Raw genomic sequence first — 134642 nt, 5'->3', positions numbered from 1 at the left:
AATAACAAATTACTACCATAAAGTACTTTTAATGCACATATTTCGCAAATTACTTCCAGAAAGCACTTTTAAGGTACAATTTTCACAAAATACTTCCAAAAAGTACTTTTAAGGCGTATGTTAGCACCCTATTTTTGCTCAGTTTACGGATTGAACCTCCAATTCACCCCAAACCCCTTATCAAAATCTTCTGACATCTTCAAAGCACCCAAAAACCTAGAAGACCCAAGTCTCACCCCGAGAGCCCTCAGATCCACCGTTAAACCTACCCGATACCTATCCGATGGCCCCGATCAACTCACTCACACCTCAACCATTAGATTAGACACAACCATCAGACTCAGGATCTATCCAAACACCTATCTATAAAATTTTAACTCAAGATTCCCCTATTTACCCCCTCTTCAAATGAAGATTCCATTTCGACCTTCCTCGTTAGCCTAAACACTCAGAACCCAAATTCCCTTGATATTGACACATCCAAACCAATCAAACCGCACCATTAGACTTAAAACACACAAAAACACCTTCCCACAAAGTTTTAACCCTAGATTCCCAAATTTGCCCTTTCATCACACCAAAATTCCTCTCTAAAACATCCCATTGACCTATATTCCTACAATCTTGGCCCTCTAAGGCAGATCAAACCTCATCATCAGATCCTGGACACCCCCAAATACCTACATATAAAATTCCAGTCCAAAATACCTTCATTTACCCTCAATCACACAAAGATTCCATTTTGAAGCTCCAGATTGACCAGACTATAAATCTGCTTGATCTTGACCCAATTGGCTCAATCTGATTTTACAAATCATCTCAAACTACCTAAAAACCCTACGCTATGAAATTTCACCCAAAACTGCCTTCATTTGCCCCTTTATCACACAAAGATTCAATTTTGAACCTTTAAATTAACTGAATCGAACCCTTTCCAGATCTACCCAATCCAGGCCCAGTCAAGCCAATTTGACCTTGCCGATCAACTCAGAATATTGAAAAAACCCCACCTTACAAAATTTCAACCAAAAATGCCCTCATTAACCCTTCTATCCAAAAAGATTCCATTTCGGCCAATCTTATTAGCTTATAGACAAAACCCCTATTCTGCAGTTAGATCCATCTCAACCCTCCATTTTTCACCCCAAATCTTAGTTATTCATCCAAAACCCTGGTTTGACCACCCTTTGACCCGGTTTGACTAAACTTTTCTAGAATTACAAAAATGCCACTTAGATTTCCTAAAATTATGAAAATGCCATTAGCCCTACCTATAAATTAAACATTAAGTTTTAAATTCAGGCTAATTGACAATATTCACCTTCTTCCCTATTTCGAACGAAACCCAACCCAAGCGGCAACGAATCAAAGGCAGTAGGGACTAACCTCCCTCTGACCTCCCTTCATCTCTCTTCCTCTTCTTCTCATTCTTCTTCCTTTTCTTTCCGTTTTCTTCCTCGGCTTCACCCCTTGCTACTCCCCATTATTGCATCATCGAGTAGTGGCGGTTGTAACGTTTGTTCCCTCCTGCTCGCTCAGATCTCTCCCTCTCGTCCTTTTCTTTTTCTTCTTCTTTTTCTTCTTCTTCTTCTTCTTCTTCTTCTTCTTCTTCTTCTTCTTCTTCGTTTTAGAGATTGTCGCCCCTTTCTCCCCTACCACTACCGCTCAATAGAATTGCCACTGTAACTTCTAGCATCGGCAGCGTTATTCACTCATTTCTCTCTCCCATGGAATTCTTTTTAGTCGCTAATCACTAAAATCACCAACCGATTTGATTAGACTAGACAATCTTTAACCATTCATTATCTTTCCAACAACAATGGCATATCTGAAAGCTTCCATAGTTTCTTCTCCGAGTTGTAGTAACTGAATACCATTTGGACAAAGAAGATCATATTAGCCACCTTGGAGTTTTTGCATTCCACTAGTTAAACGGTGTCCATGAGAACGTTTTGCTTCCACAATCCCATATTGTAAATCACAAAAAATTTTCACCATTCAAAGACAGGAAATCTGAAACTGAAACTATCTAAAATTTCACTGCTCCTTCGATCATTTTCAGGCCAACATCCATGTTAGGTAAATTGATTTTTCTTTTTGTCTGTATTTATTCTTCATTTTTTTTAGTTCATTTCTTCGGTGTTTACGGTGTTTTACTGTAATAGGGATTTGGGGGAGAAAGAACCGATGGAGCTGGTGATAGATTCTGCTAAATCGGCTCTTGTAGATTCCTAGTACCTGCCCAATCCCACGAAAGATTATTAGTTCTACTTGATACTTAGTTTTTTCTCCCAACCTTGATACCCATGGAAACGGACGGCCATCAGAATTGGTAATGAAACTGCTTAAAACCAATTTCTGTGAACCTACGAAAATCAGTTCATTGGGGATAATCCTTCAAGGCTAAGAGAAAATAGAATTTTATTTCAATTCCTTAATTGTTTTATCATTTAGTCTTTTTTGTTATAAATAACATGCTTCATTTCTTACGACTGAGTTATTAGGTAGACTCTTTGCCATTGGTTTGTTCTTGCTATTTTAGCCATCATAGTATGTGTTTGAGTAAATAATTGTGGTCTTACTTGCTTGGTATCACCATGTGGGCCCCACCTATTAGACCTGGGAGATGGGTGCCTAACCCCTTCCCTCTCTCATTCGAGACCTACCAAGACTGGTTGGACTAGTGCCTTGGGTTGTGGGAGTCGTTATCGATCCAAAACCGTTTTAAAAAAATCATTCTCGAAGTACCCATTACCTCCATTTCCTAATCTAATGGGTGACGACTCCATTTCTAGCCCAAGTGGCAAGTGAGCCGTTTTCCGACGCTTACAGTGTAGTTTACACAAAATACTTATAGAAAGTACTTTTAAGGCACAGTTTTCACAAAATACTTCCAAAAAGTGCTTTTAAGGCGTAGTTTACACAAAATACTTCTAGAAAGTACTTTTCACAATTTACACAAAATATTTCTAGAAAATACTTTTAAGGCATAGTTTACACAAAATACTTCCAAAAAGTACTTTTAAGGCACAATTTTCACAAAATACTTTTGAAAAGCACTTTCAAGATGCAGTTTTCACAAAATACTTCTAGAAAGTGCTTTTAAGGCATAGTTTTCACAAAATACTTATAAAAGATGTACAACATAAAAGTGCGGACATTTGTAAAATTGCATATCATTTAGACATGTACAACATGCCTACTGTAATAATTCCAACTAGTAGAATACACATAGATGCCTAGTACACATAGGTTAATCTGGATACATCATTTCTACTAGACAGCCTACTAGTTGAAGAATCATGTAAAACTATAAAATGATGAAATTGACAATCTGCTTCTTCGTATGTTTTATATAAGCAAAACACTACACCACTGTACCGATGGACCTACAAGTTGCATCCGGCCTAGGTATCGTATATACTTGGGAGATGAACAATGAACACTACATAGTATTTCCTACCATCCATTAACGATCTATAATGAGAAAATATATACTATCAGTTAATAAATTAACATAAAATATCTAAAACACAAAGTTCCAACATACAATAAAGTCAAATATATCCGCATTTGATGCATAATGTTTATCAAAGCCAAATAAAAACAAAACCAAGACCATCAACATTGGTTATGTTGACCTACGCCTCCTCAATGGTGGCCGAGTTTGGTCAATATATATTGCATATGCAAGTTATTGCCTAAGCAACAACATTTCTTGTTGCTGATCCACACTGCCAATAACAACCTCATAAAAATCTTCACCTTGCAAATGAATGTTGATTTTTGATCTCTCCATCATTCTCAAACTCATTAAATAGGGTGCCCATGTCCTGGTTGTCTCGGATGAAGTTGTGTATTTCCATGCAAGCAACAACTATCAATTGTTGTATCTTTAATGGATAGCATAGCATACATTTTAGGATAGGGAATCGAGCCTTCAACACACCATAACTTCGCTCGATGACACTTTTCAAGGAAGTATGGGCATTATTGAAGTACTCTTCCTTTGTTGTAGGCTGTCCTTTCCTTCAAAAATCAAGCAAGTGGTGCCGTGTATTATGGTACAATGCCATGTAGCCAGTAATGTTGGAGTATGCAGAATCAACAACATAATACTTACCTGATAATAATAAAGAGAATATAAATATATTTTTACACTTCATATAATACATAACAAGTTGCAATGTATATAGCCATACCTCGTGGTGGATGCGATAAATTATATTTTGGATTATGCACAACTTCAACAAATATGTGGTAGTCATGTATGGTTCTCTCCCATCCAACAAGGACAAATGTAAATCACATGTTGAAATCACATGCGGCCATTACATTTTGTGTGCAATGCCCTTTTCTATGCTAGTATGTTGTCTGTTTATCAATAGGGACCCATGCTGATATATGTGTCACATTAATAGTCCTTATGCAATTTTACAAAAAAAACCAATAGCTTTCAATATCCATTATTTATGATGTAGTTTTAAAATGGACTCATAGTATACAAATGCTACCTTGAAATATGGCCAGTATTTTGGATTTTGGAAGTTGGGAGGGCATATTATTGACAATGAGAGCTTGACTATTGGCATCAACATGTCATTGAAAAAGCGACTAATTGTCTCGTGCTATTGCATCATCTGGTTCCTCTCATTATGTCCAATAACATGAAGGAAAATGACTAGTTGTTCCTTCATCGAAATATCTTAATTGTTTACAATGAGGCCACACTCTTTCAGAGTATTGCACAATCATATAAATAGGTGTTTGTCCATACAACAAAGTTCATACAACCAGTCATCATGCCCTTCAAGGAGAGACTTTGTGTACATTGTTCCCGTATAGTCCATGGTGTGTTTGAATTCTTTGTGAATCCAAGTATTATAATAAAATTCACTCACCATTGAGACAATATTCACAATGCACTCATGCTCCTCATAAGCATCCATCACCTCATTGTAAGATAAGCTACTATCGGAATCCGAATTTGTATCTGATACTACCTCAATATCCGTTTCAATTTCCTTATCACTAGCCATCTCTTACACTATCATGCAATTTAGTAAAGAGAAATAAAATTAATAATCATTGAATGAAGACATAAATGCAAAAAATATAAAAAATACACATTTAATTAACATTAAAATATAAATCAAGTCTAACAATAATAATCTTACGAAATACTTGTCAAAATAAAGAGTACTCAAGTTCTCAAGTCTACGTGACAAAAAAAAGTAAAACACAAATTGATGCAAACAAGTTTCACACACTATCAGAATGCTTACACAACTCTTGATTCATCTTCAATTGTAAGATAGGAGACCCAATCGCAATAAACAAGTCATAGAAATCATCATTCATGAACTGGAGACTAGCAAACATGAATAAAGGACTACCCTCCTCAATCTTAAGGTTCTCTTTTAGGAGGTTAAAGCATCGTTCCATAGAACTTAGCCTCGTGTTTTGCCAACTTTATGGGTAGTTGATAGCTCAAATGTAGAGGCAGTTCTATCCAGATTCTTGCCAATTTGCATAGCAACCGACACCTTCTTTTTCCTGGCAGAGCTGTTACTTTCCCTTATGTTTCTCTGTTGACAACTCTATATGGCTGAGTGCTTGTTGGGACCCTTTTAGCATCCTGCATTTTTTCAGATGCATACATGGATGTCTCTATTTCATGTTGTAATTCTTCATCCATCTGGTCATCATCTAGAGTCGGTTGGGTTAACGGCACCACCTCCGGTAATGTACCCTCATTCAATGCCCAACTATCATAGCCATGGGCATCTGTACCACCAAATATGATGTCTAAATCTGCTGCACGACGAAGACTCTTGTATCTAAATTGAGCCGCATCAGGGTATGTCTATAACACAAGTACATAACTATGTAAGGTCCTGCCTAACAAAATGATTTACCTATATGTTTATTGTATTAAAAAGCCAAATTACAGCATACCTTCAAATAGTCATTCCAAAAGTCATCTCCATCAGTGAATGTTTTGTTCACTAGATCCCAACCCGATTTGGTAAAAATTGACAATTTATAGAGTATCTTCCACTCATTCTTTACTACATCCCAATGATTCTTCATTTGTTTCTGGGTGTAGTTTTTCCCCGTTATCCTATTGAAATCCTGAATCACATTTGTCCATCCTTCTCTATTCAGTGTAATATTGGTTCGATAGTCGGATATGACTTGTTGCAAGCATACATCCACCCAAATTTTATGTAGTTCAAGAGTCCACGTAGGATAACGAGATTACTAGCCATAACCTACTAATTATGTAATACTAATTATGTTAGTATTGACAATAAAATAGAAGAGAAAATGGCCAAAAGAATAATATACTTGAATCCAAGTACATGAATTATGTTAGTATTGACAAGTAAAGTTAATTAACTTTCTATTGGTTTACACGGATAATCCTTCTTTCTAGTTTTAATTTCTATTATATTCTTTTTTTATTTTCTGATTTAGTTAATTTTATACATACTCTTCTAGGGCTCAGAATGGAAAGAGAAAGCTGAAAACCTAGAACTGGAACTTCAGCAATGTTATAAAACTCAAGCACAACTATTTGAGCAACTCGTTGTTGGAGTGGTAGAATGCAGAACCTTAAATGCATTGGTTCAACAGAAAGAAGCATTGATCATCGATCTGCAAAGTGGGATTACTCAAACAAGGTTGTACTAGTTCTTAAATTTGTAGAAAAATGCAAAAAAAAAAAACTTTTTGGATTTTAAGATGGTGTTCAATAATTGGAACTTAGCAATGGTGCAGGGATGAGTGCTCCCGATTAAAGGATGTACTAGAAGAAAAAACAAAAGCTCTAAACTTGGCTTCAAGTGAAAACTAGACTATTAGAACACAACAGGAGGAGATGATCCTAAAAGTTAAAAAAGTAGAGGTTGAAAACAAGATGTTAATTGATCGCTGGATGCTACAAAAAATGCAGGATGCTGAATGGCTCAATGAGGTATTATATGTTTTTATCAATAGTTGGAATCTTATAATAGCTTCCATATCACTTAGTATTTTTTTGATCTCATGTTCTATCTCACATTACTAGAATTGGGAAACATCTAATTGTGATTGCTCATAATAAACATCTAATTATGGTTATAAAAATGACAGAAACCTCAATCCAGCAGTTTGTGGTGCATTTAATTATTCTTTTTATATCTATTTTTATTGGTATTTTGTGCAAGGATTTCTTTCAACAATTCCAGGTGTTAATACATTAGAAAGGTCCCATGTGTACTTGATCATTCAGTCTATTAATCATGAAGCTGGCTTGGTCATTATTGTTTCATTTTTCTTTCTAATTTATGAATTACTACAAGTGAATTATTTTCTTTAAGATTATCAAATTGTTGGCATGGTTTCACATGATATGCATATATTTTTTTCATCAATGCACATACAGTCTTGGCTTTCTAGCTTTGTTGTTAGGAAATTTGTGTAGTTGCTACTAAGTTATATATGAAATTTGTGTTAAAGAAGAAGAACCAATCAGAACTAAAGGCAAACTACTCATATACAGAAAAGATGAAGAAAGGGGTAGAGAAAGGGAGAAAATAGGGAAAAATATCCACATGCCGTGACATAAAACAACATATATAAATACCAAGAACAAAAAAAAAGAAAAAAAGAAAAACATGAAAAGAATAGAGAGAGCAATTGAGAAAGAAAGAAAAAACTATACCTAATCAGACTCCCCCAGCTCAGAGAGTCCAAGATATGGGCGTCCCCTCTAAACCCTTCAAGACACTTGAACCCCTACATACACCTAGATAGGCAGACACCCACTTCACACAAGTACTAAGAAAGGAGAATCCACTAACAAGCCACGGGGATTTTGTTCTAAATCCCAATGTAGAAGTAGAACCATGACAACTGAACTGAATAGGCATCAATAATAGCTACACCTAGATTAATTTTTTAAGAGAAAATGAGCAATTGGTTCTTCAAATAGTCAAGATTATACAAATAAATAAATACCCATTTGTTGTTGGCCTAACGAATGGAAAAAAACAGGAGAAAAAAAAACAGAGATCGATCTTTATTGAGTTCTTCAAATAGTCAAGCTTATACAAATAAATAAATATCCATTTGCTGTTGGCCTCACAAATGAAAAAAAATAGAGATCTATCTCTATTGAGTTTCAAGTTAAAAAATGAAGAAAATACAGAGTTCACAAGTGTAGATCTACAAAGAACAGGGAGCTCAAAAGTGTAGATTTACAATCTCTTGTCGCTGGTGGCTAGATGGTGAATCTATCGCCGTTCGAACAAGAGAGTTCAGAAGTGTAGATCTACAAAGAATAGGGAGTTCAAGTTAGAAAAAAAAAAAGATAAAATGAAAAAAAAAACTTTAGAACATAGAAGAAAGAGGTCAAACGACAGGTCCGCCTGCCACTATTCCTCATCGCTAGTCATCGCCGGTGGACCTGCAACTAGTGCGTCGCTACCTGGGTTTGAGGTTCAAATGAATGGAGAAGGAGGATGTATAACCCTTGCGGAGGTATTTTAGGCATTGTAAAAACTTATTAGGGACTTGTTCATCCTATTTTTTTTGGAGAAGTATTTCTTCAAGAAGTACTTAAAAAAAGACAACTTGAAATCACTTTTTCAAAGAAGTACTTCTTCCCCACTTTTTTACCAAACACCCATAAGTACATAAAAACCACTTAATGTGTGGTCCCATGTCTTAAAAGAAGTACTTGTTAAAAGAAATACTTCTTTTAAGTGTTTTCGAACACTACCTTAATAGGCTTGAATGGCACATATTAGCCCAATTATTGCTGCAAGTATTTTAAAAACTCTACACACTTATGGAATTGACAATAAACTTTTTTATATTAGTTTTAATAATGGTAGTGATAATGATTTAGTAATAAATATTTTAAAATCTCAATTTAAACTATGTTTAAATGGAAAATTATTTCATATTAGATGTGCATGCTACATCTTAAATTTATATATTCAAGATGCTTTAAATATTATTTCTTAATTGTATTATATATATATATATATATATTAAAAGTTCTAGAGCAATAAAACAAGAATTTAAATATTTATGTCATAATTATGGTTTAAAATATAAACATTTTTTGTTGTATGTTCAGCATAGATGGAATTCTACCTATTTAGAAAATTGTATTCTTTGCAAGGAAATTCTTATTGATTTTTATAATGCAAAATTGCCACATGATATTATATTTGAGGAAGATTGGGAAATGACAATTTGTATAAGAGATTTTTACATAATTTTTATGTTGCAAGTAATGAATTTTTGAGTGTTTATTATGCAACTAGTTGTCTTGTAGTTAATCAATTATTCATGATTAGTGAATATTTTTCAAAATATAGAAAAAATCCACAATTTACAAGAATTATTGAAGTAATGGAAAATATTGGGAGAACATTTCTCCTCTTTATTGTTTAGCTACAATATTAGATCATAGGATTAAGAAAGATGGTTTAGATATTTTACTTGAATCATATTATGCAAATATAAATATTAAAATTGGAAATCAAAAAGAAAAAAGTTATAACTTACTATTTGAAAAATGGTAGGGCATAAAAAATCTACAGCTTGTACAGATGCAATGTCCACTTTTGAAACTAGTTCCCGTAGTGGAAAAGATAGAGTTTGGTCTCTAATAAGTAGGAAGTAGAAATTTGCTATGACATTATCAACAAGTTCATTTACTGAACTTAATTTTTATTTCAAGCAAACTTTTTCTAGTTTAAGTGATTTTTTTTGACTCGGAAGGAATGAATAATTTTGATATTTTAGCTTGGTGGAGTGGACATGAAAAAATGTATTAAGTCCTTGCCGCCATAGCATGCGATCTACTAACCCCTCTAGTGCTTATAGTTCCATTTGAGTCTTGTTTTAGTGCAAGTACTAGCTAGGGTGCTGGATGACAAGAGAAGCTGCATGAATGATGAAAGTCTAGAGATGTGCATTTGCTTCAAAGATTGGTTGGATGCTGAGGATAGATTACAAGACAAAGGAGGGCATGACACTACACCTCACGATTCACTTGAAGCAAATGATCAAAATCAAGATGGAGATGGAGGTGGAACTTAAAGAAAAGTGATTAATATAATATGTATTTCTTTTAATTTTCAATTTGTAAATTTTGTTATTTAATTTTATTTAAATTATTTGTTATTTTTTCAACAATGTAATTTTTTATTTTCAATTTGTAATTGTATTATATTTTTTATGTTTTATTCTATTTTGTTAAGTATTTCTTAAGTTTCAAATTTAAATGAAATAAAATTCCAAATTTTTTCCAATTTGTTGTCTATTTTGTATTTTGTTAAGTGTTTTTTATATCTTTGTTGGAATTTTTATTACTTCAATTTGTTCCCAAAGGAAAGTTAAGTATTTTAGTTTTACTTAGCCAAAAAAAATCAAAATGTCAAAAAAAAAAACAGGCCCAGTTCGGCCCAGGCCTAGGCCTGACCCATAACCCAATCCGACACGGCACAGGCCAACATAGGCTTGGGTTGTGGGTCGTGTCGGGCTGACCCCCTAACTTATCCTAGCGGAGGGAAGCATGACCTGGTTCAACCCAACACAACCTGATTTACACCTCGAATTCCAATAAAATCAAATATTTGAATATTTAATCGAATTTGATCATTGATTTTCAATATCTGTCCAATATCGAATTTGAATTCAAATCCGATCCATTTACACCTATAGTAGAATCTACACTACTTGTGTAGTGATGGTTGGAATATATTTACTCACTTTGACCCTTATCCCATTTCCTGTGCATAATGATATTCACACTCTTTCCTCTTCATAACCTGATTTCCGATTAGCTGAACTTATTGATCCTGATATAGTAGGTCATGGATCCATGACATATGCTCTCGCGTACTAAGTTGTTTTGATCCCAATTGACCGATAGGATCCTCTCAATACATTCCTAAATATAGATGCCAAGGACTCAATTATTTGGACCAATACAAAACTAGGTGTGTTTTGTTGCTCATTAGCTTACAAGTTGTTGGAATAGGACTTGAGTTCCTTGTCTAATCAAACCATGAGAGATGGTTTTTCATGGAAAGGACTATGAAGCCTAAAGAACACCCCACTGTGAACAAGTATGTTTAATGTTTTTGTAGTGTTGTTTGATAGGTTCTCTTCTGGTGATGGCATAGCCTTCAAAATCCTCCTTAGTAGATGCCTTGTGCCTTGTCTGCGGGGAGGAAGTAGAGACCATTGCACACTGTTTTATTATCTGCCCCATTATGAAACCGATGTGGTTTGCTATTCTTTCATCCATACATGTAGAATCTTTTATTGGTTGATCTTTGGCAAGACAGTTGGTGGAATGGTACTTGGCTGACTCTGCTAGCTTCATTTTTTGTTCCTTCAGTGTGTGATTGTGCTTTAACACGCTTGGAAATGGCAGTATAGGAAGGTTTTCGAGGGTAAAGAGTTCATTTTGTGGGATATGATTGTAACATGAAATGCTCAAATAAATGATCTACCCTCACACCTTTCTTCTAGTAGTTCTTTAAAGTTTAAACACAACCTTCCATGCTAGTGAGCTTGCAGTGCCTCATTGAATCCCTCCAAATCTAGATACTCTGAGGCCCTGTTCATTTTTTAGGAATCTACTTTCCCGATAAGTGCACTTATCCATGTTCCTTTTTGGTTTAATTCATCTAGACAAATGTATCTTGGGGGGGCATTTTTGACCATTTTTTCATTTACCCTCTACTTGGAAAACTCAATTAGAGTATAACTTATCCTTGTAAGTGATACACGGGAAAATCAATTTTATTGTAAGTCTCACTTGTTTATGAAATAGGAACATGGGTAAGTCGATCAACGGAACCACAATCCCATTGACCAACTCCCCCCTACTTCGAAATCCCTAAAACTAACAGGGCCTAAGAAGCAACATTGGGACATTCTCTCCAAACAGGGATAGGGCTGGTCTTGTTGGTGGAAATAACAAAGCCATGGGACTTCATCTAAGGTAGAGCAATCAGATTGCTAGCCGTTTCTACTAAAGAAGCTAAACCCTTTGAAATCTTGCATGCCCTGCTTTTGGCTCATGAGCTTGGACTTTCCATGATTGAAGTTGAGAGTGACTACCTCTCTCTTATCAAACTTTTATTGGAGAATTCCACACATCCATGGTGTACTGCCTTAATAGTTGCTGATTGGAGACGTTTAATTCACTTCTATTTTCACCTTCCCTCATACAAAAAGAAATGCCAACGAAGGTGGCACATAGCATGGAAGTGTTTGCTTGTTCAATATAGAGCATCATCACATGGTCATTTAAACCTGATTTTGTTCACAATCTTATTGTATATAAATGTCGAGTACTCAACTTAATGGATGCTTTGTTTGAAAAAATAATTATTGTTATTTGGCACCATTGGTATTTAAAATGCTCAAAAAATCATCATAAATTATTAAAATTCATCATGGTAATGGTAGCCTTCAGATTTCTGAGATTATCTTAATGACAAGCTATTTGTAGTTTCAAAACACTGCATTGCATAGACAAACCACTCATTACATTCCATTCTCAAACGAAAACCAGAAAAAGGCAAGGTTTAAAGTATCAATATGTATCCATGGTCATGGATATGGGATACACCATGATTGTGTATGTTTCCCACGAGTCATGCATATGAGCATGACACACCTCCATATCAGGCCATATTAGTGAATACAGTTTGGTACGCAATGGTATAGAAGTGTATCAGTGCCTAGTTTGATGAAATTGTATATATATTGACTACTTTTGGTTTGTTTTTCAACTTTAATAAAAATTAAAAACTATAATTATAAAAATTGGACTAAATAATCTAATATTTAATTGTCCCCAAAAATTATATAAAAAATGAAAATTATAAAAACTATCTACCTTAAATCATTTATATATATGCTTTATTTTACACATAATTATATGTTAAAAATGAAAACATATTTATAATCTGAAAAACTAGAGTTATTATATAAAAATACTAAATAAATACAATTAACAAAAAAACAGAAAATTATAATTTTAAAAGCTAAAAGGATAATTTAATATTTAGTTTTTTCCAAAATTTTAGTAAAAACTGAAATTCATAAAGTAATTTATTTTATATACCTTAAATGATTTATGTTTTATTTTACATGTAAATGTAACATAAAAAAATTATATGTTATAAATGAAAACATATTTATTATTTGAAAAAATTGAGTTATTATTTATACAAGAACACTAAATAAATGAAATTTCCCAAAAACTTAATAAAGATTGGAAATTATAATTATAAAGATTGAAATAGAGTGATGATTATTGTATGATGTACACATGTGTGTTGTTGATTGTAATGTTTCTTTTCATATAACCTATTAAAGTGTGCATTTCTTATGTGTTTATACTTTATTTATAGATAATTTAACTTTAGATTTAGTGTTATTACTGCATTTATGCAATTTGTATGCATTTTCCCTAGTGTATCCAAGTATTTCCATATTATTCGGTCGTATCCATGCGTTTTCATAATGTATCCGTATCTATCTGATACAATACCTAATACTGATACTTTAATTCTTAGAAAAAGGTTTAGCTCACCATAATACCAATGGTTCACTGGGAACCAATACAAACATACCCAGCTTGTAAGCTAAGTTCTTGTAGAAACAACTCACTCATAGCTCCCACTAGGAACCATTGGAATCATGCCTAGTGGACCACTATATTAAAAACCCTATATAGATGACATGCAATGGAAATTATGGAACCAATGGTTTACAAGTAGTGATGGGAAGTATTAGAATCAAATATCAGGTGGTAATTAGGGATGAGAAAATTGTAGGTTCTACTTGGAAATAAATAGAATCGACCTTAAGTCTAGGGGTTTGCCTACCCAAACCGACCTGACGAACCGGCCTTGAGTGGCCTTGGTGGAACCTACTTTGCAATTGAACTTGCCTTGAAATAAAATCCCAAAATACTTTTGGGGATGTGAAGTTTTGAACCCAAGCATTCATGGTTATAAAGACTATGGTCTCACTTAACCATTGAGTTACTTGAGTGATTTGGTCATTTCTTTTCATTTTAATATTTGAATGTGTACAATAAGTAATGTAAAATGTAATATTTACAATATTTAAATTTAAATTTAAGTTTTAAACCATATAATGATAATCTACATATTAAGTTACCCAATCTAATAAAAAAAAGATGATATAAGTTTTAAACTATATATTATATTTATTGAAAAATCAAATTTTTTAAAGAACATGCTTTTTTTAAGGAGGGAAAGAGCAAGTTCCATGGATAGATCCCTAGAACCACCAAGGCTAGAACTGACTTTCATAAGGTAGGTTTCTGTTCGGATTCTGAAAATAGGAGTTTCAAGTTCCTCAGTCGAAGAACAAAGGGTCCTTCACGGTACAACATGGATAAACGACACAAAAGCTCAAATTCCGAAGATGAAAACTCCTCGGCACATAGCCGAGGTAGTGCTCGTAGCCGCCGACCGAACACTCCTCCCCTCGACTACGGAACTAGGGGAGTGGTTCAGATTCTGAAGTCCAAATGATTGGAGTTTCGTAGTCGGTGATTGAAGAACTCCCTGGATGACGTTGCAGAATACCAGCCGAAGCAACGCTCAACCAAGACGTACTCAGAGTTCCTCAGCCGAGAATTGAAACACCCAGTCGCGCCAACACCTCGACCGAGCACTCCACCCCTCGACTTCAGAATTGGGGGAGTGGTGTTCAAGTCATGGTTGATCTGGCCTTGAGTGCCACGTGGATTCCCAATCAGCACTAAGTCACCTCAGCCACGTCAGCCACACCTGGCCAGCTCCGCAAAGCGAACCGACCCTACAACCCTGACCGTACTACACTACTTCCATAGCCCCCGGTCAACTCCTCAATTACGTCAACTCTACGTCATGCGAATAAGCACGACCAAGAACGGGGAGGACAACTTCGCTGGGGACTAGGACTATCCCAGAGACCTTGGCAGTTACCTCATCCCAGAAACCCCGGAAGCCTAATCCGAGCAGGACATGCACCCTCAGCTATAAAAAGGTATCTCTCGCTCAAGGTAGGGGGCATCTGATTCCTCGTACTCATGCTTTCCCTTTGCTCGGACCAGCACTCTCATTGCTCGGCCCAACCTTCTGCTACCTCCTACTAACTTGAGCATCGTAGTACCTACCCAAGGATAACTCCTCGGGCCTCTGTCATTTTTCTTGATCACAAGTTTTTGAAACGCGGTCCTGTCCTTCCACCTCGGCTCCACCCTATTGGTAAGGACTATTTGATTGCTCTCCTCAGTTCATGCACCACTTTGGATTGAACAGCATCAGTTTCAATTCCAAAATCTTAGAACCAACCCCTACGGGGTAGGTTCCAAAATCAACCCCTAGTATGCTATATAGAAATCCAAAAATCAATTGACAATATCAATGGTCAAAGCTTACCAACTGAATAGGAGAACTTTAAAGACAAAGCATAGTTGGAAAAGAAAGAAAAATGGGAGATGATGGTTTCTTAGATGGTGTGAAATGGTAGGATTATAGTGTTTCATCTCCAACAAGCGTACCCCACAGCAATGTATCTCTTCCAACAGCAAGATTGAATGATAAAGAGAAGTTGGTATATATTAGGGAAATAGAAACTATTGTGATGCGTCACTATAATGTAAGTTGGCATTGCTTGAATCATTTCAAATTGATGACACCTAGGATGCCACATCAATACCATCCAAGCACAACTCAACTAACCATTGCTGCCCCATTGAGGAAACAACAAATTGATGTTTCCTACTTAAGGCCACTTTCTTGATTTCCAAGGTAGACTGTTGTGTTTCCATTGTGCCTAAACACCCAACCAAACATTTCATTTAGTTGATAAAGTCAAAGCACCTTTGTGGCGCTAATGTGGCATTGAAACGGGAATGCAACACAATACCAAACATTCCTTACGATGATGGGGTTAGTGGTGTAACAACTTGTGCCAACAGAACTAGTCACAAAGAGTAATGTGACAATATAGAGGAAATGGTGGCCATGATTGAACATCTCAAAATGAAATTAATGCTGAAAGGGAAATAAACCCATTGCAGCACTACTCCTTGGAAATCTGCAATAAAGCCTACCTACAGTAATACAAAATGTCCACATTCACTAAGTTTACTAGGGAAGGGGGAATTCAAGGAACATGTGCAATAATTCATGGATGCCCAAGGACAACACTAAGTATGATTTTGATTTGTGCCTAAGAGAGTTCAATAAGTCCCTAGAGGGGTGCACCTATACTTGGTACTACAACCTTAAACCAAGGTAGGCAAAAGCATGAAAAGAAATGCTAATGTTGTTTTATTTTATGAGTAGAAGAAAAAATTTACCATTGCCAATCTAGGGTGCATGGATCAAGAACCTAATGAATACGTAAATGCAGGCATCGAAGATTCCACCTAAAAAGTCTTGACTATAAGCATGTTATGTTATGGAAGAGGTGAATGTGCCCTAATTTAACTTTGCCTAATGCCTAGGTTGCATTCTCTCCAAATACAAAGATTTATTTGGAGAACATCAAACTAGACAAGTCGATCATGAACCTCCATTAAGCAACATGATGAACTATGTTATCCATTCTAAACTTAAGGAGAAGGAGAAAAAACTAGTGTGCAAACATCATGTGATGGTAGTAGAGGAAAGGGGAGAGTTGAAGCAACCATTAAAGGAACATCCGCAAAAGGAGACTAAGAAATACAAGGGCGAAATTGCTCCAGGAGTCGCCACTAGAAAGGTCTTGATCCCAATAGTTGAGGATTGGCTCACAAAGGGATTGTTAAAGAGACCGAAAAACTATTCCAAACCAACCCTTAGGGCTATTCATAAGACGGACCAAACCGACCAATTCAACCCAACCCGATCTGAGTTGGTTTGTTTTCTAATATTATCGCTCGGCTTTGATTCATTCATTATGCTAACCTAAGAGGTTGTGTTGCTTTCGGTTTGGTTGTGTAAACTGACCAAAACTAACTCGGCCCAACTATAAATATTTATTAATATTTTAAATTAAAATTTTTAATATGGAAAGTTGGGAAAATTCTTATATTTCCTAGTTTAAAATATTTTACATTTTAAATTTATTTTATTAATAATATTTCTACAACTATTAATTAGTTTTGTTGTTTTACATTTTTTATCCAATGAAACCATGTTTCCTAGTTTAACAAATTAGTTATGGGTTGTCTTTTGAATTAATCAACCAAACCAATAAATTGACCCGAACTGATAAGATCCAAGTTGGCCAGTTTTCACTTATACCCAACCAGTTTTGGGTGGCTAATTTGCTAGCCCGACCAGGTTGGTTAATTTGGCCAAACAACTTGCAATCGAACCAAACCGATCTATGAACACCCTGCTACCAAGCCCCAAAACCAAGGCCAAGACAACCTACTATGGCTACCATGCCCATGTTGAGCACTAGACTCTAGTAGGGGTGGATTCAAGCCAAGCTGAGCTAAATATCTAGCTAATCAAGCTTGACATGACAAAAAATATGAGGCTCGAGTTTAGGCTCAAGCTCAGTTCGGGCTAGAAACATGAGCTTGAATTCAGTTCAACTCAAAAGCTCATGTGTTTAAATTCAACTTGGTTTGAGGTCAATAGTTTGCCAAGCTTCATATAAAAAATCACACGCACAAATAATTATACATTATAAATTAAATATATTATATATAATATAAGTTCAATTAGACTTACAAGCTTTACGATTAAGGCTTTATTGGGTTCAATCTTGACTCAATTAGCAAATGAGCCTATATATTTGTCTCAAACTCAACTTAAAGCTCATTTGAGACTTATCCAGATTGAGCTTTTTGCGAACCAAACTCGAATAACTTGTGAAAAATTTGGTATGTGTCCACCCTTACTCTAGAATGCTATATGTTACGGAGATTTTGTGCTACTAAAGTAAAGGTGGGCGATGTTAAAATGGTTTATGAGACCTAATAACTAGTACATGAGTGACCTTTACCGCAATTTGAACCACCAATGGATGCAATAAGGATCTTTCCTTACATCTCCTTGGAGAAAGGGGAATTTGTTGAGGCTTGGTAACTCAAAAGAAGTAGCCTAGACATCACAAAATTGATAAAAAATACTCGTTGAGAGTCACCAAAGGTATGAGAGTACACAAAACGAATTGAAAGTAATTTGAAATTCAATGAGTTCTACAAATATATGAAACTCTCTCATTGATCCCAAAAGAATGAGTGTTTATGCCTGTGAACGTCGGAGAAAACCCCAACTGTTCACTGCATGGCCAATTAGATGGAGTCACCATCCATCAAAATTGATAACTGGGAGTGATGGGTCTACCATATCTGCATTTTTCAAATTTAGACAAATGTTGGTGACTCCATTCTTTTCAACCTGGACAAGGCTAGTCTGGGTAAGGAGAGATAGAGAAAGAGAGAGGGAAGGGGTTATGCACCCCTTTCTCTGGTTAGTGTGAGAAAACCAAATTCCCCTCTTTACTTTAGATTTGAATCGAGAACTGAACCCTCCAACCATCCGAAAGGAACAGAAGTGCCTCTATCTTTACTTCCAAACCGACCCCCTTTTGGAGGTAGGAGTCTAAGCAAAAGGGCATGGGATGACTCCCTTGCCCCTTTTCTATCAGAACCCCCACTTTCGGACTCAGTTGGTTGATCGGAAGAGAGAAAAAGCACTGGCCTCTCAGATGCTAGAGGGTGTTAGGATGCCCATATTCAAATTTAAATGCACATCAAAATAGAACAAGATTGATTTACTAACCAAAAATCAGATACTAAGATAAATAGGCAAACATAACTGCAATCTAGTCATTAAACCGAAATATGGAAGGTGAGGCAATCAATTTCACCTCTTGTGACCTTTGCAAGAATCAACAATGCTACAAGATATCCTGAGACCTAAACTTCTTGGGAAACGATTTTCAACCAGAGGCTCTCTGGCTTAATTTTCGAATAAAACTGGTAGAAGATGATGTGCTAATAACATGAAATATCTCACTGAAGGTAGAACAACGTGAACTCCTCTTGCTAAGAGATTTGAATGCCCAGACACTTCCTCGGGTTTGACGGAAAGATGGAGGAACCACCCTTCAACGACGACCTCTTCTTGCACGAATCAGTTTCATCTCTACCTTTCTCTTTGCACAAGCATCTTGCTCCTAAACCCTATCTTACCTCTTTCTCTGCATCGAAAGACCCTCTATCTTAGTGTCACTCTCGACATCCCACTCTTACTACACCTTCTCTTGTCTCACCATTCTTCTTGCTTAGAGTTGTTTTCCTTTCCTTTCTCTAAATCTCCCTCAGTCTCTCTCTCTCTCTCAAACTCTCTCTTGTTCGACCAAGCTTTCTCTTCCATTTGAAGAGTTCCCCCTCTCTTCTTCTCCCTCTTGGGAACAATGCTCCCTCCCTTTATAATGGTGAGGGGGAGCACAAAAACCTGCCGAGATGCCTATCCGAGGGGTGGGGTTCAAATGACGAGGTTGAAGGAAAAGCAGAGGTCTAGATCAAATTGGGGTTTTTAGGAAGTTTAAGGAGGGTGTCCAATTGTAAGAGTTGGTTTTCCTAGGGGGCCTCTTAGGGATTTTTAGAATGTGAGGGGGAAATTTTAGTAACATAGGATAGGGGAACCGATGGGAGACTTGGGTTCAAGCTTTTAATGGTACAGGTAATGTGGGTTATTCCAATGATTTGTGCGAAGGTACTTTAGGAATTGTCTTAAAAGGGTATTTTGGTGATGTTTATCAGTTCGGGTGAGGGGTACTCTGTTGATTTGTGAGAAAAACACAATCTAGAGGGTATTTTAGTAATTTGGGCAAGGGGGGTATTTTGGGGATGCAAAAAAGAGGTGTTTTTGATAATTTTGGAAGAAGGGGTATTTTGGTAATTTGGGTGAGGGGTATTTTGGGAATTTAGATAAGGGGTATTTTGGGAATTTAGAAGAAGGGGGTATTTTGGTAATTTTGGCCTTGAAGGGTATCAAGTGATATCAATAGTGGATTTTGAAGATTTAGGGGTTGAGATTTGGATTCCTTGGATTCTCTGAGTTTCGGTAGGGTCGGAATGGTTTGAATAGTATTCAAGGGTGAATTAAGGGTTCAGATAAAGGACTGAACAAAAATGGGGTGCTGGCAATGCCACTACAAGAGACACAACATCTAACAAAGGAAACCACCAATTGGTCCCATTTAGAGAAGACAAACCTTGATGGCAGCCCATTACCTTTTTGCAGGGAAATATTGTGCGTCCTTGGCATCATAACCAACCATCATATGTTATTGTAACCCAGGGGTACAAATGAAGAATGACTAGAGAACTAGTCCATATTGTGGGGTTCAACAATGTAGGTCAAACCATATAAGACATATCACAATTACCCTAACAATGGACAAGTTTGAGATGCAGGTAGCATTCCAAATCACTAAAGCATTGTTGGATTGTCATACCTTATTAAGATGACCCTAGATCCATGATCTATGAGTTGTGACATCCATATATCATCAATGTGTAAAGTTTAATTACAAAGGGAGGAGGGTCAAGATGTTGACCACTAAGTCCCTTTAATTTTCAATTCAATGGAAGCTCACACAGAAGAGGAGTTGATCCAATTTAACTAGGTAAGGGGAATACCGGTGTAAAAGTGGGAAGACTATCAACAAGGCCAGTATGAGAAGTGTATTAGAGGGCTTTAGAGTAATAAAGGGTGGAGAGAAGAATACAAGATAGCAATAGAAGTGGGTGTTCACAACTAGGGCATAACTAGTATGAAGTGACTTAACAAGCTACCACCCAACAAAATGATAGTAAATATAAGAATGCCCAATGGGAGGATTATCTATTACATTTGACGATGTAGGGCAGTAGTGGGTCTGCCCCCAAGTCGAAAGATGGCTTCAAGGACTTATGGATAAATAGTAAGTACTTTTTTCTCGTTGTGTGAAGAGATGTTCTTTGCTCCATGGAATCTCCTAGATGAGATAAAGAATGTTCAAGAAAAGTTGGCTTAATGCAAAATTGCCCATTGAAGATAATAAGTGACTCACTGAGTTGTCAAAAGCATATAGAGACATGTTTGCGTGGACTTATAAGAAGATGCCATGAAAGCATGGTAATGCATGACTTCAAGGTAAGGCCAGAATGTTAACCCATCAAGCAGGCTCAAAGAACTTTTTTAATAGAAATTGATCTACAAATAAAAGAAGATATAGAAAACCTAGTTGTAGTAAGATTTATTAGTTTCATACAATTTCCCACTTAATTGGCAAACATCATCTAGTAAGAAAGAAGAATGGAAAAGTTCATTGTTGTATTGACTTTTGAAACTCAAGAATGCAAGAACTACCTATTAAAGGGTTTTGACAACCATCATTCATGATATAATACATTGATAGGTAGAAGATTATGTAAATGATTTAGTGGTCAAGTCATAATGGAAAGAGGGTATCTTAAGGACTTGAAAAAGTTGTTTGAAAGATATAGGACATTCACTCAAAAGATGAAACCCCTAATATGTGCCTTTGGGATAACTTGACAGAAGTTTTTGAGATTCATTGTACACAAAATTAGGATAAATTTGTTGGCACCAATGAATGTGATCAATGTAAAGGGCTTAGTGGGCCAAGTGTCATACATTTGGTGATACATACTTTAGCTCACTAAGGTGGTGTTTGATAAATCTGAAAAAATAGATATTAAAAGTGTCTAAAATCTGAAAAGAGACATAGTTATTTTTTGACTTTTTAGAAGCTCTAAATAAAGAAGGTTGTTTGTGTTGGATCAAACCTTTAGCATATGAAATTCACTAATTTTACTACTTTACCCCTAAATTATACTATTTGGTTGTAGTGGTGAGAGAAGAAGAAGAGGAAGAAAAAGAAGAAAGGAAAGAGAGAGAGAGAGAGAGAGAGAGAAGGCCAGAACTCGTCGCTACTAGTTTGCCGAAGGAGTAGTAGCGACAAAAGAAGAAGAAGAAGAAGAAAGGAGAGAGAGAGAGAGAGGGAAGAAGAACGGTGAGAGGGAGAAACACAAGCAACATTTTCAAGGGTATTTAGGACTTTTGGCCAGGTCTGAAACGCATCTGAGTGCATTTAGCGCTTGACCCATGTCTTATTATTTCAGATATGAAAATAATTTTTAGACCCAAATTCAGATACACTTCTAAACACCTTTGACGTCTAAAAAGCAACATTTCCGGACTTTAGAGGTCTTAAAAGTATTATCAGATGCTACCTAACCAAGTACCATTCTCACCACTTAAAAAGGGAGTTGTATTTGCCTATGGGAATGAACTAGAGCAAGCCTTCATCAATACAAAGGTGCTTATCCAACTACCAACATTGGTGTCCACTATCAAAGGGCTCCCAAAGCTTTATTTGGTAGACAACAACAAGGCTATAAGTCTATACTTCATCCAAGATTATGAGCAAGGTATCAAATGCCCTATTGTCAAGGGGTTAATTATCAAGGCCTCATGCGGTTTGAATGGGTTGAGTAAGCATACAAGATAAGACAACATAACAAAGGCAACAAGATGGCACGCGAATTAGTGGCAATGTTCAGAAAATCAGACCAGGCATAGAACCGGAGAAGGAAAAGGTTCATGGGTTAGAGGTTCAACTGAAGTCAAACTGTTTGGATGTGGCACATACATACATACATACATACATACATATATATATATATATATTATGGGTCATATAAATACTGTATATAATATATTTTACAACTTTTGATATAATTAAATGTGGTGAATGAATAGCAAATTCATTAATTTTTAAAGCAAATGACTAGGGTTCAAGTCTCTTAATTTACATTTTCTTTAAAATAAATGCGTAATAAAGTAATATGTACACTAAAGAACCGTTAATTAACATAGGTAAATAGGTGGACAAGTGGTAATTAAGTAATATATGAAAATAATAGATAATGGGTTCAAGTCTTGTTAAACACCTTTTAAAAATTCAATTAATTATGGACCCGAGTGGTTTCATGAAATCAAGACCAGTTCACTAGTTTTCTAGTTAAACCAGTCAGTCAGCCATTTTTCATTGGTTTTAGCAAATTTAGTTATTGTGGTGTGACCGAATCGACTAGGGCCTCAATCATAATTCAACCGATTCAGCCAATAATCTGGTTTCCTAAACACTGATTAGTGAAAAGACATTTTATATTGCATTAATAAGGTAAGTACAAGCACATAGTTTATGTGCCAAGATGTCACTATACTTAACCTTTACACCCCAGTTTCATTTTAACTACTCATCTCCCCCTAAAGAGGATGTTAAGCTTTTGGCGATCTAACATAAGGATATACTAAAATATTAAGGAATCATATTAATAATTACAATATTACCATTGGTATTCCCTCATATACAAAAAGTATGCAATGCCCCACCTAAGACAAACTTGTTGACACACGGATGACATGTTGATGGCAAAATTGATGAAACTGACCATGCCAATCTTCTCTATTCAATTAGACTTACATCTTTGGAGATATTCTTTAATTCGATCATTGGTTCTGTGGGTGTGTGTGTGTGAGAGAGAGAGAGAGAGAGAGGAGAATTCTTCAATTTCTCCACAAAGTTATGCTTTTCCAAGGCTTGGGTGGTAGGATGGCAAGTTCTTTATAAGTTAGTGTATTGTATAGCTATAGTTTGTGTTAAGCCACTAGCTAATAGCTTAAAGATAGTACATGCATGCTCTAGATTGATTCATGGTACCGACTAGGGTAGTCTTAGAAGAGAATGGAAAGTTTGGATTATCAGGGCTTTGATTGTTGTTTAATAGTCCCCAAAGGTGACTCCTCATAGGGCTACTACAAGTGTTGGTTTGGGGCCATGTAAGGGTGCAATCCTTAATTGGTGTCAATGAAATTCTCTTCCTAATTATCATTGTAGTAGGTTTAGTTGTTGATAGAGGGTGTGGCATATGCTATGGCATTGACAATTTTGGTGATGTCTTCTTCTTGATGGTGTCCTACACCTTTCTCATCATGACGATTACTGCTACAATTGGGGCCTTTTCGGGAACAACTCGATGTGGGGCTTGTTGCTGGAGTTAAAGTACTAAAATATGCTTCTTTGGTTTGTTAATTGTTTCAATCATTGTACTCTAGCAAGGTGATTATTCATCTAGGATAAGCAAAGTGTCTAGGTGTGGAGTCAATGCCGCCTTTGCCTATGTGAATAAGTCATTGCCTAAGACAAAGTTGAAATTGTCCATGTTAACAATAGAAAAATCAATCTCCCCATCCCAATTGTCAACTTAGAGTCTTAATTAGAAAGCCATGCCTTCAATGGGTTTGGCACCTATGTTGATAGCTTTGAGCTAACCTAACTCCTTTGAAATGGCTAAGTTGAGTTGTTTGGCCCTAGTAACAAATATGAAGTTGTATGAGTGGCCCATGTGTTGATTAGGGCTTGAGTTGGCTTTGTGCCAAAGCATATGTCTATGTACCTCAATCCTCTCTTGACTATGGTAGGCTATTTAGATGTTGCCCCTTTCTTGAGCATGGCATTAAAGAGTTAAAGGGCATTTACACTTTGTGCTTGTGTACTCCACTCCCCATCATTCTTTTCATTGTCACCAAGTTTGGCAATAAGAGCATATAACTTTTCCTTATTCAAACAATTCTTTGTTAAATGTTTTTCCCCATAAACCAAGAAAGAGGAAGTGCGAGCTAGTTTCCCTTTATATTTTATAGTTGTAGGACCTTTGATCTTCTTATGGTTGCTTTTCTCTTTAGCACTCGATTGGTCTATTGTTGTAGGGCTGCTTCTCTTTAGGGGAATTTGGTTCTCTGCCTCCCCCACTTAAAATCAAGGTATAGGGATAGAAAGACTTTTTGGATTCATCATCTGATAATTTCATCTTGTTGAAATGCTTGGCCACAACCATGGCTGTAATGAGAACTTGAACAATTGCTCTTTTCATGATTGGATACTCCCCTTTAATCTCATTTAGCTGAGCTTGGATGTTGGTGGAAGTACTCATAGCTGCCCATTCTCCTCTATTCTCATTCAATTGGGCCTGGACGACCATGGATGTGGACATGGTTCTCTTTCATGTTGCCCTCTCACTTCTCATTTTATTGAGTTGGGCATGAAATTTATCAAACATGCCTTGAACATTCAAGTGGGAAGAACTTTCTACTTGTTAAGGTGTAATTTTGTAGATTTCCTTGATGGTTTTTCAAAACATCACATACTTCGTCTATGACCCCATTTAGGCAGTCTTCCAATTCCCCATTGCACTATCAAAGACTTCAACATAAGATGAAGTTCTTCCACATGATCGTGCTTCTTGCACATAATGACTTCACAACATAGCATGCATACATTGTTTTGGATGTTCGGCCCTTTAGGGCTTTGTCCTTGATGGTGTCACCATCTGATACAGTGTCTACCTTATAGGCTTGAGAGAGCCCTAGCTACATTTCTTCTACAATATCTTTGTTTCTCTTAATTGCATTGCTATAGTTGATGATCAATCAATTGGGTTGTGATGTGGTGCTCGAATGAGTCAAGTAAGTTTGTGAAATAAGGCAACAATATAATAAAAGTAACAAGATAACAGACGAATTAGTGAAAAGACATTTTAATTGCATGAATAAAATAAATACAGATAGAGTTTGTGTTAGATGCCCCTGTGTTATCTCAATTCCCTTCAAAACTATTCACCTCCTCCTAAAAAGGATGTTAAGCTTTTGAAGATTTGACATAAAGATACATCAAAAGATTGAGGAATTATACTAATAATTACAATACAACCATTTACATTCTTACACAGGGCAGTACTAAGATACTTAATGGTAAAGTAACATTGGCTCGCTTTGATCTATGCAAGTCAATGGTTCAAGCAGTACATGCTCACATATTTCATTTGAACAATCATAAAGTCAAATTTAATATAACACCTATTTAATAGATCGGTAGACACTTGACGGATTGTAAGAATCTTCAATCAACTAGGAATTGCTTGACACCATTAAATATCAAGTCGTGGTTGATGTGATAATGCAATTCCCCTACATGAAGGAGGGCCAAGGAAGAAAAACAAAGTAAACAACAAGAGTAGTGCATGAAAGGCCCTAGCAAGTATTCTTTGATGGATTAGCCTTAGACCAAGCAGGAAGACTTGGAGTGGTCATGATCAACCCTGAAGGAACGCAAGTTGTTGTGTTGGCCAAACTAGGAGTTTACTTGCAATGATAATGTGGCAGAACACAAGGCCATGATTGATATGGGGAATTTTTGTAATAATAGTAAAGAGAGCAGATGGAACTTATCGGTAACCACTTTCAAAACCGAAGTTGCAATGGTGTGAAGCTGTTGTAGGAACTTGAAACTGGGAATTGCAGGAAGATGGAGGGCTAAATCGTGCCACTTGGTCACTCTCCTTAAAACCGTATTTGCCCCCTATGGTGCAGCCATGTGTTCACAAACTGGTTGCTAAGATAAAACAGCCCACAAGTCACTGGTAGGCATGCACTCGCTTACCAGACCTCCGCGAACCACAAAAGATTGATGCTCAGATTTCTCAAAGAAAACAGAGAAGAAAGTCAAAAATTGTATGTATAGACTGGGTTGGATAGCACTCTTCTTATAGAGTGCTCTCAGATCCGAATGGACACAGATGTGTCCTTTCAGACAGAAGACTCTTCAGAGCAGTGCACTTGTTCGAAGAGACACAAGGAGGAAGAAGAGACACAAAAAAGAAACGTTTTAATTTGAAATTGAAAAGACTCAATTTTAAAAAGAAAAGGAGTAGTTCGGTTAGACCAAAATGATTCGGTGCATTGCGCGCACATACACATACACGCACTCGGCCCAAATCGGCCCGGCTCGGAGCCCGCGTGTGAAAATCACCCCCAGCCCCCCCCATGCATGGAATACCTATAGTCGTCTCCTATGGGTCCCTACCCATAGAGGGAGCAAAACTACAAATATACTCCACTTCCACTCCTTTCCCAAGCAATGTGGGATAAGGAGTCATTCAAGGGTGGGAAGAGAAAAGGACAAAAAACAAGAGAGGGAGGAGAGAGATTCTTGTAAATTTGAATCTCACTCCAATAATCCCCCACAAGATTCAAAATTACAAGAAAATTAAACAATTTGAGCATCGCAGTGAGAAAAGTATTCATGGTGATGTCTTTTGGACTTCAATCAACACTTAGGTATGACAGGCTATATTATAGAGTACGGGTGGAGTCAGACTCCTTCAGCCTTTTCTCTTTATCGTAACTAGCTAATCGGCCAACGAACTCAACTCACCAGTTCTTTAGTGGTTTCTTTTGTTTTGGAACATTTTGGCCTTATTCCTCTCTTGGAATCATGAGTGTTTTAGAGACTTAGCCCTAGATCTCTCTTAGAAGCAGCCACACTTCACACCCACTTAGGTCTGCTCTTAGTGTGCACTACTCACACTATTCCTAACTGATTAAAAGCCTCATACTCAACCTCCTCAATCTATAGTAAGTACTATCTTACCTTGGCATCTAAATGGGACACAAATGATAGTTCTTTCCCAAGTCATGTAGTGATTCGTTTTTACCCATTCAACCTAATTCCATGGATCTCCTTTCACATTAGTTGGGTGTCCGTCACTAATGACTTTGTAACGGGCTTCAACCCCATTCCTACTGATGCCTCATAAACCACCTTAGAAGTCTATAGTTTGACTAACAAATCTACAAGGTTCTTTTCAGACCTTACAAAATCTAGAACGATTGTATCTTTGCTGAGGTATTCTCTTCCAAGGTTATGCCTTAAGCGGATGTGCCTTCTTTTACCGTTGTACGTCTGGTTCTTGGCTCTGTCTATTGTTGTTTGGCTATCACCATGGAGAGATATGGACGGAACCGGCTGCAGCCAAAGTGGTATATCTACCAGTAAGTTCGCCATTCTGCCTCAAACCCTGCCAATTCTAGTGTAACGAACTTGGCCTCCATTGTTGAACTTGTATTGCATGATTGATTTACCGATTTCTATGATACTGTTCCTCTGCTTAGAGTAAACACATATCCACTGGTGGAAAGTACTACCCTTTGAATTTGAAATTCAATTCGCATCAGTAAAGCCTTCTAAAATAGGAGGAAAACTTAAGTAATGTAAACTAAAATTTATGGTTCATTTTAAATATTTTAATAATCTTATTAGAGCTTCCCAATGTTCATTTTCGGGATTATGAGTATGCTGACTTAATTTTCCCACAACTATAGCTATGTCGGGTCTTGTATTATTCATTAAGTAAGATACAGATCCAATTATATTTGCGTACTCCTTTTGTGAAACAGGTTCTCCTACATGTTTCTTTAAGTGAATACTACAACCAAGAGGTGTTTTAACCGGTTTACAATCATAGTGTCCAAATTTCCTAAGAACACTCTACATAATGTGATTGGGAGAGAATAAAGCTTCCTTGTTCTTTATGGATTTTAATCCCCAAAATTACATCAGCCTTACCCAAGTCCTTGGAATCAAATTTGAACATTAGAAATTGTTTTGATTCTTTTACTACCTCTAGACTAGTTCCCATTGTTAACATATCATCAACATGTAGACGGATTATGGCTCTTGTATTATTTTCAAATTTGCTATAGACACATCTATCAGAACCATTTCTGCTATATCCATTAGTTACTAACACATTATCAAATTTTTCATGCCATTGTTTGGGAGCTTGTTTTAAGGCATATAGAGAATTAATTTTAATACATTATTTTCTTGTCCTGGCATTATGAAGCTTTCAGGTTGTCTAATGTAAATTTCTTCCTCTAATTCCTCATTTAAGAAAGTTGTTTTCACATCCATTTGATGAACTACCAGTATGTAAATGGATGCTATAACAAACAAAACCCTAATTGTTGTTGATCTTGCAACTAGGGAGTAGGTGTCAAAGAAGTCTGCATCTTTCTTTTGTCTGAACCCCTTAGCAACTAATCTGGCTTTGAATTTGTCTATTGTGCCATTTGGTTTTGGTTTTTTCTTAAAGATCCACTTACAATCTAAGGCATTAGTTCCAGGTAGGAGATTTACAAGTTTCCACATGTGACTCGTGACTAAAGAGTCTATTCCACTTTTTATGACTTCTTTCCAAAATATTGTATCAGATGAAGTTACAGCTTCCTGATAGGTTATTAGGTCCTTATCCACAAAAAATGTGAACATTTCGTCACCCAAGTTTGTTTATCTTCTTTGACTTTTACTTTTCCTTAAGTCTAAGTCTTGCTTAAGTGAAGTATTGATTCCTTGAGCACTCACTTGTTCTTGGTTTGTAACTTGGTTTTAGGAAGGTTCCCTATTTAATGTTTCTTTTCTCCAAGGGAAGATGTGCTCAAAGAACTTGCATCTCCGAACTTTATTATTGTGTTATTTTTGACAACTTTTTCAATTGTTTTAATTACAAGAAACCAATAAGGCGCACTGTTTTGTATATAGCCAATGAACATACAATCATAGGTTTTTGGTCTTAATTTCTTTTTTTTTTAGTTTCGAATATTTCAACATTTTCTAGGCAGCCCCAAACTTTTAGGTAGTTCAGACTAGGTTTTCTGTTGTGCCAAAGTTCAAAGGGAATCTGCCCTTTCTTCTTAGGTGGTATTCTATTATATAAGTGACAAGCCGTTAGAATTGCTTTCCTCCACAAATTCAGAGGTGCACCTAAACTAATTAGCATTGCATTCATCATTTCTTTTAAAGTTATATTCAGTTTTTCTACGACTCCATTAGATTCAGGTTGATAGGGAGTTATGATTTCATGTATGATTCCATTTTCTTCAAAGAATTTTCTAACGGTTTGTCCATTATACTCAGTTTCTCTATCTATTCTAAGTCTTTTTATTTTCTTTCCTAACTAATTTTCTACTTTAGTTTTGTAGTTTATGAAAGCTTGATCAACCTCATCTTTTGATCTAAGTAGAACTACTCTTGCATATCTAGAGAAGTCATCTGTAAAAGTTATATAGTATATTTTTCCTCATCTAGCTTTATGACATTTAAGGTCTCCTAGATCACTATGTATAAGTTGTAATAGTTATGTTTCTCTTTGTACACTTTTATGAGGTTTCTTAGTAAATTTTGCTTCTACACATATTTGGCATTTTTCATTTGTAAAATTAATAGGAACATTCAAAACTCTTTATTTACATAATCGTTTCAAATAAGGAGCACTATGATGTCCTAGTCTAGCATGCCAAATATCAAAAGATTCAACAATATAAGCAGAAGAAGAAATAGTTTTATTCATAATAATATTAGAGATGTTCGATGCAAATAATCCACCAACATTGTACCATTTTCCAATAAATACATTATTTTTAGTTAACACGGACTTGTCTGCTTCAAATGTGAGTTTCAGTCCTACTTTGTTGAGGAGTGCTCCCCATACCAAGTTCTGTCGGATCTCCGACACATGTAGTACATCATTCAGCATTAGGATTTTTCTTGAAATCAGTTTCAAGAGCACCTTTCCTTTGCTGATGACCTTCAAAGTTTGTGAGTTTCCCATGAAAACTTGCTCTCATTTAGACTGAATTGTGTACTTATAGAAGGAATTGCGGTCCCCACATATGTGCTTGGTAGCACCAATGTCCAGTACCCACTCATTCGGCTTATCAATTAAGTTTACCTCAGTTACCACTGCCGCGATAACATTCCCAATCAAATTGACTTTCGGTTTCCCAAAATCCTTCTTCTTTCGGTACCAGCAGTTCTTTTTGTAATGTCCGAGTTTGCCACGTACATATCAGTTTCCTTTCCTTTGTTGTTTCTTGAATTTCTGATCATTTTTCACATTCAAGTTCTTTTTGAATTTTGTAGTCTTTTTCTCCACCAGATTGGTTTTGGAAAACTGATCATCATCTTTCTTTCTGTTCTTTTCTTCAATCTTAATTCATACCACTACTTGGTCCAAAGTAATGTCCTTCCTCTTGTGCTTCATACTGGTTTTGAAATCATTCCATGTTTGTGGCAGTTTCTCTATGAGAGAACCGGCAATGAATTCATCTGGCAGTTCCCCCACAAGAACCTGGAACTCATCTATTTGAGCAGACATGTCCATGTCTTCTTTCATGATGAAGTGCAGGAAGTTGGCAATTATATATTTTTTATTTCTAGCATTTTCTAGAGCATACTTAGTGTCCAATGCATATTCATAGGCATAATTGTAGGAAGAATAAACATTGTACAGTACATTGGACAAGCAGTTAAGAATATGGTTGGTGCAGAGGTGGTTGGTTGTATTCCAGTGTTCTACAATAACAGAATGGGCTAGCTCCTCCATGTTTGATTGGTTGGGTTCGGTCAAAGCAAAGGCTACCCCTAACTGTTCTAAGGCAAACAACAGGCGTTGTCTCCAATGCTTGTAGTTGGTTCCATTGAATGGTCCAATCTTAGAGAAGTTTGGAACTGTTGACAGTATCCGATTTCTCATGAAGGAGTTAGCAGTGATAGGTTCCATGAATATGGTTTTAACAATGTTGTAATAATAGTAAAGAGAGCAGATGAAACTTATCGGTAATCGCTTTCCAAACCGAAATTGCAATGGTGTGAAGTTGTTGTAGGAACTCAAACCTGGGAATTGTAGGAAGATGGAGGGCTAAGTCGTGCCACTTGGTCACTCTCCTTAAAACTGCCCCCTATGGTGCAACCAGGTGATCGCAAATCGGTCATCAAGATAAAACAGCCCACAGGCCACTAGTAGGCGTGCACTTGCTTACTAGACCTCCACAAACCACAAAAGATTGGTGCTCAGATTTCTCAGAGAAAACAAAGAAGAATGTCAAAAATGGTGTGAGTAGACTGGGTCAGCTAGCACTCTTCTTATAGAGTACTCTCAGACTCGAATGGACACTAATGTGTCCTTTCAGATAAGAGACTCTTCAGAACAATGCACCTGTTCGAAGAGACACAAGGAGGAAGAAGAGACACAAAAAAGAAACGTTTTAATTTGAAATTGAAAAGGCTCAATTTAAAAAATAAAAGGTGTAATTCGGTTCAATCAAAAAGATTCGATGCATTGTGCGCACCTGCACCCGCACTCGTGCCCGCTTGCGCCCATGCCCCAGCTCGGCTTAGCGCGTAGTGTGAAAAGCACCCCAACCCCCCCTCACATGCATAGAATACCTATAGTCCTCTCCTCCTATGAGTCCCTATCCATAGAGGGAGCAAAACTACAAATATACTATACTTCCACTCCTTTCCAAAGCAATATGGGACAATGAGTCATTCAAGTGTGAGAAGAGGAAAGGATAAAAAACGAGAGAGGGAGGAGAGAGATTCTTGTAAATTTGAATCTCCCTCCAATAGGAATAACAAAAGTCCTCAAACTGGATAAGCAAGACAGGGCGACTCCAGTAGTGTGGTAATCAAACAATTGACTAGGGATTTTGTTGTCCGAGAACTCAACTTAGCCAAATACGTGGGCACAATGTTTAGCAAAGGGATTTGAAACCCTTGAATACAAGCACAAGAGTAAATTAAAATCAAACTATCAAATGCATTGGCCTCCTTGACATCCTGGCTGTAATTAAGACATTTGTTAGAATCAATAATGGATTAAGTATATTATCAGGGACCTTATTTGGGTGCATGGACCCTAGAGATATTCAACAAATGTTGGAAACAAGGTTCAAAATTTTGATATGATACACCCCACATCAGGTGTATCATATTGTATCGGTGGCTTCATGATACGCTTATTTACTTTAAGTATTGCTATCCCCATGCCAATACACAAGGGCATATCAATATTTTAAACCTTGGTTGGAAGAAGTCCATCAGGTTGGGTACGATGAGAAAATTGCATTGTATAGACAACTTCAACAAGTTGGAGTTTACTAGCCCACAATGGTGGAAGATGCTTAGGCAATACAACAACTATTGTTAGAGGGAGATTCAAAATTTCAAGAATCTCTCCTCCCTCCCTTGTGTTTCTCGGGTTTGTCTTTTTCTCTTCCCTACTTTGAATGCATGGGAAGACTCCTTGTCCCACATTGCTTGGGAAGAGAGTTGAGTTTGATTACATGTGGGGGTGGGTACAGGACAAGACGTGGGCATGGGCATGGGCGAGGGCACGGGTACATGTGGGGGTGCTTTTCACACGCACGCATTGAGCCAAGTTGAGTAGGGACAGGACAGGACGTGGGCGTGGGTGAGGGCACGGGTACGTGTACGTGTATACACACGCTACACCGAATCATTTTAGTTTTGATTGGTTTAAACAATTTGACTTTTGAATTTCAAAATTTATTTTTTAAATGTTTTCTTCTTCCTTTTCGTGCCTCTTCTTCTTTGTGTCTCTTCAAATAGGTGCACCGTTCTGAAAAGACATCTATTAAAAGGACACTTCCACTCAGGTGATTGAGAACACTCTATATAAGGAGTGTTGGTTGACCTAGAAACACACACCAGTGCACTCAACACAGTCTTTTCTTCTCTGTCAATTGTTCTTCTCTAAGCATCATTCTTTGTGATTCACGGAGGTCTGATAAGCGAGTACACGCCTAATAGTGGCCTGTGGATTATGTTTTATCTTGGCGACCGATTCGCAATTACCCAACTGCACCATAGGAGCAAATGCAATTTTAAGGAAACTGACCAAGTGGCACGACTCATCCCTCCTCTCTATAATCTCTCAGATCTACAATTCTACAAGTTCTCAGTTTGGAAAGCAATTACCAATAAGTTCCACTCTGCCTTATTTACGATTTTCCAACAACTATTCTCCAAATGCGCTAAAGCATGTGAGTAATGTGCATACAACAACTGAAGGTAGATTTCCTTACAGTTAGGGGTGATCATTTCAGCCCGGCCCGGAAAATTCCAAGCTTGGGCCTGGGTTTTGTGTTCAGGCCCGACTCGAACCCACATTAGGCCCATAAATTTTAGGACTGGGCTTGGGCTTAATACTTCAAGCCCGGCCTAGGCCCGACCCGACCCACATATTTAAACTTACACATTTTGTGTATAATGTATACAGGCCATTTTACATTATATTATGTATTTTATATATAAATATTATAACATGACATGTATAATTTATAGTATATGTAATATTTTATATTATATAATCTATAAAATATGTTTATATGCATGTTATGTAATTTAATATATAGATGTAATGTTTTATGTATGAGTGACATTGGCCCAAAATCAAGCCCGACCCGGCCCAAACCCATATAGACTTGGGCTAGGGCTTATGTTTCTGGCCCGAAACCTCGGGCTAGGCTGGGCCCAGGCCTAAGCTATAGACCTTATCATAAGTGCAAAGCCCGGCCCAGCCCAGGCCCATATAGACTTGGGCTAGGGCTTATGTTTTAGGCCCAGAACCCTGAGCCAGGCCGGGCTGGGCCCGGGCCTAAGCTATAGACCTTATGATAAGTGCAAAACCCGGCCTGGCCCATGATCAGCCCTACTTACAGTACCTCATCCATGAGGTTCTACCCCGCCAATAGCCAGGACCAAAAAAAAGTGAAAGGAAAGGAACAGTGGTTTAGGTCAAAGAAGGGAAGCTTTGACGGGGGTACCGTGGCAATTGGCAAACCACAACTCTGTTTAAGGTGATCTGAGGCCAAAGAAGTAATGGAAGAACTGCATAAAGGAAAGAAACACCAAATATGAGAGAATGGTCCATATAGAAATAGAATATTATTAGCCAACGCTGGAGAGAAACGCCACCAAATATATCAAGACGTGTCGAGAGTGTCAAATACATGAAGACCTAATACAGTGACACCCTCAATCCTTTAAAGAGTTTGAGTCAATATCATGTTTCCAACCAAGTGTAAAGAATTCTCACATGGAAAAGTATATGTTCAACTCGAGCCCATTAAAAGCTGTCTTTATTTCAGGGCTCAACTCAAAGATGTTATTGTTTAAATATTTGGGGTGCTTGGTTATAACCCACACTGTCCTCTTTCATTAAAATCCTCCATCCTATTTTGCCAGCTGCGTTGACCGCTACAACTTGTTTAATTAATACAAATCCTGAAACTTTAGGTCATATAAATATTCCCATCAGTTCATTCTAAAGTTTCTCAAGGGAAATCGAAAATACAGTTACAAGAAACTATAGAAATGAGTGACAGATTTTAGACTGATCCATCCAACCTTAGAATCTGGGATTTCCGTTCGGCCAGTTTGAGTATGATTCTGACAATACTTTGAATGTTCTTCTCATGACTGTTATGATGGGAGATCTCAAATACCCTACCATTCTGATAATCTGATTTGCTAATAAAAGTCTTAAAAACTCTAGCTAGGATCTTAGTTTAATTGTTAGGTTTCTTGAGATGCCAGATGGGCTGCTTTGTTATAATTCAGAGTCAATCATCCAAAAACTGTAAGATGATTGTTCAACACCCCTCTGCCTCCCATAATTTTACCCCTCTAATTAGCCTACAATTTAAATAAAACAATTTCTATCAAAATAAATAAAAATAACCATGTAACAATTCCTATCAGAACTGGCACGTGGCACCTATATCATTGACAACCTAAATAGAGATTATACGTCGTGTCTTTAATACTACTTCCCACCCTAGAATGAGACACAAAGAATCCAACAACAAACATGAAAAATTATATTATAAGGTTAAAAGTAAATAACAGTTTTGGATCTGTCTTAGGCTGGATTTGGCATTCCTTAAAACACTTCTCCTTTTTTGCTTTTAAAATGTCCCTATGGACACTTGATTTTTAACTACAAAAAGGAGATGATTCTTTAAAATAAGGAATGCCAAATGCAGCCTTAAGGGTGATAGCCCTCATCATAGGTGAAAAACCCAGCCCGGCCTGGCCCAGCCCATGATTACTTTTACAACATGATATATAGGCAAAAGAAAATAAAATAGCACATGGTAGAAGATAACACAACAATAAAAATAACATCACACTTAACCCTATTATTTACACATTTTGAAACCCATCATTGAGAGCTTAGTAGAAATTGCCTAGGCGCAAATCTATAGTAACAGAGAACAAGAATACAAGATATCCGATTCCATACATGGAATGCACAAACAAAGCCAAAACAATTGCTCTATAGCACCCGAAAGACACAACCAGAAGCTGGGAACTGTAAAGTGTAAACAAGGACCAGGAAAAGCAATATATGATAATAAATTGAAAACCAAAAACTAAATATCTGAGGTATCAATAAAAACACTTACATCACATATAGTGTTCCAGTTAAGAACCCTTATTAACCCAAGGCCTGATCACGGCCACAACTATGATGGCCACAATTATAAGAAGGATAAGAATTGCTATACACATCCATTTCCGGGAGCTCTTCTGTAGACTTTTTGCCCTCTGTAGTGCAGTATTTCCTGACTGTACGTGATCAACAGCACTAGAGACCTGAGAATGTGGCATGAAAAAAAAATCACTAACAATAATACTGTAGTTGGGGACTCGGGGCAATCTAGAGTGAATTCTTAATTCCGGTATGTATAAAAAGAAAATAGCAGGCTCACAGGGTATTGGAACCAAATATTTACCAAACCCTGAAGATCTAAAAGCACCAAAAAGTCAACACATAGCCATATGATCTCAACCATTCACCGATACTCTATTATTATTTGGGACAATAGGACAACTTTCCAGAATTAAAGATCAAACAGTCAAAAATCAACTTATCATGTTTAGTCTGTTTCAAATAAATCAAATATTTTCTGTTGATCATTGCTACAACTACTGCTGACTAATGCAATACAAGATCCTCCTGGTTCTTATATGGTGTGATAGGAATTTCTCTAAATCCTGTTTCATGAGAACACATCTCACAAATACACACTGAAAATTTATTCATGACAAGATATTATATGCATCAAATGTGAGCAACTCCATACCTGTGATTCTATGTTGTCCAACATATCACCTTGTGCATCTACCAACACCGCCATGTCTAGGAATATCTGGTAGGCATACAAATCAAAGATTATTTAGAAAATAAATGCACACACATTCAATCTTTACTGTCAGAGATTTACAAATAAAACACAATCTGTTAAATATAATTTTGGAAGAAGCAAAGGTCAAAAAGTGCCAGCTTAGGTGGTATTTCGAGAGAGAACAAATATGAGTTTTCAGTCTTTTCAGGACCATTGGGGGCATAGTAAGGTGCACTCTTGTAAGAGAAGCCTTCCGTTATAGTTTGTGCTTTTGGTGTTATATCCTGCCAATTATTTATGGAAGTTGTCCAAACATTTAGGGGTCACCTAAGACAGTGGCTATGCAATGCTTGCAGATATGGTGGTCAGGTGCTAGTCTTTTCTAATTCTACCTCTAACCAGAAACTATTAGATGCAAGTCTTTTCCAGTTCTATTTCTAACCAGAAACTGTTAGTTTGGTGATGGTGGAGAATGAAGTGTTCCAATGGTGAACTTTTCGGCCTTTGGGTGGTCTGGCAGATGCTAGATCTGGGATGGAAGTGGATGGAGAGGACAGTAATGTCTCTCTTCATCCAGCTCCTCTCAGTGGTTTAAAAGTGCACAGGCGAGGCACATTTTAAGGTCTGTGCTTTGCCTAGGCCGCAAGCGCAACACTTTCAATAGATGGTTCTCCAAGAACCCCTATTTGCTAATGTTGTTCATTCATTCATTCTAATAAAATATCTTCTTAAAGACAATTAAAATTACAAAATCATTTTTTATGTGCAGGGATTAAGAATTTAAGGCCCTAACACGGACTTGTTTGGGCTTGCCTCTAGGGGCTTGGTACAAAGGCAGCTTACGGAATCAGGAATGCAAAATGTTTCACATCACATTAGCTCCTTGTAGTAATGCAATTGAGAAAAAAAAGATAGGAGGTTTTACATGATTTAAATTTAAATATGTTTTTTTTTGATAAATTCATTTGAATATGTTTTACATGTTATGTTTTGCATTTTAATTTTAGATAATATATTTTTTTTAAACATTTATTTTAAAATTTAAGTTTATATATTTAATTAATATTATGTTTAATATATATATATATATATATATATATATTGCATTTTTGCACCTTGCTCCGAAAAGGTGTACTCGCCTTGCACCTTGGGCGCAAATTATCCCTCGTGCTTTTTTTTGCACATTGTGCTTTTAAAACACCAGCTCCTCTTACTAGTCCATTCTAGGGTATACTTCTTCCCTGACAAGAAGGAAATAGAGCATTTCCTAAATCAGAAAATGAGAAGGTGGTGTTGATACAAGATTGTCATACCAGAGAAGAAATGGCTGAGGCCAAGGAGGTTCACATTGATGAAGTGTGCCAGTTGGTTAAGAACTTAGGACCAGGCGGTGCAAGCAAGGTGGAGATGGATAACCAAGTAACAGTTGAAGATGTCATGTTTGGATGTCACATCTTTCAATGATTAAAAATTTTGGTCATTCACTCCATTATTTTCAGAGTATTTGAATTGAAATAAGAAAATAAGTATAATGAATGTACAGATTTTGAAATAATCTGAAAAACAATAGTGCTCATTCATTTGACTATGATCATCGAAGAACTTAAAGGGCAGAAGCCTGTATTTCTCTGTGCAAGATAGGATGTAACTGTTATTGTCAGTGGCTCATTTTCATTTTATACAGCTTTGACTACACTGAACTTCATCTGTGAAGATATTTTTATGAGCAGCTCACCCATTCTTTTGTAGGGAGAGAAGTTGTCCTTAATTGCAGCTATTTGAGTCAGCTAAACAAAGCCCATCCTATCATTATGCTCTGTCAAGAGCCCTGTTTACCATCAAATTGTAAGTCCTTGAATCATTTCTTACTACTTCAGACCACATTTTCTTTGGTCTTAAAATGATTAAATCAACAAAAAAAATTAAATCAATAAAGGAGTTCTTTCTTTCTGTGGGAGGAGAAACATGAGGCTTAGGTCCTAAAAGAAGTCATATAATATAACTAACTATCAAGCTTTAGGACACCCTCTGTTGAACCTTACATTTAAGAGCAAGTAACAATATGTTCACATGTACAAGTACCCGATAGCAATCAATCCCCTGACTAAAACCCAATTAATATACAATTTAGAACTTAGACTTCATTCTATATATTTGACAAGTCATTATTAGTTTTCATTGATAGCAGGCATTGAGGCACAACTATAAACTATAACCCAATGGCAATTCAGTTTCAGTGTTTGACCCATTAAATGGATTTCAAAAGCTACTGTGCAATCCCAAATTTTAAGCTCCAATTAATATTCCTCAGTTGACCAGAGGCTTGATCAAGCTTCTAAATAGAAACAAAAAGTACTTAAGTAAATACCTGCTGCAATTCAAGAAGCCTTCTTTCTAGTTCTCTTACAGCATCATGGCGCTCTTGAATTTCTGCTACTGTATCCATTATCTGTAAACACAAAAAGGTTATCTTTGTAATTAGAATTGATTTGCAAGAGCATAGGAATGATTACCTTTTTCAGCTCCAGGTCTACCCACACCTACTTGTGTGATTACTACACGAGTCAAAGGATGACTCAACTAAGTCCAAAATTGAGCTAAGTAATCCCTAGAACTTAGTTTTATCTTCACTGAATGAACCAGATATACAAGAGAAAATTCAAACTGGAATTTACAATTTCAGTGTAAATCATAAATAATAGGAGAGAAAAGAGGCTGAAAAGTAATGGGTGGCTATGATTTCTTACCAGCCCTAAACTGATATTTATGGTGAGATTAAAATAAAGTACATGAAGAAACAAGTTTGCCCCTCATTTGTAGGCGGCAAAACAGATTTAAAATTGCAATATAGGCCCAGGCCCATTTAACACAAAGAGAAAATAAAACAAAACATAAACAGTAAAGGCCCAAGCCCACAACATTATGTCTCACAACACCCCCCCTCAAGCTGAGAATAGATATCTATCATGCCTAGCTTGCACAATAGTTCATCAAATTTGGCTTTGGAGAGAGCTTCAGTAAAAACATCAGCTAGCTGTTTTGCAGAAGGCATATAAGGAACACAAAGCTCCCCAAAAGTGATTGTTTCTCTTATAAAGTGTCTATGAACTTCAATGTGTTTAGTCCTATCATGTTGAACTGGATTAATTGCAATGTAAATGGATGCTTGGTTGTCACAGTAGAATCTCAAAGGACTAGTAACTAGAATTCCCAATTCCTTTAGGAGAATCTGAAACCAAAGAAGCTCAGCTACACAGCCTACACCATGGGCCATTACTCTGTGCTCTGCCTCATACTCATCCAAGTCACAAGGTTACCACCTACATGTGAAGAGTCTCACTGATGTACCATATTAATGTAGTCCCTGTTGTATTGTATCTATTATTTTGTTATTTTCTCTTTAGCCCTGCAAGGGCTTTTCTGTAAATATTCTTATTTCATTAATCTATATATTGAGGCTCTTGGGGTAGGGTTGAATCATTCAGTTCTTCACCCCAGAATTCTGTCTTCTCCTCTCTAGTACAAACTGCTTGTTTGACACTACAAAGGTACAATACCCGATAGTGGACCTCCTATCTCTAGCTGATCCAGCCCAATTAACATCAATATATGCTTCTAAATCAAAGCTTATCATGTTTTTTAAACAACCACCCTTTTCCAGGGCATGTCTTTAGATACCTTAGTGATAGGAATCAATCAGCACCTTGAAGACTTATTCTAGAAAGAAGGCCTTCCAACAGGTCCTGATATGGCATAGTGATGGTATTTGGGATTTGGACTGAATTAAACACCAAGAGTATTTTTGCCATTTATAATTTTTCTGTAGGGTCCAATGATAGGGTTTAATTTGTCTAGTTATAGTTTGTTTATGTTTAAAATTTTAGAGTCATTGCATAAGTAGGATTAGAGTTATTGAGTCCTCTTTGAATTGAAATAGGATATGATAGCTTAGCTTGAGTCCTACTAAGATTATTGAGTTTAACAGTTTGACTCCTAAGACTATTATGAGTCTAACAGTTTGACTTCAAGGATTATTATGAATTTAGAGTCTATAAATATGTAGGGACGTTTTACACAAAGGCAATGAAGTTTATTGAGTTTTCTTCAGCTTATGCTATGGTGAGTGATTCCCATGCCCTACAGTGATTCCAGGTATTTTTCCTCTTCTTTCTCTCCCTATTTTCTCTCTTATCCCTTCAAAAAGCCATTACAGCCATAAAATTTTGATCCAAGAGCCCATTCAACATTCTCTAAGGACTAGAACTGAGCTGGTCCTACATCACTTAGTATTCTCTCAACTGCCTTCATGTGGGAAACACATGGAGCATGCATAAATTGACTAACCACATGGACTACATATGCAATGTCAGACCTGGTAAGATACAAATAAGGTAGCTTACCCACAAGTCTTTGATATCTTTCTTTGTCTGGGTATAGATCCTCATCGCCTTCTTGCAACCCATGGTTTTTCTCTGTAAGTGTAACTGCAGGTTTATTTCCTAATTTCCCGGTCTCCTTCAATAATTCTAATGCATATTTTCTCTAACAAATGTAAATTCCTTCACCGCATCTTGCTACTTTTATTCCTAAAATGTATCTCAAAGGTCCCACCCTTTCATATCATAACATGGAGGAGGGTCCATTAAAGCCTCTTCTTGAAGGTCTCCATTCAAGAAGGCATTTTTGACATCCAACTAATGTAGTTCCCAGTTAAACTTTGCTGCTAAAGAAAGTAATACCCCCGCATTATATTCAACTTAGCCATCTGAGCAAAGGTTTGTTTGTAATTTATGCCCTCTTTCTGAAGGAACCCCTTTGCAACCAGCCTAGGTTTATATCTCTCAACATTCACTTGCCTTGAGCTTAACAGAATACAATCATTTGCACCCAACTATGTTCTTCCCCTGTAGTTCCCAGTTAAACTTTGCTGCTAAAGAAAGTAATACCCCCGCATTATGTTCAACTTAGCCATCTGAGCAAAGGTTTGTTTGTAATTTATGCCCTCTTTCTGAAGGAACCCCTTTGCAACCAGCCTAGGTTTATATCTCTCAACATTCACTTGCCTTGAGCTTAACAGAATACAATCATTTGCACCCAACTATGTTCTTCCCCTCTGGTACATTCACCAACTCCCAAGTGTTTGCTTTAAATAAAGCAGTCATTTTCCATTCATTGCTTCCCTCCATTTAGGATTAGCAACAGCCTCAAAGTACTAGGAAGGAGCACTTGGACAACGAAAACCGATGAAACAATTCAGAAAATAGCTGGGCTGCAACCACTAGCGTCAAAACTTGATTGGATATCAACATCCTTCATGTCACTTGCTAGTCACTCGACAGCAGCCCTCTTTCTGCCCAGCACCAAAGTACCACCTGAACAGCAATGTTAATAGACTTGCTAGTCAATTGGACTTGCACACCTGCAAGAAAAATAGGTCTCTCTAGTAGTTGATTGACTACTCACTGCAGAAACTGCCCTAAAAGGTAGAACCCTAAAAAATGGAGAGAACAATCTGGAAAGTGTAAACCAGAACTAGGGTTTGAAGAAACAGTAATGAAATAAGAAAAAGAGATGAAAAGAAGGACAAAAAAGTGAAACAAGCAAACTCTAATAAAGCTTCAGGTACTCTGATACCAAGGTGTTAGTTCTACGTTAGGAGAGAAAAGAGGTTGAAAGGAAATGGGTGGCTATAATTTCTTACCAGCCCTAAATTGATATGTATAGAGATATTAAAATAAAGTACATGAAGAGACAAGTTTTCTCCTCATTAGTAGGCAGAAAAACAGATTTAAAATTACAATATAGACCTAGGCCCATTTAACCTAAAGAGAAAATAAAACAAAACATAAACAGTAAAGGCCGTACCCTACAACATTATGTCTCACAACGAAGTCAGTGTCAAATAAAAATGGAAATTTTGCAATCTGGTTTTCTTAGATTCTTGAAGAGAAAGAAGCAAACTTAAGTCAGTAGTAGATTCTTGAAGAGAAAGAAGCAAACTTAAGTCAGTAGCATTTGAAAATCCAAATCATTTAAAAGGTCCACTTATATCTAAAATCTTTGGTCTAATTATTGGTGGCACATGAACTGTTTCCTCACTCTCAACATTTTAATGCTTCCATAATGGCAAGGACATCCTTCATACCCACGTTTAAATATAAGAAATTACAATGGTCACTTCGATTAACAAATCCAACATGACAGTTTAATCTAAGCATGCAACTCAGGTACCCAACTCAGGCCCATGCCCTCAGACCAGGCCCATTCATAATTTAGCAGAAGCTCAACCTGTGCCCATCCAAGTTGCACCTCTAGTTTAATCAAACTGCAGCCATGAACTGTTCAGATATGACAACGAGATCTAATTAGACATAGATGCATCAGACTTTGGACTTCCAAAATCTACCTAACTTGAAAATAATTCAGTTCTCATAATGATATTGAAAGCCCTGCCTCAAAACTGTAGATAAGATCCTAAATAGTGGTGTATTGTATAACCATACTCCATTTTGTGTATTTTCCATTATGTTCCTTCTTGGGTATTGCATTAGCTCCAACTTGAAACTTTAGAGAAGAGGATTTTGAGTAGTGGTGTATACCAAAGGCAAATTTTCAGTTTACCCACCTCATAAATTTTTATCTGTTTGTATAGTTGGGAACAATGACAGATGGGGGAATATGACAACCCATAGACTATTCTGTTAGTGCTTCTCTCTTGGCAGTTGCACTTCCTCATTCAAACACTTAATCCTAGGGCAAATTGGACTACAACAAGATTGAATCCAATTAAACCTAAAAAAAGGGAGGAAAACAGGAAGGGTAGGGGGGAGGACAAACCTGGCCTCTGCCTTGTTCCCGAATTGCTTTCTGAAATATTTGCTCACTGTCTCCGGACTCCATTAACCGGTCAATTGTCTGTATAATACATAACAATTACAACAAAACTTTACAGTTCACAGAAATACAGGATTCCATGAGGAATTCTAAGAAGGAAATATAAACTCACCTCTTCATCAGCTCTTGTACCAGTTACTAATCATCACAAAAACCAAGGAAAAAACAAGTATCAGATCCATAATGATGGTAAACGTAATTGCATATACAGAAAATGCACTTTTCGAGTCAAGGTCATGGAGAAGCTAAAAACCTGTAAATACCCTTCTCTCAATAACATCCCGATACTCTTGATGGATGGATTCCCGTAGAGTCTGGAAATTTTTTAAGGAATTTAGAAAAGAGAATCATAACAAAAGGACATAGAATTAAAGAAACCCAGGTCAAAGGGAAGAGAGCTAGAAGAAAAGCAATACCTGAAACTCAGACATCTTATCTTTGAATTTCTTCTTCAAGGAACTGCAATTAAGTATCAAGGAAAACCAAGTAAATTTGGTGAACTTGAATAACAATATTTTTGCTAATAGAAACAGATACGAGGTTGCCAAATTGTTGACCTTGAAAAGCTAGAAAAGCATGCAAGCCCATGTATAGAGAACCCCTTTGTGGACAAGGTGGAACCTAAAAGGGCTGCAACTGGTGCTTCTCTGAATTTCAATCTGAAAACAATCCAGCTAAGGGTGGATCAAATATCAATCCATCCCTATCTGATCCAATATAATCTGTTTTGATTCAATTTAAATGCATATTCTTATATATAATATACTAAAAATTTATATTCTATGTATTTAGTAAAGTTGGCCTGGATGTTTTAATACTAAAGAGTCGTTGGTTCAAGTTTTACAAAATTTATTTTCAACATATTTTGTCCATGATATACAATATCAAATTCATCTTTAGATTATTTTATTAATAATATATAAAATTTTGATCAGTTTTAATTTATTTGTTAATGCTAATTCAATATCAGATTGCAATCCAAATTAGATCTGAATCTGATATAAATCCAATGCGATAAGATTCATTTCAATTCAACCCAATCTGTTTGCATCCCTAGAACTAGGGAACAGGAAATATTCGGGCATGGACCAAGGAGAGATTTGTACCAGGATCTAGTTGAGAAACCACCAGATCTCTCCAACAAACAGTCTAGAATCCCTAGAGTAAAAATCCAGGAGAACAGTACCCAATCTTGTAGAATTCGTTCGCACCATCTGAGAGCTGCACAAGTCAACATGCTCCTTGACAAAGCTCCCATTATTGGGGCTCTACAACATCAAAATCAACCTCGTTTTGAGTTACAAGTGCCTCCTCTCCACTGAATCAAGGATCTTCAACTAGCTGTGCCATGGGACATAAAATTGCGAGTGAATAGTGTAGTTAATACCCTATCTTTGCCATTGCCAGTGGTCCAGACAGAACAACCAGCTTCACAACTTTAGCATCTGGTGCTGCCATCAGATAACCATGCCCTGGCAGAAACTCTAGCCAGATGACTACAACATACATCGGCCTCCTGAAACAATGCTAAGTGTGGCAGTACAGACCCTTTCCACCATATCTCCTGAAACAGTCATCCTAAGAACTGATGCACTACAAAGGCAAACCCAAAACCCTAGTCCAATATGTATCCGTTCATCACTCCATTGAAAACCTAACAACAATGTACCATCAGCCTATCCATAGTTTAAAACCTTTGAACTACAATCCCTAGTATCACTCCCTAAGCACTCAACAGACTTCCTGCTCTGACGGCAAGCAAAAGGGCAGTGCCCCACACAAGTCTTCTCACCTCAACTAGGACGAGGACCCCCCACCCCCAGTTAGCTTTGACTGATCTCAACCAAGGATCAAAGTTTCATGTGTATCGGGCTGTATCGTCCGATACGTGCCGTATCGAGAGGCCACCAATACAACTCTACAAGGGGTGTTTCGAGGTGTGACATGGTTCAAGGGGTAGACAGGCCTTAAACCGACCCCTCTGAACCAGATTGAAAAAAAAAAAAAACTAAAAAAGATAAAGCAACCAAAGATACAAGCCGATATGCCCCAACTAGACCTGTTCACGAGCATGGTTGCCAGGCTTTGCCTCTACATTAACAGAATATGCTCAGGCCCAAGCCCGAGCCCGGCCAGAAATTTGTAAAAAAAGATTTTTTTTCCTTTTTTATTCAATTAAACTATTTTGTTTATATTAAAATAACTCAAAACCTAAAAAAATAACGAAAGATCTCACTATTACTTGAAAAAAGAGATGAAAAATAAAGAAAAAATATATTATATATATATTTTTTATTATATAAAATATATTTTTATCATATAATACATTATCAAGTTAGGCTCGGGCTCGAGCCAGGCTTTTTAGAGAAAGCCTGAGCCTGGCCCCAAAAATGGCCGGGCTTGATATTTTAGGCCCGAGCCCGCAGGCCTGAAATCCTGTCCAAGCCCGACTTAGATCGGGCCGGCCCGTCAGGCTACCTGGCCCATGAACAGGTCTAGCCCCAACTAGCATATCATCTTGTATCGATATTTTGAACCTTTATCTCAACTAATGAAAATATAGATCCCCTTCTATCTTTCCCACCAGACATCTCTGTTTGTAGAACTGCAATGGAGTTTTAGAGCATATAAGAGAGAAATAGAGAGAAAAGAGATAGTTGTTGGGCGGCAGAAGAGTGTATCCAGTTAGCCATAAGAGTCTATTGTGCTCAACTTGCCAAGTAGTCCATAAAATTTCACCGAAGGAAGTCCTTTAGTAAGAACATATGTTAGCTACATATTCATAAATAAATAAATAAATATATATATATAATATATATATATATGTTAGCTGCATCAATCTTGATTCCGAAATCAATAAGTAGAATCCAGAGCCACAACAATTTTGCAACACCATTGGCCACTGTCCTATACTCAACTTCTACACTATGCTTCTTACTTCTCCAAGTAACTAAGTTTCCCAAACAATGATGTAATAGCTCGATATATATTATCTCCTATGGAACCTACCCAATCAGCATTAGTGAATGCCTCAAACTCAAACTTGATATGGTTCTTGAACAAGATTCCCTTTCCTAGACAAGTCTTTAGATATCTGAGAATCCTCTGAACAGCCTTCATATGAGGAACATTGCGAGCATGCATAAAACTGAGCTACCACATGTGCTACATAAGCTATATCAGGCCTGGTAAGTGATAAACAGATTAGTTATTCCACCAACCTTTGGTATCATTCCTTGTCTATAAACCATGATTCTGTTCCATTGGAGTATTAGCTGGCCTACTCCCTTAGTAGATCTAGGACATACTTCATCCAGCATATGTATATACCTTCGTTAGATCTTGCAACTTCAATTCCAAAGAAGTACCTCAGATGACACAAATTCTTGTTCAAATTTATACACTAACAAATTCTTCAGCCCCATTATCTCTTTTTGGATCATTCCCAGTGATGACCATATCATCTGTATATACACTATGAGAGCTGCACGTTTATCACCCTGCTTCCTCATAAACAAGGTATGATCAATACCGCTTCCTCATAAACTAGGCATGATGAGATTGTTTCGGCCCATTCAAAGCCTTCTTTAATCTATGCACCTTCCCTTGAAAATCATAGCTAGGTGTAGGATTCATAAACACTTCTTCATGGAAGTCCTCATTCAGGAATGCATTCTTTGCATCTAATTGATGTGGTTTCCAAGAGTAGTTTGTCGCCAAGGACAACAGAACATGTATGTTGTTTAGCTTTGCAACTAGGGCAAACACCTCCTTGATATCAATCCTTTCCTTCTAGGTAAACCCTTTTTGCTACCAACAGCCTTTATATCTTTCCATTGAACCATCTGCCTTACAGTAAATATCCATTTAATCCCACAGTGCTCTTTCCCTCTGGTAGATCCACTAATTCCCAAGTTTTGACCTTCACTAAAGCCCTCATTTCTTTATTCATTGCCTCTCTCCATTTAGGATCACTTATAACTACAAAATACCTAAAACATGGACAGAAGAAATAGTAGAAACAACGGAATAACAACAAGGAGACAAACAAGAATAAGAAACATACTCATCAAAAAAAAAACAAGAATGGGATATGCAATAGCATAAGAATAAATAGGTTTATGAAGAGCAATAGGAAGGTCCAAGTCTAAAGTAGGAGGAACATCAAAAATAGGTTTACTTGGATCTACTAGATCAAATTGGTTGGAGTCTAGTTAGTTGCCATCACAAGCTAGACAGTTCATTTTCCCTTTTCTATGTAAAGATCTCAGCTCATTTTGTTGTTCAAGGGAAGAAGATGAAGGACTAGAAATAGGAAAAGTCACAAAAAGTGAAGAAGAATTCCTTTCTACCCAACTAGTCTCACACTGAGGAGAATTCTTGGAAGGTTGAAAAACGGATTGAGACCAAGGTTCTAAATATCGATACAGTCTAATATGTAGGATGGGTGTATCAAACTTTGTATCAGGGCGCTTTATATTTTTTTTAGTATTTTTTTGAAACTTATTCAGGGGGCATGATATAAGGCATATCTACCCCTGAAATAGGTCAAACCTCAAAACACCTATTATTTCATGTATGATGACCCACTGTTATGATATGCATTGGCCGATACGTTGCGGATTTTGATCCTTGATTGAGACTCAAAGAAGACAACGTCTTCGGTTACAAATTTTCATCTAGAAACATGATCACAACACTTGTAACCATTTTGTGTAGGAGGGTAACCAAGAAATATCCCACATATAGCTTTAGGATCCAACTTAGTCTGCTTTAGATCCTTGACGTGAATATAGAAGACACACTCAAAGACCTTGGGAGGCATAGGCAAGTCATCTTGAGTAGGACACAGGACAGAGAAAGGAGTTTTCATACCTAATACCCTAGATGGTATCCTCTTTATCAAATATGAAGTTGTAAGATTCAAGGAGGGGCTGCAGCTCACGCCTCTCCCTGGGATGTTGTATGAATTCACTCTAAATCAGCTTCTGAATTAATAAATCTATTATCATTCATAAAAAAAAGGACCACCTAAGACCAATATTTCCTAAGCACCTTGTGCTGAAATAACAAGGCCCTAATAATTTCCAAAAGATGTCTATTCATCCTCTAAATAACCCCATTTTGTTGAGTATGAGCACAGGAAGATTGATGTAGCACACCTCCTATGAACATATTCAAGGAACTTTGAAAATATTCAGTTGAGTTGTCAAAGCAAAACTACTTTATTCTTTTTCTAAACTGTCTCAATAAATTTATGGAATAGCATTGTTGTCCATGGTACTTCAGTACAGTTTTCAACAAGTATATCGAAGTGCATCTTGAATAGTGATCAATAAAATTGATAAAATTATGATAGCCATCTAATAGAAACAAAGGGTGAAGGGCCCCGAACATCAGTGAACCAAATCAAAAGCAGTCCAAATTTCACTATCTGAAACTAGATAAGTAGATATACATTGTTTTCACATTTGATAGACTTCCCAAACTAAACTATGACTCGAAACACAGAAACAATTCTGGCAATAACACTTTCATTAAAGAAAAGACACATGACCTAGCTTAGCATGTCACAAGCACACCCTAGTTTAGATTTCTGGTTATCACGAGCATTGAAGGTAGATGAATAAGGCTAAATCGATATCTTCTTTGAAATAGTAAAGGCTTCATGACCACTCCCAACATTCTCCTCATCAATCTGTCCTGAAAATTACAATGGGTAGGAATAAATGTTATACTATAACTTAGGTTCTTGGTAAGCTTAGAAAAAGATAACAAATTAGAAGAAAAATTAGGAACAAGAAGGACTGACTTAAGGGAGAGATCATTGCTGAGGTTCACCTCCCCCTTACTAGAAATGGTGGAGAGGGAACCATCAAAAACTCTCACCTTATCCTAACTAGATATGAGGTGATAAGAAGTAAACAAGGAATACATATTTGTCATATGGTCAGTGCCACCAGAATCAATAATGCAGGAGTTGGAGGTAATAGAACTAGTAACACTACGGGCAGAGCTTGTACCTACTTTTGCAAAAGAAGATAAAGGAGTGGGATAACTCGAGCCATTGCTCGACTAAGGATTTCTACCTCATCGGCTATAAAGTCCCAGAAAAAGTCCCAAAAGTAGAGGAATTAGTGGTCTCTGTCATAGGTGAAGAAGTGACTATAGGTGTATTCTTCTGACCTTCAACAATGTTAAATATAGCTATACTCCCCCCCGGATGTCTATCCCTTTTGAGGCCTCTTATCCTTCCTTATTGCGGCTGGTTTAAAATAAGGATGAAGTACCGTACATGTCTCTTTAGTGTCTTTTTCCCCTCTATAGTTAGAGCACTTAGATGCTTCTTATTAACACTCTTTCCTTCCTTGGGAGCTGAAGAGAAAAGTTTTTAATGCTCTATGGTTGTGACTGGTTATCCACTTGCATCTCTTTTCTACTCATCTCTTCATTTCTCACAAGATAATAAACATGATGTAGGTTTTGAAGTTCATCTCTCCCCTTTAAGATCTTATGTCTTCATACATACGATCCAATACAGCTAGGATCTTAAATGTTTTACCTTCGTCTGTTTTCTTGTCATAGTTCTTGTCACTGGCGCTATCCCAATCAATCACAAGATGGTAGTCAAGTTCTTCCCTGCTTCAAACCTGTTATGTCTTGGGTCAATCTATATATTTGGGCATTATTTTTCCTCTGCCCATAGGTCTTAAAGACCTCCCAAATCTTCAAAGCACTTGGAAAGTTCTAAACGGTCCTAGCAACCCTTGGAGTCACAGAGGATAGTAGCCAAGACATAACAATTGCATTCTCTCTACACCAGGTTGGGTATTCATCAACTTCCTCATTCAGTGATGAATAACTTCGCTGAAATAGACCATCTCAGAAATTGTACATATCCAATAACAAACTAGTAATATGTAGGATATGCAGGTTGGGGTTTTCAATGTTAGAGCCCTCCCCAACAGGTTAGTTGTCTTTGGAAGACACTTCTATTTAAGACATCCCTTGTCTCCAACAACAAGAACTACTGCAACTGCTGGAAGAAAACTGACTGATTTTTTATAGGTAAATAAAAAAGTAATTCATTAAAAAAGAAAAAGAATACAATCTAAATAGGCGTTAAGTCAACACCTACAATCACAACAAATCATTAATATCACCATAACAAAACAAAATAAAAGGAAAACCACATTAAATCATATCATCCATGTTACAAATTTCTAACTCCAAGAATGTCCCTTAGGTCTTCTCTATTGACTTGATCAAATTCTGGCAAAACTAGGACCCAATCTGATACAGATTTTCCAATAGCCCCCATAACCCATCCAACTTCAAAACTTTATCCTCAAACACTCCTATTTCTTTCTTTCCATACATTTCAGCAGATGGCAAAAGGTAAATAGATACAAATCAATCTGGCTTTCTTACTTGCTCTGAGTTTTGGCCATGAAAAAAAAAATCTCTGAAGGACACCTTAGCAGAAAGTTTCTCATCCCAAACATAGCTGTGAACAAGCTCCAAATGAAACCAGAAATTTTTCAGGAAATAAATAAGTGGTTGACCATTTCTTCATGATATTTGCACAGGTAACATATGCTGGTCATATTGAATCCTATGTCCTTCAAATGATCTGCTGTCAATATACTGTCCCTTGCAACCAGCCATGCAAATGCCTCTACCCTAGGAGGGACTGGATTGCCCCAAACACCTTCAATCTGATTTGAGGCCAATTGGTCCCTACACAATGCAAAGTAAAATGATTTCACAGTAAATTTTCCATTCATCATTCCTTCCACCATTGCTCATCCCTTCAATGGACTTCAATTTTCACACTTTCCAGCTTCTCCAACAGTGCAATGCATTCTTCTATCTCCCTTTCAAGCAATGTCCACCTGAACCTTGGACACCAAACCAGCTGTTTCCCTCTACTTTCATAGCAATTCATGATGGTCGCTTTAGCATCAACTAGTCTATATAATCTTGGGCATAACTCACAAAGTTCTCCAAGCTGAATCCTGAAACCAAAGCTAGAAACTTAACCTGCAGCACCAAAACTTAAAGAATTAACTCCCCAAAAACACACTGCAATACTCCCACACAAGGAGAACTCTTCCACTACAGTCAGCTGCACTTTGAATTCTTAATCCGGGATTAGACTAGGACTTTCTAATCAGCACTCCTTGTAGATCTATCCTAGACCAGACCTCTCTAGTAGACGAATGAAACTGGCTTCAAGCAAATTATAGTAGGGCATAAAATTGGGCTGAAAGCTTCCTGTAGTCCCTACACCCAAAGGGAAACCCTAGGGACAGATCCTTTGTGAGGTACAACCAGACGTGTCTCTTTAACCAGCAAACAGAAGAAAAGAAGAAGAATAAGAAAGAAGAGAGAAATGATGAGATCATGAGAAGTAGATAGTCGGATAAAGCACAGACAGATCTTCAATGTACTGATAGTCTGATACTATGTTTGCAGACCTGCAATGAAGTTATAGAGCATAGAAGAGGGAAACAGAGAGAAATGATAGTTTTGGGCAGCAAAAGAGTGCATCCATCCAGCTCTAAGAATAGTATTTATATTAACATGCTAATAATACAAAACAGTAAACTTTTGCCCCTGATTAGCAACATCACTTAACTAATGACAAAAAGCCAGCTCACAGGGTCTAGCCCTAGAGGTGCTTTTGTTCTTTTTCTTAGACTGCTGTAGTTTGTGCTGGTCATGTATTAGGCTGTGCCTCAATTTTTTTCTCCTTTCTCTCTGGTGATATCTTATCCCCTTCCTCTTGCATTCTCTATTTGTTTTTTAATGAAATTTATTTTTACTTTTCAAAAAATTAAAAGAAATAAAGGCCCACATGAGTAATAACCCATTACAACAATCTCTACAAGTACCATAGTCGATTCTGATTGTCACCATCACCAACAACAATATAGTTTGCTCTCAACCCTTTGATTGACCTGTTTGTAAGCCAATCATGGACCTCTGCCACCTCTACAAAAGTGATCCTCCCCAATTGGTTCCCAATATTTTGGTCCACCTAATGCAGATAGGGAGATGCACGAAGGAGAGGAGAGTGACCTGACAGAGGAGGAAAACAATTTGAGTGGGTCTGCTATTGCCTTAGAAAGAGGTGATGTCTCTGGAGGTGGAGGAAGTGACTTTTGGTGAACTTTGTCTGCCTTCCCAAATCAAAGACACTGTTGCTGGAAATTGTTTGTTCGAGGAGGTGGTGATTGGGAAGTTAGGTGTGGATTTGGGCAGGAGGGGAGAGGCTAAGGGAGATTTAAATGGGGCTGAATCTGTGACATCCAAAAAGACTCGAGGAGCCTCTGGAGTTAGATATTCTCATACTGTTCATGTAACCAAAATCTTTTCTCATCTGAAACTTGGTTTAGCCGGGTCTGGGCCTAAAAAGAACTATAAAAAGGGTGTATAAAAGAAGGAAACTAATATCCCAGAATTGTCAAGGCTAGAGATGCCACCCCTAGGCGCATACCCAAACCCAAACCCAAACCCATGTAACATTATATACAACTACAGTCACATATACGATCCCATCTACCCAGTATAGGATTATATAATGCACATATAAACTAGAGAATGATCCCCTACTAGGCTACTAAGTACAGGGCAACTGCACCTATGTATCCTTTTGTTTTTTATTTTTTAATAATAACACTTTATTTGAGATTCACTATTGGTAATTAAATCTAATTTGAATTTCTTATTTAATTTAAGAAATTAAATCAGGTTTAATTTATAATTTAAAAGTCTTTATACTAACTCTTTTATTTAGAAGTGTTCACGGTTCAATTAACCGAACCATGGGCTTATTTTCCAAACCAAGCTGGTAGTACCAGTTTTTGGAAAACCAGTAACTGAAACAAAACTGAAGTCGATCAGTTAACCAGTTGATCAGTTCAGTTAACCACCGGTTCCATTTGTCAGTTTTTCAGTTTTTTATTTTTATAATATATTACAAATAAATATATAATATATAATAAAAACTAGAAATACAAATAAAATATTATATTATAAATACTAAATAATATATTGTATATTATAAATATATACATATATATTTATATATATATAACACATATATATTCATTCATATTATATAGATAATATAAAATATATATCAAAAATATATATAATATACAAAATATAATACATACATACATATATATATACATGTATACCAGTCAGTTCGGTTAACTGGAATGTTTGGTTCAATTCGATTTTTTGGTTTTTCCATTTTTCATGATCACCCTACTTTTATTTGAATTAAGAAATTGAATTACAAAGATTAATTGGGTGGTCCCACGTCCTTTGGAGTGGATACTTTTTTAGGTAGGCATGTGTCTAAATTTAGCATTTTTTTAGAATGGAGTTAACTACTCTCACTTTTTCTAAGAGTGGGTAGACACGTTAGAGGAAGAGACATTCTCTTTGAGAGTGGAGTTATATCCACTTCTAAGATGCTCCTTGAAAAAGTAGTATGCCACTTGTCTAGAAGAAAAGCTCTCTAATCCGATGGCTTTGTTTTAATATATATAATAGAGAATGACCCCCATACAAGTACGGGGTAACTACACCTATGTGTCTTTTTTTTTGGGTTTTTTTTTGTAATAATATCATTTTCTTTGAAATTCACTATTTACCTAGTAATTATATCTAATTTCAATTTCTTATTTAATTTAAATAATTAACTCAGATTTAACGTGTAATTTAAATTTCTTTATAATAACTTTTTATTTGAATTAAGAAATTGAATTACAAAGGCTAATATGGGCTCCAGCCAGTAATTATATCTAATTTGAATACTTAAATCAGATTTAATTTGTAATTTAAAAGTCTCTTTAATGATTCTTTTATTTGAATTAGGAAATTAAATTACAAAGATTAATATGGCCCCATATAGTAAGTATATCTAATTTGAATTTCTTATATAATTTAAATATTAAATCAGATTTAATTTGTAATCTAAAAGTCTTTAATGATTTCTTTGAATTAAATGAGAAAATTAAATACAAAGATTAACATGGGCCCCACATCACTTGGAGTGGAGTAGTGGACACTTTTCTATGGGTAGCCATGTGTCTAAAATTAGTAATTTTTTGTAATTTAAATCTTTATAATGATTCTATTGAGTTTTGGGCTGATATCACTTGTTTTTTATTTACATAATATAGTTAGGGAGTTATTGGGTCCGATCCTTGTTAGGGGAACTTGGAGTCCCGGCCGAAGAACCTATGGTGCTATACTGTGGCAATCAAGCAGCAACTAACATTGCCCACAAAGCATATAGAAGTGGATAGACACTTTATAAGGGAAAGGGTGACATCTAGAGAAGTGTGCTTACCATATGTTGCATCTGACTTGCAACATGCTGATGTTCTTTCAAAAGGTATTGCAAGAAGCAAGCTAGAGCATGATCTACGCAAGTTGGGAATGTGTGACATCTATTCCCAACTTGAGGGGGAGTATTGAGTTTTGGGCTGATATTACTTGTTTTTGATTTACATAGTATAGTTGGGGAGTTATTGTGTCTAAGGCCCATTAGTTTATGTTTAAGTTAAAGAGTATTTAGATTTTACAAGTAGCCAACTTACCAAGGGCACACTTGTCTTTGTATTCGGTTTTTATTTGTGAGTATATAAGCTAATGAAAGGGGAGGCCAAACCTAATTTTGGCTTCTCCCATTCTCTTCAATTTCTCTCCTCTTTTCTTCTCTGCATAAGCCTTCTCTTCTCTTTCTTTTTCTCTTTCTTACACAAATCTTATATCAAAACAGAATTTCTACACTTTTCTACTGATTCCTTTGGAGTGAACACTTTTTTCCATGGAAAATTGAATTACAAAGACTAGTATGGGCCACACATCCTTTGGAGTGGATACTTTTTTTCTATGGGAAGCCATGCGTCTCAATTTAGCACTTTTTTTTGAGAGTAGAGTTATCTACTCTCACTTGTTTTAAGAATGGGCGGACACATGTCTGAGGAAGAAAGCTTCTATTTTGGGGGGGAGCAACCACTTCTAAGTTCTAAGATGCTCTTTCTTGAAAAGATAGGATGTCACTTGTCTGAAGGAAAAGATCTCTGCTCTAAGGGCTTTCCTTTAATAAAAAAATATATCGGATTTGGTGTTTTTAAAGAGTGACATTAGCACATCTTGTTTTTGATAAACCAGACAATATTATTTCATGATCCCATCTACCCCATATAGGATTGTGCAAAGCACATCTAAAATCGGCCATTTTAAGAGAAAGTGACCTGCGTACATCCTATTTTCTGATAAACCACACAAAAATTCATAGCCAAAGGAGAAAGAAACACCTAATTATAATGATGCAAAAAAATATCAATTCATAGGGTGGTTTTTGTCTTTAAACATGTAATTTTGGACTTTTGGTTAGGGGCATAACCCCTTTATCAAAAATGGGATATCAGCAAAATCAGTCCCCTTTAAGAATTAGCTGAAAGGAAAATACAAACAAAAAAGAAAAAGATAAAGCATAACTTACGCAGTTGTTGCAGTTCTGGACCGATCTACTCCTGTTCCTTTTCCACATCCAGGCTTCTGCCTATTGGTGACATTCTGAAGAAGAGAAATCAAAGGGTCAAAAGAGAATTTTTATATGTGCAAATGAACAGGAAACATGCAAAAAAATAGCATTACTTCTCTGTCAATCTCTTCAATTTTTGATTTTACTGAACGAGCAATCTTTCCAACTTCATCTACATCTTTCTCCATTCGCTGTTTGATTGCTGCATATAATGATATAACCATGACTTGTAAGTTCAAAACATCACTGTTGAATAACGTGGGTGATAAATAGATTCATTGAAGACAATGGATGGAAAGTAATAAAACTATTTAGTTTCAAAAATGCTTCCATTCCTTCTAAGCATAATTCAAATCTAGCATTCGTAGGTAGTCAGGTATGTCAGACCAATATCCTATATGAACCCATGTTCTTAACCTGGTGCACCACTTATATCAGGGCTTTAGGAAGCAAAGAGGCCATTACCCTATGTTGTTGGCCCTGGCTATCCAGGTGTTGGTAAGGGGTGATCTAGATACAGACCCAACCCTTGGCATTTCTTACAAAGTTATCATTTTCAGACTCAGAGTCATATTCTCACTCATCAGGCTGATATTTTAACACTGAATGACTGAATCTAGAAATTGCTCCTTATTTGAATCCAAGTTTGAGTGATGGCCCAAAACAAAGAAAATCCTAAATATTATCAAGTACAAATTTACAATAGGTTTTCAAACGAAACAAAAAGGTTGTTCCAGGGGAACATAACAACTGCACCTTAACATCTGAATTTACAGCTCAGAGTTACATCTCTTCTTTCTGTTTTGATCAGTAACTTTTAAGTTTCATATATCCTTTCAGTAAAGAAACTAGATAGTAAGACTAGTGAAAAGCTTTTAAATGTTTGTGATTATAATCTGTAGCCTTTCCTCCCATAGCATTCAAGTACAAGAAAAAACATAAGCAAAATTATCCTCTTTTTATAAGTCACGGTTTCTTGCTGTAGAATTCATCCAAGGGGAATATAATAACTGCACCTTAACATCAGAATCTACAGCGCAGAGTTACATCTCTTCTTTCTGTTTTGATCAGTAACTTTTAAGTTTCATATATCCTTTCACTAAAGAAACTAGATGGTAACAATAGCAAAAAGCTTTTAAATGTTTGTGATTATAATCTGTAGCCTTTCCTCCCATAGTATGCAAGTACGAGAAAAAATAAGTATCGTGGTTTAAAATGTCCATGTATTTCCTAATATTTCCATGGCATATTTCCATTTCCATGGGTACCAAGATGATTTTTTTTACTATCGATCCCCAATGGAAACTACTGGCTTTATGTGGAGAACGAGAGATGATATTCAATATAAGTTGGTGAAAATAGTGTAGAAATGTGTAGCATTTTTCCTTCTTTTTTTTTTTGAGAGAGAAAAAGTAGAGTATCATTGTATTAAATATGAACAAAATATACAGCAAGATAAAGTGCTAAAGGAAACCAGAAAACTGATCCCTCTAAACTTGAACCCCACCCTGCTTTACAAAAAGATTATCCTGTACAAAAAAAAGGACTCAAAGCCTATACCCCTAGGCCCTAAGCAGCCTGTAGCCACTTACCAGACAACCAAGAAAACATCTTCCCCAAAATTTTCTGAAAAATGGAGTCAGCAGAACTTGTCTTATTTTTGAAAACCCGACTGTTTCTTTCTTGCCACAGACCAAAAAACCACTGCTGAGGTTAAATTCCAAACTAATCTTCCTCTTTTACTCAAGCCCTCCAGTCTCCAACCTTTTACAAAATCCTGTACTGAACCTGGGCAGCATCTTTTCACTTCAAATAATTGTGAAATTCTGTTCCAGATCTCGAAAGAAAATTTGCAGTGAAGTAATAGATGATTCATTGTTTCCAGATGTCCTTCACATAGGACACAGCTATTTGAGTCCAGCAGAGCACCTTTCCGAGAGAGGTTATCCCTTGTAAGTATTCTGTTGAGGTAAGCCGTCCATACAAAAAATGAAATCTTTGAAGGCACATTTTTACTCCAAATGATGTGGATTGGAACTGAAAGTCCTTCAGAACTGTCCACCTTGTAAAAAGATTTGACTGTAAACCTTCCAGTCTTCTCCCACCTCTAGATTCTACTATCATCCCTTGTTGCCTCCACTAGAGTACTGTAAAGGAGTTGCAGAAGTTCCTGTAAAGGAGTTGCAGAAGTTCCATCCACTCCACTTCCCAATCATTTAGATTCCTCCTGGATTGTGGGATCCAAACCACATTATCATCTTGGATTTGCAAACTTTCAGCAACCTTATCTTCCTTGTTTGCTTCAACTTCAAACAAAACAGGGAACCTCTCGTTCAAAGGTCTCTCCCCACACCAAACATCATTCCAGAATTTGACCCTTTCCCCATTTCCTACTTTGAATTTCACACCTTTTGCAAACCAATGGTAAGATTTCACAATAACTTTCCAAACTAAGCATCCATAAGAGTGATTTGAAGTTCCTGGATCGCATCCCATATTTCTAACGCCATACTTGGCCTGCACCACCCTTTTCCACAGCCCTCCTTGACTTTCCCCAAATCTCCAAAACCACTTCCCCAGCAGAGCAGTATTCATACTTTTCACTCTTCTAACCCCCAGACCCCCTACAGCTTTGGGCTAGCATACTTTGTTCCAGTTCACCAAGTGGTATTTCTGAACTTTCCAGCCTCTCCAGAGGAAATCCCTCATCTTCTTTTCGATGATAGCAGCCATTCCTGCCGGGATTGGGTACAAGGAAAGCAGATAATTTGGGAGGGAGGATAACACACCTTTCACCAAGGTAACCTTGCCTCCATTAGAAAGATACTTGGTTTTCCAGGATGCTAGCTTCTTTTCAAGTCTTTCAATAATTGGCTCCCAGATTGTTTTGGAATTACATTTAGCACCTAGGGGCATGCCCAGATATTTTAGAGGCAGTTTTCCCACCTTGCATCCCCACAAATCCGCCCAACTGGCCAGCTCCTGCACCTCTCCCACAGCCACTAACTCACTTTTGTTTAAGTTAACTTTCAGGCCCGAGACTACTTCAATCCATTTTAGCACTGACATCACAAAATAGAGTTGCTCCTTCAATGCATCACAGAAGATCAAGGTGTCATCAGCATACTGCAGTAAATTAACCTCCACCCTCTCGTCACCTACTGTAAAGCCTTCTAGGACCCGACCCCCCCCCCCCGAACCAGACCTCTTCACCAATCTGCTTAAAACACCCATCACACAAATAAACACGAAAAGGGGATAGTGGGTCCCCTTGCCTGATTCCTTTCAAACTTTTGAAGTTTCCAGAAGCTTTCCCATTTACTAAAACAGAGAAGGAAGGAGTACCAACACAAACCTTCATCCAATTTATCCATTTAGAGCCAAAGTTCATTCTTCTAAGCACATAGTCTAGGAAACTCCAGTTCACATGATCATATGCTTTCTCCAGATCTACTTTGCATATCAGCCCACCCCTTCCACTTCTCAGTCTTGAGTTGATCGGCTCATTTTCCACTAAAACCCCATCTACCATCAGCCTTCCTTCTACAAAAGCTCCCTGGCACTCCGAAATAATGTGCCCCATGACTAGCTTCATCCTTTTTGCTAGCACCATTGCAAGGAATTTATACATGGTGCCTATTAGACAATAGACCTGTAGTCTTTAACACCCTCAGCCCCTTTCTTCTTTGGGACTAGAATCATCCTTTCTGAGGTTGTTAATATATGGAATTCCTCTAAAATTTCATGATGTCTGTCTTCAGAAAATCCCAACACCTTTTGTAGAAAGACATGGTGAAACCGCCTGGTCCTGGAGCTTTGTCCCTTTCCATATCCATAATTGCCTCTCTCACTTCCACTTCCTGGAAATCCCTCTCTAGCTCCCTTGCTTGCTCATTTATCAGTCCATCAAAGTTTAACCATCGAGTTTGGGCTCCTATTTCCAGTCTTCTTTATAAAGGTTCTTGTAGAAGTTAACTATACTGGTTTTAATTCTGTCTTCCTCTTCCATCACTTCCCCGTTTACCATAATTCTTTTAATGGAGTTTTCCCTTCTTCTAGCTGTTGTCATTTTGTGAAAAATTTTTGTATTGTTATCTCCTTCTTTTAACCATAAGCACTTGGCTCTTTGCCTCCATTTCACTTCTTCCTGGGAAGCTATCTTGTCGAAAGTTGTCTTCGCATTTAATCTTTTCCTCCTATCTTCTTGGGATAAAAGACCCTCCTCTTCAGCTCTGTCTATTTCTTGTATTACTTCTAGGGCACTCTTTTTTCTTCTGCTCCAGCCCCATAAAGTCTCCATTCCTCCACCTTTTTATCTTCTCTTTTAGGACTTTTAGGTTTTTTGCTGAATCTATGACTTGCTGCCCCCACCACCTGTGTTTTCTCCCACCATCCCCTTAACTTCTCCATAAAACCTTCTTCCTGCAGCCAAAAGTTTTCAAATCTGAAAGGTTGGACCCCTTTGCAATCTAGACAAATCAGTGCATGGTCTGAAAGTGGCCTAGGCAAAGCCTCGAGGCATAGACTTGGGAACTTATCTTCCCACTCCGGGGAGACTACAAAATGGTCCAGCTTCACTAACGTCGCCTCTTCTTGATTATTTGTCCAGGTATATTTAGCACCCAGCAAAGGTAAATCCATAACTCCTACCTTTCGATGAAAGAAGCAAAACCTCTCATACCCCTATTTGGCCTGGAACCCCCTTTCTTCTCGTAAGAAAACCGGATTGTATTGAAGTCACCCCCTACCACCCAAGGAGAATCCCACTTTTGTCTCACGCCACCTAGCTCTGCCCAAAAGAGATCCCTCAAACTGTTATCATTTGGACCATAAACTGCAGTAATGACAAAATCCCAGCCTTCCTCTATAGCATTACACCAAATTGAAATTGAGAAAAGTCCCACTTCTGTTCCTTTTACCTCCACTGTATCAGTGTCCCAAATCACCACCACACCCCCAGATGTACCTTCAGCCAGTAACACAACCCAATCACAACTCCGGTCTCCCCAAATGCTTCTAATGACTTGAGCTTCCACCTCCTCCATTTTTGCTTCTTGCAAGCGAAGAATGTCTGCCTTCCAGGACCTCACCACCAAACCTACAACCATCCTCCTGCGACCTGAGTCCAAACCTCATGTTACAGGATACTAATTTCATTTTTGAGAAAAAACTTGTACCCTCCGTCCTCTGTTACAAAGAACTTCTTCCCTTCTTTCCCTCTTTGCCTTCCTTTGACACCGACCCTACCTTTTCGTTCAGTCCCCAAGCCAGCCTAAGCAATTCCCTCGGAATCCGTCTTTCCTTTTTCTCTTTCTCCTCTAAGGTTTTCTTCTCCACCCCCATTAGATAATTTAAAGTTTCGTCATCCATGCCTTTCAGGGAGACCACCAAGAATGTCCCAAACTCCAAAAACTTCCATAACACCCAAGTTGACGGTTCTAGGGTTGTTGGCGCACCAGCTGTGAGAGACAATTCCAAACTCTCATTTTGTGACTTTACCCCCAGAACAGCTTGTCGAAGCCTCCCCTATTAACGGCCATTCTGTAGGTATTAGGGCGAGAGGGCTTACCTCCTACACTTCGACATTGGGATCCAACTCATCCAAACCACCTTATCCACCTTCTCCCCCATCGACCACCCTACTTACGTCGTCAGTCCTTTCCCCAACCGGTCTCTATACCATCCCCGTCATCTCTGTCTCTATCAACTGGCTGCCCAAACTTTCTGCACTACGATCATTGTTGTGTCTCTCTTCTGTCATCGGGGAGAAGAGTTGCCTCCCAAGAAACTGCTCCTGCTGGTTGTCGACTATTGCTTCATCTCCCTCCTTGGTTCCCAAACTCGGCTTTGGAGAACTATAGGTTTGGGGAAGGGGATTAACAGTAGGAATAAAAGGAGGGACAGGAAGTGTGCTGATTTGTCCCTGATGCGACCCATTTAAAAGTTTAGTAGGAATTATTGGTCCTTGCGACAGCTCAAGGGAATCAGTTCGGGTCGGGTGGTCCAGCTCCAGCACTACAAAGCATGATTCCCTGCTACCCCCCTTACCGCAAAGCTCCCTTTGATCCATCTCTTTCCCCCCATAGGATTTCCTTTAAAACACCAAACTACTCCCATCCCAACTAAAGTTTGGATACCACGAGCTGCTACCCTTTCCACTAGGCAGTCCTCATTTGAAATGTGAACACCACAAGCTGTCAACTGTCCAGGTTGACTAGGAGCATAGACGGTCTTCCCATCTTCGTCAGACATCAAGCTGCCCGGTTCCACCATGTCAGCTCTGGGTTTACTCGGCTGAGTGTCCAAACACTCCAATTTTGTGTTGCGCCTTCTCCTTCTCAGGTGACGACCAACCCCCCTGCCTCCTCCTCTGACCAGATCTCCTTCCCCTTTAGTCTTCTCCCCACTTCTGCAGAAATATCCAATCCCGCCAGAATCTTGTCAATACACTCCTGTTTTGCTGGCACTGACAAGGAATGGACTGTCTGGTTGTCAACACGAACAGGTGGGATCTCCGACCAGATACTTGCCTCTACCATTGAAACCCCATCCTTTATTCTAATGGATTTTGGTCACCCTTTCCATTTTACCTGGATCCTAATCCACTCTGCTGTTTCTTTAGCCTGGTTAGAATCGTCTGTCTCAAGGTAACCCCCGGAGACATCTCCAATTTTCTCTACTAAACTCATACTCCAGAGGTGCAAAGGTAGGCTGAAAACTCTCACCCAGAAATCTTTCCTTTCCCCTTCATTCCAGGCTAAACACCCCATGTCCCAAGGCACCAAATGAAGTAACTCCCCTTCAAAATTCTTGTCCCCTAGGCACCAAATTTTCTTGGCTTCCTCCTCACTCACAAAGATGAAAAGAGGCTTGGCGTCCAGTAACCTTCGGATTCTCAATCTCCCTTTTGGTTTCCATCTCTGGCTGGCCCATCATTTAATCTCCTCCAGATCTCGTGGTGTTTATCCTGCCTACCAGACAGGAGTTTAGGAAAAGCCTTCTCTTCTCATTCTCCGCTTCCCCTGTTACTATGTACAGGCCAGCTTTATCCACCCTAACCTCTGCCGAACCTTCTTTTGACCATAAAGAGCTGTTGACAGCTCCTGTGTATGTTTCAGCTTGGCGCCTCCGCCCATTTCTCAGGTTCTGCCTCCCCTTAGACCACCCAACTTTCCCACCTTCTTCCGCCTCAACTATTCCTCTTCTGTTCTTTCCTTCTGAAACTCACCTAGTCCAGGAGAAGGCTCTGCCCCTTTTTTTGTGTGTTTGTGTATGTAATAGATTATTTAGATGATCTATTTAAATATTTTGCAGTTTCTATGAGTTTAAATTTTGCTTGAACTTAAATATTTTGTACTTTCTTTGCCCATTTCTCAGGTCAAGAGTGTACCTATGCTTCTTTTATCATTTCACAGAACATTCTACATTTTCATATATTTTTTGAGGGAATGGAACAACATAATAATTTAAACGAGTATACCTTTGTTTCTTTTACCACTTCACAGAATATCATTCTATACTTTCATATATATATATATATATATATAGAGAGAGAGAGAGAGAGAGATTTTCTTAATGAGAAAAAAATATTCAGTTACAATCAGTTTCTAGTAAATCAAAGGGAGAGATGAAACCTCCTATCAGTAGCGGGGCAGTTGAAGGTGGCTTCATTCGAGGATTTAAGGTTGTTAATGGTTTAGAGCAGGTTTCACTGTTATCATTTGCGGATGACACCATTTTTTTCTGCAATGCTTCAGCTGATCAACTAATTTATTTGACTTATATTTTAAGCTGGTTTGGAGTTGCTTCAGATCTCAAAATTAACATTTCTAAAGTGAATTAATGCTGATAGGTGAAGGAAATATAAACAACCAGTTGGCAGACATCTAGGGCTGCAAAGTTAGGAAGCTACCACCCACTTATCTGGGCTTACCCCCTTGGTGCTAGGAGAATTTGGAACCCAGTTATTGAAAGATTTGACAGGAAGCCAGCGAAATGGAATTCTAAATACCTATCAAAGGGTGGCAAGCTCACATTGATAAAAAGTGTTCTGTGATTTCTGTCCTCTCTTCCCATATACTTCTTATCCTTGTTTGAAGCCTCTGCTAGTGTCACAAAACAACTAGATAAGAAAATGAGAACCTTTCTTTGGGCTGGCTGGAGGAAAATGTTTAAATTCCATTTAGCTAAGTGGAGTTCTGTTTGCCAATCAAGGAAATATGGTGACCTTGGCATCATGGATATTAGGAAAACCAACACTTCCCTCCTCGGTAAATGGTGCTGAAGAGTGAAGATTTAGAAAAGAAAAAAAAATGCCTTGGAGAAGAATTATAGCAAGAAAATATGGTCGTTCAAGCTTTGGATGGGACTCAGCCTAGTGTCTCCCCTAGGGAGTGCACAGTCTGGTGTCATATCCTAAAATCCCTTCCGGATTTCCTAAAAGGAAGATACAGGGTAGGCAAAGGCACTCAAATCAATTTCTGGCATTATAAATGGTGTGGGGATTTTACATTGAAAGAAAAGTTTCCATCACTCTTTGATATAGCTCAAAATGAGGAAGCTGTGGTAGAGACATGCTTTGATCAGGTAAATGACAGAATATTTTGGGAGAAATCAAGCAAATTCACAGTACAATCCCTCTAATGACTCTCTCTCAGCTACAGGCAGGATATTGCTTTCCCTCAGGCTAGAATCTGGTACCCTCACATCCCATCTAAAATAGCTTTGCTGGTTTAGATTGCAGCCCTCAATAGATGCTTAGGCCCTGTTTGGCATCACTCTGAAGGACCGATTCTGGCAATTCTGTTGATCTTTTGGATGAGAATGATGTTTGGTCATCTCAGCTTTCAAGAAACCATCTAATTCTGAATAGAAAAATAAGGTCAGAAGCCTATTTCTCAGAAGTGAAAAAAAAAATCACTTCTGAGAAAAATGATTCTCAGATGAGTGTTATTCTCACTATGTCTTGGATTAAATAACGAACACATGTGTCACCCTCTCACGTGAAAGGAGGGGTATTACGGTAATCTTGAGTGAAAAACATAAGAATGCTTGAATAAACCCTAATGCACAACCATTTTTGTTCTCCTGTTTTGTTCTCTTCCTAACACTCTCTCAATAGCACAAACTCCTCCCATCAGTGGTCGATCACTCAGGTAAGGTTCCATCTCTCACTTCTGTTATTTCACCTTATTATTTCAGTCTTGTCTTTCAAAAGCGCCATTACTCTTCTTCTATTTCCAGATTTTTTCATCTTCTTTGTTCCCTGTTTCAAGGGTTGTGATTCTCAGTCCCAATGCTTGCAATTTATGGTCTTGTCTTTCTTCACTTGTCTCTCAACCAGTTACTCTTCAATGACAAGCAATCTCAAAGTGGTTACTCTTTTTCATAAATAATCACACTCAGATAGAGTGGTTACTCTTCAACAACGATGAATATATACATCTCAGCTTCTGATTCTTGTGAGATCCTAAGCAATCAACCAATCTAGGTGCTTAGGTTTTGAAGAAATTTCCAGGACTGGGAGGCTGAAAGGTTATTGCTTCTGATGGATCAATTAGCCAGAATTTCACCAAGACCAGAAGTTTAGGATTAAATAAGATGGAAGGCAGAAAAGTGGCATATGTTTTTTCTCCTTGGCCAACTGCTGGTTACTATTCTACAGAAGTTGGTCCCTCCAGTGGTGTGCTGGAGCTTGTGGAAGAATGCAGCAGCAGAATATTTGAAAACAGGAAACATCAGGTGGAATCCATTATAGAAAAAGCAGAGTATACCCTTGCAGCCTAGGCAATATGTTATGGATAAGAGTCTTTGGTCTGCTGTTACATCTGTGGAGCAATGGAGATGCCCACAAAATAGAAGACCACTGTGGTGGTTTTGAGGAAGTAAACAATGGAAAGGCTTACAAAGACTCTTTGAGTGTATCAGACTCAAGGTACACTGGAACGGAATTCCTCCCTAGTCCATAAATTTAGTGGTTGGAGAGGAAATGTCTGTTGTTACCATTTGCCTGGAAATTAAAACAGAGAAAATGAAAACTCCCTGGCGGATTTCAAGGCAGTGGTTCCAATAGGGGTGGACCTTGTGCAAAAGGTGCTAGAAGGGAAGCCTACTGAAGAGGAAGTAAGATCAGGTATGGAAAACCTAGAGAAAGTGGGTGACACGGAGGGTGGATCATCGGCCCAAACAGAAGAACTGCTGGGTTCTACCTCGGTCACCAGAGTTTCTGATGGGGGGGGGGGGCGTTGGACAGTGGTAGAACGAAGGAAAGGAAGAAGACATAATCTCAGCCATAGAAATTAAAGGGGATCTAACGGCCAGGGTGGGTTTTCGTCTGAGAAGGAGGGACAGAGGTCAGCACAGTTTCAAAATTCAAATTCTACACTTCCCGATGTGGTCAACGTGGCCCTCATCGACAAGTTAGCTGAGGCGGTTGAGGACTGCCTCAAATCCAAAGTAGCTTAAACATTAGTGGACCCCGAAAGCTTTAATAGTCACAAAAAAAAAAAAGAGGATGGACCTTTTCTTAGCCCATCATGACCCCAGCCAATTGCAAATCAAAAGCCCAGAAAAGAACTTGGGGGCTGGGACCAGGCCTTGATGTGGGGAGGGAAAAGGAAAAGGTAAAGCCCAGTTGGAAATCTCTTCGTTGTCTTTGTCAGATTTCAAGGGCTCAGAGTTTGAAGAAGGCTCAAGCTTCACTGACCTCTGGAGTGAAGATGGGAGGCACAAGAGTGAAAAGAAAAAGGAGCTTTATTCTGAGAAAGAAACACCCTGCTCAGGTCTTCCAAAAGAAGCAATCAAAGAAGGTGAGCAAACACACCTGTTACCAGTCAGATACGAGGGGTTCAAAGGAAGAAGAGGCGGCAAAATTGGCAGCCACAGAAGAAGTTCCAAGGACAGTTATCTCGGAGAAGAGAAGGCTTGTAGAAGGGTCAGCAGTGTTATCTTCCCCCATCTCAGAGAAGTAGGAGGCCTTGGCGTTATCTATTGTTGTATCAGAAGACATCAGCGGTTTAGAAGCCTTTCCTTCTCTAGCAGAAGCCCAGATGCAGCAGGTGCCAGAACCATTAACGGTAATCCTCCCAGCCAACGGGGTCCAACAGAATCGGCCTCAACAGGTGAATTTAAGGTACGTAGCAGAAAATAAGTTTCTAATTGGGTTATATCTAAATTTCTTGGATTTGGGGAATTTTTGGGGGTGTCTTTCAAGGGCCTTGAAGAGGAAACAAAAGCACTCTTGGTGGCCATCAAAAATAGAATTTTGGCAGAAAAAGGGGAAGAAAAATAGAAGGCAGTCCAAGAAGTTATTGAGGCTTGCATGGGGTTTGAATGACAGTGTGGGAAGTGCAAGAATTAGTAACAACTCTTCAAAATTTTAGTAATGGTAAACTTAAAACTAATCTCTTGGAATATCCGAGGCCTAGGTTCAGGCAGAAGAAGAATGTAATCGGGGGTTTCTTAAGGGATAAGAAGCCGGATTTCTGTTACTACAGGAGACAAAATTGCAAAAATTATCCTTCAGAAGCATTTGGGGTTTCGATCCATGTGATTGGATTGAACTTCCAGCTTTGAACACTGCAGGAGGAGTAGCACTTATTTGGAACAGAAGCTCCTTCAAGTTGCTAGATAAACATGTGAGAGCTTTTTCCATTTCAGCAAAGTTTCTGTGGGAAGCAAATAACTTGCAGTTTATGGTGATATGGGTATATAGGCCAGTTGAGTCCAGTTTAAAGGAGGATTTCTGGAAGGAGTTAGATTTTGTTAGAGGAAGGTCGGAAGGACCTTGGGTGTTAGGGGGCAATTTCAATGCCATTGTCAATCCTGCAGACAAAAAAAAGGTTGTTCCAGAGCTAACAGAAGCATGAAAACCTTTGCAGGTTTTATTCAGAGGTGGGACTTACTGATTAACTTGCTGCTTTCTGGAGCAAAGTATACATGGACCAATAATCTGGCCACTCGATTAACTGATTAAGTAAGGTGATAGATTCCCTGGTCCCCATGTACCAAGGAGCTTTATTCACAACAAACATATTCATGATGTGGTGCTCATAGCTAATGAGCTAATTGATTCAAGAAAGATAAGTGGGAGGAATGGATTGGTCTGTAAAATAAACCTGGAGAAGGCTTACAACCATGTTAATTGGTCTTTTCTGGATTATTTGTTGGAAAGAATGCACTTTGGCTCAAAATGGAGAAGCTGAATGAAAGTGTGCATTTCCACTCCAAGAATCTCTGTGCTTGTTAATGGTGTAGCTAGAAGCAACTTCAAAAGTTCGAGAGGTTTAAGGTAGGGGGATTCCTTATCTCCTCTCATCTTTTTAGTAGTCATGAAGGTCTTAGTAAATTGGTGGATAAGGCTGTGGAGCTGGAGCAGTTGGAGGGTTTTGAAGTGAGCCCAAATGGTGCATCTATTCCTATTCTGCAATATGCAGATGACACCCGCTTTTTTTGTAAAGCATCAAGAATCAAGTTCTTAATCTAAAGCATCTTTTCTCAAAAAAAAAAAAAAAATCTAAAGCATCTCCTTTTCTGGTTCAAGATTGTTTCAGGGATAAAGGTGAACCTAGCAAAAAGTGAAATGGTAGTTGTGAGAGAAGTCTCTAACATTCAGAGTTTGGCTGATCTTCTAGGCTGCAAGGTAGGTCTTCTTCCTACTAACTATTTGGGGATGCCACTTGGTGCCAAATGCACATCCAAAGCTATCTGGAACCCAATCTTAGAGAGGATGGGTCAAAAATTGGCCACCTGGAAAGCAAGGTATCTCTCCAAAGGCAGGAAGGTAACTCTTATTAAAAGTGTTTTAGCAAGCCTGCCGACCTATTTTATGGCTCTTTTTCCAATCCCCTCAGAGGTAGTGGAGGTTTTAGAAAAAAAGATAAGAGATTTTCTTTGGGTAGGATGAAAAGACACACGTATCATCTTGTGAACTGGGCTCAGATCTGTAATCCCCAATCACAAGGGAGCTTGGGGATAAGAAATTCAAAGTCTTTCAACCTAGCCTTATTAGGCAGTTGGCAATGAAGGTTTGCTGCCGAGCCAAATAACCTATGGGGGAAGGTAATAGCTGAGAAATATGGGCTGGATAATAATGGTTGGGGCCAGTGGTTCTCCCCTTTTGACTTATGGGTGCAGTCTGTGGAAAGGAATATGTCCAATCTTTTCAGACGATGCATCAGGTTTAACATGGGAAATGCTAGAAGGATCAGATTTTGGTTAGATCCTTGGATTAGGGAGTGTTCGCTCAAAGAGCTGTTTCCACACTGTTTAATTTGGCAGTTGATAAAGAGGTGCTGGTATATGATTCTTTTGTGCTGAGGAGTGATATCATTAGCTGGACTCCTTCATTCAGAAGGGACTTAAATGATAGGGAGATTCAACAAGTGGGAAATCCCCTAGCTCTTCTCCAAGATCAAGCTTTGAACTTACAAACTCAGGATTTAAGAGTGTGGAACTGGAGCAGATCAGGAGAGTTCTCAGTCAAATCTTTCTACAGCTTTATAGTAGGAGAAAATGAATCTCCTTTTCCTAGCAGGGCCATTTGGGGGCAGAGGCACCCTCAAAAGTAAAATTTTTTGTATGGGTGGCAGCTTTAGAGAAGAGCCTTACCAAAGAAATGTTGCTGAAGAGAGGCTTTATTTGCAATGAACTGAGATGCAGTCTGTGTAGTGTGGAGACGGTAACAGTTAATCATCTGCTTTTACACTGCAAGTTTGTAACAGAGATTTGGAACTACTTTCTAAAGATCCTAAAGGTAAGTTGGAGCATGTCTGACTCAGTTAAAGCATACTTGGTGGCATGGCATATACCAGGGATGACAAAGAAAAGGAAAGTCTACTGGTCCTCTATTCCTTTGGCAATTCTGTGGGCTGTGTAGACTGAATGGAACAGTAGGATTTTTTTATCAGAGAGCCTCCTCTGAAGCAGAGGTCATCAACGTGGCTATGGAGTTTGTTAGAAGTTGGCTGTCTATTCATACAGGTTTTAAAGAAGATACATCTGATTGTACTTGTTTGAGAATGGCTTTTTTTCAGGTCCTTCTGGTTTTCCTTTGAACAATATCTCATTGTACAAAAAACCTTTTGATTAATACAATTATACTTTACCTTTTCTCAGAAAAATAAAAACAACTATTCTGCCTTAGAGGAAGTCAGAAATTTTCTTGAAGGTTTGCTTTGTTCTTGGCTGGGTGTACAAATATTTCAGGGTGAGCTCATCTCTATTTTTGCAAGCTGGACCATTTTATAGTCAACTTTTCTTGGTTTTGTTTATTCCTATTGTAAAGGTTCTCATTGTACAAGGGCTGATTTACTTTTGATCTTTATGGTAAATCAATACAATATTGATACTTTACCTTTCTCAAAAAAATAAATAAATAATTCTACATTCTACATGAACAAGGGATCTTATCCTATGCTCTATGCATGTACCTATATATGGATATGTGTGTGAATGCATGCATGAAAAATAACAGAATATACAAAAGGAAAAATATTACCTTTCATGGCAGCAGCCTTGGTTACAGATTTCGACTCTTCATTTGCATCCTGCATACATCATTTGCAGAACATTAAAACATGATCCAGTAACATACTTGATTACAAGGCTACCAAAGCAAAGGATTTGATGTTGAGAACACCGGTGAGACTGTTGAGCAGATCGGTGAAACCATCGATGTCAGGTGCAGAGAGATAGGGTTTTGGCTTTGAAGTTAGGAAACTGACAGAGTGGACTTAAACTGGCATATAAGCACCGGCACATACCGACACATACAGTATTACAGTGATACGTACAGCAGCCTTAGCCTTTCTTTTTTAGGCTTTTAGTTTGGTAAGCCAATTAAAGCAACCAATTGCATGCAAAATTGGTTTAACAGTTTTATATGCATGTCAGTGGTTTTAGTTGGCCAAATAGACAAAACCAATAGTCTCGACTCATTTGGTACAAGTGGGGCCGTACCAAACCAACCCATGTACAGCTCTAGCATCCAAGGAGAAATGAAAATAAGAATAATTTTTTTCGAAGAATAAAGATAAAATTTTATTAAAAAAAGAGATACATCAGGGAGGAGATAAGATATCACCAAAGGAAGGAAAGCAAGTGTCAAAGTCATAGGTGTTTCCCACTTCTAAAAGTTTTCAAGCTTTGGTTGCAAATCATTTAAAGCCACAATTAGAATACTTCATTTCAACTCAAAGGGAGAATACTTGGATGGGGAATTGGTGAATTTTAGACATATTTGAAACATCAAAAAATAGAATCTTAGAGATCTTGTCCCAGTACATGTACACCATAACAGAAGCTAAGCATAAAAATAGACATCTTGAGCTGGTAAGAATATTTCTATAAAATTCCTATTCACCTACATTTTAGGTGGAAGCTGCAAGCACTATGGTGTATCTTGTAAATCTTCTTCCTGCCTCTGTACTTGGTAATTCCTCTCCTTTCTAGTGTTTGTTCCATTGGCATTCTGACTTTTTTTTATCAGTAGAAAGTAATTTCATTAATGCAACTTCAAGATTACAAGCAGATGGGTGTAAAATCCACCCCAAAAGAACAAGAATTCACAGATTGGCCCAGAACAACTGTTGTCTTAAGGCCCCTTGTTTGGCTAGAGTGTTTGTCACCTTATTTTCTGTTCTCACCCATTTAAAGGAAACATTTAGCCCCCTTATTAAGTTCTCAATCTCCCTAAATTTGTGCCAAAAAACCCCAAGGGATTTGGGTATTGCCTCCTGTCCAAGAGATGACCACCAGAGAATCCCCTTCCACTTCTAGATTGTGGAAACCAATCTGTTTAGCAAATTTTAAGCCCTGCAATAAGCTAACCATTTCTGCTGTCAGTGCATCACTATGCTCCAGTGGTCATGAGTACAAAGCCACCACTCTTCCTTCTGAATTCCTAAAGACACTCCCTACCCCAGCCAAACCCATATTGCCTATGTAACTTCCATCAAAGTTGAGCTTTAGGAAGTTAGGAGCCAGGGGATTCCATGCCAAGAATTGCCTCACCTTGTCAGATCTGGGAGTGCCACCTCTTTCCATGTGGTCAAAATATCGTTCAAAGAGAAAATTTGGAAAGCCTCCATAGTTTTCACCCAATGTGCAGCCTTTTATTTTAATTAAATCAATAATTTCCTCCTAGGATCTGCTTTTTTATCATTGAAAAATCTTCCATTACTTTCTTCCCAAATGGTCCAAACAGCAGCAGTCCTCACTGCTTTCCAAAGTAGTCTTCCTCTTTTCTTTGGTTGCCTTAGGAAATTAGGATCAAAAAGGCCCACAATATCCTGGGGAGTCCACCTGCACCCAAATAGAGAACAAAGATACTTCCAAATACAAAGCACAAAGGGACAGGGTACAAAAATATGGGAAACAATTTCACCACTGTCCTTGCAGAGGAAACACACGAGGGGAAAGACTTTTATTTGGCCTTCAGCACATCAAAAGTATTAATCTTTTCAAGAAAAAACCTCACAACGAAGGGCCTGAACTTTAGGGGGAATAGGCTTGCTCCAAATTTCTTTCACCAGGATTGAAATAAAGAAGCACAAGTGAAATGAACATCCAAGGAGACAAATAGACCACACCACGGTGTCCTCTACAGATTGGTATAGAAAAACTCATTCTAGCCTAGCCAAAAGAAAGATGAAAGTTTCACATTCCAAATCCCTAAGACCTTTTCTAAACCCAAAATCCCAATTTAAGCTCAAGTCAGAGAAGACCACAAACTTTGAAATGGGTTCAGATTTTTTTATCCCAATTTATAGTTGGAGAGTGCAAAGAGTAAAGGAAACTAGAGTTGTAATGGAATATCACCCAACAAGAGATCTTCCCAAAACAATACTTTTAGTCCATTCCCCACATCATAGCGAATAAGGTTTAGGAAAGAAGGATATACCTCATGAATTGCTTTCAAAGGAGAGACTGAGGTTACATTGGAGGCTACTTTTGCATCCCAGCCATTGTCTGACTGCCCATGTATGCTTCTAATAATCCTATGCTAGAGCCCTTCACTTTCTAAAGGGAATATCCACAACCATTTTCCTAAAAGATGCTAGAGCCCTTCACTTTCTAAAGGGAATATCCACAACCATTTTCCTAAAAGAACTAGATTCTTCTAAACCAGGTTCCCTAACCCTAATCCCCTCATCTCTTTAGGCCTGCTAACATGTTCCCATTTCACCAAGTGGTCTCTCTTCTTTTCCCCCAGTTCCCACAAGAACTCCTTCATAATCTTTCTACCTGCCCTACAATTTTAACAGGGATGCCAAAGTTGGAGAGAAAATAAACTAGAAGGTTTGACATGGTGGCTTGATCAATGTGATTCTTCCTCCCATTGAAATATAATTTCTTTTCCATGCTGCCAACTTCTCGGTTGTTAGAATCAACAGTACAAGGGTAGTTTGGTCATTTGTCTATTTAATTAAAGATGAGTTGTCTATTTTGTCTGAGTTTAAGTTGTGTGTCCCACACTAAATGAGGCACAGATTTGTCTTTCGGTGTTCTAATACAAGGTGGATCGGCTGAGAGAGTGAGACTTTTCCTCTTCTCTGGCCAAACCCTTTCTTTCTCTCCTTTCTTCTTTCTTTCTCTCTTACCTCAGACCTAGAACTGAACTAGTGTTAATCGAATCGTTCACATGGTATCAGAGCACTAGAAAAACAGTCTTGAACTCATTTTTTTCCTTTCCTTGGATCTCCATATCAAAACCCTTTTTTTAAATAACTCACAAACTAGTCAGAGGTTCAACAAGAGACCAAAAAAAGATGGTTGTTTTTCCTTCTTGGAGGTAACTATGCCTCCAGTTGCTGTGGTGGTTTACTAGAAACCCTCTACTCGATGACTCGAAGAGGGCTGGTTGTGAACAGGTGCAAATAGAACTCTATGGTCGGCTGATAGTATAGTGTGTTCTCTCTCCTTTGGACTGGATTTCATCTATGTTGCAGTGTTGATTGATAGGTATGCATATGGACTGTTTTTTCCCCTACTTATGTCTGAATATGTGTGGTGGCACATATCGTACAACATGTTCATTGCATATCTTGCAACATGTTGATATTTCTCATATCGCATATTCTCAAAAAGCCTTGGGTAACCAGTCCCAGGCATAGCTCATCTATAAAAATTTTTTCTACAGATGTTCGGGGTAACAAACTTCATCCAAGATTATCTGTAGAAATTTTTTCTACATGGCCAAAGATAAGAGGAAACAAGAAAGCGAGGATGATCTGGAGCTGTATCCCATTTGCAATATGTTGGAACATATGGATGGAAAGAAATAGAAGAATTTTTTTAAGACTAGGAGTTTGGACAAAATAGTGGCAGCTGTTAGTAAATCTGTTGCAGTCTGGGTTCTGATATCACCAGAATTTAGTCAAGTTGCTAGGGAGGATCTTGGGGATGAGTTGGGGTAGGGGTGCAAAATGGATCAGTACATGGTCCGATCCTATTTGGTCGAATTTGGATCACCCCCCCCCCCCGATTCAATGTCTTATATATTTATAAATATAAATATATAATACATATATATATGTTATTTTTTTATTTATAAATATATAATTTATATTGTATTTTTATAAATTTGTTATATTATTTATTTTTTTATAAAAAATATGCATATATATGATAAAAATACTTGTATTTTTGTTTTTTCTTTATTTAAATTGGTATATTTTATTTTTTCCTTTTAATAATTTATTAATTTTTAAAGAAAACATATCGGATCAAATCAATCCAAAGATCCGATAGGACTCGAATTCAGATCGAGTCCTATCAGATCCAATCCGATCCGTTTGCATTCCTAAGTTGGGGGATATCCTGGGATTAGTCTAAATTATGTACCCAATAGCTTGTCTAGCCATGTCCTTCCCATTTATGAGAAACATAGGTAGGCAGGACAGCATTTAAGGATAAATTCACAAAAAGATTGCCATCACTTGATTTAAGGTTAAAAAGGAAAAGGGGAAAAAACTTTCTGCTGACTGACAATTAAAAATTTTCCTTCATTTCCAATTAAATAACTAAAGTAGTAGTAGACAAACAGAAGACACGAAAGTAAACCAAATCACAAATTGATTAACACCTCTGAACAAAAGGTTAGCATAACCTTCACCAGAGCAGAAAAATGAAATAAAAATTAAATCCATACCTGGAGCTTTTTCAGTAGCTTGTTAAGCTTATCAATTTGTTTTTCAATATCTTGAACCTAACACAAAAACAGGGTCCAGGAAATCATTTGAAAATGGGATACAGAGATGCAATAAAGATTAACATATATCAAAATCTCATTTCCAAAAACATCTCTGAGAAAGAATACAGTGAAATCTAGCATTCTTCTTGTTGAACACAAGCAAGAACTGATAATTGGGATAAGCCACAGCTACCTGTTTAAAGAAACTATCTAAACCCAGGTCTGCTGAATTTGCTGGAGGTAATGTGCCCATTTCAACATCTGCATTCCTTGAAGCTTGACCTCTAGAAATCTCAAAGGAATCCTACAACATAATCAAGAAAAAAGATGACTACACTGCAAAATTGTAATATTAAAAATCAATCGAAAAACTCAAAGCATTAATTTAAAGTAGCATCAGGAGAATCATGGCCAAGACTCACAGATCCCTAGATTATATACATCCTAATCGGACTCCATAAAGAGAATAAAATTGACAAGATTGTCTGTTGAAGCTTCTATTAGATAAATAAATAAATAAATAAATAAATAATAAATAAAAGGCCTTCTAAATAAAAAAGTATCTTGGTTCTAGAATGCCCATAAGTCTAAGAATCAGGATAAACAATTGAGTGGGTTCCAACTAAAACCATGACTTACCAAAAATCAATTTACTCAAGTGACTTTTAACCATATGGGAGTTATTTGTAGAACTACATTTCAACTTTAAGAGAAACCTTTCTCCAACATCCATTTAAAATACATTAACACCAGAGGGTCATAACCTTTTACAAGCTGTTCTTTGGGCTAGAAGTTGTTTAAGTAGGACCCATCTGGCAGTGGGTTTCAATGCTCAAAACATAGGAAGGTTGGCAACTTATGGGGTCTCTAAATCAATACTTAGCCAATAAAGAATCCCATATCCACAAATCAGATTCTACAGTTATGATGAGTCTTCATCAAGAAACACTTAGCCATCATTTACCCACACTGATTATAGATGAATTGACTAAACATATTCAGGAGGAGACCCATGGTGAGCAAAACGAAGGATGTTCCCCAAAGAATTAGGGACAGATTGAGGAGGATGTTCCCCAAAGAATTAGAGCATGATGAGCAAAACATAGGGGTGCACTCGGAGTTTTAAGTGATAAGTGAACACCACTTAAATAGTTAAATTAAAAGGAAAATTCTATAAAATAGTTGTAAGGCACTAGGGCCATCTATGCTATATGGAGCAGAGAGTTGGGCAGTCAAGAAACAAAATGTCCAAAAAATGAGTGTGATGGAAATGTGTATGCTAAGATGGATGAGATGAAAAACTAGAAAGGGTAGGATCAGAAATGAAGTCATTTATAGGACCCTAGGAGTAGCTCCAATAGGTGATAAAATGAGAAAAAGTAGACTAGGATGGTCTAGTCACATGCATAGAAGACCATCAATAGGACCCATAAGAATAAGTGATCTATTGCAAGTTAAAGGGACTAGAAGGGCTAAGGGTAGATCAAAAAGGGCATGGGTAGAAGAAGTAAGAAATGATTTAAGTGCCAATAATTTAATAATGGATATGGCATTAAATAGAATGGAATCATGAAACAGGATTCATGTAACTGGCCCCATATGGATAGGGCTTGGATGATGATGATGATCCACAAATCAAAAAATCCCAACAGCTCTTTTTTTCCATTTAACACTTTATAAACAGAGTATATAAAAACAAGCCTGAATATTTGAACACTGGTGTTATAATCTCCCCCCAATATGACACAGAAAAACTACTAGTATTTGAAATTTCATTCATAAAAATTAGGTATAAAAACCAGGACTGGATCCACATGTAAGTCATACAATGATGGTAGCATGCCAATATTTTTCTCCAACACATGAGTATTGATAAGTGGTGAAACTTTTTGAGAGAATGTCTAACTTAAGGATTAATTGGTCAAAGAGCTTAATGGTTGGAACCAATATCGATGAGGAACTTTTGAGGAGCTTGGCAGAATCCTTGGGTTGTGAGAAGGTGAGTGGCCTATGAAATACTTATGCTTACCTCTAGGAGATAACCCTAGATCAGCTAGTTTTTAGGCCCCAGTGGTGGAAAGGGTTGAGAAGAAATTAGCTGGGTGGAAGAGGAACTACATTTCAATGGGGGGGGACGTTAACCTTAACCCTTATTAAGTCTACCCTAGCAAACCTTCCAATGTTACATGTCAGTGTTTAGGATGCCACAGGAGGTAGTGAGGAAAATCGAAAAACTCATGAGGGATTTTCTCTAGGAGTTGGGGGGAAAAAAGAAGGACCACTTGGTCAAATGGGAAAAAGTGGTGAAATTGAAAACAAAAGGTGGGTTGGAAATTGGTAATGTTAAGATGAAGAATCAGGCTTTACTCAGGAAATGGTTATGGAGGTTTCCTGATGAAAATGAGAAGTTATGGCTTATGGCACAAGGTTGTGGCAAGTATTCATGGTAATATCAAGCAATGGGTAGGATGCTGGATGTCTTCGTAGAGCTACCTTGTCTGCCCCGTGGAAGGCCATCCATGATTTCCTTCCTACCTTCTTACATCGTATCAGGCATGACTTGGCCTCTGGTAAAAAAATCAGGTTTTGGGAGAATGTGTGGATTGGGGATACCCCTTTGGATATTAAATTCCCTTCTTTTGATATTTCCAGGTTTAAGGGTAAACCCATTTCTGACTTCCTTACTCAGCATCACTTCTCTGTAGGATTGAATTGGAATTTTGGCTTCTTTAGAAACCTTAAAGAATCTGAACTTTCAATGATGACTGATCTTTTGAGCTTGCGGAATTCAGTTTTCTCGTGTGAAGGCGGCTCGGATTCTAGAGTATGGGGTCCTAATTCTGATGGGAAGTTCTCTTGCAAGTCCTTCTTTCATTCTCTGGTTGCCACCTCTTCGTCTTATTCTTTCTCTTTCCTAGTCAAGGAAACCTGGTGTTCTCCCATTCCCCCCTAAAATTAGCACCTTCCGTTGGGAAGTGTTTCATGGAAGCATTAATACCTTTGATCTACTTCAAAGGAAGAGACCAAATTGGTGTTTTTCCCCCAACTAGTGTGTTCTTTGCAAGTAGAATGGTGAAACTGCATTTCATCTTCTTATCTCTTGCCCATTTATTAGCTTTCTTTGGGATTGGTTTACTTCTCTCTTTGGATGCAGTTGGTCTTCTCCTAGTAGGTTAGAGGGTTTGTTTAGCCCTAATAGCATTAGCTGTACAAAAAGGAGAGGTAGGACCTTGTGGAGATGCACTAGAGCAGCACTAATTTGGACTGTGTAGGAGGAAAGAAACACAAGAATTTTTTAAGAGAAGGAACGAAGTAAGGAAGCCTTGGTTGAAATTATAACATTGAGAGTAGCTCATTAGGCAAAAAGTTTGAAGCTGTTTTCAGATTTCAAGATTGAACATTTCTTCAGAGCTTGGGGTATCATTGCTGCATCCTCAACTACAAAACAAAGATCTATTGAGGTGTGGTCTCCTCCAATAAATGGTTGGAAGAAACTGAATTTTGACGGGAGCTGTTTGGGTAACCCAGGCTCCCCATGTATTGGGGGAGTCATTAGGGATGAAGAGGGGAACATAATTGCTTTATACTCCAGCCCTGTGGAGCAGGGTGATGTGGCAAGATCAGAGTTTTTGGCTGCAGTTTTTGGGGTTGAGAAGGCAAAAGAACCAGGTATTAGTAGGCTGATTATTGAGGAAGATTCTAAAACGGTGGTTAAGTGGCTGGTTAAAGGGGAAGGGGTAGCATGGCATTTGAGGAATGAATTCAGAAAATTCAAATGGTTGTCACAGGACATGTTAATCTGAGTGAAATGGGTGAGGAGGACTGCTATAGCTTGGAAGATAGCTTAGCCAAGCAAGGGTACATAGAACACATATGTTTTGGGCTCAAATGTAGTACTAATTTGGAACAGCTTCTATAGCTGGTCCCTTTCACAACTTCTTGTTGTAATCATGTCTCTCATAATTAATGAAATTTTTCTATATTGCTAATAAAAAAAGTATTGATAAAACAAAATTGATCAATGCAGTTTCCTAAGATGCCAATGCACATCCATCACATGGTGCTGAACTGCTGATATACCACCATGATATCAAAGTATTAACTAGTCAACCAACTAACCACTTGGGGCTGTATTTTTGTCTAGTAGGTCAATACCCATTATATGATTGGTTGGGACAGCCAAGCATCAACTAAGTTGATTAACAACTAATCCAATTACAAGGTTCTATTTTAGTTTTTATTTGTTTATGTTTATCTCTAAGACTCTAACTTCTAAAATAGTATAACAGATGCCTTTATACTATTAATTCCACACTTAAAATAGTATATGTGACAATAGAAGTAGAAATAGCACATAAAAAAAGAAAAAAATAAATACTGGAGGAATTCTTTTAGGCCTTCTTCCAATCAATGCTGTGTTGGCATGGAGTTTCCATAAACCAAAGGACCATGTAGATGGTCAAGGTCATCCTCTATACAAAAAAGGACTGTAATTGGCCTTGCTTTAGTTCAGTTGTTTATTGTTTTATTTCTACTGTAATGGGTTGTCTTTATGGGCCCTTAACACATGCAGTTCTTATTTTTATTGGGCCAGCCACCAAACCAGCGGCGCCCATGTAATCTCTTCTTTAATTTAATCCAGCACATATATAAAGGAGCTAAGGGAGTGAGAGAGGGACGATTTCTCTTCTCTTCTCTTCCTCTCTTCTTCCAACTTCTTCTTTCTCTTGAACAGCTCATTCTCTCTTCTTCCTTCTTATTTTTTCTTGTTATACAAGTAGGAAATTCTTAGAATGGTTTTCTTCTGTATTATGCCAAGAAACAGCTTAAAAAGTTATTCCTTCATTGCAAGTTCAGAAATATCCTATGAGCCCATTTTATGAGTACGTTTCATGCCAAGTGGTTATTTTCAAAAACAATGAAGTTAGTTTTGCAAAGCTGACACATTAGAAGGTTAAATAAGAGAAAAAAGGTCACACGGAACAGTAACTGTTTATGGATGATCCAAGGTGAGCATAATTCCAGAAATATTTTGAAAATTGAAAGGCGAGCACCTCAAACATAGAGTTTAGGAAGCTCATAGGCATTGATCATGCCCTTGGATGGCAATCCATAAGGAATTCAAGGAAGTCACCCTTTGAGTTTTCTTTTTCTAACTGCCAGTTCCTTGTATGTGAATAAGATCCATTGCACAATGATGGTCCTATCTATCCAGAACCTTGGCAAGGGTGGGCTGGATACAGAACCAACACTACATATTTTTAACACAAGGCGACTACTCTTAGATTCATCTACACGTTTCTGGATCTCACTGTATGGCGCTGTTGTACATGGGCATCAAGTTACATCTCCACCCCTTTTTGAGATATCAATACGATCTTACTCTATCATTCAGCATAAAAAAATCAAAACTCGAGTTATTTTTCTCTTTCTTTACAATTATTATAATTACCATCCACAAACCATCTCGCCACATTTATCGTGGGAACAAAATTATGCAGATGACCGAAGAACCGAAGCAAAAACTCTACTTCATAAGAGCTTGAATATCCGAAAACCTCATAAGGGAAGGGATGAAAAGAATATTAGGAAATCATCATACTGTATTCCACTAGAGGCATTAATTGAGGGAGGTATTGCAAGCATCTCTTCAAGAATCTTACTGCAAATTCTTCCAATTTTTACTCTTTTTCTTGTGTTTCACAATTCCCCAAATCCTAACCCTTAAAAGTTCGTTCCAAATCATCCAAAAGATAATTCAGTAACAGTCCCAAATCATCCAGCACTTACAACCAATATACCGAGTAGAGAATTCAGATTCATCAACCATAAATTAATAGAGGCTTTATTTAATTCCAGAAGTTACTCATGAAATAAAGAAATACTGGAAAAAAACTCTGCTAATATCCAAAATCCACCAAAACAAACATAGAATGTGGAATTGCAAAAGCAAAAGACTCACTGATAGAAGGTCGTTCATTTTGGCAGAAGCGACTGAACGTAAATTTCGAAGAGAAGATCTGCGATAAAAATCTCGCAAGAAAAGCACAAAATAACAGATCTAGCAGCAAACTCTTCCACTGTCCTTTCAAAAGCAGGTCTAGGGTCCCGAAGGGAGGACCAGACAGCAGACGAAAGGTGCTTACAGAGAGCTGCGATAGATCGGACAGAGAGGGGGGTTGTTGATTCGAAACAGTGGGTTTTACGGCTGACAGAGGGGCGTTGTCGATTTGAAACAGGGGGTTTTACGGCTGAGAGAAGTAGATTTGAAACAGGGGGTTTTACACTTTTACGGCTGTAATCGGGTCGGGTCCGTGTACATCCGCATCCGATCTGATATATGGATCCGTATATCGGTTGATCGGATTCAGATTTAATCCGCATCCATCTTATTCTGTTTGAAGTAACAAAAATTTTAAATAATCGCAAATAATAAATATATATATATATACATAATTACTAGTAAGGACCCGCAATGCACGGGATTTGTTAAGCGAAAACTAAACAATAGAAACACATAAGAGTAAATAATTATCTTATATTTTTAACTTTTTAAATAAATAATAATTATTTATATTTTTATATACTACCTTTTTTAGTTTTTTTACAAACTAATAGGTCAGTTTTCTAGTTCAGTCAGCTTTGGTTTAACAATTTCCCAACCTGACCAAATTGGATCAGTTTTGCTTTAACCATTTGAAAATCAACCAAAATCGAACAACTCGTCCATAAATATATATTAATATTTTATATTTTAAATATAATGTATGATATAATTTTAGTATATAAATTTCATCTTTAATTTTTTAATAATGTCACTATATTTTTTAATTTAAATTTAATTTTGTAAGTTTAAATCTTTTGAATTGACTAACCAAACCGAAAATTGACCCAAATCAATACAACCCAAGTTGGCCAGTTTTCACTAATGGTAAGTTGGTTTCGAGTGACCAACTCCCCAACTTGACCAAGTCAATTTGGTTGGCCAAAAAACCTACACCGAACCAAACTAGCCCATGAATACCCCTAATTTTAGCTAAACTAATAGTTTAAATTTAAAATATTAATTATTTATTGAATTTAATAATCCGTAAAATTATGATTTATACTATTATTATTCAAATTTGTTAATAATTTTGTAAAATATTGAATTAGTATTATTATTATTTTGAGTATTATGTTATAATTATTTTTCTACTTTTAAGAAACTTTTTAAATCCTTTAACTATTTAAAATCTAGTTATGTTAAATAATTCATTATTTAAAATATTTATTTATTTAAATATTTAAATAATATGTAAAATTTTTTAAATATTTTTTATTTGAATTTTATTTATTTTAAAGTTATTACATAATATTAAATATTTTGTTATATAATTATTTAGCTAATTTAATATTTAATAGTTTTATTTAAGATATTTATTTATTGAAGTATTTAAATAATATTTTACCTTATTAATGTTTTATTATTTAAATATCATTTAAATTGAATAATTTGAAAAATCATTACATAATTTCAGGATGAATTTTGTAAGAATATGAAATTATTAATAATATGAGTATTATATATTAAATCTATTATAATTATTTTTGTGTTCTTAATAAATATTTTAAATTTATTGTATAATTTCATTAGAATATTTAAATAATTCTAAAATTTTTTAATTCAAACTTTCTTTAAATAGATATAGATAAAAAGTGGGGAAGAGGATAAATATGAATTAGAGATAATTTAGGAGAAAGTGGGGGAGGTGGTTTAGTAGAAATTTTAGGAGGAGATTATTTAGGTTAAGAACATGTGTGAGAGAGCAGGGGGGATAATAGATATTTTTTTATAGGGAAGGAAATGATCCCATTGGTTGTTTAAAAAATGACATGGAACAAAGAAATTAAAAAAGGATAAAATTTCTAGACTACTATGTTTTAGTATATACTAGTCGGACCCCGTGCGATGCATGGGATTTTTAACTGAATTGCAAATTAGAGTTAATGGGCTTTTAAAGAGCTCTAAATACTCATAAACACCTAACAACAAAAATTTATCACAAATATCCTCCATTTAATAGTTCATCACACTAAGATCTTAATTCGAGCTATCTCATTGGCCAAGATATTCATTTCTTAAATGCCCTTAGTCATACCATTTATGGACCAATCAAACCCCACCAAATGATCTAAGAGACAAATACCTCTACAAATCCCATTGTGATTTTTGCCCAATTCACCACCAAAACTACCTCGAACACCTAATCAAACCGTTTTGATCCTTCCAAAGTACCTAAAACTCCTTCAACAACGTTGTTAGACCTAAGACCTCCTAAAATATCTACCCCTAAAATTTCAACCCAAGATTTCTCCATTTATTCTTTTATCAAACCAAGGTTCCCTTTAGAACCCTTTCGTTAGCTTGAAGCCCCTAATCTCATTGGTCCTAACACCTTTGAATCAATTAGACCATACAATTAAACACTTGACACACCAAAAACATCTACCCATAAATTTTTAACCTAAAATTCCCTCATTTGCCCCATCATCGAACAAATATTCCATTTTGGATGCTCTCGTTAACCAAAATTTTTGTGATTTTGGCCATCCAAAATCAATCAGATGTTTCCATAATATCATAAACACCCTAAAAACCTCTACCCACAAAAATTCAGCCCAAAATACCTTTGTTTGCCTCTTTATTACACCAAGATTCCATTTCAAAGCTTCACATTGAATAGATCAAGTCCTTTATGTATCTGTCTGATCTCAGCATAATTGGAATAACCTAACCATACCAATCAACCCATAATGCTCAAAAACACCACCCTGCCAAATTTCAACAAAAAATTCCCTCATTTTCTCTTCTATCACACCAAGATTCTATTTCAAAGTTAATAAATTAATCTTATCATTATCCCTCTAGATCTGCCTAATCCGAGCTTATTTAGGCCAGCTTGACCTCATCAATCGATTCAAAAATACCCTTGTTTTCCCTCTATAGGTACGTATCGCTCACTCAGACCCTCAGCGTACATCCAAACATCATGATTAACACCACAAAAGCACACACGAGCAACTTACAATCAACCCCGACGTGGTGATAAACTCATTGCACACCATCAACCTTATGATGAACTAATAGTACATACTGCAAAACCATGATAAACTTGCGGTTCACCAAATCTAGTCAGCGCCCGAACCTAAAGAAACCACAACCGTACCCATCCGATGGTCACAAGCCCACCTAAGTGTGCAATGAAGCTACGCCCCGCTAAGGCGTGAGATGAACTAACAGCTTGCAAGCCTGCTCATGATGACGATTTAGAAGGGACGCAGGCCGAACTCATGGTGAGGCCCCCGTATGCCTAGAGGCACGTGGACCCATGACAACAAAGGACCTTGTGAACTACCACATGGAATCGATGAAGCACCAACTGCCGAATGGTGACGTCATCGATGCCACATAGGATTAGTTATAGTGCAAAAAGGTAGTAACAATTGTGAGTAATGAGGGATCTCAAGGATAAGGAAAGACAATCCTTGAGAAGATCCTCATGAGACACATGGCGATACCCTAGTAGCACATCCAATAATTAGCAGCGAATCAAATATTCCCTTCCCCGATACGGAGCGAATATCCTCATCTCTTACCTTTTAGGATCTCAGGATCTCCTCTATAAATAGTGATCCTCCTTGAATCAGAATTCATCCGATCCTAAGCATTTGCTACTAGTACTCCCGAATATCCACAGCTCTTCCATTTTTCCATAGCCTTAACCAAACGATCTTTATCTTATCTTTCCCCACTCTCAAGGCCTCTCTTCGTCTTTCAAAGAGACCACTCCACAGCTATCCTATACAAATCTTACTCTATTGGGTACACCCCTCCTCAGCAATGGCCGCAATATGACGGACAAAGAGGTAGCCCATAGGAGCACATTATCAAGTTTGAGGACATCATTGGCTCCTTCGCCCTCAGTGGGGACCTCAAAGTGCAAGAGTTTTCGAAGTCACTGATCGGCCCAACGTATACATGGTACATAAGTCTCACCACTGGGAGCATTGATTCATGGGGTGAGCTAGCCAAGAGGTTCTTGTCTAAATGGTTCACCTTAGAAAGGAAGTTGACAATGATCGATCTACGAAACATAGCTCAAGGACCGGGAGAAGACCTTCTGGCATACGTCAAGAGACTCCAGAAACTTACACACCCATTTTCGATGAGCACGCCACCAAAAGAAGTTTTGTCGAGTAGTGCGTCCAAGGTATGCGCTCTACCTATAGAATCAGCATCGAAAACATCAAAGTCAAAAGCTTCAGCCAACTTTGGAGATGCGTAGAGAGAATGGTGCAAACTGTCAAAGACACCTCCCCTTTTAACAGAAACGAGGCGTACGCAGTTGATAGGAGGCCTAGGAATAACGGAGGAACCAGACAAAGGTCGTATTAGCGAGACAATACCAAGGAAAAAGAAACCCACCGCCATGTTATGGTCACACCAACCGGCAGCGCACTGCGGCGTAGTCATAGGCAGCACGCAGCACGCAGCACGCACAGGTCGGTCCACGGGGAGAAAGCCTTGCTTTCCCTTGACCTTGCCCTTGCGTGCAGAACCTATTGTGGAAAACCGAATGGGTGATTTGTCCAAGAGACCACCCGAACTCTCCTCACTCTTTTCTTGACTGGAAAATTGAATGCTTTATTTCAATTCGTGGCTCCTTAAATAGAAGATTACAGGGGGAATTCCTTGTTGGATTCGGCTAGGCTAGGGTAATCCAACTTAAACTAAAACTCCTAATTACCTACTCCTAATGGTAACACAACTCTTACTTAAGAAGATAAAATAAGATAGGGATAAGGGATAAGGGATAAGGGATAAGGGATAAGGGATAAGGGATGGTGATGCTGGCGGCGAGTGGGTGAGCAGAGTGTGGACCCACCCTGATGAGCTGTCATATGGGCCCTGCCCTACTGCTGCTGCCGGGCGGTGCGAGCGTCTTGCGGTGTTGCTACCGTGAGGTGCGTGCTACGTGCTGCCAGGCGGTGCGTGCTGCGCACTGTCGGGCGGTGCGTGATGCATGCTGCATGTTGCCTATGACTGCACCGCAGTGCGCTGCCGGTTGGTGTGATCATAACACACCACCCCCTCCTTTCTCCTACACAAGGGAGGAGGTGATCATAATCATGAACAAGCAAGTGGAAGACAGGGTGATCAACCTTGTGCCGCCACCACCAAGAATAGACCCAGAGAAAGACAAGCATAGAGGAAGGTGGTGCAAATACCATCAGACACGTCACCACGACCTAATGGACTGTTTCACCTTGAGAATGATATTTGTACATGATGAAACACAAAAGATGCCCACCAATAGATGAAGCACAAAATCTCTTCACTCCCTCGTGTCAAGTGAGATGGCTCGGACTGGGTTCAGTCTGCGATGGAAGCCAAGTTGGAGGTCTGAGCTGAGAGCTACTAAGAGGAAAGAGAGGTTAGAGTGCCTGGGTAAGTTTTACCCAGGAGGACACTCTGATGCTTAAGTTAGTGAGTAATTCTTTGAGAGAATGTGAGAGAGAGTGAAAGCTTATGTGCGCATACCTTTTGGAGTGATCCTAGGGTCTTTTTATAGCTACATGAAGTTCAAGTGCTGTTGGGCAACGTCTCTGAGCCTTGTGCAAGGCTGTTTCCTAAGTTCTGGGGTGTTCTGGTTGGTTGACTGCTAGAGTTGTGCGGCAGTTACAGGTTGCTTGCTGGTCTTGAGGTGGTTAACTCGGTGGATTGCTTCTAGTTTTGTGGTTATAGAGTTCATGCGGGCGTCGTTCGCGAGACTGTTTCGGGCAAGCTGGGGCTTGTCAGTGAGTCGAGCTCACCCCAGCTCGGCCGCATACTTGCCATATGTTTCCTCATCGAGCTACTCTGCTATATTGGGCGCTATGGGCCGAGCTTATTCCACCTCGGCCGTACATCTGATGCTGACTGCAACGTGTCCCTTGGGGTGAGCTGCCTTGCTAGTGTTAGACAGTTTTGTATGCCCTTAGCTTCAATCAGAATGATGTACTTTATGAGTTTATTGTAAATGAATAAAGGTGCATATTTGATTCATGTTCCTTTGGTATGTTTCTGTGTAATACCCTTAAACTGGACACTTAATGAGACTCGTGTTAGTTTAGAATGTTCACAGCTAGTGGGTCAGTCTGGGGAGACCTATCCTGACAAGGCTGACACTGTGGTGCCACCAAGTCGGTTGGGGTGGCTTGTCTCAGCTGCCAGGGTGAGACCCTAGGCACATACAATGTAGAATTAATTGAATCTATGAATTGGACCAGATTTCCAGTATTGCCTTGGACCTTGGAGATTGATGGGCAAAACTGGAAAGTTACACCCGACCCCTAGACTCGATTATGATACTGCATTAGGTGTCAGATTGGGCTGTCTTTGTTATACCAATCAGTGAGATCCTTAGCAAGGGTCAAAACCTGGGTATGTTGGGACAATCCGAAAATTCATCTGAGTGGGTGATCATAGTGAAAGGATCAGCCCCTTTGTCGGACAGAGGTAATGATCGGGGATGCACTCTCACTGATGGAAACCAAGACTGCCGGTAGCCGATTTCAACCGTTGAGATTTGTTTTGCAAAGTATATTTTATATGAGATATAAAAGTATATATATTATGGTTTCTAAAATGTTTGCAAGAAGGTTTTAATTCCCGGGATCCATTTAAGTGGAGAGTGCAACACTGTTCCTTGCAGCTGAGGGAGATGTCCTCTCTTGTTGGGCAGTGTATGATCATTATGGGCTGAGAGGTTAAGTGTAAAACCATTGAGGATAACACCTGATGGGCTAATCTTGCATCTGCCCACAGTCCCTGGGTGTTACAAGGTGGCTTGGCCCAGGGACCACTTAGGGTAAGTGTTGGGCCCATAGAGCCCATAAGATGGGATTCAGGGGGTACACTATCCATAACAGTGTATTCGGCCAGGCCTTGTAACAAAGGCTGGGCTGAACCCATGTGGTTGATGTGTAGATCAATGTTTGGGTCCCACACCATACAAGGAAGCCCAACTGGGTAGCAGTTTGGAAGGCTTTTTGAGTACATAACCTTAAATGGGCCTTAAGCCCATTTCGAACTGGGCTGATTTGATCAGTTAATTAAAGGCGGCGAATTCTAAAGTGGATCAGCTAATAGGATTGGGCTTAGACCCTATCCACTTAGAGAGTCCAAGATCTAAATGAGATTTAGATATGGAAACCTCCTAATTAGATTAGGAGATGGCAGATCTGATCTGCAGATAAGATAATGATTATCCCTTATCACTTAGAGGGAATTTCTAACCCAAATATGATTTGGATTAGCAACTCCTAATCTGATTAGGAGCTTATCCTTTTAAAATTACAAAAGAAGAAAGGGGCGGCAACCTTTTGGGAGACACACAACATATTTTCTCTTAAGAGAAAAGAAAGAAAGAAAGAGAGAAAGAGAGATTTCCTGCATACTGCGAATTCTCTCCTGCTGCCTCCTTCCTGTCATTGCCATTCCCTTCAGTTCGATCTCCAGTTCTTGGGAGAAATCAAGATTTGATCTTGATCCCAATCTTTTGGGAAAAGATTGGTTGGAGCTGTACCCACAAGCCATCCAGTTGATTCTTGCGAAGGGTCAAGTTCTTTTGAAGAACGTTGTTGATTCTACTCCATCATTCACTGTGCCATCTTCAGTGAGAGCAGATTTTGGATCCTTCCTTGGGCGTGAACACCTCCATTAGGAGATATTGATTCTCTGTATCAGGTATATCCTCCCTCCCGCTTCTTTTGGTTTAGATCTGATTCAGTTCAAGGTTCAAGAATTATTCTTGAAAATATGATTTTCTAAATAGGAAATGCGATTCCCACTTGAAGGGAGAGAAAAAATTTTGAAATTCGCCCCTTATTCCGCAATCTTTGGGCGTCCATGGGATGGATCTCTCATACCTTCAGTTAGGCTAGATGATGAGTCACTGTCCGTATCCACATGGCAATGCTATCATGGGAAGAACAAAATGTCCCTCATCAATAGCCCCCCACTCTCGAGTCGCTATCAAGCAGATGAAGAGAGTAGAGGTGTATTGGGGGCTTTTTGGTTAGCTTGCTTTTAGCTACCGGGTCAGCTCGCCGTTTGCCCCATGCGGTTCGGTCTGATCCTGCTATCTTTGGATTTTTTTGTTTAGCACGCACGGGTCAAAGGATTTTCAAATTCAAAACCGCGTGCCTTTTCCCCCTTTTCTCCACTTTCCAAAATTTTAGCGTTAGGCGCGTTGGCAGAATCTGCGCGCATTGTACTATGCCTGTTTAATAGACTGCCACATACAGGCACTATAGGTTTTGGCAAGGCGCGCTCCCGTTGGTCATGCTTTGAGTCTAGGTCGCCAGCTTCTTCCCAGCAGGCTTATAAATGAGGGGGTGGTCCATCGGGGTCCCCACTCTATCGTTGCTCTTGGACTCTTCTGTAAAGTGAGTCGAGTGTTTCTTGGCTAGTGTTCTGCTGCTGTCTTGTGGAGGCGAGCTCTATTTCCCATCGACGAGCTATTGTTCGATCCTTCATCGAGTTTCGTAGTCACTTGTTCTCGACACTTTTCTGGTGAGTATCCCTTATTTCTTCAATATGTCCCAAGGTTCGGCCAACGATAGGGTGTTTGGTAGTGGTTTCGAGGGGGGTGGGCTAGTTCCTCAGAGGAGGAGACTCTTGAGGCCTTTATTGACGAGGCTTTGGTGGGTAGGCGGGAGGAGGTAGACGTTGTGCTGGGCTCGTTTGGAAGAACTCAGCTGACTGGGGACGAGATAGTAGAAATCTGCCATAGGTACAAGATTCCTGACGAGCACCAATGGGTAGCTCCACAACCGGGTTGTTACCTCTGGGATCATGGCAGTGAATGGCTATGTGTTTATGAAGAGCCCCTTGCTATCGGGCTCTGGTTTGCCCTCCATTCGTTTATCATTTTTGTGTTGTGGCGCTATAGGGTGTCGTTGGGCCAACTCACCCCGAATGGGGTTAGGAGTTAAGACATTAATTGGGTTGATTAGCTTGTTCCATCACCGGGGGTTTCCTTTGAGCATTGAGGCCTTCTCGGCATTAGTGCAGATGAAAAGGGTCTCCGGGCCTTTCTGATTTTACCTTCCCATCCATAGTGGGAGGAAATTTTTTAATTTTCCAAACAAGGTTAGGGGCTGGAGGCAACAATTATTTTTTTTAGAGAACGTCGGTGGTTGGGATTTCAACACGGCTTGGCACGATAGCCCCTAGAGAGTAGTGGAGTACAAGGACGACAAGTTGCGAGCTGTAGTTCAACGACTTGAGCAGGAGCGCATTGAGGTTGAGGCTCTCTTGGCCGAGCCAATGCTTGTAAAAGCGGGCCTGAGCCGCATAGGTGGGTCGGATAGCTGGCCATGTATTGCATGTTACACATTTCATTTCTTCCTTTTTGTCTGCCTGGCGACTGACGTTCTCATTTGTTGTACGCATGGCGAGCTTAGCTTCCATGAAGTCCATTGATGAGGAGATGAGGACTGCTCGCAAAAAGCACTGAGCTGAGCATCGACTGTCTAGGGGTAGGGCCTCTTCATCGGGGCCTCCTCCTATTGTCGACCTAGAGGGATAGGGGGATCAAATGAACTCCGAACAGGGACCTTCTGACTCCCAGTTTGTCGAGGTGGCTCGAGAAGCAGGTCCTTACGCTTCTGATATCCCTCCTTTCATTCCTTGTATCCCGGATGCCAGGGTGATTGATCGGACAGACGACCCTCGGGTGGTGGTGTAGATCGGTAGGGGGATTCTCCTCCTTGAAGACATATGGTACTTCAGCGAGATGGATCTTTTGGAAGACGGGGCTAGGATGACCCAGTGCATTAGTCAGGTTCTGTTGTCTTTTTATAGTCCGTCCATTGCTGCTTTCTCTGCGTTATTCACTTTTTATTTTTTTTTCTTCTTGCAGGCGAACTTCTACGGACAAGCTTTGCTGGACCGTGCTCATTCCAACTAGAAGGAGCGGGCCAATTTGCAAGCCAGTGTTTGTATGGTCAGTGTCGAGGTGCAAAAGCTTAAGCTGGACTCTGAGGAGGAGCGGGTGGAGCGCCAACAGATGTATAATGCAAACCTGGATATGTAGCGTTAGCTGATTGAGTTGAGGTCGAAGTGTATGCAGAAGGTGTGTTGGGGGGCCTAGTAGGTGAGGAATGAGGCTGTCACTTCTTAGTTGGAGTCTCCAGAGTATGGTAAGCAGTGGGCTAAGGATGGGATCCCTTCTATGAAGAGGGAGTTCAAGCTGTGTCGTCGCTAGCTCTAGTCGCTATTTCCTTATCTTGATGTCAGCTTTGTAACTTCCCGGAGGGTCCTGCCTGAGCTCGTCACCCAGGTAGATGAAGAACCTCTAACTTCCGAAGGGGAGGTAGGGGTAGGCGATGAAGAAATCCAGGGTGACCTCGGTGATGACGAGTAGCTCACTCTTCCAGCTTGGCCGGTAGTGGTGGTTGTTTTTGGTGAATCTTCTTCAGTTTTGGGGGCTTTATGCTCCTGTAAGGGGCTTGCATGCCTCGCTTTGTTTGAACTTATCAGATCCTTTTTTATTTTTCTTTTTTTTTTCTAGGAAGCCACTTGGCTTGCTTCCTAGGGGGGTGCTTTATCCCCCTCTTGTATTTTTTTTTAATGATATTATCTAGTTCTGTCCATATCTTTTGCCAACTTTGTATGGTCTCTTGCATTTATGGGGATTTTTCGTAGTTCCCCTCGTTATTGTCGTTGCGCGAGCTGTTCACCGACATTGGCGTGCTTCCCTTTAGACATAATACCGGAGTAGGTTATCTATATTCCACGTTCGTGGTACTAATTTTTCTTCCCACGTTTTGAGCTTGTATGCATTTCCTCCGATAGTTTTGGAGATTCTGTAAGGGCCTTCCTAGTTTGGTCTGAGCTTTCCTACACCGGGTTTCAATACCGTAACCTTCGTGAGCACCAAGTCGCCAACCCTAAAGTTGCACTTCTTGACTCGCGCGTTATAATACCGGGTTACTCGCTGATGGTATTCTGCGATCCGGATGTGGGCGAGGCTTCTAGTTTCTTCTATTAGGGCGAGGTTAGCTCATAGTTCCTCTTCATTAAAGTCTTCAGTGTAGGTCTCGGATCGCAATGTTGGAACCATTATTTCAGTCGGTATCACAGCCTTAGTTCCATAGGTTAAGTTAAAGGGTGTTTCGCCAATTGCTGTTTTGATAGTGGTCCTGTAAGCCCACAACATGCTGGGTAGATCGTCCACCCAAAAACCCTTAGCACGTGATAACCGGGCTTTAAGTCCTTGCAGAATGGCTCTATTGGTGACTTCAGCTTGTCCGTTGGCTTGAGGATGTGCTATCGAGGTGAAATTTTGTCTTATTCTCATTTGGGTGCACCAATCCTACAACTTGATGTCGTATTCTCATTTGGGTGGACCAATCCTAGAACTTGATGTCTTATTCCCATTTGGGTTTCCTTAACCAAATTGGGTGGTCTCATGTCTAAGATCGCTTGGATTTTTTCTGGGTTAGCCTCTATGTATCACTGGCTAACAATGTAACGCAGGAACTTTCCTAAGGTTACACTGAAAGCACACTTGTTTGGGTTTAATTTTAAGTTGCGTTTTCGCAAAACTTCAAATACAAGATTTAGATCAGAAACTAGTTTTTTCTAAAAAAATTTTTACAACCATGTCGTCGACATAGCACTCAACTTTATTGCCAATTAACTCTGAGAAATCAAAATTCACTAATCACTGGTAGGTGGCTTCGGCATTTTTTAAACCAAATGGCATGACTTTGTAACAGTACAAGCCTGTCTCGATGGTAAAAGCAGTTTTTTCTTGATTTTCAAGGTCCATCAAGATCTGGTTGTAGCTAGAATAGGCATCTATAAATCTGAGCAATTCGAATCCTGTAGTTGCGTCCACTAAGTGATCTATGCTGGGTAGGAGGAAGCTGTCTTTTGGGCAGGCACGGTTTAGGTCCATAAAATCTATACACATCCGCCACTTGCCGTTCGCTTTTTTCACTGAGACTGGGTTTGCTACCCAACTCGGGTACTGGACTTCCTCTATGAAGTCTGTGGCTAACAGCTTCCCCACTTCTTCATTTACTACATTCCACCTTTTTGGGGCAAGGTTTCTCTTCCTCTACCGGACTGGTCTAACAATTCAGGTCGTTGAGGTTCTTTCAGGTGGGCTCCTGTCCGTAGTGCTTTCTCGGGGTCAGTTTTGGAGACATGCACTGTTACCGTATCCTCGATTGGGCAAGCTCTTTCTACAGTGTTTTCTAGTGGAAGCTCTAAGTTGATGTCGACTATCATTTTACCTTTTGCTTTCAATGAGGCCACGCAACATTTTTGAGACTCTAGCTGATCACCCCATAGCACTCCCACCCCTGTGTTCGTTGGAAATCTTAGTGCTAGGTGGTAGGTGGATAAAACAGCTTGCAACGCGTGTAGAATTGGATGCCCCAGGATCGCATTATAAGGCGATGAGGTTGTTACTACTAGGAAATCACATTCTAAGCAAATTGTGTGTGTGTGTGTAGGAGGGGGGGGGGGAGCTGCTTCAATTGGTAGCCTGGTCCTGCCAATCGGGCGAACTACTTTGCCGCTGAATCCCACCAGTGGTATATTAGCGGGCTGTAGCCGGCTTTACTTAGTTCCATTCTTCTAAAGGCTTCGACGAACAAGATGTCAACTGAGCTACCTGAATCTACCAGAATCCTTTCCACCTTAAAATCATTGAAGAGCAATTTCACAACCAAAGCATTGTCATGAGGGTAATGGATCCCTCGCATGTCATCTTTAGTGATATAAATTACCTCTTCTATTCGAGGGCGTTTGTGTGGTAGGTTATCTTCCTGTTCTAGCTTGCGTACCGCATTCCTCCTAGCAGATGTGGTACATCCTGCTATAATCGAGCCCCCTATGATTACGTTGATAGTTCCTCTAACCTGTCTCTCCCATGCCTGCTAGTTTCTGCTAGGTGGTTCCTGCTATCTACTACTCTACAGTGCTTCCCTGCTGATTTTGGCTTCTTGGGGCCGTTCATCCTTGATAAAACGTCTCAAGTAACCTCGCTTAATGGGGTCCTCGATTTCATTCTTTAAGTTCCAACAGTTTTCAGTATCGTGTTCGAAGTCCCTATGGAAATGGCAGTACTTGTTTCTGTTCCTGGTGCTGGGGTCCCCCCTCATCTTGGGAGGCCATTTCGCCTAATAATTAGACTGGATCTGCATGGGAATCTCCTTTCTGCGGGTGTTCATTGGCGTAAATATCCTACTGTATGTAGGTGGTGCAAGCTACTATGCCTTCTCCTCGGGGACCTACTCTTATGAGGTGACCTGCTCCTTTGCTTGTTTCTGCTTGTTCTTGCTTCTTCATCCGCTCACTTCCTTTTTCCCACTATTTCGGTCTCTGCTCTTACTGCTTCTTCCGCTCTAATGAATTCATGGCCAACTGCGAAGAACTTTTCATAATAGTTGGAGGATGGAGTTCTAGTTCCCATTTTAGCTTGCGGTTCTTGATGCCCTTTTTGGTTGCTATGAACTATACAGAGGGATCTAAATCAGGGATCTACAACCGTTCCATGTTGAAGCACTGTATGTAATCTTTAAGTGGTTTGTTGGGCTTTTGGACTATGTTAAACAAGCATGTAGCTGATTTTGAATGCGGCATGCTTGTGATAAATTGGTTGATGAAGAGTTGGGCGAACTGGTCCTAGTTTTTTATGGATCCTGGGGCCAGCCCCGAATACCATATCTAGGCTTCTTCTTTTAAGGTGGCGGGGAATGTTATGCACATACTAGCATCATTTACTCCATAAAGGAGCATTAGAGCTTGAAAACTTTTAGGGCATGGTGCTTTGAGGAATTCTGGTTCTACAGGGGTTTTCCTAGTCAAGCAGGGTTGCTCTAATAAGGTAATCATTCTTCCTATTGTCGTTCTAGCTTCTCCCAGATGGGCCTCGCCCCTGCCTGGGCGAGCTGTATCTTCCTTCTTTCGCGGTGTGTCCATTTCTTTTTCTTGGTGCCTTTGGCGGAGCTAACTGCATTAGATTCAGTGGGGGCCTCCGCCTGGCTCTCTACCGGTCCTTGCTCATTCGGGGCTGTAGTGCCTTCTCTATTTGGTGCTTGGATTTGGCTATGCACTTGTGATTGGGATAAACCTTGATTCAGATTGTTGGATTGAGGGGGTTGTTGGTTGTTACGAGGCTGGCTGCCCCTCGGTGTTAGTTGTCTAGATGTCGTTGGATGGTGTGGTTGACATCGCTGCTGAGATTGTTGGTGAGGTTGTTGAGATTGCTGACGAAGCTGCTGTTGAGACTATTGCTAGTGCTGCTATTGCTGTCGTAGTTGTTGCTAGGACAGCTGTTGCTGTTGTCCGACAATAAACATAAACTAGTTCTCCAATGACCGCATTTGTTCGGTCATGTTGTTAACACTTCGCACCAGGTCATTAAACTACCACACATCTACTGTTGCAGGTGGTGCTGTTGGTTCCACGGATGGGGGAGGCATCTTCACGTTTTCCACTTGTGGTAAGGAAACATCAATTTGGCCAATGGTGATGGTTGGGATCTGGCCGTTGATGTTAATGGCAGAAGGATTTCCTGAAAGTGCCATTGAGAGAGTTCTTTTTTGAAGTAAAGTAAGAGATAAATAAGAGAGAATGCTAGTTTTTCGTTGTGATTCCCATATACGGTGCCAATTGATGAAGCACAAAATATGCCCACCAATAGATGAAGAACAAAATTTGTTCACTCCCTCTTGTCAAGTGAGATGGCTCGAACTGGGTTCAGTCTGCGGTGGAAGCTGAGCTGAGAGCTGTTAAGAGGAAAGAGAGGTTAGAGTGCCTAGGTAAGTTTTACCCAGGAGGACACTCCGATGCTTAAGTCAGTGAGTAGTTCTTTGAGAGAATGTGAGAGAGAGTGAGAGCTTATGTGTGCATACCTTTTGGAGTGATCCTGGGGTCTTTTTATAGCTATCTGAGGTTCAGGTTCTATTAGGCAAGGTCTCTAAGCCTTGTGCGAGGCTGTTTCCTAAGTTTTAGAGTGTACTGGTTAGTTGATTGCTAAATTCGTGCAGTGGTCACATGTCACATGCTGGTCTTGAGGCGGTTAACTTGGTGGACTGCTCCTAGTGTTGCGGTTACAACGTTCACGCAGGCGTCATTTGCAAGACTATTTCGGGCAAGCTAGGTCTTGTTGGTGAGTTGAGCTCGCCCTAGCTTGGCTGTGTACCTACCATATGTTTCCTCATCGAGTTGCTCTACTGTACTGGGCGCTGTGGGCTGAGCTTATTCCAGCTCGGCCGTACATCTGATGCTGACTGCCATGTGTCCCTTGGGGCTAGCTGCCTTTCTAGGCTGGATGTTGAATCACTATCCATATCCACATGTCGATGCTTGCGTAGGGCGACCAAAATGTTCCCTTATCAGTGTAGAAGGTAAAGTTAGAGGAGTTTGTAAAGAAAGACCCGACTCGCGTGGAAATCGACCCCCTCCCAGCCCATACCTAGGGAGGTAGCATCAACATGGTCAAGGCATCTGGACAGTACCAGGCTGACGCTCTGATAGATAAGCTAGAACAGAGCGAAGAACTACGATAGTTCTTCACCTAGCAGGGGGCCAACACATCAATACAGATGTTATCCATCAGAGTGTTTGCTAAAGTATTCCGGTACCCTTTGCAACTCTACAGTCTTGACCGCAGCGGCGTAGAGTTCACAGCGGATGACATGTTGCCAGAATGTCAGAAGAGGAGCAGATGCATCCGGATGATAGGTGATGACGGGAAGGAATACTACACCATCTTCGGGGACCTTGAGGACGACAAATCACCTATAGCTAAGAGAGCGATCTCTAAGGTATGATTTTATAATTTGTTTAATGTAGCCTTATCGTAGCGTGTACTAAAAATGAAGTTTATTTTCCAAAAAAATGGGGGTTCAATTTTATCTATTATCGATGTGTTTCCAAATCAAATATATATTTATTTGCCACAAAATCCTTGCATTTCTCTAATAGAAGACCCTAAGTAATGTCTCAATCAATACCATTTCACCACATCGCAAATCGATGTCGCTACGACTTTGCCAATAAGCAATAATCCAACCATTGAACATGACACAAAGGTACGACATTTAAACCACAGACACATGTAGACATGAAATTCCCAAAACCTCTGAGCAAATAACAACTTGGACAACTTCAGAAGTCGAAAGAAGATACATTGGAATACTGCAATGAAGTCAAAGCACCTTCGTGGTGCATAATGGATTCCATCGACATGGTTGAGGAACCATTAGAGGAGATTAACCTAGCAACTGACAGAATAGACAAAAGACCCTTATACATATTCACCAAGCTAGCAGCCGAGGGTAGAGAAAAACTCATTGTACTTTTTAAGGGTAAGGAAATGTCCTTATCGCATGAACTTTAGAACCTAAAACCAATCTAACCCACCTCTCTCTCACAGAATTTCAGGATTTCTTTGGCTGGTCATATGACCAGATGCAAGGACTCAATTTAGAGCTTGTCCGCCACTCTTTATGTACAGATCCAAAATTTTGGCCAGTGAAGCAGCCACAAAGGATTTTTAAGCCAGATATAACTTTGAAGATCAAAGAGGAAATGGAGCGGCTTTTGAAAGTAGGTTTCATCAAACCTATAGCTCACCCTCAGTGGCTCGCTAACGTAGTTCCAGTAAAGAAGAAGAATGGGCAGTTGAGGTTAGTATCTTTCCACCTCGTCCCTCAACAATAGTACAACACCGAAATACTAACTCCACCTTATCGCAGCTGTTGCATCGATTTTAGGGACCTGAACAGGGCCTGTCCGAAAGGTGAGTTCCCTCTTCCCAACATCGAGGTGTTGATAGACTCTATTGTGGAACATGAGCTCTTCTCCTTCCTCGATGCCAATAGTGGGTACAACCAAATTTTCATGGATCCCGCAGATGCACCCCGCATAACCTTCAGGACACCCATAGGGAACTTCAATTACAAGATGATGCCCATCGGCTTGAAGAATGCCAGAGCCACATACCAGAGAGCGATGACTAGTGTCTTCCACGACATGATCTACAGGGAAATAGAGTGTTACATGGATGACATAGTTATCAAAGCAAGGAGAAGAAAGGAGCACTCAGAGGTTGAGAGAAAGGTGTTCACAAGATGCAGAGAATATAAGTTACGATTGAACCCACAAAAGTGCGCATTTCGGGTGCAGTCCAAAAAGTTCCTAGGCTACTAGGTAGATCAATATGGGATACACCCGGACGAAAGCAAGGTCAGAGCCATCTTAGATTTTCCGCCACCAGCGAATGAGTCCCAATTAAATACCTTATTGGAAAAAACTCGTATTTAAGAAGGTCCATCCCCGACCTCGCGCACACAGCTCTACCGTTGATGAAATTAGTCAAGAAATCTATTGAATTCAGATGGACTCAAAAGCATCAAAATACTTTTGAGCAACTAAAGGCTACACTGGTTAGGGCACCGATGATGTTACCACCCAAAGACGAGTGAGAATTCAGAATATACATCGCAATAGGGACAGAACCCATAGGATGCCTACTAGCACAGGAGGATGATGGCAAAGTGGAACTCCCCATATATTATGCCAGTAGGACCTTCAAAGCAGTAGAAAAGAACTATTCCCATACGGAGCAATAGTGCTTGGCCTTGGTTTTTGCTATACAAAAAATTAGGCACTACATCATGGGGCAAAAGGTGAGGCCCATCACATGAAGTGACCCAATCAAGTTCTTCATGGACAGACCTCCTATGTCCGGGAGACTCGTCAAATAGATGATGCAGCTCAGTGAGTATGCAATAGAGTACACATAGCCTAGAGCCATTAAGTGTCAAGCAGTAGTGGATCTACTGGCCACCTTTCCATTGAGCCTTAACTTTACCATATCAGAAGAGGTCCTTGGAGACATGCCCATGATTGCCCTAGCCAAAAGTAGAGAGTGGATCCTAACCTTTGACGGGAGTAGCACGAGTACCTCAGTCGACGTTGGAGTAACCTTAACTTCCCCTGATGGCCAAACCTCTACTTACTCATATAAACTTCAATTCCCCTGTTCCCACAATATAGTAGAATATGAAGCATTAGTCCTCGGCCTGATAAAAACAATAGAGGCTGGGACAAAGAAGATAAAGGTAATTGGTGATGTCAAGTTGTGATTGGACAACTTGACGGAAGCACGACAGTGAAGGAGCTAACCATCCTACCATATACTACCCTAATCTAGAAGCCAATCCACAACCTAGATGTAGACTTCCCACATTAGAGTAGAGCCAAAAACAGGTTCGCTGATGCATTAGCTACCTTAGGGTTCAAGATGCAAGCCAGTGCAGAGCCAATATGGATTACCATCCAATCAGTCAACAAACATTCGACTTTCACCCTGAGGGACCGAGTGGAGAATGGGCATAAAATAGCAACAGAAGATTGGAGGTATGAAGTAATGCAGAAGCTAAAAGGTTAGGCCATAGGGATACAAGACATTAGGCTAATTGCAAAGTTCCAACTGGTGAACGGGGTGCCATACCATAGAGAATCAAACGGCGTAAGGACAAGGTGCCTAGGCAAGTCAGAGGCGAAAGCGATGCTGAACGAAGTTCATAAAGCCAATTGCGGGAATGTCACCAGTACCATATTCTGTAAACTATAGGGGTTAGGGTATTACTGGCCTATGATGAAGTGGGACTCTGCTAAGGTACAAAGAGATTGCGACAAATGCATCCCACTGGCAGATGACAGAGAATGTCTAATAGTCTGCGATGAGGATTGGAGGAGGATGTACATAGAATATCTACAAGAACACACTCCCCTTCGATATCCAATTGCGAAGGAATCTATTATCTAAGGTCAAGAGGTTCTACCTCCAAGACGAAGTGCTGTACAGGAAATCACATACAGGAAAACCTCTGCAATGCTTAGCCGGTGAAGAGATTGATGATGTACTAGAAGCAACCCACAGATTTGGAGTACCAATGCGGATACTAACCAATAACGGCCTGTTCATAAAAAATCAAGAAGTCCGTGACCTCCTAAGGCAATACAGGGCTATATTAGGAACATCTATGACATACTACCCCAGGGAAATGGTCAGGTAGAAGCCATAAACAAGACGTTGCTAAGGATGTTGAGCAAAATAGTGGCCAATAATCAAAGGGATTGGGCAGACAAGTTATCAGAAACACTTTGGGCTTATCGCACATCTATCAGGAAAAGTACATAGGCGACACCCTAGTCCTTAGTCTACGGGCAAGGCAGTGCTTCCAACTGAAATAAAGGTTGTATCTACCAGGGTAGCTTTCGCAATTGGTAAGAAAATCAAGCCAGAAGACTTAGATGCACTGATTGCAGAAAGACTCAAGCTAGTAGATGAAATCAAAGACGCAGCCTCACAAGAGCAAAGCAAGTACATATAGGCCCTAGCTAACAACTTCAATAGACACTTAAGGCCTAGAAGCTTCAAAGAGGGGGATAAAGTATTGAAGACAACGTTCGATGTTAGACAAGGCAAGTCTGTAGGAAAGTTCACACCAACTTAGGAAGGGCTATACTTGATAAAAGAAGCCCACAGCTCGGGCTACTATGTATCAAAAACTATAGACAAAAGCGAGGATGATGAAACCATAAATGGTTACTAGTTGAAACTTTACTTTGATTAGCTATGTAATTCTGTATCCACACAAGCCAGTGTACATGTTTTATGAAAAAATCTACAATGTTTTACATGTACTTTCTTCAATCACTCTTTGCTTGCGATGAAGTCTAGCATTATCATTACGATAAAGTTGCTCTACCCTTCAATTAAGAATACATGCATCTGTGACAAAATGAATAGTTTCTCTTTTACTTGCTTATATACATGTCTTGTTCATAACCACAATCTGTGACAAAATGAATGATCACTCTTTTACTTGCTTACATAAATACCTTACTTATAGCAATACAAGCTGCTCTATTATACTCTCAAAGCCCTGACAAACCAGGGCACTACATGCCACATGCTCCATGCGAAAGCCCTGGACACCTTGGGCATATCAAGTAAGCCCTGACACCCCAGGCACACTACAAAGCCCTAGACACCCAGGCAAATCAGTAAGCCCTAGCACCCCAGGCACAATGCAAAGCCCTAGACACCCCGAGCACATCAGTAAGCCTTGGCACCCCAGGCATAATTCAAAGCCCTCGACACCCCGGGCACATTAGTAAGCCTCGGCACCCCAGGCACATTACCAAAGCCCTAGACACCCCGAGCACTTCAGTAAGCCCCGACACCCCAGGCACAAACAAAGCCCTATCAACCCCAGGCACAGACAAAGCCCTAACAACACTTGGCATAGACAAAGTCCTGGCAACCCCGGACACACTATAAAGCCCTGGACACCTCGGGCACATCAGTAAGACCCAACACCCTAGGCACAATACAAAGCCCTGAACACCCCGAGCACATCAATATGCCCTGGCACTCCAGGCACACTACCAAAGTCCTAGACACCCCGAGCACTTCAGTAAGCCCCGGCACCCCAGGCACAAACAAAGCCCTAGCAACCTCAGGCACAAACAAAGCCCTGGCAACACCAGGCACAGACAAAGTCTTGGAAACCCCAGGCACAACTAAAGTCTTGGCAAACCCAGGCACATCCACACCCCAATGTAACCATTTGAGGGCTTTATCGATGGTAGAAGTGATTCTTACTCAATTCATACAAACACTCTATCTAAATTGTGATGAACTAATGGAAAATAAACTTCATTTATCTCTACATTGACAATAAAATTTCGCTGACAAACAACATTTCACTTCTCCAAACATAGTTGCAATGAAAATCCAACCTATGCTACCTATCTATGTCGTGATTGATCCCCAATTATATCAATCGGTGCAGAGCCTTAACTTCTTAAGGAACAACAATCAACAATAAAATTGGAATGATGTAGAGAAGATTAGCGTGACCCCTGCGTAGAGATGATACATATCCACAAAATCGCCAGGGGCTTTGTCAACACGACGCACAACCCCCACACCCCCACCAAAATCTGATAGGACAAATTTCACTCACACAACATTAATAATAACACACTACTATCGTCGCACTGGACCAAGGGCCCATCGCACAACTTATGAATGACCTCACCAATTTAAGGCATGGCAACGCATATAAGCGCTAAACAATTTGCGACAAAGCAACAGAGTACTCGCATTCAATTGCGATAAAGCAACATCGTAAAAATGCCTATCTCTACAGCCCTATAGCGTGATATGTGTAGGCACAAGGATAGCATACTGCAATTATGTTCCCCACATACCTCAACGCACTACGATAAACCCTCTCACACAAGCATCAAAAAGCCAATAAATACACAATGCGGTTGACTATTACGAAGATCTAGAATTTGAAAAACCTTTTACAATATGCAACAAGATTAATACTGAGCATAATTAAATCCTGCACTAGTTAACAAAAATTATCATACAATGACGGGACAATCCTGGAATAGTCCATTACATCACAACAAAAATCAATGGTCATTTGGCCCACTCTTTCCGTATGGCAGATATTGCGTCCAACACCCCACTTGTTTCTTCAAATTTCTTCAGGTCCTCCAACTCCGCCTTATAATCTTCCAGGATCCGCTCCTGCCATGCATATTCTTCCCTTAAATCCCACTATTTTTCCTTGAGGCCCACTCTTCCCTTGAGGCCTTAATGGGGGCTAAGGACCAAATACCTTCAGTCTTGATGTCCTTAGAGATTCCTTTGCCTTTTTCTTTCATCTTTTCTATGAACTGAAGAGACATCTCTTCGAGTTCGATGGAGTCCAGATTAGGAAACTTGCTTCTGAACATTTCTTGATAAGATTCGAACATCGCCTAGAACACCTCATTGTCTTCCATTGGCTTTAGAGTTTATGTGAGATCAAATTTATCCCACCACTTTATTTCCATAACTCTCTTAATGGCTAGGGGCATCCATGAAACGTCTAGATGATAGCTCCACTTTAGAATCCTAGGGAGATGGTAAGTCTTGAAGAACTCAAATTGTTTTACATGTTCAAATTTCAAATAACTTCTTCCTTGACCAAACTTTATGTTTTTATCTAATTACTCTGGTTTGGGAAAAATATTATATGAGGCTTCCCAAGTGGTCTACCAAACATATACCCATTCTAGATGTGGGCCTTGGAAATCTTTAGAGAATCGAATTCTGGGTTAAGAATACTTTGTGCCAAGCATCTAGATAGTCCTAATAGTTAAATGCTCTGGGTCCTCGGATTGCCTTGGTAACGAGTTGGGGCTTACTAATTTTCCCCATGCTTCCTTAGTCATGAATTTGACGATTACTTAATTAGAATAAGCTATTTCAGTCTTATTATTTTCTTAGAAATAATGCTGAATTCATGATGATCCTATATGAAGGAGAATCTTTTCATAGTATTTTTGGTCTTTGCCTAATTCGTAGACCATAAAATGATTAGGAGTGCTCACGGTTTGGTTAACAGGACTGTGGGTTTTTTTTTAACCGAACCGACCTGATCGACTTTTTTAAATTTTAAACTAGAACCAAATCGATGTAAACAATTAACCAGTCCATTGGTTAACTAGTGGACCGGTTAAGCGCAGTTCAATTTTTTTTTGCATTAAAAATTAAGAAAAAAATACTTGAACAAGCATGGCAGAGGAGCGAACCGGTGAGGGCGAAGTGGTGGCCGATGATTTGCCAGTGTCGGACTGGTTGGTGGTTGTTGTTGCCTGAAGTGAAAGCCTAAAAGGTAACAGAGCTACGAAGATGAGAGACGAGAGAGACAGAGACAATCAAACAGAGCCTAGGAGGTGGTGGTCCTGGCGGAGTCGAGGTGGCGACCGACGTCTTGGTTGGTTACTTAGTTGTTGTAGCTAGGGTTGGCTAAGCTGGCTTGGTGCTTGCCGGCGAGGTGGCGATTGATGTTGCATTGTTGCGGCATGCTTGTTTGCTTGATGGTTGGCATGACGAAGATGAAGATGATAGGCAACAAAGACTTAGAGAGAGAAAGAGACATAGGGAAAAAATGGGGATGACTGGCACCAGAGGAAAAAGCTGGGGATTGGGGAAGACGAAGAAACAAGGACTGAGAGAGTGAGAAAGGGGAAAGTGGGAAACTGGGAAAGGGGAAACCTAATAGGCTATTAGGTTTATTGGTTTAGGTTTCAATTTTCGAAGAAGGGGAAAATTGAAAAAGGCGAGTGTTTGCCCAGGTTTATTCACTCGGCTCCGGCGAGTGTGCAACAGCCTGTTAGGACTTGGGAAAGGGGAAAATTGAAAATTTTGTCCCATTTAAAATCGATTTTAAAAGTTGGAAACTAGGAAAGGGAAAAATGAAAAGGCGGATAGGCCACAGGTGCACACCCAGGTTTATTCGATTTAAAAAAATAAAAAAATATAATATATAATATTATTCTATATATACTGGTTAGTTCGATTAACCACCGGTTTTTTATAAGGTTAACCGAAATCGAACTTATCGGTTTGGTTAACCAATTTTTTGGTTCGGTTTCGGTTAGTTTTTTTTGTCGGTTCATTTTTTCAAATTTTTTGCTCACCTCTAAAAATGATGGCCTTCTAGATATTTGGAGGTGATACACTGAAGGGCACCTTCTAGGTTGACATGAAAAGTTATCATTGAGGCTTCTCCGTGACTTATTGTTACAACATGATCTGTTTGATTGGTTATGTGCTGGCTTGAATTAGCCTCATCAATTGCTAGTGAAGATTCCCTAATTAAGGGAGAAGAGCTGGGGTACTCCTAGAAGAGCTTGACCCCAACTGATAAGTTCATGGGCTTGACTGATTAGTTCTTCATTGATGCCTTTGATAAGGACTTGGAGGGAGATCTTTTCTCATGCTGGCCATCTTTTATTAAATGCCCTTAAAGGAATTTTCAGGTAAAAAAGTCTAGCAAAGCATTATCAGATCCTTTAATATCGAGGTTTAAAATTTTGATACGATACGCCCAATATCGTATCTTTTAAAAACCAATACAGGACACGCATGGAAATTGAATGTTTCTTCTTTTTTCATGCATATCAGGGGTGTATCAGGGCGTATTGACAAAAAAGATATAGCCAAAAAGTAAAAAGTTTAAAGGGGAAACAAGCTTCTTTTCCCCGAAATATTCCTTTTTTTCACCCTCAAATGACTCTAAAACTCCAAACTTCATTCCTAGAGTGCTAGATTTGAAAAATTTTACAAGAAACTAGTGTGAACCATTAATTTTTTTAAAGATTTTTCAACTTTTGAAAAAATAAGGCAAAAATAGGTAAATTTTTTCATATAATATCTGGTTATTTCCTTTTTTTTTGAATGTTTAACTTTATGTTGATCTACATTTCTTACATTCAAAATTTCAATTTTTTGTGCTATTAGTAGATTTTTGGAAATTTAATGAAGATATTTGGGGAAAATATAAATTAACAAAAAATTTGAAAATGTAAGTTTTTTCTTTGCCTATAAAGTCTAAATATGTTTTAGATCTATGGATTTAGCTGTCATATCCATAAAGCAATTGAAGTTTCTTCTTTAATATTATTTTTTATTTTTTTATATTTATAGAATTATAATAAATAATAATTGATTATATTTTTTCATTGAATCATAACAATTGAATATATTATAATTCTACGGGTGATTTATCTTATCCATAAACCAATTGAAATTTCTTCTTTAATAATTATTTTTTTTAATTTTTTTAGAATTAAAAAAATAAATAATTAATTAATTATAGTTTATCATTTGATCACAATGACTGAATATGTTATAATTTTATGGATGATCTATCATATGCACAATTGAAAATTCTTCTTTAATAACTATTTTTTAATATATTATAAAATGTTTATTTGTTTTTTATAATTTTTGGAAATGAATAATAAATAGTAATTATTTAAACAATAAATAATTGTTAATTATATTTTCATATAGAAGTTGTGCTAATGCATGTTTTAGGGTTGGATAAAAGAGTTTGGTTTTTCTCATCCCATAAGACATTAAAACTTAAGAACTATAATTTATAAATTATAGTTAGGAATATGATTTTTCATGAAATTAGAATTAGCTATAATATATTTCTTCATAAAACCAATAAAATATATTAATTTAATGTATATAAACCTCATTGAGGTCTTATATTTAGTGTTGTTGATGTATTTTTTTGATTTATTAAAGTATTTATTGTGTTTACAAGTGTATCTATGCGTATCTTAGTTTTTCTCCGATACGCATGTGTATCTAAGGCGTATCCCGATATGTATCTTAAAATTGCCTTTCCAATACACTTAACGTTTCCGATACTTTGAACCTTGTTTAATATATTTAATTTCAAAATTGAAAATTGATAAAATAGCTTGCCATCTAGCAAATATTTGTTTCGAAACCAGATTTGTAACATGTTTTTCCAAAATTTCTTTTGTAGACTTGCAATCAATTTGTAGAGTGAAATGCTGATTTATCAAATCTCCTTGAAATTTTGATATGCATAAAACAATGTTCAACATTTATTTTTTGATTGTAGAATAATTTCTTTGGGTTTCATTCCAGGTGCTAGAGGTAAATCAGATAATTTCTTCTCTTCCATTCCTATGCTATTTTAGGGTTCCTTCATATTCAATCTCGCTAGCATCTGTTTCAACGATTTTGGGAATTTCCAGATGAGGGATGGATGGGTTTTCAGTCTTTGTTTTATTCTTCTCACAATTTGAGTGAACTGCTCATTCAATTCAGGGGGAGTTTTCTTTAGTCTCTTTTGAAGTAGCTAGCAATCTTTAGCTAAGTCTTTATAGTAGTCTACTACATAGTTAAGGCTACCTAGATATATTTGCAGCTCAGTTTTGTCCCTTATTTCATCAAGAAATTTGTCTGCAAATTATATTACTCTCTGAATAGGTGCTATTTTTCCTTTGGATATTTGATATCCTAAAAATCTAATTTCTATTTGGGAAAGCTTTGTTTTCCTTGCTTACACATCGAAGCCATTTTCCTTCATCACTCTGAGAAATATGTTCAAATGCTTCCCATGAAATTTCAAAGATTGAGAATATACTAATACATCACCTATATAGACTATGATGAATTTGGTATAAGGATTAAGAAATTCATTCATAATTCTCTGGAATTTAGAGGGAGCATTTTTTAATCCAAAGGGCATAACATTCCATTCATAATGCCAAAAAGGAACTGTAAAGGCAATCTTATACCTATCTTTCTCATTTACTTGAATTTGCCAATAACTTGATTTTAGGTCACACTTGGAAAATATTTCTGCATCATATAACCTATTAATTAGGTCTTGTTTGTTGGGGATAAGATATGTGATCCATCTCAAAGTTTTGTTGAGTGGTTTATAGTTAATCACTAGCCTTGGTACCTATTTCCATTTGGACTGCGTTTTATACATAAAACACTGGGCAACTCCATGGAGACTTACTTGGTCTAATTAAGCCTTTAGTTAATAATTCTTGAATTTCATTCTTGTAGATTTCTAATAATTTTCTATTCATGTGGATGGGTTTGGCTTTGGTAGGAATTTAATCCTCATCGAATCCTTCCTCATATGGAAGTTCCACTATGTGTTTCTTTCTATACCAAAATGCACTTGGGGTTTCTTTCTAATTCGATTTCTGGCTCTTTTAAGGATTTAGCCAACTATTTTTCTTTTATTTTGGTTTGTAATTCAGAAATAAAATTGACTTTATTTTTTAAGTGTTCTCTCAAAGTATTTTCTGCCGTTATTTTTGGCTTTTGACATAACTTATAGGTGACAACTATTTCACCTGTGTTGGTAGTAATTCCTATAGAGTCTATTTGGCAAGGAAGGATTGATAATAGGAAGGGTGTTCCTAATATAACATCTTGCCTTATGTTTCTAACCATAAAACACATAGCTTTTAAGCAGGTTCCTTGGTTACAGATATGAGCAATAGGTGTTTGGATGATGATTGAGTTGGCTGAGGATGCCATGTGGCAACCTTTGTGGTCATTCTCTCTCTTGCCACATCAATGCCACACGTAACAGAAGAGCACGACTTAGAAGGAGTGTCCTACATAGACAAGGAAGCGGGCTCTACCAGGGAAGAGGAAACCTCTTGAAGACCTCGGTGAATGACCTCATTCGAACAACACCGAAAGCCCTATCCATCTAGGATACGAACACCCAACTATAAATAGGTATTCTCCGCTTGAGGTAAGGGACTTTTTGAAGAACACTATGTGAATATCTCTCCACTGTCTTTTCGGCTCAGACCAAGCATTATTTCAACTTACTCGGCTTGGCCACCTCTTTCTCTACCCAACTGACTTGAGCATCGGGGTACCTACCTGGGGAACAACTCATCGGGCCTCTGACCTTTCTCTTGGTTGTAGATCTCCGTGCGTGGCTTCAACCTTCCACCTCGACTTCATCCAGTTGGTAGTATCATTCGATTGTGTCCTCGGTCTAGAACACCTCAGATCGGATAACATCAGATTGGCATCGTCTATGGGGTATGTACAAAAAGACATTTCCCAAACATCCTTCCGCACACTCTAAACAATCATGCCAAATAACACATCTGATTACTTTGGAGCCCATTCCCTAACTCTACAACTCTCCACCTCAGGAGGCCTAACATTAGACTACGGTCGACCCTGCACAATTCTAATCCATGTAGCAAAAAGTCAATCGCATCCTAGCCATGATGGAGAAGATGGGGCAACCAACCCATTGATCATGAGCGGACTGTGCTTCTCAATGTCCAGCTTCTCATTGCAAAAGAATTCTCCGTTTAACGTGATCACGCTCATGAAACATGCATAAAAGTACATGAATGCTGAGGAAGTCCAGGCACTACAAAGGTGCGAAGAGGACCAATAGGTGAGTGCAGGCTAGATAGGGACAATAAGAGACAGGATCGCCAACTTGACTGCAAATCGTGAACCCCGCCACTGACATACAGAAACTTCACTCCTATGAACGCACCATGGGCTGAGATATTGATGCAGATCCGTGACCTCAGGTTCATTTGGTGTCCCGGAAAGATGAAGTCACAGAGTAACAAAAGAAATCGAGACAAGTTTTGCATCTTCCATCAAGGCCACGACTATGAGACCGAAAGTTGACGCGACCTATGCCATCACTTGGAAGACCTCGTCTGACGTGGATACCTTGGCAGGTTCGTATACATCAATGAGCACAAACCGAAGGGAGAAGAGCGTCGTCTTGATGCGCCACCATCCCGAGCTGCCCCATCCGGAGTCATTGCTGCCATTTCAGGCAGGATGGCCTCCGAAGGGGAGAGCAGTTAGGCCCACAAGGCTTATGCCAGACTACATCATGTCGAAGGGGAGAGAAATTGGGCCCACAAATCGAAGACAAGCTTATGCCATCCTATCACCTTCACCGACGATGACCTCAGGGGGGTCTAGACACCACATGATGATGCTTTCGCGAAAACTATTGAGGTCGCCAACTTTGAGGTCCAACGCATACTGGTGGACACAGGTAGCTCAACCGACATCCTCTTTGAAGATTCTTTGAACAACTCGGCATCAACAAAGACCGTTTGACACCAGTCAACACTCCACTGGTGGGATTCTTTTGGGACTCCTTTATACCCCAGGGAAAAATCACTCTTTCGCTGCTAATAGGCAATGACCTCATCACCACCACGGAGATGGTCGACTTCATTGTCATCTTCGTCTTGTCTCCCTACAATGCCATCCCCAGCCGACCCATGCTGAATGCTCAGTCTTTACGTACCATTTTGTCATGAAGTTCCCGACTCCATATGGAGTGGGCATAGATCATGGAAACCAAAGGACTACAAGGCAATGCTACTTAATGGCCTATAGAGGGAGACCACACTCCATCAAGACAGTCACCATGGAAAACATCGACCTAATGGACAAACTAGGGACATAGCATGACCAACCCGTGGAAGACCTCGTCCAAGTACCCCTCTTCGGCAAAGACCTTGAGAATACAATCCAAGTGTGATCCCTCCTAGAAGTCCGCCTTCGAGATGACATTGTGCAACTCCTCAAAGACAACACTGATGTGTTCGCTTAGTCGCAAAAGACATATTGGAGATTGGCCCTATGGTCATCACCCACTGCTTGAATGCCGACCCGCACTATCGACCCATGGGATAGAATAAGAGGAGGAGCTATGCCTAGAACAGTGGAAAGTAATCAACGAGGAAGTGCAAAAGCTACTTGGTGCTGACTTTATCCAAGAAGTGTTACCTGAATTGTTTGGCGAATGTGGTAATGGTCATGAAGGTCAATGGAAAGTGTTGGATTTGCATGGATTTCACTGATCTGAACAAGGCCATCTTGAAGGACAGTTTTCCCTTGCTGAGGATTGACTAGCTCATCAACACAACAACAGGGCACGAGCTCTTGAGTTTCATGAATGCCTCCTCCAGTTACAATCAGTCGAGATGCACTTGGATGACCAGGAGAAGACAACCTTCATCACCGACCGAGGACTGTATTGCTACAAAGTGATGCCCTTCGGTTTGAAGAATGCTTGCACTAACTATCAAAGGTTGGTGAATCACATCTTCAAGGAATAGCTCAACCGAAATGTGGAGGCCATGTGGATGACATGTTGGTTAAGAGCAAGAAATCCGAGCAGCACATGGCTGATCTAAAGGAAGTCTTCAGCACACTCAAGAAATACCAAATGAAACTAAACCCGACGAAATGTGCCTTCGGTGTTGGCTTTGAAAAGTTTGTAGGTTTTATGGTCACACAGAGGGAATCAAGGGAAATACAAAAAAGATTCAAGCCATCCTAGACATGTAGTTACCCTGGATGTACAAATAAGCGCAACCCCTCACTGGATGAGTGGTTGCGTTGAGCAAATTCATGTCAAAATCTACGGACTGGTGCTTGCCCTTCAAAGCATTAAAACGGTAAAGGACTTCTAATGGACCAAGGAATGTGAACAGTCCTTTGAAGAACTGAAGTGTTACCTAAGCTTGCCAACCCTTCTCACAAAACCAAACCCGGGAGACCAACTTTTGCTTTGCCTGTTTGCTAGTGATGAAGTGGTAAGCTTGGTGTTAGTGAAGGAGGAAGGTTAGACTCAAAGGACAATCTACTACACCAGTAGGGTGCTCACCGAATTAGAAACACGATATTCGAACCTAGAGATGGTCACCCTAGCTCTTGTCACCTCGGTTAGGAAGCTCAGGCTGTACTTTCAAGCACATTGTGTCTGTGTACTTACCAACCAGCCACTAAAGCAAGTCATGCAAAGGCTAGTGACATATGACCACCTAATCAAATGAAGTGTGGAACTGAGTGAGTTCAATATCGACTACGCACTTCAACCCACCATCAAAGCCCAGGCCTTGGCCGAGTGTACCTTTTCAGCATAGAATCTAGTTGAGGTACCACCAGCCTGGACTCTCCATGTGGACGAGTCATCTAACCAACAAGGCAGCGGAGCCGGGTTCGTCTTCCTTGGCTCAGACAACACCCTCCAAGAGCACGTGTTGAGGTTCGAGTTCAAGGCAATTGACAACGAGGCCAAGTACGAAGCCCTAATAGTTGGACTTCGATTCGCCCTGGACCTCGGAGCAAGGCGCGTTAAAGCTTTCAATGACGTTCAACTAGTTGAACAAATTGAGAGCTTCACCATGCAACAGATCCCTAAAGCTGAGAACATTTGGGCTGATGCACTATCAAAGCTTGGAAGATTGCCTCGTCTTGATCTTAGCATGACATTCAGGAAGGACACTCTAACACAACCCAACATTTTAGAAGCAACTCTGATAGTCCTCCTAATCCAGCAAGAGCCATCATGGATGGACCCCATAATACAGTGCCTCCAAGACGACACCCTTTTAATGGACCAGACCAAAGCAAAGAGGCTCGCCCACAGGTCAACCCGATATTGCCTCATCTGGTGCCAACTCTACTACCGGTCACACACTCTTCCCTACTTGAGGTGTCTCCCCCATATAGAGGCCAACTACATCCTCAGGGAGATACACGAGGATATCTGCGGAGATCACCCCAGTGCATGAACCCTAGCATACAGGCACTCCATCAAGTTTGCTTTTGGCCCACCATGAAGTAAGATGCAGCTTAGCTCATCCGAAAATGTGTCCACTTTCAGAGACACTCAAATCTCTACCACTAGCCAACGACTCCTCTCACGCCCATCCCTAATCTTTGGCCTTTTGCCTAAGGAGGGATGTTGAGCCTGTCAGAGACACTCAAATCTTCACACACATGGCCATGCCGAGCTGATCTAAGCTACTAAGAAACCTGGCTGACCAACGATTGGAAGACAAACAAGCCCCAATGGGCGCTACAGGAATGATGTTCCCATCGGCCAACGATAAGAACATGGATATTGAACTCTGCACACCATCGACCAACGGTTGAAGGAAAGCCATCCAAGGACCACAGATAGACCACCCGAAGAGTGTAAGACTCTCCAAGACCAGGCACCACTAAGCCCCCCGACATCATTCAGAGCGTGGAAGCACATTGACCAGCACAAGATTGAGGCCATAAAGTCAAAGACCCAATCGTCTAACTCCAAACCAAAACCTCGTCCACTAGAAGACCTAAGCATGACCTATGGACATCACTTACCATCCAACTTTAGGCAGAACATCTCAACAAAAAAAAAGAAAGAAAGAGAAGGGAAAAACAACATAGAACATGCTCTACCAAAATACCAAATTTCTGTTAGATAGTGTATGCCCTTAGCTCCAATTAGATTGATGTACATATCCATTTATTGTAAATGAATAAAAGTACATAATTGATTCATGTTATAATTGGAGTGTTTTTGTGTAATTACCATTAAATTGGACTCTTATGAGACTCGTGTTAGTTTAGAATGTTCTCACCAATTTGATAGACTTTGGGAAGTTTATCTTGCCAAGGCTGATACTGATGTGTTGCCAAGAAGGTTGGGGCAGCTTGTCTCAGTTGCTAGGGTTGGACCCGAAGCACATCCAGTGTGTGTTTGTTTAAAACACTGAACCCATACCAATTTCTAGTTATGCCCTAGACCTTGGAGATTGGTGGGCAAAACTGGAAAATTACACATAACCTCTATACTCGATTATGGTACTACATTGGGTGTCGGATTGGACAGTCTTTGATATACCAATTAGTGAGATCCTTCATGGGTCAAAACCTGGGTATGTTAGGGTAATCTGAGAATTCACTCGAGTGGGTGATCACAGTGACAGGATCAACCCCTTTGTCGGACAAAGTGAATGATTGGGACTGCACTCTCTCTGATGTAAACCAAAACTGCCGACAGTCGATTAAAACTGTGTTTGAGATTTTTTTTTGAAAAATATATTTATATGATAATATATATGTATTATGTTTTAAGAATAGGTTTGCAAAAGATTTTAATTCTTGGGACCCATCTGAGTAGAGAGTGCAACATTGCACCTTGCAGCCAGGGGAGAGGTCATTCTCGGTCGGGCAATGGTTGATCATTAAGGGCTGAGAGGTTAAGTGTAAGAGACCATTTAGGGTTGTTTTACCTGATGGGCTATATCTCACTTAAGTTAGGATAGTTGGATTCAAGGATCATTTAATGTAAAGGTTTGGCCCATTAAGAGCCCATACTCATGGACTCAAGGGTTCACTGTACTTGATAGTGAATTCGGCCAGGTTTCATCACAGAATCTAGGCCGAACTCATATGGGCTTATGTGAGATCATTGTTGGGGTCCCATGCCATACAAAGAGAACCAAATGGGCCAGCAACTACCTAGGGACGTGGGCCACTTGCTTAATGGGCCAAAAGCCGATGATTAATTAGATTAATCAAGTGGTCACAAGACAACGTCATGTGACCTGGGTGAATATGGGTCTGGATCAACCATTAGGATAAGACGATAAGTCTTATCCACTTAGAGAGTCCAAATCCAAATAAAGATTTTGATTAGGAACCTCCTAATTCGATTTGGAGTGATGATCCTTAAGGCCTAAAAAAGGAGGAGGGCGAACTGCTCTAGTTATCACACCTGCTCTCAGTTACCTCTTTCTGCTCTTGTCGTCCAGAAACCGTATTTTGACCTCCAGTTCTTGAACTGATAAAGATTAGTTATGATTTCTGATTTTTGTAAGAGAATATCAAATTCAATTCATGCTTACCTCCATTGCTCAATCCAAGCTGTTGGATTACAGTTTTTGCTGAAAAACTGTGTTGCTAAACTGGCTTCAATTCAAGCTATGCCATCTTCAGTGGAAGCTAGTTTTGGTACTCTCTTTGGGCGTGAACTTCCACTTTGGGAGCTAAATTTTTGGAATCTGAATCAGGTATACTTCTCCCTTTCTTTTGGTTTCAAATCTGGTCTGGTTTCGATGCAAGAACGATTCGAGAAAAAAGCCGTTTTTCTAAAATTGGGAATACGTTTCCTGAAAAGGGTAAAAAGAAAATTTTTGAAATTTCCCCCAACCATCTGGCATGGTTTGGTAATCCATATGATGGATTGCCCTTCCTTCAGTGGTATTAGAGCTAGGTTCAATCTTGAACCGAAATAAACTAAATCATAAGCAAAACCCAAATCGGCAGAATTGTTTTACTCGATTTGCGCAATTAGCAGTTTTTTGAGAAATCGATTCTCAGATTTTGGGCAATTTGATCTGAAATTAATTTTATTATATTCTGATATAATTTTAATATTGTTATATTATTATTTATTGGATTTTTGGACTGTTTGTGTGATGGAGATCAAATTCTTTAATTGGTGCCATGATCTGCGCACCCGGGAATTATTTATTTGATCTTTGGTCTATAAATATTTTTTTCTTCTTAGAAAAATGTATTAGGATTTATTCTATTGTAATTAATAGAAAATTAGGGTTTCTATTTTTTTTTTTACATTGGAAGACATGCTGGAGCGCACGGAGAAGAAGGAGATTTTTGCAGGTTTTCAGTTCGTCCGGATTAGATTGTTGCATGTTTTGAACACCAAACCCTATGCCGAGTTGACCTAGTTTGGTCCAAATTGGTTGGACTGAACCAATGGTTCGATAGGGTCTGATCTCAACCCCATGAGTCACGTCTTAAGTGGCTCAAATTTGGTTATGGGCCAGCGGTTTGATGGCCCATCACATGGACCAATTCGACCCTCTCTTGAAAACCTAATTAAGTTAAAGCAACATCAACCTAGTTCAGCATAACTGCTATATGGGTCGAATTGCTTTTTGTAGTTTAGCCCAAATACCTAGATGATATTATTGGATAATTCATGGGCCTTTAATGGGATGATTGTGTGTTAACTTAAATTAATTAGGGTTTTTACAAGTTTTTAATTGATTGGATCAATTTGTGATTGTGAATGCTTGTAATGTGTTGAATGTGATTCGTACATAGGCCATAAGTGCTTGACCCAAGTTTAATCGTATGTGGCTCTCTGCGAACATCATGCTAAATGCACATCAGTGCCACGATGCCCAAAGATCATTGGATGATCTCCTTTCTCAATGGGCCCCCAAATCAGGTTCCTCCGCAAGAGGAACCCCGCGGAATCCTAACCCGTTTTCGACCCATTTGAATCAGATTTTATGAAAGTTAGTGGGAGCCATTTTGGTATGACCTAAACCAGAGACATAGGGGCTATTTTGCTTATTCCCTCTGGATTAATATAAGTGCAAGAGATAAGGAATATCATATGATGAATTCTCTAAAGACCTTTTGTCATTAGCATGAAGGCCGACTGAATCGGTGGGTGATGCACCATAAAATTGGGCTATCCATTTTGCTGGTCCAGTTGGTTGGATTGCTTCATGAGATGATAGGGATGTCATAGACCAAGATGGGAGAGGCCTATCCTAAAATGGAAGACTCTTTCACGGTACCTTGAGGTCCACGATATGACGGGTCAACACTTACCAGACAGAAAGGTTTAACCTAAAATGGCAATGAACCTTGTCTGATGGCGGCCAAAGGGAAAACTCATTAGATGGGTGGATATGATCTTTCATAGATAGTGGTGGGGTTTTGCAGCTGAAACAGTTGGCTCCATGCACCTATGTGATTTCCCATATTTCCAAGGACATGCTCTGTGTCCCTATTACTGAAATAGGAGGGAAACCTCAAAGATAAATAAACGGAGATGGAACATAGATAAAATACCATTCTATGTAAGATAACATGAATCAATTTTAGGTCGTGGACTAATATTTTTTGCATTTTATCAGAAATGGCACACAAACAATTCGCGAAACTGTTGGATGACAATAAACTTAAGGGACCCAACTATGCTGACTGGTGCTGGAACCTTAATATGGTCCTTACGTTCGAGAAATTGGACAAGGTTGCCAAGAACCCAACTCCAGAACATCCGGGTAATAGGGCTTCTGAGGCTTGTAAGAGAGAGTGTCAAGAATGGGAAGAGAAAAAATCTCTTGCCAAATGTTGCGTTATAGCATCTTTAGATAATGCTATCTAGAGACAATTCGATAAGATTGTAGTCTGTAAAGACATTCTGGATAGTCTAAAGACTATGTATGAGGATCAGAATCGTTCTGCTTATAAGAAGGTCCTCAAGATATTGATGACCATGAAGATGACCGAGAGCCAACCAGTTCATGACCATGTCATGCGGATGATGGGGTACATAAACGAACTAGAGAAACTTGGATTCAAGCTCGATGATGACACCAAGATTGATGCTGTCCTAAACTCTCTGCCTCCCTCCTTTAATCAGTTTGTCATGAGTTACAACATGAACAAGCTAAATGTTAGCCTTCAAGAACTCAACAATATGCTGTAGAGGGTTGAAGAATTAATTAAGAAGGACAAGTCGGTAGCCATGCTAGTTGAAGGTGGAAAATCAGTCAAAAGAAAGTGGAAGGGAAAGAAGAGGCCTCAGAAGAAAGCAGGCAAGCCAAAAAGGAAGAAGAAAGACAAGTCATCGAATGAATGTCACTTCTGAAAACAGACCAGACACCGAAAGAGGAACTATCCTCAATATCTGAAATCTAAGAACAAAGAAGGTAATTTCGAATCTCTTGTCATAGAGACCAATATGCTGGTTACTTATGCATCCTGGTGTATTGACTTCAGGGCTTTTACTCATGCATGTAATACATTGCAGGGCTTCAGAGAAAGCAAAAGATTGAATGATGATGAGGTGATTCTTTACTTGGGGACTTCTACAATAGTTGCAGCTACAACTATAGGAACTGTAGATTTTATTTTCAGAGAAGGCATTGTAATGCTTAGAGATTGTGTTTAGGTACCATTACTTAAAAGCAATTTGATTTCATTTTCAAAATTTCGTAAGGATGGTTATTCTATTTTTTTCAGTGATTAGATTACTATTAAATTGAATAACAAATTCCTTACCTATGGAGAGTTTGAGAATGATCTTTATGTCCTCCATCTTTTTATGGAAATGAATATAATCAAAACTACGTTAGAAATAATCCCCAAGAAAAGAACATGTGATATGGTTAATCCCATGTGCCTGTGGTATTACCGACTTAGCCATATTAACATAGATCATATCACAAGATTAGTAAATGATGGTCCTTTGGATTTTCTAACTGTAGAAGATCATCTAACTTGTGAACCTTGCCTTCAGGGTAAGATGATGAAATGACCATTTATGGGTAAGCCTAAAATATCTACATGCACACTTGACCTGATACATACTGATGTATGTGGTCCCATGAATGTTAGGACACACAACTAGCACTATTATTTCATAACTTTCACTAATGATTATTCTTAGTATGGTTATGTGTACCTAATGAGACATAAGTCTGAATCCTTTGAAAAGTTCAAAGAGTTTAGACAAGAAGTCGAGAAATAGTTGGGGAGACACATCAAAACCCTTCAATCAGATCGATGAGGTGAATATCTCTTCGATGAATTCAGGGAGTACCTTAAGGACAATGGAATTGTATCATAGTTGTCTCCTCATGCTACATCACAATTAAACGGTGTGTCGGAAAGGAGAAACCAAACTCTATTAGATATGGGCCAATCACTTCTCATCCATTCAGAACTACCTATATTGTTCTTGTATTTCACCGAGGAGGGTCCCCAATGAGTACCTTATTATGCTGTCGAGACGAGAAATAATAGTAACCCTGTCGGTGCTTCTTCCAATGCAGAAAGTACGAAAACATCGGCAGGGTGATATCCACATCATGAACCGAGCAATAGAAGAGAAGACTAACTAGGTACCTAAAGGAGTCGAGCATCAACTAAACCGGTTAGACATGGTACCACTTCAACACCGCTGCAATACCCTCACTTAAAAGGAAACCTTAGCCCAACTATTAGGCTATGCTCGTATCTCTAAAGCTCACTCGCTAAGCCGAAGTAGCTCTCTCACAAATACCGAAAGACCTTAGCTCATACTCCTTGGGAATACAATAAAGGGCCCTAATTCAAGCCAAGTCCCCAGGAGTCAGTCTGCAAGGTGAAGACACGAAGCAACTACCGAACTGCACAGGGGTGCTGGGCCCTTCTTCTAACACAAGCTCTACTTTGGCTTCGTCAACCTCAACCTCTCAGAGGGCCGTGACCTCCTCCACTACAGCACCCTCACCTTTAGGCCCTTTGACCTCGGCCATGAGGCCGAGTGCAACAACCTCAAGATGAGATCCTAGCTCAGACTTTCCACTCGATGAGCAAGAACTAGACGAAGAGGAGGAACAAGAAGACGAGGAAGATGAAGTCATCTTATTGAAGAGATGAAGAGATTACACCACGAAACACTTGAATCACCAGCCGAGGACTACTTCATGCCAAACTCCTAAGATTGCTCAATCAAAATGAGAAAGTGAAATGACTCATCACTCTCCTTTTATAAAAGATGCCAATGGCCCTTTGCACGCGCGTGACCTCGGGAAAATGAAATGACGTGTCTACCGACCCACCTAGGAAATAGCACAAGCGTCGAATTGGCTGGTCCACCTTGCTAACCGACTTGACTCAAGGCTAATCAACTTGAAAAATTAAAGTTCCTCAATCAAGGACTACAAAACTCTTCCACACTTAGTTGTGTCCGAGCACTACACTCCTTAACTTCAGAACTGAGGGAGTGGTGTTCGGATGATGGTTGAGCTAGTTGAGGATGGAACATGGCAACCTCCGCGGCTGTTCTCTCTAGCCATGTTGATGGTGTAGACACCCCATTTTTGTGCCCCTTAGTCTTTCAACAGCATTTTGAGCTTCAAGCATGCTTCAGCTAACCTTGCGGTCGACCTGGGGTTATTTTTGGAATTTTACAAAAGTTAGTGCGTCAAGGATCTAAAACCATAGGTACGTAGAGCCCAAAAATCCAAATCCAACGACACCAATATCACCCAAATCTGACATTGTTTACCCCTTCATCTTTAGACCCAAACCCAGAACCGATTCTGATCATCTGATTGGAGTCATTTTGACCCTAAACCACATTTCACACCAAATCAGAAATCCAATACTATAGATACATATAGCCTGAAAATCCAAATCCAATGACACCAAGATCACCCAAATCCAACACCGTTTACCCCTTCATCCTGAGACTCGAAGCCGGAACCGATTCCGATCGTCCGATCAGAGTCATTTTGATCATAATCTTCATTTCATATCAAATATAAAATCAGATACCATAGGTACGTAAAGCCTAAAAACCCAAACCCAATGACACCAAGATCACCGAAATCCAATATTGTTTACCCCTCTATCTTGATACCCGAAGCTAGACTCAATCTCCAGGACCCAAACTTCCCCTCAGCCTATAGAAACATCTTAAAAATCTATGATTTGACCAGCTATGGCTTCCAACCAATCAAGCCAAATTATCTAAACTTGGAATGTCACCATTCTCTCAATCAATCTCCCACCCCTTTCTCACATCCAAAACACACAAGAAAAGCCTAGGGAGATGATCCTACACTCACTAGCCCAAAGAATACCCCCTTCACGTCCCAAACAGCTCCAAGCTTCCCTTACCCACATCCTAAACTCACTCCCCACCTCCTCTCACGTCCCTTGCGTCCCTCCATAATAGTATCAGTCCAAGAAACCCTATGTCGCACAAATTGTCAAGGAAGAAAGCATGAAGCATGTTTGAAACAACGACACCACATACTTTCAGTGGATCATCTACATAATTTGGGGCACATTCTTCATAACCTATAGCACTCAAGAGGCATGGTAAACAACTGAAGTTTGAAGTTGATACACATTAAAGATAATGACGGCTGGACCAAGCAATGCGCATGGAATTCTTCCTTTCCTTTGTCATTCCAGATACTTGTTTAAATTTTCTTGATTTACCTAGTTGTTTTTCAGACAATTTCTGTTCTCAGTTTTCTTCTTGGAAGTAGTTTAGTAGAATCAGCATATTAGCTATGCAAAGACTATAATCTCATGGATTGCATCCGATTTCCCACACTCTTCTTTATCCGTTTCTTTTATAACTTCTATTTTGTCTCATAGCTTTATACCAATTTTCAAATTCGATGGTTGTGTGCATGCATTCATTTTCTTTGTTTTAATCGTGTAAACCACTTTAGAATTTTAACACATCTATCCTTAGCATCGGCATTCGGCATCAGTATCACTTTCACTTCTTTTACACTTAGCATTGAACATGTTTTAACCGAAATCTCATCTCCCCCTTTTCTGTTTTAAATTTTAGAGTGAAGGTCCAAGTTTATTTAATTATTTAGTTATTTAGCTTGTTTCATTGGACATCCAATCTCACCCTTCCAATCTGTCCGTTCTTTTTCTAATTCTTTTTCTTTTTTCTTTCTTCCTTTGTCCTCTTAGTTCTCAGCAGGCATTGCGGTTATTCCTTTCTTTTTAAAACTCATTGCATAGTTGCCCCTATCAACGTTTACGTTCTCAGCATGTAATGGGTTTGATGTGAGTGGACTCCAAATCCTCGTCATTGCTCGTGTACTTTCTCCTCCCTTATACCAATAAACATCGCAGCTAGTATGTGTTTTAGTAGTTTAAGTTGTAGATTTCTTCATTCCTCATGCATAACCATTTGATCAGGTAGGAACTCCTAGTACCGGTCAAAATCGTTTAGATTTTTCAGGGTTTAACTGTCCATTGGTTTTTAGCAATCCATTCAGCATACAAGTATCCCTCCCTAAGTGTTTATTGTTGCTTTTTCTAGTCTTGCATTCTAGAGTACATTAGCATTGCTTGCCACTAGGATTTCATTAATTTTTATTTTCTCACTTCCTTGTAGCCATAGCTTACATACTTTAATCATTAAATCATTTTCCCTTCTCTTGAATTTTTTTAGTGACTTATGCTCCATGGTGCTTTTTTTTGTTTACGTGTTCTTAGTTCCAATATGTGTTTTCTTTTAATTGCCCAAGATTATAAAATTTTCCTTGGAACATTGGTGAACTAGAGGCCGGTTCAACCTGACGTGTGTGGGGTGCTTAACACCTTCCCGCACCATACCTTGGTCCCTGAACCCTAAGAATCTCATCCCCATCGAGCAACGAGTCATCAAGGAACCAAAATGTTTTTCTTGAAAAATCCCAAGTTTTTCTAAATTCCCAATTCTAAAAATTTAGGTGGTGACTCCAAACTCCATATCCATTTTATCTGTCCCTCCCTCCGGGTCGAGTAGCCACAGATGGCACGTGTAACAAAAGAGCACGACTAAGAAAGAGTGTCCTACACGGACAAAGAAGAGGGTTCCGTCGAAAAAGAGGAAACCTCCCGAAGACCTCAGCGGACGACCTCATCCCAACAACCCTGGAAGCACTATCCATTTATAACATGGACACCTAGCTATAAATAGGTATTCCTCGCTCGAGGTAAGGGACTTTTTGAAGAAGTCTCTATGAATATCTTTACACTATCTCTTCGATTCAGACCAAGCATTATTTCAACCTACTCGGCCCGACCACCTCTTTCTCTACCCAACTGACTTGAGCGTCAGAATACCTACCCAAGGAACAATTCCTCAGGCCTCTGACATTTCTCCTAGTTGTAGATTTCCATGCGCGGCTTTGTCCTTTCTCTTCAACTTTGTCTAATTGGTAGGATCATCTGATCGTATCCTCGGTTCAGAACACCTCGGATCGGATTGCATCAATAGGGATTTTGTATTTGATCCCCAACTTTCTTCCATCAATAACATTTACTTGCTAGAAAGCTTTTTTTTGAAATATTTAAAAGGTACAATTCCTTCTTTGATACAGTTTATATCTACACCTAAATCAATTAGGGTTATAACTGAGAAACTAAAATCTTTAATTTTAATTGTTACCTTTGAGTACCATTTTTGGTACTTGACTTCTTCAATTGAATACAGAAAGTTTTCATCACTTCCCACAAATTCAGTAGGTTTTACATTTTCCATTTCTAATGATCTACTAGGCCGTTCTTGGTATACTGAATCTTTATAAGATTTTAATATTTTAATTCTTGCTTTTAGCGATCTAACCTCATTTTTTAGATTATTGACCCCCTACCTTAGATCTGACAAGGTTTGAGACTGTTTTTTTATCCTTTTCTTTACTGTTTTATATTGCCATAAGTAGATGCTTTTTTCTAATTTCCTCATCAGGAATATCTTATAGTATTTCTAACAAATATTCTTCCTTTAACCAGAGCATATTAACTCTATTTGATTCGTCTTTTGTACTGGTTTCATGTACAAAGACCCTTGTTTGTTGCAACATGCTTCTGAAAAGGTAGAGGTTTCTCTTTCTTATTCAGAAGTGGGAGTGGATATTCTTTACTGTTTTATATTGCCACACGTAGATGTTTTTTTCTAGTTTCCTCATCAAGAATATCTTATAGTATTTCTAATAGATATTCTTGCTTTAATGAGAGCATATTAACTCTTTTTTTATTCATCTTTTGTACTGGTTTCGTATTTACATGTACATAGACCCTTGGTTGTTGTAACATGCTTCTGAAAAGGTTGAGGTTTATCTTTCTTATTCAGAAGTGAGAGTGGCTTTTCCTTCTAATTTATTTAATTCATTAACCTTTTTTAGGTTTTTAAAACACTTCTTAGCAAAATGACCTTTCTTCCTGCATTTAAAGTAGGTGGCAGCTTTATAATCTTTCTTATTTTTAGAAGATTTTGATTTTCTTTCGTTTTTCTCATATTTCCTTATGTGAAATTTAGGCTTTCTTCTTTTTTTTTGTGCTGGTTTAGCACTTGTGGGTTCAGGACCTACTCCAAACTGGTAGCAAAAATCACCTAACTCTTATTGTTAGTTTTTTCTCTCTTAAGTTGCTTTTTCAGACGTAGATCATTACATAAATCTAGTCCTACTTGGCTTATTATTTGGATTAGATACTCAAATGTATAATTAGGGTATTGTATTCTGCCTCCACCAAGAAATAAATTGTTCTTTCCAATAGGCTTTTCTTGAATTAGTTAGCCTATGGACTTTGGATAGGAATACGTCTTTATACCGTCTAAAACTAGATAGTGTTTTGTACTTAAGGTTTATAAGTTGTTAACTTAATCTCTTTGTCATATCAACATAATTTCCTATGAACTGATTTAGTATGTTTAAATACTAAGGAGGTAACCCCATGTGGAATGGGTTGGCCTTGACTTGAGACTGTTTCTCCATCTTCATCCCTTTTAACCGAGTTAAGGATGGAATCTCTCTCCTTGGGTAAGATAATTGTTCCACCAGCATATAGTGTCATATAATGGATTAATTCATGAACCTGGTATTTAGATAAACCATCCAAATTCCATTCATAGAATGTATTTCCATCATAACTTATTTGAGGTCTTATGGGTTCCTCAACCAGAAAGTCTATTGGTGTATGCCTGGGATAATAAGACCTTTTATTTTTGTTTGAGAGATTATTTAGCTTTATTGAGGGTTTATCAGATTTTTAAATTTCTGATTTTAATTCAATTTCTAGTTCCTCGCTTAATAGGTCTATGAGTGGGAATATGACATTTCTTCTTCTTCTTATTCTTCTTTTAATTTTTTAGAAGATTTCTTTGAAGATTCTCCCTTTTCCCAATTGGAGTTCTGAATTGAAATAATTTTGGTTACTACATCCTTGTAGTTCATTTTGGATAAGTCTAGCATGTTTCATTTAATTCTAATGTCTCGAGGAAATTCTCTCACCATTTCCATTGGTTTTTCTTTTTTAATTATTGTTTTTCTCTTATTAGAGACTTCTAAGGAACTAAACAGAGTTTCAATTCGATTTGTCTATTTGCCTAAAACATCTAGGCATATGTTTGTATAATTATTTTGTTCTATTATTTGAGAACAATTTTCTAGTATTACCTTCTTAGCTTCTCTAATTATAGAAGAATTTTTTATTGGACTAGCTATTAGCTTGCCTTTTCCTATCTTTATTGCTTCTAGAGGAGGATGTACCGATTCTATGATTTCACCTATAGAAGCAGTCTTCCATGCTCTTGAAAGTTTATTTGTGACACATAAATCTAGTTCTTCTTTTGGGGCTTTATATTTTTAAACTATTTTTGTTGTACAAACCAATCCCAAAAAGGAATATTTTCCTTAGCTTATAACATATCTTCGTACCAAAGTTCTCTAGTACGATCCCTTTCAGCTTTAGGGAAGTTTCAAAGAACCATATCTTCCTTATTGGTTAGGAATTAAAATCTAACCTAATATGGTCTTTGCTTATTTGAAATTCTTCTTCAATTTCTAAGACATTTATCTGAAAATCTGCTTTTGTTGGTTTGTAAGATTTCACAGAAGGGACTTGATTTTGGGTTGTATGATAAGCTAAAGGTGGCATATTGACTATTGGTGTTTGGTATGTAGCATATATTATGCCTGTAGGGGGATGAGGTGGTTCTAACAGATCCACCAATTTTCTAGAATAAAAAGATCTTACCTCCAATGGTTCAGAGTACGATGGCCTCAACGATGTTTAGGCTCTCTTGAACCCAAGGTTCAAAATATTGATACAGGGTGGTATGCCGGTAGGGCGTATCAGCCTATATTGGCATTGTTTCTTTTCTTTTGTTATTTTTATTTTTTCGAATCTGGTTCAAAGGGGCCTGTCTAAGGCCAATCTGTTAGACAATTTTTGTATGCCCTTAGCTTCAATCCGTTTTGATGTACTTTTGATTTTTAGTGTAAATAAATAAAGTAAATGTTTGATTCATATTGTTTGGTATAATTCTGTGTAAGACCCTAAAACTGGACACTTATAGAGACTCGTGTTAGTTTTAACTGTTCACAGCCATTGGATAAGTCTGGGGAGATTTATCCTGCCAAGGCCAATACTAGTGTGCCACCAAGTGTTGGGATGGCCTGTCTCGACTACCAGGGTAAGACCCAAGGCACATGCAGTATGAGATTACTCGGATCCTTGAACCGGACGAGATTTCCAGTATTGCCCTGGACCTTGGAGACAGATGGGCAAAACTGGAAAGTTACACCTGACCCCTAGACTTGATTATGACACTTCACTAGGTGTCGGATCGGGCTGTCTTTGATATGCCAATCAGTGAGATCCTTAGCGGGGGTCAAAACCTGGGCATGTTGGGGCAGTCTAAGAATTCATTTGAGTGGGTGATCATAGTGACAGGATCAACCCCTTTGTCGGACAAAGGTAATGATCGGGAATGCACTCTCTCTGATGGAAACCAAACTGCCGGCAGTTGATTTCAATCGTTAGAATTTTGTTTTGCAAAATTTATATATGTATATATATATATATATATATATATATATATATATATATATATATATATACGGTTTCAAAATGTTTGCAAATGGTTTTAATTCCCAGGATCCATGTGAGTAGAGAGTGCGGCACTGTTCCTTGCAGCCGAGGGAGAGGTCCTCTCTTGTCGGGCAGTGCTTGATCATTAAGGGCTGAGAGGTTAAGTGTAAGACCATTTAGGATAGTACCTGATGGGCTAATCTTGCACCTGCCCACAGTCCCTGGGTTTTTTATAAGATGGGTTGGCCCAGGGACCACTTAATGTAAGTGTTGGGCCCATAGGGTCCATGTGATGGGCTCAGGGGTTCACTGAGCTTTTTCAGTGAATTCGGCTGGGCCTTGTAATAAAGGCTGGGCCAAACCCATGTGGCTAGTGTGTAGATCAATGCTTGGGTCCCACGCCATACAAAGAAGCCCAACTGGGCAGCAGATTGGAAACTAGTTAAGCACTGAACACTTAATGGGCCAAAAGCCCATTTCGAGCTGGGCTGATATGATCACCCATCTATGGGGCAGATCTGAGATCAATGTTAGCAAAAGGATTGGGCCTTTAACCTCATCCACTATGGGAGACCAAATTCAAATCAGATTTGAATCTGGTAAACTCCTGATAAGATTAGGAATAAGCTAACTTAATCTGCAGATAGGATTAAGATCATCCTCTATCCAAATATTGATTTGGATTGGGATAACTCCTAATAAGGAGGTTTCTTAATCAAGAAGAAAAGGGGAGAAACCCTAAGTAAAAGAGAGAGATTTCGAACCTAAGGGTTTTTGAAGGAAAAATACATCATGCGAATTGAGATTAGATCTCATACACACTCTAGAGAGAAGAGAAGCAATTTCAGCCATCTTCGTCCTTGGAGTTCTCCTCCAGCCGCCGCCGTTCCCTCTTGCAAGATTCGATCTTTGCAGAAGAAGGAAGTCAAGAAATTAGTTTTTGACATCAGTCTTGCAGAAAAGACTGAAAAGATTCGGTGTTCAGAGTTTCCAGAGGATTCTTGCGAAGGATCCAGTGTGTATGACGCACTCTACTGGTTCCGTTCCACAAATAACTGTGTCATCTTCAGCAGGAGTGGATCTTGGTGTCTTCTTTGGGCGTGAACACCAACTTTGGGAGATACTGCTTCTCTGGATCAGGTATAATCCTCCCTTTTCCTTTTGGTTCAGATCTGGTTCGATTATGGTTCAAGTAGGATCTTTGAATATTGTATTCTAAATTTAGGGAATACGATTCCTATTTGGGAGAAGGTAGGAAAAATTTTTGAAATTCGCCCACCCATTCCGCAACCTTCTTAGCGTCCATTAGATGGATCCTACCATTCTTTCACAATCTACCCCCAAAATGATAATTAATATCGAGTTATAATTGATGTAAATTCCCACACTCATAGTCAACTATGGGAAATATTCTAAAGTAAGTATATTCAATATCCAACATTCAAGTTTTAGCTTAACTTTCTATGTATTTAGATATTAAAATAAATCCACTTTTTTATTTTTTAGACCTAAATTGTCAAGCATTATTTTTTGGGGGTTTGTCTAGCCTTGTCTGAGGGGTGGCAATTTTCCCTATAAAAGTGGGGCCCCACCCCATCCCATCCCACATGGAGAACAGGTTTTCCTAAATCTTAAATGGGGATATGGCCGGGGTGGAAAAAATATTTTTGCCCCGAATCAAAGATGGGGTGGGGATGGGGTTTGCAATATAATTCTCTTAACCTACCCCAAACTCGGTGATGAATTATTAAAATATTCCTAGGTTTAATATTAAATTTTAAAACACTCATTGAGTTTCCCCCAAATTCTAAAAACCTAGGATCCCATAATCACATTTCTAAAATACAACAAATTACTATAACCTTGTATCTAAAATACCTCTAAATTTTGATGTATTCTTGAGTAATTTCTTCTGGGCATGGGAACTTCAAGGATCCCCCGTCCCCAATGGGGAAAGGCTGCCTCGCCCAGTTGCCATTTCTACCTTGTCCAATTGTAAACTAAGTTGTGTCGTTAGCAAGGTTCAAAGTATCAAAACCTGATATTAGGAATTAGATACTTTTGTAAATGTTATACAATAATAATTGTTAATAAACAATGGTAACTAAAATATAGTTATTAGGTAAAAGTTACTAATATGACTATGGATGTTTTTTTGTCTCGATATATTGATAAATTAAACCATGGTCTTATGTGAAAGTGGCCAAATTCGCTTGCTCTAAATAAATTTGTATTATTTTTTATATCTAATAGCTAGATAAATTTCTATTAATATTTAAACTATTGGATCAATATTAATCATGTGTAATTTTTAAATGTATTTTAAATTATAACTTTTGTACAATAATAATAATAGTAGTAATAATTGTTATAAGATTTTATAATCAATTATAACTATTATAAGACTACATTATTACATGTTTAAATGGAATCTATTTTAATTAATTAGCATTTGTTCATGTTTTTATTAGGTTAAGTGTATTTTTATTTATTTCGTACTAATTTGATTTTTTCCATTGACTTTTTAATTTTTTTTTTAAATTTATGAGATCAAGTTTCAATGTATTTCATAATTTCATTAATAATAACAATTAATTTAAATAAACTTTAAATTTGTTAAGAATCATCATTGTCAATTGAAACATTTATAATATTACATGATTATTTTTATACTATTAACAATAATTTATCTATAATATATAAAACAAATACTTGCTTTATGTTTGAATTTGGTGGGGACTTGTATAACAGGTTTCCCTATCTTTTCCCTCCTTTCCCTATGTTTCCTTTTAAACCAAACATAGCCTAATGGAATAAATGGGGGTAGGGGGTTTCATTTAATGGGTCGAATCAACCATCGACTTTCCATTGAAATTTCTATTTCCTCTCTCTTTGCTTAAGGCTCAATTTAGAAAGAGTACAAATACAAATATGTAGAGTGCAAAACCTTACATTTTATATGTATTTATACTATACATATTTGTATATATACTTTTTACAAATTGAGGTATTTGAGAAGAGTACAAATACAAATATGTGCAACACAAAACCGTGCATTTTGTATTTTTAAAGCTTATATTTGATACCAACTGAAGGGTGACTCATTGGTATGTTAGCTGATTTGCTCTAATATTGTCACAGAATCAATTCCTATAACTACCGATTTGGAAAAAAGAGGTTATTAGTAGTGCATGGCACCAAATATTTGATTGTATTTTGTATTGTACATACCTATATTTGTACTCCTCCCAAACTAAGCCATAGGAATTTTGAGGGGCCCAAAAGGCAAAAGAGGAGTGAGAATGTATTGAGTTAAGCAATATATTATAAGATTTTTTTTAAAGAATGTTTTTATAATATTGGTTTTGCACTACAAGGCTTCTAGCACTACTGTATTGGTACAATGCGTAGTCCACATTGTTGCTGCAAAGGCCAAACCACAGGTCCAAATGGTAGACATGTATGATAGCCCAATGAAAGGAAAAGTTATATGCCAAGACCTACCAAACTAGAAATATGAGATTCAATCGACCAAAGATTAATGTTACAACACGTGATTTTATACTATGTATTTAGTATTTAATGCAATAAACTAATAACTTTTGAAGGTAGGTGGCAATTAGACATATTCAAGGGTCGGTTTGAGCTTGTATTTGTATCAACATAATACATTCAAACCCGAATCCGAACCTGAGCCCGACCCGACCATAGGGCTTATGTCTTAAACCCAAGCCCGACTCTCATATAAAAACCGAAGTTTGGATCCAACCCTAGAAAATGGATTTTCTTTTTCGTTTTTTATTCAATAAAAAAGTATTTTATTTATTTTCAAATCTCTGAAACTTAGAAGTATATCAGAAGCCTCATGGACCAAAGTTAAAGGTCTCTCTTTCTTGCGAAGCATTGCATGGATTTTTTTCAAAGTCCTTCACACTACTCTCTTGCTCAACTTTGGAAGTATCTTTTAAACAACCTATTCAAAGAAGTATCTTTCTGCACTATTTTAAGTAACCTATTCCGACTAGCTTATGTGTTTTTCTTTATTTCTCACTTTTTTATTCTTTGTTTTGGTTTTCCCTTCAACTAACTGTCTTTTCCTTTTGTTGTTAGGTTTTGGTCTTAGTGCAGATTTTGGTTTCAGATTATCTTTCTTGGAATCCATTTTCTTCTATCATTGCATGCTGCACGTGCACAGGAATAGGAAAACCTCACAACCTCTTCCCACAATAATTAAAAATTTTATCCTGGAGGAAAATTCATCAAAGATAATCCCTAAATTGAATCCAATAGGCTAAGTTTGGAAGCAGTACAAATACAAATACGTAGAGCACAAAACTTTATATTTTGTATTATTTGGTGTGTGTTTGTATTTGTACTCCTTACAAACTGAACCTTATATTTTATACTATTTTGTACTCTTTCTAAATTGAACTTTAGATTCCATTTGGAAGGAGTATAAATGCAAATATGTAAAGTGCAAAATCTTATATTTTGTATGTATTTGTATCATGGTTTTCAAAACCGGATTGGACTGGATGGTCAGACTAGATAAACTGGGAATCGATCACCTGACCACTTCCGTTTTCTCTAAAACCGTTGATTTTGGTCAGCAAACCACTGAACCGATCAGTTAACCGTTCGAACGGTTTTGACCATTTTCTAATTTTTTATTTATTTTTATTTTTTTGTCAGAATGGGCCGGCTGTTCAGGTCGAACGGTTGAACCGTTCGGACTAATAACCAGACCCCGGACTGGTTTAGTCACCGGTTCATTTTTAAAAACCATGATTTGTACTGTATATATTTGTATTTGTACTCCTTTCAAACTGAGTCTTAAGAGAAAAAAAAAAAAAAATTCAAACCAAACTGCGAGTTCAAATAAATTTGATAAAAATGATATTTGGCCAAACCGCGTGGAACTAATGGCCCCTCCCTATGAAGCACTTTTGATTCCAGACGCAACTGACTCATGGGGAGTGAATCTAAAAGACAAAAAAATTAATAATAGGCGGGTGATTTGCAATTTCCTTTGGCCTCTTATCTCTAATAACAAAAACAAACTTTTGCCAGAAAATTGCTTAATACTAATTAGGCTATGTTTGGCTTAAAGGAAAAGGTAAGAAAACCTGTACAAAATTTGTAAAAGTTTCCCTATCTTTTTCTTTCTTTACCTACTTTTTTCTTCAAATCAAACACAACCTTATGATTTATGTATGGAAAAATCTAATGAAGGGCATAGTTAATGAAACTAGGTTAAAACCTTCCCAAACCGCACCTTCAACCTATGCATGTGAGGTTCTTTCAACTACGTTAAAGATGGTGACGTTGGATAATAATATCGATACCATCAAAGGAAGAAACATTTGGTTATTCCAAAAGCTAATGATGACTGCTTTAAAAATAGCTCCAAATTAACCTAACCTCTCCTATCTCCATCAAGCATGGAGAATGGGAAAGATAAAATTATTAATGTTAAAGTTTCTCGAGTTTGACAAAATTGCCATGCGTGGATTCATTGGATAAGAACCTCCAAGTTTAAAGTAGAGAATATTTAAGGGGCATTCTTTTTCTAGATTTTGAGAGGGGAAAAGTTGGTCAATGGATTTATTTCTCATTGATCAAGAATATCATATTCTTTTTTTAGATTAATGTGGGGACGAGGGAAAGTTTATTTTCCTAGGTTTCACTTAAGCCCCCTCCCATATCCTAGGTGGGTAAATAACTTTCTCACTTGGGGGAAGATTCCAACACTTAAATGAGACAAAATTGTTCCATTTAATAATAGATTTTTATGGCTAAAATGACCATTTTCTTTTTTACATGGGAAATAAAAGAACATGGGTAAATACATTTACCCAGGTAAGTGTTATCTAAGAAAAACTTACCTAAATAACTGCATTTACCCGGATATATAACTTACCGAAAAGCAAATGGGGCCTTTATAACATGCATCATGCAAGGGATGGGGAACAAAGATTCGAAGAAATTTTGAGTAGGGGAAAGTAGTAAACCTAGAAAGTCTTCGAGCAAGTTGTTTTTGAAGGAAGAAGAAAACGAACTAAGAGTTGCTCAGGAATAACCTTGATCTCTAGACTTGTTAACCTTGATGCTCTCAAAAAGGACAGGAATAAAGAAGATGATCGTTGGGCAAGATGTCTCATTGTAAAAGTTCTGGGTGAAGGCAAACCAATTTAGGTGATCATAGACAAAGTCAAAATTTTGGGTAATAAAGAGTAGGACCGACATCCGATTCATTGGTAATGGTTTCTTCTTGTTTTATTTTTCTTTTACTGATGATTATAACTTGGGGGTGTTCTTTCTTTGGATTTTGAGAGGGGGGAAAGTAGGTCAATGGGATTTTGGTTCCCATTGAGTAAGAATTCCATGTTCTTTTTTCAGATTAATGTGGGGACCATGGAAAGTTTATTTGCCTGGGTATCTCCTAGGTGGGTAAATAAGTTTTCCACCTTGGGGAAAAGTTTCCAATACTTGAATGGGACAAAAGTGCCCATTTTAATAATGAATTTTTATAGCTAAAATGATCATTTCCTTTTTCTACTTGGGAGATAAAAGAACATGAATAAATACACTTACCCGAGTAAGTGTTTCCCAAGAAAAACTTACCCAAATAATTGTATTTACCTGGGTAATAAGTTACTAAAAAGTGAATAGGGCCTTGATTTTGGCAGAAGGCCCTTAGATTATAAACGTTAAATACTTGGTTATTCTCAAATGGAAAGTCGGCTTCAATCCTCTCACTACCAAACTCAAGGTGGCCAGTTTGTAGGGTCAAGCTCCTGGGTCTCCCTTTGGACTATTGGTCCAAGGATGATCTTGAGATCATTCGCTAATGTGGAAGAAGTGCTTAAGTTAGACACAAATGCCAAAAAGATGTTTAGAATGATTTACCCTTGTCTTTGGGTGAGAGTTTATCTAACTCGCCATTTCAAGTTGCAAATTCCTCTAACTTCAAGAACATAAAATCAAAGCTTTTTATGAAAATATCTATGAACTATGTCTAAATTACGGAAGACGTGGACACAAATCCAATGCTTGCCTAACTAATTGCAAAGCTAAGGAAGAGGGCTGGAAGGTTGTTCATCGTAGGAAAAGCTCCTTCTAAAAGAAATAGCCTATGGAGATCAATCGAGTTGGAGAAAAAGAATGAAGGGTATAGGATGGACTCCTAAGGGAATTAACCTCATAAATTCCTCAATTAGCATGATGCCTCAACATATCATGAATTATAAGATCCCTAAAGGTGTAATTGATGACATTAATAAGAGCCAAAGAGAATTCTTATGGACAAATAATAGTGAAAGAAAACCCCTTTGTTTAGTTAATTGTGATAGGGCTTGTACCACCAAGAAATGGGGTGGGTTAGGCCTTAAAAATATAGGCTAGCTAAGTTAATGATGCTTGTTTAGCTAAAACTTGGTTGGAGAATCCTCAATGAGAAGGAAAACATTTGGGTTCTAGTTGTTACTAAGAAGTATTTAAGAGGAGAGAATTTTTGGGAAGTTAAAAATAAAAAAGAGCATTTGTGGGCCTGGAGAGGAATTCTCTCTTCTAGAAATTTACTAAAAAGGGTATTGGATGGGAAATGGGCAATGCTAATGATATAAATTTATGGAATGATAATTAGGTCGATGATAGCCCAATTAGAAGTTGTGTAAATATGGATACGATTGATATCCAATGCTGATTTGAAAGTCACTGATATTGATATTTGATGGAGGGTGATTCGGCCCGACTTTAGATTAGGGGACACGTGGACATGACTTGACATAAGTGATACCTCGGCACAAAAACTTTGCTAAGGTCCAGCGTGGCAGCTCGGCTACAAGACACTTCTCCGAGTGCCCCGAGCTCCGAGCTCCAATTCTTCCAGAGCAAACGTTCTGAACTGAGGTGATCCTAAGTCAGGGGCGTCCTGAGCTGAGGGCATCCCGAGACGAGTTCATTCCCAAAGTTAAGACGAGCTCAATAGCCCCACCTCGGGTAGAAGCACCTCGATATGATACCAGTAGCTCGGTAAAGAGTAGCTCGGTGCGAGATAGCTCGGTGAAGGGTAGCTCGGTACAAAGTAGCTCTGGATAAAAGTAACTTAGTGAATCACGGAAGGATCTCTTGCCCAACAATTATACCCGCCGAATCTGCAGACTGCACCCACGTATCTCGTCAGGCGGCGTTGTGCCTGCCAACTCTGAAAGATGTCTCATGCCTGGCAATGCCGTACTCTACAACGGCTACCTGCGCCCACCACCTCAGGTCTGGCAGTAACGGCTGCGGCAGAGGGACAGAGGCGG

At 38.6% G+C, this 134642-nt stretch overlaps 2 protein-coding genes and 1 non-coding gene across 3 annotated transcripts; 2 read left to right on the top strand and 1 right to left on the bottom strand.

The window, feature by feature from the left end:
- Positions 1–36006: 36006 nt before the first annotated feature.
- On the bottom strand, positions 36007–81884 carry SYP132 (syntaxin of plants 132). Its single transcript, XM_010258153.3, has 13 exons — positions 81585–81884; positions 75816–75926; positions 75581–75637; positions 70928–70976; positions 56544–56632; positions 56389–56462; positions 44273–44315; positions 44110–44170; positions 43969–43994; positions 43800–43877; positions 39331–39411; positions 36921–36986; positions 36007–36429 (listed from the first exon to the last, which is right to left on the bottom strand). The coding sequence occupies exons 1-13, from the start codon at positions 81600–81602 to the stop codon at positions 36259–36261; spliced, it is 924 nt and encodes a 307-aa protein (XP_010256455.1). The 5' UTR covers positions 81603–81884; the 3' UTR covers positions 36007–36258.
- A 20668-nt stretch (positions 81885–102552) lies between these two features.
- LOC148791643 (U6 spliceosomal RNA) lies at positions 102553–102659 on the top strand. Its single transcript, XR_016077022.1, has one exon. It is a non-coding gene; the product is annotated as a U6 spliceosomal RNA (small nuclear RNA).
- A 14204-nt stretch (positions 102660–116863) lies between these two features.
- On the top strand, positions 116864–117785 carry LOC104596931 (uncharacterized). Its single transcript, XM_088888272.1, has 4 exons — positions 116864–117029; positions 117135–117403; positions 117605–117659; positions 117730–117785. The coding sequence occupies exons 1-4, from the start codon at positions 116864–116866 to the stop codon at positions 117783–117785; spliced, it is 546 nt and encodes a 181-aa protein (XP_088744398.1).
- The last annotated feature ends 16857 nt before the right edge of the window (positions 117786–134642 follow it).

This window comes from Nelumbo nucifera, chromosome 5, assembly GCF_055504915.1.
Source record: "Nelumbo nucifera cultivar China Antique chromosome 5, China Antique-T2T, whole genome shotgun sequence".
Classification (NCBI taxonomy): domain Eukaryota; kingdom Viridiplantae; phylum Streptophyta; class Magnoliopsida; order Proteales; family Nelumbonaceae; genus Nelumbo; species Nelumbo nucifera.
Note: the sequence above shows the minus strand (reverse complement) of the source record. Positions and strands in the feature narration are given on the sequence as shown.

Bases quoted from the DNA above. Each gene is read 5' to 3' on its own strand.
- SYP132 (XM_010258153.3), bottom strand. The intron at 56,633-70,927 runs GTAATATTTTTC...CATTATATGCAG, and splicing joins CAAGGCTGCTGCCATGAAAG to CAATCAAACAGCGAATGGAG. The intron at 43,878-43,968 runs GTGAGTTTATAT...TGTATTATACAG, and splicing joins GTACAAGAGCTGATGAAGAG to ACAATTGACCGGTTAATGGA.
- LOC104596931 (XM_088888272.1), top strand. From the start codon at position 116,864: ATGGCACACAAACAATTCGCGAAACTGTTGGATGACAATAAACTTAAG. The intron at 117,404-117,604 runs GTTAGCCTTCAA...TTCTGAAAACAG, and splicing joins ACAACATGAACAAGCTAAAT to ACCAGACACCGAAAGAGGAA. The intron at 117,660-117,729 runs GTAATTTCGAAT...TATTGACTTCAG, and splicing joins GAAATCTAAGAACAAAGAAG to GGCTTTTACTCATGCATGTA.